This window comes from Rana temporaria, chromosome 1 (assembly GCF_905171775.1).
Source record: "Rana temporaria chromosome 1, aRanTem1.1, whole genome shotgun sequence".
NCBI lineage: Eukaryota > Metazoa > Chordata > Amphibia > Anura > Ranidae > Rana > Rana temporaria.
In genome coordinates, this window is record NC_053489.1 from 234,879,921 (window position 1) to 234,998,561 (window position 118,641).

At 43.3% G+C, this 118,641-nt stretch overlaps 2 protein-coding genes across 3 annotated transcripts; one reads left to right on the forward strand and one right to left on the reverse strand.

Annotated features, from left to right (window-relative positions):
• Window positions 1-10,741: 10,741 nt before the first annotated feature.
• FANCG (FA complementation group G) lies at window positions 10,742-52,376 on the reverse strand. 2 transcript variants are annotated; one of them, XM_040351877.1, is made up of 15 exons: window positions 52,271-52,376; window positions 43,621-43,766; window positions 43,323-43,413; window positions 36,888-37,019; window positions 34,528-34,718; window positions 31,687-31,834; window positions 28,314-28,444; window positions 24,538-24,684; window positions 22,600-22,760; window positions 20,249-20,315; window positions 18,634-18,935; window positions 17,213-17,253; window positions 15,526-15,678; window positions 12,936-13,074; window positions 10,742-11,007 (listed from the first exon to the last, which is right to left on the reverse strand). In XM_040351877.1, exons 2-15 carry the CDS (start codon window positions 43,711-43,713, stop codon window positions 10,887-10,889), a joined length of 1,917 nt encoding a protein of 638 aa, XP_040207811.1. In that variant the 5' UTR covers window positions 43,714-43,766; window positions 52,271-52,376; the 3' UTR covers window positions 10,742-10,886. The 2 variants fall into 2 exon arrangements, with proteins under 2 accessions (XP_040207811.1, XP_040207812.1); XM_040351878.1 differs by having other exon boundaries at window positions 52,290-52,375.
• Window positions 52,377-65,161: 12,785 nt separating this feature from the next.
• Window positions 65,162-79,332, forward strand: LOC120938281 (stress response protein NST1-like). The gene is made up of 8 exons (XM_040351879.1): window positions 65,162-65,338; window positions 67,137-67,287; window positions 67,757-68,022; window positions 68,123-68,200; window positions 70,036-70,189; window positions 73,469-73,734; window positions 78,446-78,549; window positions 79,013-79,332. The coding sequence occupies exons 1-7, from the start codon at window positions 65,181-65,183 to the stop codon at window positions 78,519-78,521; spliced, it is 1,149 nt and encodes a 382-aa protein (XP_040207813.1). The 5' UTR covers window positions 65,162-65,180; the 3' UTR covers window positions 78,522-78,549; window positions 79,013-79,332.
• The last annotated feature ends 39,309 nt before the right edge of the window (window positions 79,333-118,641 follow it).

Below are 118,641 nucleotides of genomic sequence, written 5' to 3' on the forward strand. Positions count from 1 at the left end.
TCCAGTAGTTCTTCCAGTGTCTGCTTGGAATCCGGATGTAAAGGGGAATAGAAGGGAAAATCCCACCGCTGCCAACCAATTGTGACGGTATCGGTATGATATCCCCGTCAAACAGTCCCTTCTTCCCATAACAGAACATCACAGAATCATCCACACATGGGACAAGCTTACTGCTGGAACCAGACAGACTTTTAATGGTATAACACAGAGCTTATATGTGGTTACAACTGTTACAATGACAAATCTCCGCCCCCCCTCACACAGTGGGGGGTCTTCAATACAGATCCTTTGAAATAAGGATATTTCTTTGAACTAATCAGTATCTGGCCGGTTCGGCTCCGCTATGTTTAACCTGATCAGACACATTTCTTTAGACAATGAGATCAGTGACGCTAATTACTAGTTGTACTGAATACATTAACTAGACAGCTCGACCCCGCATATAGAGAGATAATTACCACAATGAAGCAATCAGCATAATTAACATGAGCCACTTATCTAATCACAGTAACCCGTAAACACAGGGCTTTTCCACACAACACACTAGAGCAATTAACATTTGAAACAGGACTGGCTGCAGAAGGGTAAATACCATTAACAGCCTTAAACAAGCAGGGAGGATTAACCTGAAGCATATAGGTAAAAAGTCCTTCACAGCAGTTACGCCTGAATTTGGCCAAGATACGAACAACGTAAGTCTCTTACGCCGTCGTATCTTGGGTGCATATTTACGCTGGCCGCAAGGGGCGCTTCCGTAGACTTACGCGTTGAATATGCAAATGACCTAGATGACGCCGATTCACGAACGTACTTGCGCCCGTCGGATTTAGCTACGCCGTTTACGTAAGGCTTATGTCAGGCGTAAGTTTACCCCTCATAAAGCAGGGGTAAGTCATGTTAAGGTATGGGCGCGGGAACAGCGTCGTATTTTACATCGTTTTTGTAAGTCGTACGTGAATGGGGCTGGGCGTAGGTTACGTTCACGTCTAAAGCATTGAGCCGACGTATCTTAGGGAGTATTTGCGACGTGATTCTGAGCATGCGCACGCATGCGCAGTTCGATCGGCCATGCATTCATTAAGATACAACATGCCCACTGCCTTGCTACTTTGAATTACGCAGGCTTACGCCGGCCCATTTACGTTACCCCGGCGTACATATAGGAGCAAGTGCTTTGTGAATACAGTACTTGCCTCTCTGTTACGTCGGCGTAGCGCATATGAGATGCGCTACGCCCGCTCAAAGATACGCCAATGTATGTGACCCGGCCCTAGTGTGCAGTCTGCAGAACAGGTGCCAAGGCTCAGTGTGTGTTCCTTGTTACAAAAATGTATTGGCTACATATGAGCATTAAAAGGCAAATGGCTAATGAGTTTCGGAGCGAGCCTTAGTCATAGCAACTTTACAATGAAATAATAAAAACATTTATAGAGAAACAGATACAAAACACCACCCTCTTCTGAGGCACAAACAGGGCTCATTATTACCTCAATTTCTTTCAGGAGTTTACCCTATGTATGAGTGTGATCTCAGGAGGGAGGGGAGAAGAGAAAGCACTGGGTCCTAAAGGAATAGTGTAAATTGATAGTACAATCAGCATGGTGCTTCTTCTAAGGCACAGAGGGTTAATTACCTCATTATCTCTCAGGAGTGTACCCTATGTAAGAGAGTAGTCCTTGGAGGGTAGGGAGAAGGGAAAGCACTGGGCCCTAAAGGAGTAATGTTAATAGATAGTGCAATCAGCATGATTTTTTTGAGGAAAAGGTCTATATCCCACCTTAAGTTAAGGCCTGCTGAAATCCTAGTCCCCAAGGAAAAAATCCACCTCACTTCATGTTCCAGTAACTTATGGTGCAAATCCCCACCATGTATGGATTGTTTTTCTCTCCGGATTGCACAGACAGAAAAATAATTCACATTTCCACTATGTGTCATTTTAAAATGTTTAGATACATTGGACAAATTATTTACATTAGTATGTGCTGCCCCATTGTAAAGCTCACTAATTCTAGTACGTAGAGGTCTAGTAGTGCAGCCCACATATTGTAACTTACAGATGCTACACTCAACCACATTCATGGTACTGCAATGAATGCAATCTTTAATGGGACATTTTTTACCGTTATCATAAGAGGTAACAAATTTGTGTTCTTTATTATGTTTGTTGCAGTAAGCGGCATGTGCTAAGCCCACAGGCATAGAGGAGGCAGAAGTGCTGAGCCAGGTGCCTGTTCTAGTTGGTACAAGCTAGGAGATAAATAGTTGCCCAGGGTTCTAACCTGTATGCTCGAAAACCTGCATCCATTAGCAAATACCAAATTCAAGTCCTTGTCACCATGTAAGGGGTGTAAGTGTAGCGCTAAGTCTGATACCAGAGGTATCAGAAAACCATAATGTGTGTAATATTACAATTAAATAACACTACATCAAATATAAAACAGGTGTGTTGATGAAAGAACAAATATTAGTGCACAGAATATATAAACACGAGGAAAGCAAAAAGTCCAATAAACTCAATTTTAGGATGATTGAGTATCCATAACAAAGTCAATTGTCATCCGCACATCCTCCACTCATGTGAAACAATGAACCACCACTGTGTCATCCGTACATCCTTCACTGAGGCAAAAAAAATAAATGAATGTGACTTCAATAACGTGATAGTCCCACCACCGGTGACAGTGCAGGCTTACCGGAACTAGTTGATCACTAGTGGCATATGCCAAGAGAGATCAATCTGAGCTTTTAAGAAGTTGGTATTTCAATGACAATCCTGGACAGGAAGCGTGGCACCAAATGATGCAGAGATCCAAACACACTTGGGACTGTATAGTTGTTAATGTCTTGAGACAAGTTGGCTCCAGCAATCAGCAGCTGCAGGCCATATCCTTTTCTTGTCACCATGTAAAACAGGAAGATACTTCTTAAAGTGATTGTAAACCTAGGCAGGAAAAAAATAAACAACAAAGACCTGCAAGACACAGGCACAATGAGCTAGTATGCATAGCATACTAGCTTATTATGCAATACTCACCTGGGATCGAAGCCCATGCTGCGGTGCCCATACACAGCACCGGCCAGCAACATCGCTCACGGAGTTACTTCCAGGTATTGCCGCTCCAGTGCTGTGGCGTCACTCCCGCACATGTGCGACGGACCTGCCGGTAACAGCACACTCACTGAAGCAATGGCATGTATGTGCCGTTGCTCAGTGGGCATGTGCCGATGACGTCGGCACATGCAGATACAGGGGATATCTCCTAAACTGTGCAGGTTTAAGAGATTTCCTGGGTAGCTACAGGTAAGACTTATTATAGGATTACCTGTAGCAAAAAGTGGATTGTAAAAGTTTACAACCACTTTAAAGCGGTTGTAAACCCGCATCAAATTTATTTATTTTTTTCTCCTGCAAGGCAAAAGTCATAATGAGCTAATATGCACCGCATATTAGCTCATTATGAAATACTTACCTCGGAACGAGGTGTGTAAAACTTACCTGGTTCACGCCGAGCGAGAAATCATCTTGCTCCGGCGTGTCTTCCGGGTATCGCCGCTCCAGCGCTGTGATTGGCTGGCGTGCGCGCGGGAGATTTAAATTCGGCAAGGTCCTTTAGCCGAGGATCCCCCCTGCGCATGTGCCGCTGCAGTCAGCGGCGCATTGCGAGGGGAATATCTCCTAAACCGTGCAGGTTTAGGATATATTCTTTATACCTACAGGTAAGCCTTATTATAGGCTTACCTGTAGGTAAAAGTAAAAAAAGTGGGTTTACAACCACTTTAATGATGTTTCTAATCTTGTTGTGTTCCTTAGAAAACGCTGTGACAAAGGTGACTGGATATTGACTATTATTCCGATTTAGTGGTATCTGTTTTTTTCTGTTGCAGGAGAGTATTCCTTGTTCTTACTGATTTGTTGTATTCATAGGTGAACTCCAAGTTATGCTTGTTACTATTATAAGGTAAGAAGCAAAAAAAAAAAAGCCAAGGTGGAGTCAGACCTATCCCATATGAAGATCAGGTCATCTATATATCACTTGTATATGTTATTTTGAGAAAAGAGAGTGTCTGTTCCTCCCACCAGCCCATATAAAAATTGGCTAGTGAGGGAAAAAACTTAGCCCCCATAGACGCACAACAGCATCATAGATAAAAGTTCTGATCAAAAACTAAATAATTGTGTTCAAGCAGAAAGGTCACTGCAAGAACAATTAACTCCTTTTGTGTGTTATCATAAAGACTATACTTTAATAGATAGAGTGTAATAGTTTCTACACCTAATGCCGCGTACAGACGGTAGTTTTTTGTGATGAAATAAAACAACGTTTTTGAAACATCATTTTCAAAGACAAAGTTGCCTACACACCATCGTTTTTTCACAATGCTCTAGCAAAGCGAGGTTACGTTCACCACTTTTTTCCATTGAAGCTCGCTTCATAACTAGCTTCTGGGCATGCGCGGGTGTAAAAACGTCGTTTTTTGCTACACACGGTCAATTTCTGTGAAGTAAAAAACGACGTTTTGAAAAACGACACATAAAATTGAAGCATGCTTTAATTTTTTTTGGTCGTTTTTCAGAAGACATAAAACAATGTTTTCTCCCACACGCGGTCAATTAAATTGGCGTTTTTAAAAACGTTGTTTTTTTACATCGCATAAAACGACCGTCTGTACGCGGCATCAGGAATGAGGGATGCATGAATACAGCAATTTGATCGTGACCCACAAAAAGGAGTCTTGCCATCTAATGTCCTTGGTGTGTCTTAGGATGGAAGCTGTAGCCTTAACATTTTGTATTGATAGTTATGCGCTGCCACCTAGTGGTGTATATATATATATATTAGGGCTGTTACTGATCAAATTTTTTCTGTTCGATTAATCGTTCTTTTTTTTAATCGACTAATTTTGATTAATTATAAAGCACATACAGATCCAACTACTTTTAGCTGATCTCCTTGCAGGCTGATTCCCAGTGCGGCTACCAACCACTGGAAAATGGATAGCAGGATACAAAAAACACACAAAGGCAGCGTTCGATGGGAATAGCATTAAAACTTTTATAGTCTTCAAGTAGGTAACCAAATAAATATTGCACTGGAGATAAAATCGATGTAGCTACATAAACTGTAAAAATGGTGCGAGTAATGCCAAACGGTACCAAAAGCAGTCATAAAAACATGTAGCTAAGTATGATACTGGTATAAAAATGTGTACAACGATACCACTGCTGAATCCAGATGAGGAGAGGTTAACATCAGTCCGTCGGCATGTAGATGTCCCGTGAAGGGAACTATCACAACTCCCAGTGGATGGTTGTAGAATCCCAGGTTGATAGAGGGACGTGTAACAGCCCTTGCGTGTGGCAGATAGTAAGGTCCCGCCAGCATGCAGATATGAAGGCACAGCAAATGAGCCCTTCAGATGGACACGGAAAGCCCCGCCGGTGTCCGTGACATTACTGGATCTCCGACGGAACTCCCTGAAGGCCCAGAAGCCAGCGGAGAGACGAGTACCAATCAAAAGAATTTTAGTCGATCAAAAAGATTTTGATCGATCGAAAAAATTAAAGATTAATCGATTAATTAAAAGTTAATTTGCACAGCCCTAATATATATAAACACAATGGGTGAAGTAGAATTAATAAACTGCTTGCCATCACCTGAAAGTATTCACAAACTGCAATAAGTATAATATATAGAGTGTGATAGCGCTGCTATAAACTGAGTAATACATGATATATACCTACGATAGACAGTGTCAATATATCATCAATAATAAAGGTCCAAATGCAATACAATGCGATACGTAGAACATGTGATGAAATAAGTTAATATGATATATATTGAAAATTCTTATGAGAAAAGTGCAATGCAAGCTTCACTGTGTAGAAATGTGTTTCATGAATCAAAAAGACACTCCGTGATAAGTGCTCCCTTCACCAGGTGCAATGGATACTCTCCTCCTTTTTAGACGCTAATAGGGTCAAACATGCTCAAAGTAATTCACCTCAACCGATGGCTCCACATTGATCTCCAATGGCTCCTATAAAGACCCTTCAGGAGTCAAACACACTCTGCACTCTGTGTACTTCTCCTTTAAAAATGCATCCGTGCAGTTCCCCAGCAACTCCACACCAACATGAAAATATAAAGTGCTTCCAATATTGCGGTACCAAATGTTAAGTGAAAAAAACATTGCCACCCCAGCTTCAAACATTAAACTCACATATATTAAGGTATAAAAACAGCATATAAAATTCCAACAAGTCTCACGTATATCACCGCTAGGCTCTACCTGTATCTTTAACATATCCTGGCACCAGGGGCTATAGAAATTGCTCTACCCATTCTCCCAATCTTTCCAGTAATGAACCTATACCTGCCACAATTGGATGGCCCTTAACAGGAATGTCAGCTTTGTGGACCATAGGCAGGTGATGAAAGACTGGGGCAAACATAAAATCCACTAGCTTATTATTTAGCACACCCATTTCTAATCCCACCATTGGGTTATAGCCTCTTAAAAAGTTGTACACTCTTGCTCACGGAAAGTGCTGTCTTCAGAGGAAGTTGTCTGAGTGTCCCACAATTTGGATGCAAAGACAAAGCACTAGGACAGACTAAACTCTGAGAAGTATTAGTTGCCAGGGGCAGGGCTTTTTTTCAGGGGGAACTCAGTTCCACCACCTCTGGTTCAGACCCTTTGGTGCCTGCTCACCATAATCACTTGTAAACACAGAAGTCTGGTTTCTGTGTTTACAAGTGACAGCTCTGCACTCTGTGTGTAACCCCCTGAACTCTGTATGTAATGCAATCCTGGTATTTAATGCACCTTTAAGACCCTTCTACTGTTTGTGAAATCTGAACGGGGTCGTGGTTGAGTTCCTGCACCTATTTTCTGAGAAAAAAAGCTCTGGCCAGGGGTAACACTGAGCATTTAGAAACCTGTTAGGGTGGAGTACAGCCAAGGTTGGCCCAGTAGACTGGGCACATGAAGGATCTCTCTCTAGAAAAGTACAGGACTGTCACTGAGGGGTACTAGGTACCACTGATGACCTTACATGCCACAGAGGAAGATTGTGATGCCCTGTATTGTTGGACACAGAGGTTAAAATGACAAAATAATTAGTTAGAGCCTCTAGGTTGGAGACCCCAGGGACAGGGGAGAAGGGGGCGAGTAGCTGAAGAGCATGCCAGAAGCAAGTGATTAGCATAATAGTCTGAAAGTGTGTCCTCTACACCAGAATGCCCAGAGGGCAAACTTTCCAAGGACCCTCAAACATTAATAACCATCATCCCACTTAGAAAAGTTCTGTGGGTTGCCTAAGAATCAGGCTTAATGGGTATTGATTTGTTTACTTTACTCTAGAAGTTGATAGGTGGACAGGTCTCTGCTGACCTATCCTTGGACTTGTTACACTGAGGTACATGTATGTCTTGGCCTCCTGTGAGGTCTTCCTGCAAGAGCAGGTATACCTGATGTTTTGGAGACCTACTTTTCAATTGTAAAAGTTTGCTAGATGCATCAAAATGTGTCTTGTATGGTTCCATTGTCTATACAGATGTGCAGAGCACTCTGTTTAAGGTGCTGGGAGATGAATTCTATATCTAAGGAGCACCTCACTCATTTGGTCTTTGATGGACACAATAGTTTTGGACTGTCCCTTGGCAACTATATAGGTATAGACCTGGGTAAGATCCTTCCCCAGGGGCAGACATGGGAGCGGGCTAATGCAGGTGACAAAACAAAATCAAACTCAGTAAACCAAGGCTTATTCAATCCTGCTGAAAGGAAAGGGGAGGCAAAAGAATATATATGTGTATAAAATGTCCTCCAAGCACACAAATGCAGTTCACTCACTGGGTCCAAGTAAAGGCAATATGCCAATTCCATTCCAATATGGTGCCTCTCGTGTTATTGTCTCTAGTTTTATTTCCATCTGCTGATCCTGCCAGAAAGTTTGTTATTTTTTTTACCTCAAAAGGTAGAGACAAAAATACTGACTGGGGTGCATACAATGGTTAGCTTTTATTCATTTATCCCAAGAAGAAAAAAAATATGTTGCTGTAACGGCTTATAGGTACAAGTTGGAGTTTGGCTTTAATTTGTTAAGTCCATCTACATTGCTTCTGCATCAACAATGCTGCTGTCCAAGGGTGGCTCCTCCATACAGGAAATGTGTTACTGCCCATATCGCCAGGTGAAAATAAAGGGTAAAAAAATAAAAAAAATTACCCAGCCACCCCATATAAAGATTTGTGAACGGCAATAAATCTGTTTTTTGGGTTTAGATACACTTTAACTTAAACTACAAAGAGCTTATTTAAATTGGGACCCTAGGACGGATGGATCAATTGATGATTAAAGTATACTTTATGTCATGTCCCAAAGACACAGCAGGAAGTGAGACAAAATCTCTTCAAAGTGAGGGGGAAATTCAGTTGTCACCAGGATATGTGGCTTTGCTGGAAGAATTCACCTTTGTTCTTGTCCTGGGGAAAACTCCAAACATTTGTTATACCCATTACTTTCTGTCCTGATGACAAACTGAAATGGTGCTAGGGGTTCCAAAAAAGAAAATGTTTTGGCTGGAGATACACTCCAAATACATCAAGGCTATCCTTAAAGGAGAAGTACAGCCCAAGCTATTTTGAGAGCGGTACTATTGAGAGTACCGCTTGCTAAATTAACAAAGAATAATTCTGAAGCACAGCATAGTGACCACTCTGAAGATGCAGAAGAACCATGTCCCACAGGGTTTGATTTCAGCCTTGTTGAACCATTTGTGGCAGCTGGTAAAGAGGTGATTCAGTGGGAAGTCTCCACTGAAACAATGCAGATACTTTCCTCATTTAAAGAAGTCCAGCAGCTTCTTCCCTTTCAAAATAAAATCCTCTCAAAGAGAATGAGACCACTGAATGGAATAGATTGGCCCATCGTGTTACCCTCCCAATGGTGGGTGCAGGGTTTTTCAAGGACCCAGACCTGGCATCAGGAAGAGCATATCATTTAACGCTTGCCTTAACTAGAGTTATTATATCAGGGCTCAAAATTTCAAGTCCCGAGCCACTAGCCAGGCCTTAAGAGTTAGTTGCCACCAGTTGCCCCACCCAACACCTTCCCTGCCCTACCCCTAAGTCCGCCCCTAAACACGACCATGTAAATTATCTCATGAAATTACACTGTTAAATATTTTAAGCAGAATATTAACAACAGTAACATAAAGCATATCAGTACCCATCTGTGCCCGTGAACGCAGCCTCCCTGTGCCCCATCAATGCAGCCTCCCTGTGCCCCATCAATGCAGCCTTACTGTGCCCCCCTCAGTGCAGCATTACTGTGCCCCCATCAGTGCAGCATTACTGTGCCCCCATCACTTGCAGCCTTACTGTGCCCCCATCACTTGCAGCATTACTGTGCCCCCATCACTTGCAGCATTACTGTGCCCCATCACAGTGCCCCCATCAGTGCAGCATTACATTACAGGCTGCAGACATGACACAGGAAAGGGACAGAGGCTGCGGACATGACACATGAGGGGGACAGAGGCTGCGGACATGACACATGAGGGGGACAGAGGCTGTGGACACGACACAGGAGAGGGACAGAGGCTGCGGACATGACACAGGAGGGGGACAGAGGCTGCGGACATGACACTAGAGTTGGACAGAGGCTGCTGACATGACACTGGGGGGGGGGGGGGCAGAGACTGTGGACATGACACGGGGGATGACAGAGGCTGCGGATATGACACAGGGGAGGGGGGGAACAGAGGCTGTGGACATGACACAGGAGAGGGACAGAGGCTGCCACTGTTTAGAACCAGCCCTGCCACTCGCTGTGTGATCGCTTCAGCCAGGAAACTGTCAGCCTGGTTCACCCCCTGCTCTTCACTCGCCCTGGACTAAATTCCACTAGCATTTTGCGAGCAAAGAGTGGAATTTTTGAGAGCTGTATTATATCATGGACCAGCAACATTGAGACAGCCCTAAGAGCAATCATGGACAGAGACTGCCTTTCAGGAACTAAGGTAAATGGAAAATGTAGCGCTAAAAAATTGAAGGTAGGTCACAAAGTGTGATAACATATATAAATTTAACTCATATATGAACGATTATGGGAAATGTCCAAATGAATGAACCAATCCATGTAGTGAACACATAAAGTCCAGTATAAAATAGTTGTTGCTCAGAAGTGAAGCACGGTGATATAGTGAACAGGTGGAAACACTGAGGTGTTGCTTCTTCAATCAAAATAATGGGGTATGTACTCTTACCAGTGATGGTGGACTCGAATGTCGATGACAACGAGTCAATCGAGCCGAGAGAGCCAAGATGGGCAGTCTTCCACAACGATCATGGGAACCCAGGCGTTTCCAGGAGCAGCTTCCAGGGGTCTTGTAGGTGACCGTAAGGTTGAAAAACCAAGTTGAAACAGCCAGATGGAAGGGTCAAAAAAACTCATCAAGGAAGATGTAAAGAGAAAAAAGAAGGGCTCCACATGGTAAAGATCAAAAAGTACGAACACACTTAGACCGAATTTTAATGGTTCAAAGAATGTCAGGCAAAATAGTCGGCCCTCGAGCATGTTCACTTCATCAAATCTGGCCCTCATTGAAAAAAGTTTGGACACCCCTGTCTTAGAGCAACCAAACTAAGAATGAATCTCCAAGTAAACCACTAAATTTGTGGATAAATATATGTATATTTGTACTGTTTTACATATCAGCAGTCACTACCTTAGATATGTTAAACCAACTTTTCTTTACTCAGAACATTAGATGTGTATACAAAAAAATATTATTTTAATTTAAACTCTGGTACAAAATAATTTAAAAGCGGAAGAGTGTACAGTAAACCCAACACAGTTACTAAACATTTTGTCAAGATTTAAGAGTTAGTGATGGTTTCTTTTTCTTCATTTTGCAAATAATCCTCCAATTCTTGAACAAGCGATTTTTCCAGCAAGAAGTTTTTTTGGATGCAAACAGCCAGGTGCAGTGGCAACTCCCTTAGAAAAATGGTAAAAAAGAAAGTCAGACTGAAAGAAAAAAAAAAATCTTCAGAGTGTCCAAATATATTCTTAAAGCGGAGTTCCGGACACAATTTCACTTTTTAAATATAAATACCCCTGTAATACACAAGCTTAATGTATTCTAGTAAAGTTAGTCTGTAAACTAAAGTCCGTTTTGTTAGGTTGTTACAGCATTTAGACACTTTATAAAATAGAAATTGACTGGGGCCATCTTAAGTGTGGGCATCATGAAGCCAGACTGTATGACTTCCTGGATTTCAGCCTTGCAGATCTCGCACATGCTCAGTGCTGCATAAGCAATGTAATAGTTTTCAGATCAGGTTTCAGCACCTGTGCTGTCCAAGTCACATGATTCTTCGAGACTGGGGAGTGCACAGACTCCTGGAAAGTTACACCCACTACATTCCCAGGAGTCTGTGCGGTGAAGCTTAAGCACCTAGGTGCAGGAAGAGGGAAGATGAACTATTCTGCCTAGCAACAACACTTTGAAGGCATCTAAAAAAAAATGTTTTTTTCTTAAAGGACTAATGACATTTTTTTAAAACTACTGATGTAATGTTATATTTATGGGTGGAACTCCACTTTAAAATAGTCTACAGTAAATAATAGAGCTATACAAGGAATTTTGTTTCTGCAGTAACATTAGCAACCATTTATATAAACTTCTTAGGCCGCGTACACACGGTCGATCCAAACCGATGAGAATGGTCCGACGGACCATTTTCATCGGTTCACCGCTAAAGTGGTCTGATGTGCGTACACACCATCAGTTCAAAAAACGATCGGGTCAGAACGCGGTGACGTAAAACACACGACGTGCTGAAAAAAACGAAGTTCAATGCTTCCAAGCATGCATCGACTTGATTTTGAGCATGCTTGGGTTTTGAACCGATGCTTTTGTGTACTAAGCATCGGTTTGGACCTATCGGGCAGCCGTCCATCGGTTTGATTTTAAAGCAAGTTCTAAAATTTTTGACCGAAGGACAACAGACCGATGGGCCATACACACGGTCGGTTTGGACCGATGAAACTGGACTTCAGGCCGTTTTCTTCGGTTCGGTGCAACCGTGTGTACGCGGCCTTAGTGCAATCACTTAATACTGACAGTTTTTGTTAATCACACATCTCTGGTCTTTGCCACCTGTGTGTTTCACCCTCCCTTGAGAGGGCTCACATGTAATTCCACATGTAGGTGTAAAAACAATTTATAGCGAAAGTTGGTGTTTTATGTGTATGTTTGTATCCTAGGAGACACAATAGAAAGTGTGAGAAAACAGCTCCAAATTAAGGGGATTGCCCAAGTTTTGTCAAGTCAACAGAACATTTGTCCCCAAAGACAAAGGCATAATGAGCTAGTATGCATTGCATACCAGCTCATTATGAAATACTTAGCTTAGATTGAAGCAGCCACAGCGGTCCCGACATGTCTCTTGGAGTTATTTCCAGGTATCGCAGGCTCCGGCGCTGTACTTGGCTGTAGCCGTGATGACGTCACTTCTGCGCATGCACGCTGGAGCAGCCGGTAACTGTACAGCAGCTGAAGAGATGGCACGAGCGATGATGTCGGCACATGCAGATACAGTGAATATCTCCTAAACGGTGCCATTTGCTATACTGCTGACATTAATTACACATTGCTTCCGTGTTGTGGCATAGATCACATGGTGTATGAAGATACCAAAGATCTTGGGTAAGTGCTATCAACAAGCTCTGCCTAGTGAGCGGTTGACTGAACACGTCTGCCTCAAAGCAAATGACCAGTACCTTGGCACTTATCATTTGATTAGGCAAAGATAAATGTTGTCTTAACCTAATTTGAGATCCTTCTATTACTTTTCGTGAAAAAATCCTAAAAGATTATGTATTAATGTAATGTTTTAGTCTACTTTCAGGAATACACTTACATCTTCATTTCCTCATATTGATCAAGTAGGCATGCCATTTTGCCCTGGTATCTCCATCTCCTAAATTCAAGAGCTACTATTTTCTTATGCTCAGTCTTCCACAACATTCCAATAAGGCAGAAGAGTGCACCAGGAAAGCCTGTGAAGATAGTATTTCTATTGCATGAATACAGGCAAGAAAATATTTTTAAAACATCTCAATTTGTGTTGATATAAATTATGCAAAGATAATGCCTCTATGCAAAAAAACAGCGCTTGCTAGTGGAAATGCAAAGTGACATACATAACTGTGTGTCAAACAAATTAAACAGCGATATCATTGATCAACATCCAATAAACCACAAACAATGCAATTGCTAAAGTGATGATTAAAGTGCAAAAAAGTCACAAACAGTCCTCAGTGACATCCAATATGAAGGATTCATCCTTACTCCTCGCAAATAACTTCAATAGTGGACCCCAAAAGAGTGAACACCATGCAAGTCCAGTAGAGTACAGATTCGCACTTACCGGACGTTATTGACCCCCCAATTGCTTTCACTGCACTGTGTGGTTGTTCGCACAGGAGGGAAATTGCCAGGAAATTAAATTGAATCAGTGTGACGTGATCACAGGAGGCTGGACATTGTTATTGGGGCTGGGAAATTTAAATCCAGCTCCATGACACAGCGGGAGATCGCCGCTCTGATCCGGGCACTGGTAGGCTTCATCTGACAGGCATTGGCAAGGCTGCATTTGATGGGCACTGATCTGGTGAGGTTGCATTTGGAGACTGTCATTGCCATGTTTGTGGATGGTTTAAACAATAAATGAGGATTTGGCTTTCCTCTTTGCTTCTAGTCAGTGACCATGGACGGCTCATCTTGCCTCTGGAACATGGTTTGGGGGGTGACAGCAAAGAAGAGCTGTTTGGAGCAGAGTCCGTTCTGTTTAATGTTATCCAAGTGTTCTAATAGTGTCAGAAAAACAAAAAAAAGTCCAAAAAGCTACAAAACGAGGCCTGTAGAAGGAGCTGAAGCTACGAGGGCATAGCCTGCCTGTCTGATCAGTACAGCTCTTCCAGATGCCTCCCGTGACATCACTTACTTGTTTGAAGTTTAGGGAGGGAGACAGGAATTCAGAATCAGTCAGGTCATACTGCTACCTACAAGAGTTTGGGACACTAGCAAATGGAAAAGTTGTAAGCCAGCCCCTTTATAACCAAAGCGAACAAGGTGCTAAGGAGGCTGTATGGACATAAATCACATTTATTTTTTTCCTCTCTGCACAAAATATAAATGTTTAATTCCTTTATGATTTTCTGTCATTATCATTAATCCAAAATTGTGTGTGTGATTACAGTAATCCCTCTGCCTACCATGGCCCACAGAAACATGGAAGAGTGACAGAAAAAATACCTTTTGGTCCACAGAGTGTGCACCTTTTTGTGCCTCTTTCTGTCCAAGTATAAATCTGTTTGTCCCAAGAAAGCATTGCATAACTGCATACAAAAATGTTCACCTGCAAATAATATTGGCAAAGGCGCTCACATGACTATGGCTCATATTTGTCTATGAAATATTTTCCTGAATCAGATGCACATGAACTTCACTACGTTTTCAAATTTAAGTTTGCACTTTTGTTTTAGGAATCAGCCTGATTCTATTTTTTACACCACCAGACCTTCATTTTATTTTTTAAATGAAAGTGAACAGGAAGTAACCTCAGGCACCCAGGAGCACTTACCACCTACATTGGCCTCCTTCAGTGATGACAGGTCCAAGCTCTCCCTCATCATGCACATCTTCAGGGATTCTTCTCTCAGCATCATTTCTTTGCATTACTGATGATGCAATTTCACCTTGTGCACACTGGATATTATCCTGGAACCCAGTTCTATTCTTAATATCTTACAGAAAGTACAAAACTGCTAGGAAAAAGTACCTTTTTGCCAGAAGTGACAAAAAAGTCTCTTATATCAAAAAAACTCTAATGTAATGGCTATTATTACAGTGGGAAAAATGGCTATACACTTACAATGCTACTGTTTACTAGTGTGGGGGCAATGTTGGACTGGAACAGTGATGGTGATGGGGGACAATGGTGGACATTACAGTGACTAGTGGGGGGCAAACTTATGTTTGTCTTTTTTTTTTTTTACTGATCCGAAAATGATCCGATCCGTGACTTTTAACACCAGGTTAGGCAACTGGAGCTTCCCCTTCCATGCTCCTTTTAAAAAAATATTTAATATAAAAAAATTTTTTTTTTTGGATCTGTCTTTAGTCCTTTTAAAGAACATCCCAATGTTCTTTTTTCCTCTTCCTGTAGCAGCAGTGGATGGCCCTCAATGATGCAGAAAACAATGTCAATAGTGGTGTGGGTGGTGTTCCCTGTATCAGATTCCCTTAAGCCCCTGAAGGGGCATGTCCTTGATGCCCTGGGCTCACAGGATGAGGAGTTGGGGACAGGACAAATGACAAAAAGAACAGCGGTGCAGAGAGTTTGGGTTTTGTTTTGTAGCTTAGCTCAGCATATACGCACTAAAATTATATATAAACGGTTATAAAAATAGATGTTAATATTCCATATTCAAACAGAAACATCTCACCTTGCATGGCCTGAAGGGCAAGTCTCATGTTCATTAGGGAAATCTTTTCATCCCCCATCTGCAAAAACTGGTGACTTCTGCCCAGAAAGGCTGATGCTTTCAGAACTGTAAATATGTGATGCTCTTTAATGTGATCACAAGCCTTGAAAGATCCTGCAATATGTGAAAAAGAGCATGAGCCCTACATGTGTGATAAAAACTGACGTTAAGTCTCAACAAAAGGATGTTTAGTTTAGAATACCCTATAGTCAACTAGGGAACTTTGGTTTTCTAATAGGGTTCATTTGTTTTCTAATAGACGGTGCAGCCCTGGTAAGGGGGACTGTCATTGCCATGTTTGTGGATGGTTTAACCACTTCAGCCCCGGAAGAATTTACCCCCTTCCTGACAGACCACTTTTTGCGATTCGGCACTGCGTCGCTTTAACTGACAACTGCGCGGTCGTGCAACGTTGCACCCAAAAAAAATTCCTTTTTTCCCCCCACAAATAGAGCTTTCGTTTGGTGGCATTTGATCACCTCTGCACTTTTAATTTTTTGCGATATAAACAAAAGAGCAACAATTTTGAAAAAAAAAAAAACACACAATATTTTTTTACTTATTGATTTAATAAATATCACAATTTAAAAAAAAAATTGTATTTATTTATTAATTTTTTTACCAGTAATGGCGGCGATCTGCGATTTCTATTGTGGCCGTGACATTGCGACGGACATATCAGATACTTTTTTGGGACCATTCACATTTATACAGTGACTAGTGCTATAAAACCGCACTGATTACTGTGTATATGTGACTGGCAGGGAAGGGGTTAACACTAGGGGCGCTGAAGGGGGTTAAATATGTTCCCTAGGGAGTGATTCTAACTGTAGGGGGAGGGGACTCACAAGAGGAGGAGACTGATCTGTGTTCCTCTGTACTGGGAACACACATCGGTCTCCCCACCTCTGATAGGACCTGGATCTGTGTGTTTACACACACAAATCCACGGTCCTGCCATGATCGCGGGCAATCGCGGGTGCCTGGCGGAGATCGCGGCCAGGAAGCCTAGGACGTCATATGATATCCACCCAGGATGGGAGATCCTATCTGTGGACGTCATATGATTATGGGCGGTTAGGGAAGTGGTTAAACAATAAATGAGGATTTAGCTTTCCTCTTTGTTTCAAGTCAGTGACAATGAATTGCTCATCTTGCCTCTGGAACATAGGGTTTGGGGGTGACAGCAAATAAGAGCTGCTTGGAGAGTTCTTTCTGTTTAATGTTATCCAAGTGTTCTAATCGTGTCAGAAAAACTACAGTTAGCTACAAAAAAAGTCCAAAAAGCTACAAAACGAAGCCTGTAGAAGGAGCTGAAGCTCCGAGCACGTAGCCTGCCTGTCTGATCAGTACAGCTCTCCCGGATGCCTCTATGCCTCCCGTGACATCGCTTCCCTGCATTCCACGCTGGTTATGGCTGACTTCATGGTGGCTACAGGACATGCAGCTGACCCTCTGTCATTCCAGCAACACATGGGTGCCATTGTTGGACGCTAGGAAAGACCTGGATGACACCATCTACCGATGAGCCTGTTTTTTTATCTCTATCCTGTGAGTGTTATCGTGTATCTGGTCATTAAACCGTGTTGTAAATACTACACACAGTTGATGCTTCCTGTGTTTTCCCTTTCTCAGCTACAAAACTCACCAGAGTCCGTAAATTGAACTTTCGTCATTATGTTTATACACCTAAAAAAAACAAAAGTATTATAAACATTATCTAGAGCAAGTTATGGCATAACAGAAGCCCATGTAGTTACCATAGGGCCTGGGACGAAAAAACGGCCCCATAAGGGAAGCAGCCGTCAAAGCACATTACAAATGTTGAAGTTGACCTCTGACACACAGGAGTAATCCAGATTGCTAGCCACAGATCCCCATCACCTCTGTGAAGTTTTTTTACTGCCTACTAGACCAGTGGTTCTCAACCTCAGTCCTCAAGTATCACCAACGAGCCATGTTTTGGGAACTTCTTCGATAAAATAGATCTGATCAATACCATGTCCTTGATATTGATTTAAAGCAGCTGTGCAAAGTGAGGCTCCATGCACACTGGCGTAAAAAACATTGCTTCTACAATAGTTTTGTGTTCTGCCTGTAGAAGCAACTCAATGTTATCCTGTGTCCATGCACATTATGACAATTAGAGGCATATTTTAAGATCAACGTTTAGAAACAGATCTCAGTCTCTGATTGGAGCTTACCGGCAGAAAAAACATAAAACTCTCCTAAACTTCGTACAAAAATGTTTTCTATATGAGAATATTTTACTCCAAAGAGAACAGATTTTTTTTGAGCCCAGTGTGCATGAAGGCTGAAGTAAACCTGAAAACATAGCCGTTGGGGGTACTTGAGGAATGAGGCTGAGAAACACTGCACCACCTCTTTCAGCACTTGGGTAAAAAAAAACAAAGCTCTCCTATGTTCAAAATGACCAGGGAGCTACCAACAACAGAGTAGTGAAAAGGAAATTAGGTCTAAAGTGATTTTCTTGTACGCTGCCCCACTGTTTCCTTACAAATTATATCCACATCACTGTGCACTGACTATGTTGACAGCTCTCTTGCTACCTGCAAATGACATAGTCATACTCTATATTAAGATCAGTGAGAGTGTCATCACCTACATTCTAGAGTTTTCATTAAGATGTGATGGGAATGGACAAATGTTCTGATGACAACTGTCTTAATTGAAAGAATTACCATCACTTAGGGGAAATATCTTCTCATGTCCAGAACAGGAAGTGAATAGAAGTCTCCCCAGCAGGACACAGACAGTAAAAAAATTAACTTGACGGGTTTTAATTATTTTTCTATTCAAAACTAAAAAGAAAGATATCTATGGCTTCATAAGGATATATATGGCTACACTTCAAATACACTTCCATGCAAAGGTGACAGACTAGATGGACTTACTAAGGCATATCTATTCTTGTATTACATCCCAGGAAACAATGTTGACAAGAAAATAATAAATCCCCTTACTGTCCAGACAACATAGACCTACACCCAAACTTACTGTGCACTCAAACATCTAATTATGAGATCTTTTTGCAGACATTAAGCGTACCTGGTGTATGCAGTAACTGATTCTTTATGATTTCCCAGCTTCCCATTAGCTTCTCCTTGAAGAAAGTGAGCTGTGGAGGCCCATAAGACACAGTTCACCCATTCAATGTGAGATTTAGTCTCCTGACTGGTCTCTGCTTCCACCATGCTTGTAAGGCCAGCTGTGATGGGACTGAGATTTTCCAACACTTCTTCACTTACTGTGATAGCATCCTGAAACTTCTCAGTTTCTAACAGAGCTGTGGTAGCTTCCAGGTAAATTAATGGAATTCTGGGTAGGGGAGCTGGGCTGGGATATATACTCTGAGAAAAAAAGAAAAGAAAACAATGGTTAGACATTTTCCCAAATTGCAGAATGTATATGTATTACATCAACTCCCATTTGGGGGGAATAAACAGCGTTGTCCAAATACAGGCTTGCACTAAATTAAAAACATGGAGCATTTTAGATGCTGGCCCTAACAAAAGTCGAGCAAGTGGTCTGTTCTCTGTTTTGTAGCTGTGAGAGGCACAGCACAGGGGGCAGAGAATGGAGAGGAGATAAAATACCCTTTTTTTCCAGGAGGATACAGCAAAGCTATTCTAAATATTTAAAGCGTTCGTTAACCCCACCCCACCCCCCCAAAAAAATGGATCCTACTCCTTTAAAGCATGTTATATGACACAGTGGGGGTTATTTACGAAAGGCAAATCCACTTCGCACTACAACTGCAAACTACAAGTGCAAAGTGCACTTGAAATTGCACTGAACGTGCACTTGGAAGTGCAGTCGCTGTAAATCTGATGGGTAGATCTGAAATGAGGGGAAGCTCTGCTGATTTTATTATCCAATCATGTGAACGCTAAAATTATGTTTTTTATTTTCCTTTTATGTCTCCCTCGGATCTACAGCGACTGCACTTCCAAGTGCATTCTCAGTGCAATTTGTACTTGTAGTGCAAAGTGGATTTTCCTTTTCGTAAATAACCCCCAGTGTTTGTCCTGTGTCATTTGACTCCCTGTAACACCTGAAAAAAACTGTCTGATCCTGCCAGTTTCTCCCCACCCCTCTGTAAACTGACCACGGTGTATCATGGCTGCTGAGACCAGACACCGTGGTCAGTTTATGTGCCTCCATCATCAGCAGCCTGCCATCTGCTCTCCTCTCTACTCCCGTGTCCTCCTCCACCCTCCCCTCTCTGTCTGTGTGAGCCGCCCCTCCTGCTGCTCTCATAACACTAACCTGTATACACCATCAGCACTTCCTCCTATTGCAGTGCCCCCTCTGTGAATGATTTATAAATATTATAAATATAAATGCTGTAAACACCTAATTTAAGAGCAGAGATTGCGATCACATGAACAGCCAGCTCTCTCCTCCCCTCCAGAGAAATCTCCCCTGCCCATTGAATCTTTTAGAGGAGGAAAGGAGAAAGCTGGCCTGTCATGTGATCACAATCTCAGGTATTTGCAGCATTTATTTTTAGAAAATCACACACAGAGGGGGATACTACAATAGGAGGCAGTGCTGATGGTGTATACAGGTTAGAGTGGTTTAACAACAACTTTAATATTTTTTAATAGAGAGTACAGTGGGCCATTGCCAAAGAGCTCAGTAGCCTTTCTCCACTACTTACATCTGGCTGAGATCCCTGAAGTAATGCAGTCATCAGATCCATGTAATGTTCTGCTGCTTGTTCAGCGCTGCAAGGAGACAGATACGATTAGATATTTTTACAATGGACATTTATTATCCATCAGCCAAGTGAAAACATTGCAAATTTTCAGTTATGAAAAAGCAGTTGGGTAAAACAAACAAACAAACAAAAAAACAAACATACAAACATAGATGTGCATGTTTGGGGTACCCATGTATGAAATCGTAGATTGAGCTACACATGTCAGGTAACTCCACATGCGGGAGTGAAATCATCTATTTTATGGCTATTATTTACAGTTAAACCTAAACTAATTACCTGTAAGGTCTTTAAGAGCATCACCTATGGAAAATTTTGTTTACCGAAAAATACCAAACCACTATTTTGTGAAAGTGAAATTGCAGAAGAGAAAGTTTGGGTCTCTTTTCCCTCCCAAGCAGGGCTGTGTAAATCTCTAGTCTGAATGCCCAGAAGTACAAATCATTTGGCAGATAAGACAGCTCACATTTGTATTTAATCGATTTGCTTGGTGTTTTCATTTATTTTTTATTACGTCAATCAATGTGCAAAGTGCAGAAATCAGTAACGAGCTTGGCCCACTAATCAAAGCTGGAACTTGATAGATCGCTACTGACCTATTACCCTTTGCTTTGTTTATCACATCAACAGTGGAGTACTTTCTGTTGCTTTATGTGTGCAACTGCTGTGTATGAAAAGTGAAGGATTCTTGTTATCTATAAAGTGCATACATAATTAATATCCAATTTCATAAATAAATAAAAATGTAAAAACACATATACAAAAAAAATCAATCATAAATTGATAAATGTAAATAAGTAAATAGTTCCAAGAATTCATAAAGTTAATAGAAGTGAAAAATCAGTCCCATAGAAGTGCTGGGAAATAAAGTGCTTTGCGTGTGCATCAGAGAGAATCATGCAGATATTCTTGTGCTCCAGTGATTAACAAACTGTGCTCCACCAAGAGAGATATCGAAAGCCTCTTACTGGATTCTAAGACCTAAGGGAAATTCTAAGGGAAGCGTCAGAAATGTATTCACATGCAAGAAGGTTGTATGCAAGGGTCTTTGGTAATATGGCAGCCAGATCTGCTGGTGAGAAGTGGCAGCGCCCTCTAGTGCTTTAGCATAGTAAGCCTATATATAGTCTGGTCTGCACAACATCACTGCTACCTCCGTTGCCCCAGCGATGACTTCCATTTGGACAAAACATGAAGGTGGAGTCCACAGCCGTGACTTCATCACGCCCGCAGGGGCGCTTAATGCTGTATATGCAATATGCTATTGTTACTTCTCTGTGATGCAAATAAATACCTTTTCTTTTAATAAATTGGTTTTAATACTGCAAAATGAGCGATTCCCTTCCTCCTTGCATGTGAATATTTGGATTAATTTCTGTTGCAAGTGTACCACTTACCTTTTGGTGTTTGATGACGGCTTGAGAGGTACACAGTGGAGAGGTATAGCTGCTAGGTGCGCTGGCTGGCTCTAGACCAGAATGGAGCTTGTCCCATTCATCCAACCAAGGAATTTCTCCATTAAGAGCAGTTAGACCTCGTTAAAGGTCTTAAAATCTGGTAAGAGGCTTTCGATATCCGTGGAGCACAGTATGTTACACTGGAGCACAAGAATATCAGGATGATACTGAACTTTATGAATTCTTGGGAGTATTTACTTATTTACTCACTTGGGCTTCACACTGGGGCGCAGGTGGCGGCAAAGCCAAAAAAGGGTTAAAACCATTTTTTTTCAGGAGGATACAGCAAAGCTATTCTAAATATTTATTTGTTATTTGTTTGTTATGTGTTTGTTAGCACCCCCCCCCCCCAAAAAAACAAAAATGGATCCTACTCCTTTAAAGCACCGCTTTGCCGGTGGTTCTGCCGCACTGCCCATTCATTTCAATGGGCAGGAGAGGTGTATACACTGCTCCAAAGATGCTGCTTGAAGGAGTTTTTTTAACGTCCTGCCAGCGCATCGCCTCACACTGAGACTGCAGGGGAGCTGTTTTTCAGGCACTTTACAGGTGCTATTTTTAGCCTGAAAAACACCCCAGTGTGAAAGGGGTCTTACTTATCAATTTATGGGCTGATTTTTTTGTATATATGTTTATGAAATCTTACTTATTTGTGGGTTTATGAAATTGGATACAAATTATTTATGCACTTTACAGATAGCGCAACACAATTTTTGATGGTTATGTGAGATACAGTGAGTGCTGCTGTCTTCTATTAAAATTTGTGTTTTTTGTTTATTTTAAGTTTTGCACACTTGGCACAAGATTACCTTTATATTTACATTTATACGTTACCTATTTCTTTTGAGGTAGCGATTTGCTATAAGATACTTCACCTCGTAGGCATTTGGTACATGGACATAGTGGCTCAAAATAGAGGTGTTCAGTAAAAGTTCAGTTCTGAACAGAAAAAAGGCGTCTACTGAGCTGGGGTCAACGCAATAATTTTCTAATTCCTGAAATACAAATAAATTGTCATAGTGGAGTGATACAAAAATTTTTTTTTTTAAAAAACAAGACAAATTATAACATAGGAAAATGTTAAACAGCTCAAGCATCTTGACTATTTTTTTGGTTTATTTCTGAAGGTCTAGGGGGGGGGGGGTGAAACTCAGTGTCCGTTGGGGTCGGGTGCTTGGGTGGTCAGTAGATGTGGTGGCAGGGGACAGCAGATGGACAACAAGGTGTGAGTGAAGGATGAGATGCACTGTATTTGGGAAATAGTAAGGAAGATGTGGGAATATGGAAAAATCACTTGAAGGACAGGTTCACATTTAGTAAATATTAGCCTTCTTTCCTTAGTCCTCTAACCTAGGAAACTCCCACCCAGCTGCTCACTTACATAAGCATGACAGTTGTGGCTCCTTCTGCCGTTTACCTCTGGGCCAAAATCTTCTTTAGCGCTTCCTCAGCCGTACGCTAAGATTAAAGATGCTTCTATTCAAGTCTGTAGGGGCTCAATGCACAGGTGCTGGAGGAGAGAAGCAACAGAGGAGGTTGCAAATGTCATGCTGAAGTAAGACATAACCTGGGAGGAGGAGTTTCTAGATCAGGTGGCTTATTTTACTAAAAGTGAAGGAGTCCTTTAATCTGTTTACGCCAAGACAGATATGTGCTTTCTTCCGAGTCACCACACACATGCACTTGGCATCTGTGCTGATAGCATGCTCCACAGTGCACTGCAAGCAAACTAATCAGGAACTGAGAGGACTAAACGACTCCTGTGTAATTATTTTTTCTCAGAATGCAGAAAAAGATAAATTGTATATTTATCTCCAACTTAAAGGGCAACAGTGTAAAAAAAAAAAAAAGTGGGGGCAAAAAAAAAAAAAACAAGACAAAATGGCTAGATTAGGACTGATCTAGGTCAAAGGGTCATTTTTTTTTTTTTTAAGGTATGAATAAAGTCAAACTCTAACTTTGCAACTAAATGAGCCCAAAGAAACAATTTCTTTCACTGAGAAATGGGTAGTCCCAGTACTGCTACCAGAACACAGCTGATGCTCCATACAAATTATACAGCGCTGATGGTAACCACATTTCTTAGTAAAGGAAATAGTTCATTTGGGCCTACAGTTTTACTAATACAGTTGCAAATCTAGGTTCAAGAGTTGAGATTTGTTTTACCGTTAGGCACGAAGAAGTTAAAGTGACCCTGTCACTATAGGGTCTAAATGACGCTAAAACCACTCCATAAAAGGAGTTGTCTTAGTGGTTCGTGTCTTAAAAATCTGCCAGGTAGCAGTTTCCAGATCTAACACTTCCAACACCACATGTACGGTGGTTCTTCTGGCAGGTTCCTATGTCCCTACAGTACCATACGCATAAGGCAAGTATACAGCATCTCTATTTAGGGTGGGTATAATTTAATCTGGAATGTTACATCTATGACCAGCAGTAGTAAAAGGTAATATAATTGGATGGATTAATAAATATGAGTATGGAAATAAAGACTTCTAATACAGTAAAAAGCAGACAAAACTAAAGCAATGTTTTTTAAACTGAACAAATGGATAAAAAGTAAATACATTCACTACAGACAAACAATATATATTTTGCCGACTATTAATAAAAAGGATCCCAGGTGTCATTACATATATATAAAAATATATATTTATGGTGACTATTTAATAAAAGGCTCCCATGTGCCATTCTGTACAGAGATAAAGAATTATGAAAGTCCTTGCTATCCACACAAGCCCATGTTTCATTATGTGTTTTCTGCATATTTACCGTATGAAGTAGAGTAAGAGCCTCCAGTTCAGATTCCAATTTATTCATGTCACTGTACAGGCAGGATGTGTGGTACAGGGCTGAGAGACAGTGAAAATTCACACTCAGAGCCTGCTTCCAGAACTGCAGGGCTGTCTGTGGCTTTGCCTAGAGTAAACAAATGACCTCCTATGACTGCCAAGCCTTTTCACATCATTAATCTTAAATTGGAACTTCACTCTCTCAATCAACATTGACTATTTCTAATTCTTATGCTGCTAGCGTTAGTAAATAGATAGGAATTCGTATCATATTTTTTGTAATATTATTTTTTTTTTACATTTCTTCAGTTACTTTCTGGTTTCTATGCCTAGACAAATAATCTAATATATCCCAGGAGTCTTGAGGAGGGAAGTGAGGGCTTTCTCAGCTAAGCACACCTATCTGCCTGTGCTCCGTCACATATGGCGACCCGTCAGAATTTGTAATGGAAGTGATGTTCCGTTGCCGCCATCTTGCTACACCCCGCACTCCTCCATAGTAATGATACACCGAGAAGGGGGTAAGCAGACATCTTGTTACACCCACCAGAGTTTTGCATTTCACAGTTATTTTTAACAGGAAACTAAGCATATAAAGGTGACATACAGGATTTGGAAATCCATCAGACTGTTTACATATTGAATTATAAAAGCAGCGCTGTTCTGTCATATTAGCAAACCTGTGAAATCAGCAGGTTTGACGCTGCTTTTAAAATTCAACATCTAAACAGTCCATCCCATTTCTAAATACTGTATTTCACCTTATAAGCTCAGTTTTCTGTTAAAAATAACTGTGAAATGCAAAACTCCGGTGGGTGTAACAAGGTGTCTGCTTGCCCCCTCTCTGTGTATCATTACTATGGAGGAGTGCGGGGTGTAGATGGCGGCGACGCAACGTCACTTCCGTTACCAATTCTGACGGGTCGCTATATCTGACAGAACATCTGCACGCATGAGAAGGACAGATAGATTTCAGGAAGTAAATGTTACATGAATCATCTAACCTTACTCAAGATGGCCATGGCAAGAAATGCTAAGCAACATAAAGCAAGGAGATGTGGGTGGATGGGGAATTTAGCTTTGAATACCAAAAATCTAAGCACTTGGGGCCAGATTCACATAGAACTGCGGCGGCGTAACGTATCGTAGATACGTTACACCGCCGCAATTTTTCATCGCAAGTGCCTGATTCACCAAGCACTTGCGATGAAAACTACGCCGGCGGCCTCCGGCGCAAGGCGGGCCAATTCAAATGGGCGTGTGCCATTTAAATTAGGCGCGCTTCCGCGCCGGACCTACCGCGCATGCTTCATTTCTGAACTCCCGCCGTGCTTTGCGCGAAGTGACGTCATTTTTTCGAACGGCGACGCGTGTAGCGTAATTCCGTATTCCCGGACAGCTTACGCAAACGACGTTATTTTTAAAATTTTGACGCGGGAACGACGGCCATACTTTATACAGCAATACGATTGCTGTGTAAAGTTAAGGCACCAAAAAAAAACTTCGCGACGGGAAACTAGACTAGCGGCGACGTAGCGAACGCGAAAAACCGTTGTGGATCGCCGTAACTCCTAATTTGCATACCAGACGCTGGTTTACGACGCGAACTCCCCCCAGCGGCGGCCGCGGTATTGCATCTTAAGATCCGACAGTGTAAAACAATTACACCTGTCGGATCTTATGGCTATCTATGCGTAACTGATTCTATGAATCAGTCGCATAGATAGAACAACAGATACGACGGCGTATCAGGAGATACGCCGTCGTATCTGCTTTGTGAATCTGGCCCTTGGTTTGTAGTGCTTAGATGCAGTATAGTTCCTCTTTATGTGTAAAGTGCAATAACTCCAGGCAAATAAACAGATTCCACTTTACTAAAACCCGACTAGTATCATACGAATCCTCATTTGTTGCTACCATTTGCTCCTTGCAATATTCTACGGAATAAGCCCAATTTTGTTAAAAACAATTAGAATGAGAGTCAACAATGAACTATTATAAAGCCATGTTCACACCTCCATCAATGACACTGTCCAGACCCATGGCAATTTTATTTTTTTAACACTTTTTATTAACGAATGTGCATTACTTCCATGTCAATTTTATAACTTTCCAAACACCCAAAACTTCATTCAAGCTTGTCAAATTACAGCCCACCAGCTGTTTAAAGATGCTGGAAATAGCAGTTGCTGCCATAGGTGGAGATATATGATTTAATCTGACCATTGGAAAGGAAGAGAAATACCCAGTACTTTTGGGTATGGGAAAATTTGACTTATTTTCCCTTCTACATTGCAGCCCTATTTGCTTGCCAAATAGAGGCACCAGCTTAACAACATGGGGGTGGAGAGACCTCAGCCTTGTATGAGCTGAAATTAGAATCAAATTGGAGCTTACACAGTGCTTCTTCTCAGTGCTCAACCTGGTGAATGGAAGTTGCTCAGAGCAAGCTTTAAAAATGTAACCTGTTTCTGTTGCTCTGCATGCTTTCTTCAGGCCTACATGACCAGGCTTAGTCTTTCTAATAATAAAGTGGTTCTAAAGGCAAAACCTTTTACATGCAGCCCCCCCCAAATACTCTTGATCCAGTGCTGCCCTCGCTCTTTCTCCTGGACTCCTGCTGTAGTCAATCAAACCAGTGACAAAGGAGCAGGCCAAGCTGCACTCTGTGTGTCAATAGATGCAGACAATGCGGCTCAAGATCGAGCGGTTTGCTATGGGGACACTCGGAAGGCAGTAGTAGCCAGAAGCGCTGGAGGGGGACACCAGAAGAGGGGAATCAAGGATGCTCTGTGCAAAAGCATTTCATAGGGAAGGTAAGTATAACATGTAAAACAAAAAACTTTGCAATCACTTTACTATATTTCAAAATAAATATTAGGGTTTGATGTATTTTAAATGGATTGGAATGTTGGACTGAGCTCTCAGCTCATTAACTTTCCAAAGAGAGTCAGGACTGTGTGAACTCCAAATCAAAAACTCTGAAATCAGCTTTGTTCAGGTGGTTTCTTTGTAAAAGTTCTGTCAGATATAAGCTGGCCATAGAGGGTTCATTCAGCCTGCCTATACATGGTTCAAATTTTGTCCTGTTCCTGCTGAACCAGCCGAGATTTGAACCATGTATAGGCAGGCTGAATGTACCCAAGTTGATTGATCGCTCAACTTGGGTACAACCAGTCTGTTAGATTTTACATGCGATTATTGCTAGGAACCATCATAGCCACCAGGAATAATCACTGTGTTTTCCCGCGGGGACGGCTTCCCCCGCTCATCCCGCTGGGAGAACACAATGGCACTGCGATAGGGATTCCCCCATAAACACCGACTGTGGTTGCGGGAAAGAAAATCACTCCGTCTATGGCCGGCCTTAGTTCTCAAAATATTATTGACAGTAGTTACCCTAACAAGCAATTCAAGTCAGTACAGCCAATGTTAGAACTAGGTCCTGACTAGGCTAGTAGCCCTGCACCCTTTAATGAAATTTACAACTAAATTAGCACCCATTTGTTAGCTGAAACTGTTAGCTTTATTTTTCAAAGCAGCTTGCATGCGCTGAACATGAAAACATGTTTTTGATGCTTGGTGAATACTACAACTAGAAATCCACAGCCGTTAAATATGTTTGGAGTTATATATGCCTTTCCTGAAAATTTGACAAAAGCATACTTGTGCCATTATAAAACTAAATGTTGGCTTGATACAGTGAAAGACGAATTTAAAAAAAAAAAATGATTGTCAAATTTCGCTACGTTATACCATCTTGTAGAAGGACCATCCAAGACAGGTGTAGATTTGAGACAATATTTTGCTAGTACACAAGCTGCTGGCAGCTTCTTGTAAGAGGTCCACTGCCTGAGGGAAGTCCTTAGCATCCATTGAAGCCAAACCTAGCAGAGAATAAAGTTTAGACCACACTTCGAAAGAAAACTGCATAAAAAAACTAAATCAGCACTCCATATTTAGCTCAGCAATAATATTGGATCCACAACTAAAGTAAAACTACTCTTAACTACTTGAGCCCCGGCATATAGTCAAATGACGGCGGCAAGGTGGCTCTATAAATCCCAGCCGCCGTCTTTTGGTCCTCCGGCCACAGGGGGGCAGGCGCGCACTCGGCGCGTCCCCGAGATGCCGATGCGCGTGCCTGGCGGCCGCGATGTCCGCCAGGTACCTGCGATCGGCAATGACAGAGCAGGGACGTGGAGCTCTGTGTGTAAACACAGAGCTCCACGTCCTGTCAGGGAGAGAGAAGACCGATCTGTGTCCCTTGTACATAGGGACACAGCATCGGTCACCTCCCCCAGTCAGTCCCCCTCCACACACAGTTAGAACACACCCAGGATACACATTTAACCCCTTCCTCGCCCCCTAGTGTTAACCCCTTCCCTGCCAGTCACATTTATTCAGTAATCAGTGCGTTTTTTTATAGTGCTGTTCACTGTATTAATGTGAATGGTCCCAAAAATGTGTCAAAAGAGTCCGATGTGTCCGCCGAAATATCGCAGTCCTGACAAAATTCGTAGATCGCCGTATTACTAGTAAAAAAAAAAAAAAAAAAAAAACAGAATTCTATCCCCTATTTTGTAGCCACTATAACTTTTGCGCAAACCAATCACTATACGCTTATAGTTTTTTTTTTTAAAAATGGGATATTTATTATAGCAAAAAGTAAAAAATTGTGTTTTTTTTTCAAAATTGACGCTCTTTTTTTGTTTATAGCGCAAAAAATAAAAACCGCAGAGGTGATCAAATACCACCAAAAGAAAGCTCTATTTCTGGAAAAAAAAAGGGCGTCAATTTTGTTTGGGAGGCACGTCGCACGACCGCGCAATTTTAATTTAAAGGGACGCAGTGCTGAAAGCTGAAATTTCACCTGGGCAGGAAGGGGGTATATGTGCCCAGTAAGCAAGTGGTTAAATAGCTGGTCAATCCAAAATAAATAAATCCGCTATAGGAGGAATCTGATGGGCTTAATAATCAATCCCCTAGCTTCTTTTTCAACTTGCATACTTCAAAAACAACATTTCCTGACACCTTTATATTTTTCAACTCCTCCTGCTGCATTCTTCATAAAAAAGGATAAAATTAAATATCCAAAAGTGAGAGTTATGCTGCGTACACACGATAGGTTAGTCCGATGAAAACGGTCTGATGGACCGTTTTCACCAGACCAAACCGATCGTGTGTGGGCCCCATCGGTTATTTATCCATAGGTTAAAAAAAATAGGAACTTGTTTTAAAATTATCTGATGGATAAAAAACCTATAGAAAAAAACTATCGTCTGTGGGTACGTCCTTCGGTTAAAAATCCACGCATGCTCAGAATCAAGTCGACGCATGCTTGGAAGCATTGAACTTCATTTTTTTCAGCACGTCGTTGTGTTTTACGTCACCGCGTTCTGACACGATCGGTTTTTTAACTGATGGTGTGTAGGCACGACTGATCATCAGTCAGCTTCATCGGATAACTGATGGAAAAATCCATCAGACCGTTTTCATCAGACTAACCTATCGTGTGTACAGGGCATTAGACTTCCTGATAATGGCCACAACAGATGTTCAGACCTAAGAACCTAAAGAGTAACTCCACTTTTGTTAAAAAATAAATAAAAAACACTCCCCTCTTGGTGATCTATGCACACTGCAAGGATTTAAACAAACTTTGTTGCAGATTTCTAACTTTTGTTGTTCTGAAGAAATCCCTGTTTGTCTGTGTCCATGTGGAAAGTGAATCTAATGGGAGTGGTTTCATAATCATCATTCAGCTGCTGCACCTTCAGGGCTCAATTTAGGAAAATTGCAGGGCCTGCATCCCTTTAAACGTGATTTCCTATTGGAAGCATCTGACAAAAAATGACATTGTTGTTGCAAGGGATGCCTGAAATCTGACTTGTATTCTTGCAGATTTCTGGGAAAATCAGTGCGCCAATCACACCAGTAGGAAAATATGTTTCTGGTAATGTTCTGTACACAATCTGTGTACAGAACACCTCCAGGTAGCCATATTGCATTTTACAGAAAATCAGAGCTTCAGATTGAAAAAGGAAGGCAATTTTTAATAACATTCAATTACAATGTGACCTGCGTCACAACTGTATATGCTATTTTTATTTGCCATATTTTTCCCACAAAAAAATTCCCTTTAAAGCGCAGAAGCCTCACCAACATACTCCCTGAGGGACATAACAAAATATTCGTTTAATTCTCTTAAATGAACCAGAATATAAAAATACAAGTTTTAGGAGAATTAACACAGTTTCTGTATATGCTCCTTAATACTTTTGCAATTAGTATGAGTTTTATCAAAGTCATTTGTGGGGGTATGACAATCATGCAGATGGAGGTAGAAATTGGAGTTCACCAGCACTTTAGTTCTGTCAAAAAATCTGCCCCCCCCCCCCCTGAAGAAAAGGCAGAATAGGACCCATATCACCCCTGTTTAAAGGCTAACAAGTGCAGTAATCAGCACTCTTGTAGTCCCCATTGACACCTTCAGCTCTTTAACTGAAAGCCTGTACACAGGTACAGGCAGGGAGCTGGAGGAAGAGTTTGCAGGATCCCAAAACTGCATCTGCAATCCACTGATTGCAACTGCAAAACTGTGCAGATTCCTGTAAAAAAAATGAATGTACATTTTTCCCTGCCAACATATGTGCAATTATTATGTCTTTCTTAAAAGAGAACTAGGCCTTTAAAGTATTACTTTTACATTTTTAAAAACTGGTTGCACAACTCTGACTCATGGCCTACTCTACAAAGTTATAAGGCCATAATTGAATTTGTAATTTACACCAGAAGAAACATAAATGAAAAACAGTTTCCTGTGCATCAATGCATTTTTACTCATGTGTAGACTAAAATATTCCAGCACTTTCAGGTAATGCAATTTTCTACGTTTGTCATTGTGGTCCTTTAAAGTTTTTTTTAATAACAAGATTGGAAGATCTAAGAGCACATGCACACGTCTCATTTAACAGTATCACACTGCATGGTTTCTATTCAGTATTATAACAAAGACCAAAAGTCAAGTATTGATATTACAAAACATTTAAAGACAGTAAATGCATGTTTGAATATTGTCCGTCATAACACCACTATAGATATTGCTCAACAGAATGAGTTACCGTACCTTGCAGAAAAGCAGCTGAGGTATAGAGAATATCTTTTAAATGGCAGGCACTTTGCAGAGTGTGAATTTCCTCCTCTGCCTGATCGGGAACTTTCCATGCTTTGATCAAGTCTAGCAATGTGTATTTTCTACAAGAAAAAGTAGGAGCCTGTGGGAAAAAACACGTCCATCACCTTTTACCATTGCTATTGTCGCCATTCAAATGAGATGCTTTTTATCAACAGTTGAGCCGCTTGCATTAAATCCTAACCAAGTTTTTATTCAACATCTGGATGTTGATTTAACTTTTTCTTGCACGTACTGTAGGTGTCTTATTGACATTAGCATTATTTTCATGAATTTGTCAGGAGTATGATGTCACTGAGCTAAAGCAAGGTCTACCTTGCTTTATATATGTTGTATAAATGTGTTAGGAGTCATTACGTCACCCTGAGGAAAAGGTCCTGCGAAGCCCTGAAACATTGGCACATTGAATCTATGTTTTTTTTTTTTACAAAAGGCAAATCCACTTTGCACTACAACTGCAAAGTGCACTTGAAAGTGCACTAAAAGTGCAGTCGCTGTAGATCCGAGGGGGACATGGAAGGAAAATAAAAAACAGCATTTTAGCTTGCACATGATTGGATGATAAAATCAGCAGAGCTTCCCCTCATTTCAGATCTACCCCTCAGATTGACAGCAACTGCACTTCCAAGTGCTCTTTCAGTGCAATTTCAAGTGCACTTTGCACTGGTAGTGCAAAGTGGATCTGCCTTTTGTAAATAGCCCCCTATGTGTCATGTGTCTACAATCAATCTTTAAGAATGCATCACTGAAGTACTGGTGACTTCTTAAATTTTACTATTGGACTTTTGTGACAACATCTGTTGCAGTCAATACACACAACCACTTGAATTATACCTGGTCTTTGAACTGTGCAGCTCTACAATAGCCATGATTCGCAGAGGTGAACCTACCCAGAGCAGTAACTTGCTTTTACATCATGTAGCAGACAAAGAGGAGTATAGACTTTTCAGAATTCACTCGCTGCATATTCAATGCAGGTCAGTGACTCAATAGGTAGCCCATATTTCTATTCTCATAGGTCCGGTTTAAACATATTAGTTATTTCAACAAACACTGTATGGATGATTCACATAGCAGGTAATGCACTTATAAACAGGCATGGAGAATATAGGAGGGGATAACCCCAAGTAAATAGAAAACACACATGCTGTGTTTTAAGACAAAAATACAATTTAAATTTGAAGTCAGGCAAACAGCTAAATACAAAAAAGAAATCCATACAGTGCCTTGAGAAAGTATTCACTGCAGCTTTTTGCCATATGATGCACACAATATGCTTATGACTTTGAAGATAACTTTTTTTTTTTGTGACACAAACAATAAATAAGAGAAAAAAAGTATGCAAAGGTATTCACCCCACTTTGCTATGAAACCCCTAAGTAAGATGTGGTCTTTTCAAGTCTCATTGATAAATAGTTACCATAAGGTCCACCAGTATGCAGTGTCGTGTGATCTGACATATGTCAATATAAATACAATTCACCTGTTCTGAAAGACCCCCTGAGTGCACCGCTAAGCAAGCAACACGAAAACAAAGAAAAAATAAGAATACACATATAGAGTTCATCAAGCAGCACGTAGCAGACTCTCCAAACACACACTAGTAGGTTCTCTGGTCAGATGACACTAAAATGTTACTTTTTGGCCAACATGGGAAATACTTTGTGTGACACGAACTCAACACTTTTTATCACCCTGAGAACACCAACCCCACAATGAAGCATGGTGGTGGCAGCATCATGTTGGAGATTGTATTCATCAGCTGGGACTGGAAAACTGGTCAGGATGGCACTAAATACACAGTAGTATTTGAAGAAAATCTGTTTCAGTCTGTCAGGGATTTGAGACTGGGACAAAGGTTAATCTTTGAGCAGGACAATGGTCCTAAACATACTGCTAAAGCTACTATGGTTTAAAGAGTCAAAGTCCAGACCTAAATGTTACTGAGAATCTGTTGACTTGAAGACTGCTATACACCCACACAAACCATTTAACTTGAAGGAGCTGGAGTACTTTTGCCCTGAAGAATGGGCAACAATCTCAGTGGCTAGGTGGGCTAAGATAACAGAGACATAACCCATTTGCATGTGGCATGCCTGATTGGCTCCCAGTCCTGCCCTTCATATGCTGCTGTACAGAGGATTGCAATAAGCTAACGCCAAGCCAAATTTTGGTACTTATACTAGTTGAAGTTCAATAAAAATGATTTCTTCTTCTGGACTACACAAGTAATGGTGATCTATAGCCCACGAGGGAAAACTAGGCAAGGCTAAAAGCGCAGGTTGGGATCTTTGTGCAGCAGAGGCAATGGGGGTTATTTACAAAAGACAAATCCACTTTGTACCACAAGTGCAAACTACAAGTGAAAAGTGCACATGGAAGTGTAGTTGCTGTAGATCCGAGGGAGACATGTAAGGAAAATAAAAAAACAGCATTTTAGCTTGCACATGATTGGATGATAAAATCAGCAGAGCTTCCCCTCAAATTTACAGCGACTGCACTTTTAAGTGCACTTTGCACATGTAGTGCAAAGTGAATTTGCCTTTCGTAAATAACCACCAATATGTTGTCATCTAAAACAAGATGATAGGAGCTCACTGCATTTATTCCAGAATCAATAGGTAAATGGGGGGGGGGTGAATGTTTTGCAGAAATGTTCTGAATATGTTTTCCTTTTTCCCCAAACACACTTTAAGTCACTAGAGCACCCTGAAACAATGGTGCAATACAATATAGCGTATAACTGAGACATTCTCTGACATGATAGAAACATACCTGGTTAAAAAGGTGAAATAAGTTAATGATAGGCTCCAGTTGATTTTCTGCCAGCCACAAGGCACCTTGCAATCCAGCTAATCTGTTAAGAGCGGAGTATGTTTCCTGAGGATGCACTGCAGTGAGGACCTTCTTCCATAGCTCTGTGATGGTTGTGTCCCTCACATCACCCTGGCTTCTAGGCAAAAGAACTGTCAGAAAAATGAATTATAGTTATGCAGCAGGATTTAGAGTCAGATGCTGACAATTATAAAACAGTTAATAGAGGCGAGTCATTTATTTGGGTTACATGGGGCTTTTGTATTTCTGCTGTGACAAACATAAGCTACAGATAGTTAAATGTCACAGCACTGTGTCAACCTGAATTTAACTCAATCTCCTAAATCAGAAAACACTAAAGGCACAAATAACAACATTGCTCCATTTAACCAATACAGTGTATAAAAAAATGGAAGCAACCTGTGGCTCCTTTCTTTGAGTCTGAAGACAAAACCAGGGTGTTTGCCATTTGAGGTGCGACTTGCAAAGACATCTATGCATGAAGTCCCACATATGTCAGCCAAGTCTCAGCTGAAGTTGCACTGATCTGCAGCTTTGAAATAAAATTAAATAAGTAAATCCTATGCATACAGAGAATTAGAGCAGATTCCCTCAACAGAAATAAAAACACTCCTCTTGTTTTGGCACTGTAAGAGAGTCATAAGATACATCATATATGGCACTCTTGGAGTGTATGGCTCCATGGCCACTAACAGCAAGTCTGTGGGGTCTATTAACAGACCACACAATCCCCACTGGCTTTGCTTCCTTTCCTCAGGGGCCAACATCATTTTCTCGTAATCCTGTCTTTTATCTTTTGATGTAAGTTCAGTGTTTTTCTTACATTTCCTATTAAAAGTGACCTTTTTATTTATTGTGCTTTAGCAAAGACATGTTAGATGACATATTTCTCACGTGACAGGTTTCCTTTTACCTTACGCCGACACATAACCCTTAACCTCACAGTGAAAACTAACCATTCAAATATTTAATATTTAAAACATAACCTAACATTTATTTAGAATTTTAAACCCAACCCCTAAATCCCTAATGTTATGTTACCCCTACAATCCATATGTACCTTGTCATGGTCAAAATTATCGGGCTATCCTGCTCTCAGTCCCTGTGCTAAAAATGACTTAGGTCAAAACGGCAGGACCAGAAGTCTATTTGTTTTTTCTCAAATGTATCTTAGGATAACATACTGCCAGGAAAAGAAAGCAATGGTAATCAATGCTCTAAATGAATATAACTACTGTAATATACAACAGATAAGGCACAGAAATAGTAGATTACTGAGTATTTACATTAAAGTGACAACATACAAAGTTGGTTCTATAAGTGAAAAGCTACACATGTGTGAGTGTTAGATATTAAAATAAGGCTTTTAAGTAAATGGAATGTGCATATGTATTGTGGGCCAGATTCAGATACAATTACGTTGCTCCACGGCAGCGTAACGTATCTGATTTACGTTACACCGCCGCAGGTTTACATCGTAAGTGCCTGATTCACAAAGCACTTACCTGTAAACTTGCGGCGGTGTAACGTAAATGTGCTCGGCACAAGCCCGCCCAATTCAAATGGGGCGGGCACCATTTAAATTAGGCGCGTTCCCGCGCCGAACGGTCTGCGCATGCTCCGTTAGGAAATTTCACGACGTGCACTGCGCGAAATTACGGCGCCCCGAGCGTTACGGCGTTTCGTATTCCCGGACGTCTTCCGCAAAAAAAAAAAATTCGAAATTCGACACGGGAACGACGGCCATACTTTAACATGGCTGATCTAAAGATAAGCCATGTTAAAGCAGGTGTAACTTTGCGACGGGTAAAAACAACTAGCAACGACGTACGGGATTGCGACGAACGCGCGGATTGCCGTAACTAGTCGTTTGCATATTCTACGCCGACCGCAATGGCCTCGCCACCTAGCGGCCGGCCTAGAATTGCATCCTTAAGATCCGACAGTGTAATTCAATTACACCTGTCGGATCTTTTGGCTATCTATGCGTAACTGATTCTATGAATCAGTCGCATAGTTAGGACGGCCGGAACACAGAGATACGACGGCGTATCAGGAGATACGCCGTCGTATCTCTTCTGTGAATCTGGCCCTGTATGTTTAAGATAGAACAGAAACAACTGAAAAGTTAAATGGTCGGAAAACAAATGTAGCTACGCAAGATACATTTTTTGGAGGCGTTTAAGAAATATAGAACCATATCTAAAAAAGTTATTTTAGGCAAAAATGCTGTATTCAAAACTACACATTTCTTATGACCAACTGTCACCTACTATCTACAGGCAGTTATGGTTCCTAACCTCTGTACAGGGCATTCTTGATTCGCTCTTGATGTTCACACAGAAATCCACCAGTTATATTAATGTGAATTAACAAAGTGTTGTACACAACTGTCAGTTCCAAGGGAAGGCTGTTGGCAGTGGATGGTAAACCTGCAATCATAGCATAAATAATATAAATACATTTTAAAGAGAAGATTGTGAATTAAAAAAAAACAAAAAAAAAACAAACAAACATACTCACCAGGGTAAAACCATTTACAATGGGGATCGAAAGTTTGGGCACCCCAGGTAAAAAATTATATTAATGTGCATAACGAAGCCAAGGAAAGATGGAAAAATCTCCAAAAGGCATCAATTTACAGATTAGACATTCTTATAATATGTCAAAAAAAGTTAGATTTTATTTCCATCATTTACACTTTCAAAATTACAGAAAACTAAAAAATGGCGTCTGCAAAAGTTTGGGCACCCTGCAGAGTTAATATCTTGTACTGCCCCCTTTGGCAAGTATCACAGCTTGTAAACGCTTTTTGTAGCCAGCCAAGAGTCTTTCAATTCTTGTTAGAGGTATCTTTGCCCATTCTTCCTTACAAAAGTCTTCCAGTTCTTTGAGATTTCTGGGCTGTCTGTCACGCACTGCTCTTTTAAGGTCTATCCATAGATTTTCAATTATGTTGAGGTCAGGAGATTGTGAAGGCCATGGCAAGACCTTCAGTTTACGCCTCTTGATGTAATCCCCGTGGATTTTGAGGTGTGTTTAGAATCATTATCCATTTGTAGAAGCCACCCTCTCTTTAAAGCGGTGGTTCACCCACACTAACAACATTTTAGCATTAAATTAGGCATAGTAGCGCGAGCTACAGTATGCCTGTATTGATTTTTTTAGCCCGGTACTCCCTGTGCAATCCTATATAGAAGATTCCGACTCCCCGCGGGGAATGGGCATTCCTATCAAGAGGGAGGATGATTGACGGCCGGCTATGGCACGTCACGCTCCCCGAAAATAGCCGGAACAGGTGAAGCGCCAAGTTCTATTTCGGCTATTTCCGGAGAAGCGTGACGTGCCATAGCCGGCCTTCAATCATCCTCCCTCTTGATAGGAATGCCCATTCCCCGCGGGGAGTCGGAATCTTCTATATAGGATTGCACAGTGAGTACGGGGCTAAAAAAATCAATACAGGCATACTGCAGCTCGCCTAATTTAATGCTATTAAAAAAAAAATGTTTTATTAGGGTGAACCACCGCTTTAACTTCAGCTTTTTCACAGATGGCATCAAGTTACCATCCAAAATTTGCTCAAATTTTATTGAATACATTTTTTCCTTCTACTTGTGAAATGTTCCGTGCCACTGGCTGCAATACAACCCCAAAGCATGATTGATCCACCCCCATGCTTAACAGTTGGACAGAGGTTCTTTTCATTAAATTCTGTGCCCATTCTTCTCCAAACGTACCTTTGCTCATTCCGGCCAAAAAGTTATATTTTAACCTCATCGGTCCACAGAACTGGTTTCCAAAATGCATCAGGCTTGTCTATATGTTGTCTATATGTTCATTTGCAAAGTTCAAACGCTGTTCAAATTTTTGTGGTGAGGACGTAGAAGAAGTTTTCTTCTGATGACACTTCCATGAAGACCATATTTGTACAAGTATCTCTTTATAGTAGAGTAGTGTACCACAACTCCAGTGTCTGCCAGATCTTTCTGGAGGGATCGTGCAGTCAAACGTGGGTTTTGAATTGTTTTTCTCACAATCCTGCGAGCTGTTCTGTCTGATATTTTTCTTGGTCTTCCAGATCTTGCTTTAACTTCCACTGTTCCTGATGACTGCCATTCCGAACAGAGGATATTGACATCTGAAAACGCTTTGCTATCTTCTTATAGCCTTCTCCAGCTTTGTGAGCGTCAACTATTTTCAGTTTCAGTTTTCTAGGCAACTGCTTAGAAGAACCCATGGTGCTGATTGTTGGGGCAAGGTCAGATGAGTCTGGGCATTTAAAACCTTTGAGATTGACATCACCTGGTCTTCCCAGACGATGATTGAGAACAATCCATGACACTGGCAGGTCTCAGCTTTGCAAAGGGGACGGTGCATGCTATAAATTCTGCAGGGTGCCCAAACTTTTGCAGACGCCATCTTTTTGTTATCTGTCATTTTGAAAGTGTAAATGATGGAAATAAAATCTAACTTTTTTTGACATATTATAAGAATGTCTAATCTGTAATTTGATGCCTTTTGGAGATTGTTCCATCTTTCCTTGGCTTCGTTATGCACATTAATACAAATTTTTACCTGGGGTGCCCAAACTTTCGATCCCCACTGTAAGTATTTTCACATTCTTTACAAACAGCTTCAAAACAAGCTCTTACCTCTGAAGTTGCAGTCACAGTGGAGCTATTAATCCTCAGAGTTCATAGCACGGAAATTGTTCTCTCTGCAGATCAGCTTCCCCCCACCCAGCAGTGATGCCACATTCTTACCTTTATTGTAAGCAAACAGCAAGTGGCCTGGCAAAGAGATGAGCTGTTTTTGCTGTGAACTTTGAAGATAAATAGCTGAGCTTGCAGCCAGAAAGGTCAGTGAGAACTTTTCAAAGCTCATTTGCTGCTTGTTAAGAATTTGTAAATATTCAATGTCCATAGCCTTGAGCCCAGGTTCACATTGAGGGCAGGTTTGAAATCGTTCAGCTGAACTTGCATGATTTCAAACTGGCAATGCAGTCCGACTTTGGGAGCGATTTGACAGATATCTGTGCGGCTTCCTGCACAGATGTCTATGCAAATCGCCCCAGAAGTCACCAAAAGTAGTACAGGAACTACCTTTGGGGATCGGTGCAGCGTCACACAGATTCGGACGGTGTTATTACTGGCAATAGCCGCCAAATCGGCCCAATGTGAACATGGGCTGAAACGGTTTCACTTTAAAGTTCAATTCACCTTTTGGAGCATGTTACACCCATATTTGGGGTGTAACATGCTCTTGCACATCCCCCTGCACTCCCATCCCTTCCTGAGAGCAGACGGGGTTCCTCGGCCCTGCAGCCACTCTCACATTTCAAAATCAGCACTTATGTGCAGGGCTCCACCCACAGAGCCATGTCATTCACTTACAGCAATCTGTGAATTAATAAACTACAAGTCCTGTCTGTGACCACAGGAGACAGCTTGTAGTTCTCACTAAACTGCAAGGGCAATGATAAAACATTACCAAAGTTCCTCTTTAAATAAGTGACTAAGCTAACAATAGTGCTTATGTAATCTCTTCGTCTAGTTAGGCTACATTTTTTATTTATTTTTTACTTCACTGCAGTCAGTGGACCAGTGATCTGTTGTTTTGGTCTGGGGAGAATTTCCAAGGCTGGGTGATTGATTTCCCTTGCCTGTTTCTGAAAGAAGCTTCCAGAAGATAGAGCAGGAGGGTTTGTCATCAAGTTATTAATTCTTCATCATGAGTTGAGGGCCACAAGAAGACTCCCAGAGGAATATTAGTTGGAGGGCATCATCCTGGAGTCCTGGTCTAGAGAAGGACCTTTTGTCTCCCTCACTGAGGAACTACCTGTGGATGCTGGGTGGCTGACACCTCCTGGGAAATTGTGGGTAAAGACTAGGGTTGTCCCGATACCGATACTAGTATCGGTATCGGGACCGATTCCGAGTTTTTTCGGCGGTACTCAGACGCCGATACCCTGCCCCGATACACAAATAGAATACTTAACCCCCCCGCCGCCGCGATCCGCCGCCGTTACGCCGCATCCCCGCTACCGCCGACTGTGTAATATGGGCGGGAACATTACAGCTTTGAATAGCTGTAATGATTGGCGCCGTGCATAGACACTCCCCCTTGCTCGGGTGAACTGTCCAATCCCGAGCGAGGGGGAGTGTCTATACACGCAGCGCGGCTCCAATCATTAAAGCTATTCAAAGCTGTAATGTTCCTGGCCGTAGTACTGTACACAGTCGGCGGTAGCAGGTAAGCGGGCCATGGCTGCATATGGGGGAAAAACATGGCTGGATGGGGGGGAGACACAAGGCTGGATGGGGGGGAGACACATGGGGGGGAGACACATGGCTGGATGGGGGGGAGACAGATGGCTGGATGGGGGGGGAGACAGATGGCTGGATGGGGGGGAGACAGATGGCTGGATGGGGGGGAGACACATGGCTGGATGGGGGGGGAGACACATGGCTGGATGGGGGGGGAGACACGTGGCTGGATGGGGGGGAGACACGTGGCTGGATGGGGGGGGGAGACACATGGCTGGATGGGGGGGGGAGACACATGGCTGGATGGAGGGGGAGACACATGGCTGGATGGGGGGGGAGACACAAGGCTGGATGGGGGGGGAGACAGATGGCTGGATGGGGGGGAGACAGATGGCTGGATGGGGGGGGAGACAGATGGCTGGATGGGGGGGAGACACAAGGCTGGATGGGGGGGAGACACATGGCTGGATGGGGGGAGACAGATGGCTGGATGGGGGGGAGACACAAGGCTGGATGGGGGGGGAGACACAAGGCTGGATGGGGGGGAGACACATGGCTGGATGGGGGGAGACACATGGCTGGATGGGGGGGGGGAGACAGATGGCTGGATGGGGGGGAGACAGATGGCTGGATGGGGGGGAGACAGATGGCTGGATGGGGGGGGGAGACAGATGGCTGGATAATGGGGGGACATGGCTGCATATGGGGGGGACATGGCTGCATATGGGGGGGGACATGGCTGCATATATGGGGGGGACATGGCTGGATATGGGGGGGACATGGCTGCATTTGTGGGGAGACATGGCTGCATTTGGGGACACATTAAAAAAAAGTATCGGTATTCGGTATCGGCGACTACTTGAAAAAAAGTATCGGTACTTGTACTCAGTCCTAAAAAAGTGGTATCGGGACAACCCTAGTAAAGACCTTGTGGACTTTTGTTCGCTGGAAGAGAACTAAGTGCCAGAGGATGCTATGTGGACTGAATGAATGAATGAATGAATGAATGAATGAAAACTTATATAGCGCAACACATGCGAACTTAATCGCCTCTGGGCGCTTGTTGTTCCTGTCTCCTTTGGTATCAAAAGAGATGAGTCTTGATCTTTCTCCTGAACGTCAAGTGGTTCTCCTGGGACTGCTCTTATAGTCCTAGATATACTAGCTATTCCCTTTTACCTCCAGGAAAGGCTGCTCAGAGAGGATTAGCGAGAAACTATTGTCCAGTTATTTTTTCTCTTGTTTGGAGTATCCCAATTCATGAACCCCTCTCCGGTTTCATGTTATTCAGCAATAATTCCTAAAAAGATATCCATAGACTGAGAGTGAATTGTAGGTATGCATGGAACTGTGTCTGCAACAGACAGCCTCTGTACTAGCAATAGAGACCTGGGTATATTCTCAGAGGCTCCTCTGGGGGTGAGCGCTACACTTTCTTGCAAGTGAATCTATGGGGATCATTTACTAAAGGCAAATCCACTTTGCACCAAGTGCACTTGGAAGTGCAGTCGCTGTAGATCCAAGGGGGACATGCAAGGAAAATAAAAAACAGCATTTTATCTTGCACACGATTGGATGATAAAATCAGCAGAGCTTCCCCTCATTTCAGATCTACCCCTCGGATTTACAGCGACTGCACTTCCAAGTGTACTTTCAGTGCAATTTTGACTTGTAGTGCAAAGTGGATTTGCATTTTGTAAATAGCCCCCTATGTGTCTGGAAATTCCTTTACCTGGGCACACATGGTACACCAGACCTCCCTTCATGTCAGTGCTGACCCTATTTAATCTTAGCCTCAACCCTATCATTCAATAGCTCAATACCATGGCCCCTACTGGCCTTTGAGGATCTGAAACTAGACTGTTCAATAGACATGTCTTAGCTCTAGGAATAGATAGCCTTTGCTGAAATTCATTTTTTCGATTAACACAGGTTCTTGTAGATAACACAAAGGTGCCTAGGGCTAAGCAGTTTTGTTGATTTAGACACTCCTTAGGTTGGCCATACATGGAGCAAAATTCAGCCGATTCAGCAAGGACCAGCCACATTTTGATCCATGTATGGGCAAGGTGGTTGTAAAGAAGTCAATCTACTGATCAACTTCTGTGCAACCCTCTGTCAGATTTTTGCTGCTCGTTCAGCGTTTCCGGCTATAAGCAGCGGTGCTGATCAGTGTATTCTGGTGGCAGGAAGTCTCCACCCTGTCAGATTTTTGCCCCTCGATCACCACTGACAGCTTTTGCCGGCAGCACTTATCAGTGTATTCTGGTGGCGGAAACGGTTTTCCCTGCTGTCTGAAAACAAATGCTCAGCTGGGAGGATTCCCCCATACACACCGAGTGTGTGGTTTGGGCAATCAAGTCTTTTTTTTTTTTTTCTTTTCTTCAGCATGCTGCCTGAACACAAAAAAAGGACTCATGTATGTACTGCCTTATTGACTACATAAGTTCACCTTAAAGAAATCAGCACCTTGTATTTTCTGAAGCAATTGCGAAAGCTCTGAATGCCACTCCAGTAATTTCTGTTTCAATGTTTGGACATATCGGGTTGTTTTGAAATCCTGAAAGCAAAATACAAATGACATTCATCAAAACCTAAACAGTACAAAGTCTATATAGTATTAACTTGGACAGTTACCACATGGGACAAAAATCAAAACAAGAGTAATCAGACATTCATAAAATCAGCTACAATTCTTTAGGTGTAAAAATGATTGGTATTTTTCCATCAATAACCAAGTAAAGTAAACAAAACAAAGAATATTTACTTTCCATCTCTTAACAACTGCATTATTCTCTTGAATCCAAAGTAGAACAAGGCTTTCATCCTCAGGGATTTCTGTTTCGCACTCAATTTCCATCTTTCATCCTGGAGTCAGGTGATAATCAAGAATTTATCTGGGCCAATCTGCACCTGTAAAGTCAATTGAGAAAATAGATTTTTGCTTTATACTAATTAATTCTTAAAGGATAAGTTCACCTTCTGTAACATGCACCGAAGCATATTCACCGAAACCTGTTGCACCCCCCCCCGATCCCCTGTTTTGGTAGCTTCTCTCCCCGCTAGCTGTCACAATCTGAAAGAAAACAAGGCTGTGCGGGGCTCCGCCCGTCTCGCCGCATCATCAGTGAATGTGAAAACTACAAGGTCCGATGGCCTTTGCGGCAGTCGGCTTGTAGTTCTCAATGAACTACCACAGCACTGTTGAGCACTCTGGTAGGTCACTGTCTCTTCCTGTCAGTGTGTATCTGTCTGCTCGTATCGGGGGTATGGGAAAACAGATACACAGACAGGCTGCAGGACTGTGGCATTACACCTACGATCTGCTTCGCAATCCTTTACAGGTCCCTAACAAAAAAATAAATGGATATTTTTTTTACCTGCAAAAAAATGTGCATTTATTATTTATTTTGTAAAGGTGAACTTATCCTTTAAGACTACTTGTTACAATGTTCTTAATAATACAATACTGACCTTTAGATCATCCGCCCATCCTCCATCCATAGAAGCAGAAAGAGGAAAGGTCTGGTGTCCCCAGTAACACACTTCCATCCCTATAACATATAGTCAAACAAAGGATTCCCCCCGGGACTTTAAATGAAGTGGGTACCGTTACCGCCAGTAACAATAACAATAGTTATTACAGTATATCATTTATTCAAGTAAAATTCTTTACATGCATAGATAACACCAACAGTTGCCAATAAAAAGATACATAAACAAAAAATATTGGTACATAAATGTAGTATCGGTCAACACGGGCATCAAACTACCCGACTAGTTTTGCAAGATCCAGCTCGCTCTTCAGGGGTGTGTAACACTGTACCACTGAGCTTGACCATGGCTACAGGTGTGAGGCCCCAAGACAACGGCAGCAGGTGCCTCACCCGGGAGCTGAGGGGGCGGAGTCAGAAAGGGACCCCACCAGGGGCAGCTGTGGAGATTGCCTGCTGTGTCTCATTACTTTTATACTTGGGATATTCACCATACTCAGCCTATACTTTTTATTGACTAACGAGGTCTCTATGGATACATCACTACACCTATGCCAGGCCTGCTCTCCGTTTGGCCCCTGGTGGGGTCCCTTTCTGACTCCGCCCCCTCAGCTCCCGGGTGAGGCACCTGCTGCCGCGGTCTTGGGGCCGCACACCTGTAGCCATGGTCAAGCTCAGTGGTACAGTGTTACACACCCATGAAGAGCGAGCTGGATCTTGCGAAACTAGTCGGGTAGTTTGATGCCCGTGTACTCTGACCGATACTACATTTATGTACCAATATTTTTTGTTTATGTATCTTTTTATTGGCAACTGTTGGTGTTATCTATGCATGTAAAGAATTTTACTTGAATAAATTATATACTGTAATAACTATTGTTATTCTTACTGGCAGTAACGGTACCCACTTCATTTAAAGTCCCGGGGCGAATCCTTTGTTTGTCCATCCATAGAAGCTGTAGTATGGCTTCTTTGAATAGCAGAGCTGGGTAGAAAAGGGGTGCCCTAGCTGGGCACTTGATGAAAGCCTGTGACAGCCCATATTACTATTAACCCTTGATACACTGGAAGATTACAGCAGCGGGGACAGGGAGCATGGACTAAGGAGGAATTTCCTTGTACTAATTTTTGTTTTTTATTTTGGCTGCACTTAGGAGTTTAAATATCCTTTAACTACTTGCTTACTGGGCACATAAACCCCCTTCGTGCCCAGGCGAAATTTCAGCTTCCAGCACTGCGTCGCTTTAACTGACATTTGCGCGGTCGTGCGACGTGGCTCCCAAACAAAATTGAAGTCCTTTTTTCCCCACAAATAGAGCTTTCTTTTGGTGGCATTTGATCAGCTCTGCTGTTTTTATTTTTTGCGCTATAAACAAAAAAAGAGCGACAATTTAAAAAAAATATATATATTTTACTTGTTGCTATAATAAATATCCCAATTTTTTTTTAAAAAAAACTATTTTTTCTTCTCAGTTAAGGCCGATACCTATTTTGGTAAAAAAAAAACGCAATAAGCGACTGGTTTGCGCAAAAGTTATAGCGCCTACAAAATGGGGAACAGAATTATGATTTTTTTTTTTTACTAGTAATGGCAACAATCTGCGATTTTTATTGGGACTGCGATATTGCAGCGGACGTATCAGACACTTTTGACACAAATTTGGGACCATTCACATTTATACAGCGAGAAGTGCTATAAAAATGCACTAATTACTGTATAAATGTGACTGGCAGGGAAGGGGTTAACACTAGGGGGTGAGGAAGGGGTTAAATGTGTATCCTGGGTGTGTTCTAACTGTGTGGGGGGAGGGGGGGGACTGGGGGAGGTGACCAATGCTGTGTCCCTATGTACAAGAGACACAGATCGGTCTCCTCTCCTCTGACACACAGAGCTCCACGTCCCTGCTGTGTTACCGACGATCACGTGTACCCGGCGAACATCGCGGCCGCCAGGTACACGCATCGGCTCTTCAGCGATGCGCCGGGACAGTGTTTACCCGCTGCGCGCCCCCCAGAGCCGCGCGTGGGTAATGCACTTTAGAAGACGTCCACTTGGCACTTGAGAGCCGCGCTGTTGACGTCTTTTGTCAATAGCGCGGGTCTCAAGTGGTTAAAGATTGCATATAAAATATATGCATAAGCCCATGCTAGACTCTTTTTAAAGCTATAGTTTGGATAAAAAATTCCGCTCACTCTCTTGCCTTCCTTATTTAAGCAAGAATTATCAATTCATGATATGAATAGTTATCAAATGCCCCAGGGGTCCAAATGCATAAAGGCCTCCAGCATCAGCTGCAATCTTATCTCTATCCCCCTGCCCCCAAAAACCACCCTCGCCTTCTCATGTGCCCTCTCTGTGCTCTGTCTGCAATAAGCTCACTTCTGTCCATGACCTTTTTTTGCCTCCCACTCCTTTAACCTTCTTGCAATCATGAAAACATGGCTTCAAGAGTCAGATTCTGCCTTGCATGCATGCAGCCCTCGGCCATGGAGGCCTCCACTGGACTCACTCACCCAGACCCAGTGGACTGGGTGGACAAGTACTGTCTAACCCTCCTTCTCTATTTTTCTCTTCTTTTGAGACACATTGTATTCGTCTGTTTTCTCCCATTTCTCTATGGATTGCAATGACCCATCGGCCCCCTTGACCAGTATCACGCTTCCTTGATGGACTTCTATAACTGGCTACCCTACTTTCTCTCCTCTGCAATACCCACTATTATCCTTGGTGATTTCAACATCCCTGCCAATGTTAACAGCCCAACTACATCCCAACTTTTCAACTTAACCTCATCCTTTGACATTACACAATGGACACAGTCCCCCACTCACTCTCATGGTAATACCCTCAACCTTGTTTCCTCCCATCTTTGCACCCCTACAACCTCACCAACGCCCCCTTTTCTCTCTCTGAAAACAACCTTATCACTTTTAAAATGTGTTTGTCTCCAACCACCTGTCCCACCAAGCAAAAAACAATTACCCGCAGAAACCTACGCCACTTTATTCCTTTTCTGCAACTGACCACCTCATGATAAAATCTCACCCCTGTCTTGCCCCGACCACCTCTACCTACAACAGTTCACTTTCATCCTCACTGGACTCTCTTGCTCCTCTCACTACACAAAATGTCAGGCCCCGACTATTACAACTTTGGCAGACCGACAACCCCAGAAACCTTGAGAGACATAGCCGAGCACTGGAGCGAGTGTGGCGTAAAACCAACTCCCAGCATGCATTCGCCCAATATAAATCTGCCTTCTTAAAATATAAATCCTCCCTCCATGCTGCCAAACAAACCCACTTTGTCACCCTTATTAATACTCTGTCCTCCAGTCCTCATCGTCTCTTCTCTACTTTCTCCACCAGCATCTCTACCCATTAACTCGCTCACTGCTCACGAGATTGCCAATCACTTAAAAAAAAAGATTGATGCAATTCGTGGGGACATCTCCACTGCACAGATATCTAACCAACTTAACATACCCTGTATACAAATCCACTCTCAACACTCTCCTCTTTTGACCTTGCTACTACTGAGAGGATTACTAAAGTTTTCTCAGAAGCCTGCCTTACCACCTATCCCCTGGATCCTGTTCCCTCACATCTACTATGGCAGGGTTTGACAAATTGGCATGGAATCTAGGAGCCAGCTAAAAAAGTTAGGAGACAAAAAACGCACCCCGTCCCGCCAAGCTCGCGCGCAGAAGCGGACACATACGTGAGTAGCGCCCGCATATGTAAACTGTATTCAAACCACACAAGTGAGGTATCGCCGCGATTGGTAGAGCGAGAGCAATAATTCTAGCCCTAGACCTCCTCTGTAACTCAAAACATGCAACCTGTAGAATTTTTTAAACGTCGCCTATGGAGATTTTAAAGGGTAAAAGTTTGTTGCCATTCCACGAGCGGATGCAATTTTGAAGCGTGACATGTTGGGTATCAATTTACTCGGCGTAACATTATCTTTCACAATATAAAAAAAAATTGGGCTAACTTTACTGTTGTCTTATTTTTTAAATAAAAAAAGTGTATTTTTTCCCCAAAAAAGTGCATTTGTAAGACCGCTGCGCAAATACGGTGTGACAGAAAGTATTGCAACTATCGCCATTTTATTCTCTAGGGTGTTAAAATAAAAAAATATATATAATGTTTGGGGGTTCTAATTAGAGGGAAGGCGATGGCAGTGAAAACAGTGAAAAACACATTAGAACTGCTGTTTTGCTACTTGTAATGCCAACAACCACCACAAGATGGCGCCAGATCACAGAAGGAAGCTTAGGCCTGCAGAAGGCTGCAAAGCCGTGGCCTCAATTACCGGCGGGCGCAGGCCCGCCGCGATCGCGCCGGCCGGTAATTGAGGCCGGGGCTTTGCGGCCTTCTGCAGGCCTAAGCTTCCCTGGGCGCCAGATCACAATTTCTTGTCGCAATTATGACCGGGCACCCGGATTTTGTCGAGCCCTGTACGATGGTCACCCTCTTCTTCTCCCTTACATCTTCAATCTCTCATTCTCTACTGCATGGGTGCTCAACCTGTGGCACTCCAGCTGTTGTGGAACTACAAGTGCCATGAGGCATTGCAAGGCTGAAAGTTACAAGCATGACTCCCCAAAGGCCGAGGCATGATGGGACTTGTAGTTCAGTGACAGCTGGAAGGCCACAGGTTGAGTACCCACGCACTACTGGCACCTTCCCCATCCCTCTAAAACATGCATCTATCACCCCCACACTTAAAAAGCCCTCACTGGATCCCGCCAGCCTGAACAACTTAAGACCCATCTCCTTGCTCCCGTTTGCGTCAAAACTTTTAGAACGCTTAGTCTACAACCGTCTTAACTCGTGCCTCATTGACAACAACCTTCTTGACCCCTTACAGTCTGGCTTTCGCTTGCTACACTCCACTGAAACTGCCCTACTGAAACTGACTAATGACCTACGAACTGCTAAAACTAATGATTCAAATGAATGTGTTTTTTGATGCTTTTTGCATTTTACAGAAATGCATTTAATTTTTTTTTTTTAACATGGGATCCTATGGAACAGGTTTAAATCAATGCATTTTTGTGCCTCTGCGTTTTTGGAAGGGTTCGGCGACTTTTTTTCCTGCAAAATGCAGCATTTTGCATGTAGTAGACTTCAATGGACCCGCATCCAAAACGCAAGTACTGCGTTTTAACCGCAATTTTCATTTTCTTTACATTTACTGTATATAGCTGGTTAATAAGGAGCGGGCCGGAAAGTCGCCCGCAGCGTCCTTAACAACCTTCGGTCTAGTATGGTGTTGGGGGATGCCCCCATGCAAAAATGTAACAAAACAAATTGTGTGGGGTCCCCCTAAATCCATACCAGACCCTTATCCAAACATGCAGCCCAGCAGGTCCTGAACCATACCAGACCACATGCCCTCAACATGGGGATGTGGGTGTTTTGGGGCAGGGGGGCTCTGTGCCCCCCACCCCAAAGCACCTTGCCCCCATATTAATGGGGATAAGGGCCTCTTCCCAACAACCCTGGCCGTTGGTTGTTGGCGCCTGCAGGCTTATTAGAATCAGATCCCCCCCTATGTGAATAGGTATCAGGTACATCGCACCCCAAAAAGCAGTGAGGTGTGAAAAAAAAAAAAATGTTTTTTTGACAAGCCCTTTATTTAAAAATATAGCTCTGAACTTTCTTCTCCCCGAGCCGTCTACTCCCGCCGGTTACCCGCTAAAAAAACAAAACAAACAGTTTTTGTCCAGAGGCTGTCTTCCTTCGTTGTGATGTGCCCCGCTGTCTGACAACTCTTATATAGCCATGGGGCCTGGCCAATCCGATGACATCACACAGAGAGCTTGCCCCCTGTCTGACAACTCTTATATAGCCATGGGGCCTAGCCAATTCGATGACATCACACGGAGAGCTTGCCCCTTATATAGCCACACCCCATGGCTATATAAGAGATGTCAGACAGCAGGGGCACATCACAACGAAGGAAGACAGCCTCCGGACAAGAAAGGCTTTTTTTGTTTTTAGCGGGTAGTCGGCGGCGAGCAAGAAAACAGCTTGGGGAGAAGACAGCTCAAGGCTATTTTATACCCATTTACATAGGGAGGGGGCCGGAAGCGCAGATTCCCCCCCCCCCCCCCTCACGTTGAGGGCATGTGGTCTGGTATGGTTTGGGAGGGCTTACTCATGCCCTTCCTTTCCTAGGCTGCATGCTCGCATAAGGGTCTGGTATGGATTTGGAGGGGGCCCCCCCCCCATGCCATTTTTTTTTTATTTTGTCGTGAGGGTGTCCCCTCCAAATCCATACCAGAACAAAGAGTCTGGTATGGTCTTGGGGGGGGGGGGGATTTCTTAAAGGGTCACTAAAGGAAAACATTTTTTTAGCTAAATAGCTTCCTTTACCTTACTGCAGTCCTGGTTTCATGTCCTCATTGTTCGTTTTTGCTTTGAAGTAGCTGTAATTCTGCTGTGATCTCCACACTTCCTGGTTGTCTGTTTGCTTATAACCATCGTACTGGGAGCTTTCTCACGGTGGTCTAAGCTGTCATTACTGTGTGTCTAAAACTCCTCAGAACCAATCAGATTCATTTTAAAAGCAAAACACTGCCCTGGATTTGTTTGTTTTTGTTCTGTGAGTCTTCCCGACTCACCTCTCACTCGGAACTTCATGTATGTACCTTTAAAACCGAAATTGAAACTAGAGGCACATTATATGATAGATTAAATTCAATTTTTAATCATTTTTAAAAGGAATCAGTTAACTTTTATGTCTCTATACCCAATAAACAGTAATTTCAGCAAAAAAAAAAAAAATCCTTTAGTGACCCTTTAAGCAGTTAATTTTTTTTAACATTTAGCTGTCAGAGGGGAAGCCCGCTGACAGCTCATCGGTTGCTAAGGACACGGCGATCAGCTTCCCGACCCGCTACTTGGCAACCAGCGATACACAGTGAATGTATTAAAAACAAAAATAAAATAAAAATCGCAGTAGGCACAGCAAAAATCACTGCAGAGAAGCTCAAAAGCAACATGCATAGATGTGAAATGGACCACCCATTGATCTCTATGGAGTGGCAGATGTCGGCGGACACCGGTTGGCATACGATCTGATAAGAACAGACGGATGGGGATCTGTTCCCCATGTGTCCGGCGGATCAGATGAAAACTGACAGGCAGTCCGTTTCCATCAGCAGACTGTCATCTGTCTATTCAGCAGAGAGATCCCCCGCTGAGCAGGCGGATCCGACGGATAAAGTCCTCCCTGTCTGAAAGGGGCCTCCAGCTCACCACACACGTTGCAATCTGATCTTACAATCAACTTAACATTTACCAAAACAATGTATTAGAAGGACCTATGTAAAGTATCCAATCAAGCAGGACCATGCATTACATGACAGATCTAAAGAGGATTGCACAATCAGACTGTAACGTGCATGGTGAGCCTTTCACAAAGCCATTCCATTCAGATCTGCCTGTCAGTTTCTCAAGACTTCACTGTGCAATCTACTTTAGCTCTACCATCACTTGTGTAGCGTATAGGCCTGCCAAATTGGATAGATTAGGCGAGTTCTATTGTATATTTTTGGTAACTCTAAAGGGGATTGTATAGTGTATGGTTACCGTAACTCTACCAAATGATGTCGGCCCCAGAACTATGCAGACACTCACATGAGAGATCAGTCTACCACTGTCCAGGGAACGCCTAACATTCTCTGGGGGAACCCTGGATGAGAATGGCTACTCCATAGGGGCGAATAGTGAGGCATATACACTTCACTACATACATGACTTATCGGCTATAACGACATACAAAATGCAATTTATTATGGATAGCTTATATTGAAGAGGCAACGTGTCCTATATACAAATAACAAAAGGCGCCTGCACACAATTCCAGTGCTGTGACAGACGTGCCCTTTTCTCACTCCAGCCACATACCATCCGACTCTACACGTACTTCCAGCCTCTAGTATCCAGCCACCACACCGCGCTTCCCGCCTGCTTCCTCTCCACACACGCCCCTTCCTGCCCATTGGCCGAGCAGCTTCACAAGTTGCTCATGGGAAATGTAGTTGAAGGTGATGTTACGAGCAAGGGTAGCGCTAGCGCCCCAGGCGGCCTGCGAACTACAACTCCCAACTCTGCCATCCTTATCGTGGAATAGAAGGAATTACTACCCTTCAGTAGTAATCTTTTATTTTTTTATGATTTTTCTCTGTATATTTTTTTCTGGCGTATATAAATGTAATGTTATGTCTGGTTGTTTTCAAACCTGGCTTTAACCCGTTCATTGCCACTGGTCTTTTTTTTATCATTGCACACATTTGTTAAAAGATCCAATCTGGGCTTGAACAATTCCAAAATCCCAGACCTGCACCATTTTTTAACATTGCTCCCTCCTCCCTATAACAAAATTGTAAAAAAAAAAAAGTATATATATATATATATATATATATATATATATATATATATATATATATATATATATATATATATATATATATATATATATATATATATATATATATATATATATATATATCATATTTTTTTTTTATTTTTTTCTAAAGTTGAGGTCACCCAACCAAAAATGACATACCGGGCCTTGCGCATTCGCAGAAACACTGTTGGTCACTCTGGGTGCCAACTCCTTTTTTATTTTATTTATTAATTCAACCCAGAAACGCTGTGGGATGTGCCAGGTCCCTGGCAAAGAGATTATATCATGATAACTAAAGGGGACCCGTCATGGCTCTATACATGTATAAAGGAGTATAAAGAGGACCTGTCATTGCTCTATACATGTATAGGAGTATAAAGAGGACCTGTCATGGCTCTATACATGTATATAGAGGACCTGTCATTACTCTTTACATATAAAGGACTATAAAGAGTACTTGACATGGCTCTATACATGTATAACGAGGGCCTGTCATGGCTCTATAGATGTATAAAGAGAACATGTCATGGCTCTATACATGTATAAAGAAGTATAAAGAGGACCTGTCATGGCTCTATACATGTATATAGAGGACCTGTCATTACTCTTTACATATAAAGGACTATAAAGAGTACTTGACATGGCTCTATACATGTATAACGAGGGCCTGTCATGGCTCTATAGATGTATAAAGAGAACATGTCATGGCTCTATACATGTATAAAGAAGTATAAAGAGGACCTGTCATGGCTCTATACATGTATATAGAGGACCTGTCGAGACTCTTTACATGTAAAGGAATATAAAGAGGACCTGCCATGGCTCTATACATGTATAAAGGAGTATAACGAGGGCCTGTCATGGCTCTATACATGTATAAAGGAGTATAATGAGGGCCTGTCATGGCTCTATACATGTATAAAGGAGTATAACGAGGGCCTGTCATGGCTCTATACATGTATAAAGGAGTATAACGAGGGCCTGTCATGACTCTATAAATGTATAGGAGTATAAAGAGGACCTGTCATGGCTCTATACATGTATAAAGGAGTATAACGAGGGCCTGTCATGGCTCTATACATGTATAAAGGAGTATAACGAGGGCCTGTCATGACTCTATAAATGTATATAGGAGTATAAAGAGGACCTGTCATGGCTCTATACATGTATAAAGGAGTATAACGAGGGCCTGTCATGGCTCTATAGATGTATAAAGAGAACATGTCATGGCTCTATAAATGTATAAAGAAGTATAAAGAGGACCTGTCATGGCTCTATACATGTATATAGAGGACCTGTCGAGACTCTTTACATGTAAAGGAATATAAAGAGGACCTGCCATGGCTCTATACATGTATAAAGGAGTATAACGAGGGCCTGTCATGGCTCTATACATGTATAAAGAAGTATAAAGAGGACCTGTCATGGCTCTATACATGTATATAGAGGACCTGTCGAGACTCTTTACATGTAAAGGAATATAAAGAGGACCTGCCATGGCTCTATACATGTATAAAGGGGTATAACGAGGGCCTGTCATGGCTCTATACATGTATAAAGGAGTATAACGAGGGCCTGTCATGGCTCTATACATGTATAAAGGAGTATAACGAGGGCCTGTCATGGCTCTATAAATGTATATAGGAGTATAAAGAGGGCCTGTCATGGCTCTATACATGTATAAAGGAGTATAACGAGGGCCTGTCATGGCTCTATAGATGTATAAAGAGGACCTGTCATGGCTCTATACATGCATATAGGCGTATAAAAGGACCTGCCATGGCTCTATACATGTATCCAGGAGTATAAAGGGACCTGTGAATTGCCGGCGGCCACAATGTCTTTTGCGCAAACTAATCAATGTACGCTAATTGTGTTTTTTGTTTTTTTTTGGTACCAAAAATATGTAGAAGAATACATATTGGTCTAAACTGAAGAAAATTGTTTATTTTTCTAAATTTTGGGGATATTAATTATAGCAAAAAGTTAAAAAATATATATATTTATTAGCACAAAAAATAAAAACCGCAGAGGTGTGATCAAATATCACCAAAATAAATCTCTATTTGTGGGGAAAAAAAGGACATCAATTTTATTTGGGTGGCTGAACGGGCTGGCGGGCATCAGTATACTGCCCCCCTAAAAGTACCACCCGGTCCCATCATAGGACCGGCCCTGAGCTTACCTGTAAAATCCATTTCTTGGAGTACATCACAGGACACAGAGGTCCGGCCCCTCTTATTGGGATATATAAGGATTTTACAGGTATGCTGTTTAACCACTTCCATACCGGGGGGGCCACTTACGCACCTTCCTGCCCAAGCCAATTTTCAGCTTTTAGCACTGTCGCACTTTGAATGACAATTGCGCGGTCATGCTACACTGTACCCAAACAAATTTTTTATCATTTTGTTCCCACAAATATAGCTTTCTTTTGGTGGTATTTGATCACCTCTGCGATTTTTATTTTTTGCACAACTAAAAAAGACCGAAATTTTTGAAAAAAATTAAGTTTTTATTTTTTTCTGTTAATTTTTTTTGTAAATAAGTACATTTTCTTCTTCAATTATGGGCACCGATGAGGTGGCACTGATGGGCATCGATAGGCGGCACTGATAGGCGGCGCTGGTATGCCACAACGATGGGCATTCATAGGCGGCACCGATGGGCACTCATAGGCGGCACTGATGGGCACTCATAGGCGGCACTGATGGGCACTCATAGGCGGCACTGATGGGCACTCATAGGCGGCACTGATGGGCACTCATGGGTACTTATGGGTGGCACAGATGGGCACTGATAGGTGGGCACTGGGCATAGATGGGCACTAAGAGTTGGCACTGATGGACACTAAGGGGTGGCACTTATGGCATTGCTGGGCATCATTTCAGTCAGTGCCCATGTTGCCAGTCAGTGCCCATTTAAAAAAAAATGTATTGTTTTTTTTTGTTGTGCCTATTTTTGCTCTATTGAGCACCGGGGGGCACTCCCTGGTGGTCCAGTGTTGGCATTCGAGGGGGGGCTGCGCTGATAAACAATCAGCGCAAACCCCCCTTGTAAGGAGAGCCGCCGATCGGTTCTCCTCTACTCGCGTCTGTCAGACGCGAGTGAGGAAGAGCCGATCAACGGCTCTTACTGTTTACATCGTGATCAGCCGTGGTTGGACACGGCTGATCCCGTGGTAAAGAGCCTCCGCCGGAGGCTCTTTACTGAGATCGGAGATGCAGGGTGTCAGACTGACACCCCGCATCACCGATCGCCGCGCGCCCCCACCGATCGCCGCGCGCCTGGCATGTAATCCTGCAGGACGTCAATAAACGTCCAGTCAGGATTTCACAACCACTTCCCGGACGTCAATTGACTATTGACCAGGCGGGAAGTGGTTAAAAAATCCTATTATTAAAGAGACAGAAAATATCAGACCGGAGTTCTCTGCATTCAGCGCCGTCATCTACAGAATGACCACTAGGCGGCAGTGTCTGCCCTGCATTTAGCAGTGTGCTTTGCTAACACAATACATTAAGGTTGATTTACTAAAAACCGGAGAGTGCAAAATCTGGTGCAGCCGTGCACGGTAGCCAATCAGCTTCTAACTTCAAATTGTCCAATTAAGCTTTGACAACAAAAAAAACTAAAAACTGGAAGCTGATTGGTTTCTAGGCAGAGCTGCACCAGAGTTTGCACTCTCCAGTTTTCGTAAATTAACCTCAATGTCTTTACAGGGAAGGGTCAGTACAGATCTGCAGTTGTGTTCCGTGATAGGGGGGGGGGAGGGGGAATATATAACCCCCATGGGCATGGCTGTCCCATGGAAGAGGAATTCTTGTAATATATACAGAAATGCAATAAGTGTCTTCAATGGGGGACATGCCCTGACCAGGGAGGTTCTGGGCTCCTGCCCCGGGGGGGGGGGGGGGGGCACCCATCAAATGCCTCTTTTATCCCCCCCCCCCAGTCGCTGTGCAGAGGTGGGAGAACATAAAAGGACCATCTGCAATGCAAACGCCTCATTTATCAAAGAGTCCTGATGGAAAATAACGCCACTGTCCATCCGCTCTGACTGGGGCCAGGACAGTCTTTAATATGGTTTGGGCCCTGGGCAAAAACATTTTTTGGGCCCCCATCCAGCTTATTTTGGGCCTGGCTGGTTCACATGTATGTGTTTTGGCGGCCCTCATTTGTGCAGGTACAGCAGCCCATTGATTTGAATAGGCCGCCATGCCTTCGTTTCCTGCAGAAAAAAGGTGCATTCAGCATTTTAAAAATACAGTTGCCTTGAAATCCATTCTGCTTTTGCACCATGCTACTTACCTGCAGTTCTTGCACCATGCTACTTACCTGCAGTTCTTGCACACACAAACGCACTGTGTTTTTAAAAGCGTGACCTAAACGTCTAAAAATGCAGCAAGTTTGACAGTGCGGGAACTGCAGATAAGTCACAGCAGACAGCAGAATGGACAGACAGTGCTGTATTTCAGTGCTTGATGGGCATAGGCGTGCCGTGTGCGCAGCCTATTACATGTAGCATGCGCTTTTCTTTGCAGGAAACGCAAAAAACACATACATGTGAACCAGCCAGGCCCAAAATAAGCCCATCAAGCAGTTAAATACAGACAGTAATGCCATGTTCTCTGAGGCCTTACTCAGCCTGGACTGCAGGTCTGGTCTGTGATTTAAAGAGTTCCTCTATTTTACACATGGCATGGCATGGGGTCCCATGGTGCTAAAGCAGAATGGACAGACGGTGCTGTGACCCCCATGCCATGCCATGTGCAAAATAGAGGAACTTTTTAAAACACTGACCAGACCTGCAGTGAATCTAGAAATATTATAAAGACTTTGGGCACACTCTACAGAAAACTTCTATTTACAATATAGATTAGCAAACAGTGACATACCTTGAGGAGCAGGACATGAAGAAGTCAGCCTCGGGAAGAGTAAGCTGGGGATGTTCTAAAATCACATTCTAATTCACTTTTATATACAAGCAGCACCCAGTGGCAGGAAGGGAGAAGTGCACGTCTAAAGGGAAGCCAGGGGTGCTGTACATTTTAAAACACTGGGAAGGGAAGCGGTACTGTCACTGGCTGCGTGCCGCTGATGATTTTCAGCCTGATTTGTGGGCAGCACAGGGGCTTAACGGACGGCAGGAATATAGATATATATATATATATATATATATATATATATATATATATATATATATATATATATATATATAATAAAATAAATATTTTTATAAAAAAAAAGGGGGTTGTCATCCGGAGCCCTGTGGAGCTACGGGGCCCTGGGGACCCCCAAACCTCAAAAAAAAAAATTGGCCCTTTAATAAAAAATACAAATATATTAAAAAAAATATTTGTTTTTATTTAAAATAAATAAAAAAAAGGGGGGGGGTTTACCATCTGGGGCCCTGGGGGCCTCTAAAAAAAAAAAAAATATATAAACAAAAATAAAAAAATAAACATTTATAAAAAAAAATAAAAAAGGGTGTTTGCCACATGGGGCCCTGGGGACCTCTGAGCCCTTTAATAATATATATATATATATATATATATATATATATATATATATATAAAAGAAATAAAAAGAAATAAAATAATATAAAAAAAAAATGTTTTTATAAAAAAAAGGGGGGTTGCCATCCGGGGCCCTGGGGACCTCTGGGTCCTTTATTATTAATAATAATAATAATAATAATAATAATAACAACATTTATATTATATAATTTATATATATATATATATATATATATATAATAAAAGAAATATATAAAAAAAGATTTTTTTTTATAAAAAAAAGGGGGGTTGTCATCTGGGGCCCTGTGGAACTACGAGCCCCTGGGGACCCCCAGACCTCTAAAAAAAAAAATTGTCCCTTTAATAAAAAATAAAATAAAAATATATTAAAAAAATATATTTTTTATTTAAAAATAAATAAAAAAAGGGGGGTTGCCATCTGGGGCCCTGGGGGCCTTCGGGCCCCTGGTGACCCCTAAAAAAAATTGTCCCTTTAATAAAAAATAAAAATATATTAAAAAAAAATATTTTTATTTAATTATAAATAAAAAAAGGGGGGTTGCCACCTGGGGCCCTGGGGACCTCCGGACCCCTAAAAAAAAAAGGGGGGTTGCTTTGGGCCCCCAACAGTGACAGGGCCCTGGGCAGTTGCCCCGTTTGCCCTGTGGTAAAGACGGCCCTGCTTATATAGCGCTCACATATACCATGGTGCTGTACAGAGCCAGTCACATCAGTCTGTGCTGCAGAAGAGCTTACGCTATAATTTCACCACCACAGTCACACACTATTATTGTTGATATTATTATACACTTATATAGCGCTAACATATACCATGGTTCTGTACAGGGAACACTGAGCCAGAGACATCAGTCTCTGCAGCAGAAGAGCTTACACTCTAATGCCCCCCCCCCCAGTCACACACTATTATTATTATACATTTATATATCAGACATGATAGAATAGATCAAATGGGGGGCTGGGTACAGGGATCTCACCTATACGGTCCCAGAGAGTTGGAAGAGGCTGGTGGTGTGACCCCTCCACACCCACCTACAATTACAGTATCAGATCTGGGGGGGCGCCTTAATTTTTAGTGACGGGGTCAGAAATCTGTCCAAATCATAAGATGTCATTGCTGGTCCATGTTGTTCAGTATTTGTCTGATGACCCCCCATTGGCATTAGTTGTAGTTTTGCCCACTGACTTTGTGTGATATTGTATAAGAAGCCTTGGTAACCATGGCAACAAAAGCCCAGCAACGGACGTTTCTATGTCCTAATATTAATGTGAATGTATTTTCACTGAGATTTTTTTTTTTTTTGCAATTCATAAACCGCTGTCCAAATCTATAGTTACATAGTTACCGTAGTCAGGGTGAAAAAAGACACTAGTCCATTAAAAAAATATCAGGACTGGCGCCATTTCATTCTCCACTTTCAGAAAATATATCATGTGTGGGCGGGGTTATGTCATTTTCAGGCGCTAAATGGTGTTTGAAAACATAAAAAAAAATAAAAATAGCAAAAATTCCTCTGGCAGTGAAAGGGTTAAAGATTTCAAATCTCCCTGACTCCTCCCACTCAATATCACAAGCTTGTTTACTAGCAGGCAGAGCAAATCTCCCTGACTCCTCCCACTTATGACATCACAATAGCAGGCAGAGAAAATCTCCTTGACTCCTCCCACTTGTGACATCACAGTAGTAAGCCTTAAATAGCAGGCGGATCGGACTAGCTGCTCAGTTGTGACTTGAGCTTCAGGTAAGTAGGATGTGTTTTCTTTCTCTCCTAAAATTCCTTCTTTTCTCCTAATAATCTGATCTGATGACGATCAATCTTCACCCCGATCGTCTATAAGTCCTTATTAATGTTATTGGAGTTCATTGATCCCAAATATTTCTGATTTATATATATATATATTTAACTATAATTGATTTATAGAGGAATGTAACAGCTGGACTGACACTGATTGCAGGGACATTCCATCACCGTGGCAACGCTTCTTTTAGATTCCAACTGACATTTCAGTTCAAATCCTCCAATCACAATGCGGGGGAATTACAGGAAATGTCTGTACAGATGAAATATCAGATCTGGGGGGAGGGGCAACTTCATTTTTAGTGACGGGTTCATAAATCTGTCCAAATAATAAGATGTCATTGCTGGTCCATGTTGTTCAGTATTTGTCTAATGACTGCCTATTGGCATTAGGAGCTTACACTCTAATGTCCCCACCACAGCCCCACACCGGGATTATTATTATTATTATTATTATTATATAGCTCTCACATATATATAATAATTATTACAATAATAATATTAATAATAATAATAATTATTATTATTATTATTATTATTATTATTATTATTATTATTATTATTAAATACTTATATAGCTCTCACATATATTATTATTCTTAAATACTTATACAGCTCTCATATACAGTATATAGCCCTCACATATATAATAATAATAATTATTATTATTATTATTAAATACTTATCTAGCTCTTACATATATAATAATAATAATGATGAAAACTGTATACAGCTCTCCCATATACAGTATATAGCTCTCACACACATTATATATATATATATATATAATATATATATATATATAAAACATATAGCGCTCACGTATATAATAATAATAATAATAATTATTATTATTATTAAATACTTATTTAACTCTCACACATATAATAATAATAATTATTATTGAAAACTTATATAGCTCTCACATATATAATAATAATAATAATTATTATGAAATACTTATATAACTGAAGCATAGTAAACCGTGTTTACTATGCTTCCATTTGTGAATGAACAGGAAGCCTCTCAGCACAGAGCACTTCCCATTCATTCACTGTCCACTGCAGCTGCAGAGGAAGGCGTGTGTGTTTGAGCTTTGGGGTGCACACCAATGGCGGCTGGTGTTTTTTTGGGGGGGGGACAATCAACCACCCCCCTTGCTGTCGGTCAGGTCACCCGCATCCCCCCACCCCCTAGGGGTCTCACGGTCGGTCTGTCATCCAGCCCCGCACTTACCCCATCTAGCTTGCAGGCGGGCAGCGCTCCTGGGTGAGGCGGCTTCCTTTCTTTCTCCCTGCATCACGGTGGCTTCTGCTGTGCGTCTCCTCCCTCCTCCTCCTCCTAGTCGTCCAATAGGATCACCTTTCTTTTCAGCCAATCGGGTGAGGGGGTTTTAGGAACCGCTACCTGATTGGCCGGGAAGAGGATCAGTGTGACAATAGCGAATATTCATTCGCTTTTGTCACACAACTGGGTGGGCTCGGAGCGCACTACTCTGCGCCTGAGCCCACCCATTTTTGAAGCCTATTAGAGCCTCCGGCTCTAATCACGTGCTTCCAAAAAAAAAAACTCCATTGGAATCCATGCGTCCGGTGCCCCGCAGGTAGATTAGGGAGCCGGATGCATGTATAGGGGGGATGTCGGCCAATGCGCCCCCCTAATGGACCGGCCGCCCCTGGTGCACACCCTAATGCACACCTATGCATCTGTCCAAGATGAGAGTTCCCCTCACTTTGGGGAGATTTGCTCTCATTTCCTGTAGCATCACCAAGATGGGAAGTAATAGGAAACCTTCCTAATAGTATGCAGATGGAAAAAAATAACTTAATCGTGGGATCTAACCCTTACCTACTCAAAGCAAAGAAAAGTTTTGGTTAGACATGCGCTTATGGAGGGGAAGGTAGAAGGAAACATGAGGGAGATTGGAACTAACGGACGTCGTTTTAGTAAAATATAAAGCTTGTATATTCTGTGTTTTATTTCACTTTATTTCCAAAATTTTAGCAGAACAAAATGTATTAATTTAAACTTTTTCTTACAGGATTTCTTACAGAGCATTTGAACTGAAAGAGAAGAGAGAAGAGACAATCACAAGCTTTTATAAAGCATTAAAACTGAAAGAGAAGAGAGAAGAGACAATCACAAGCTTTTCTAAAGCATTTGAGCGTAGCGAAACTACAAAGGTAAGTATCCTCTCACGGGAAGCTGACATTAGATCCTCTGCCAAGTTTTTATTGCAGTCGGTGTCCCCGCTGGGGAGATTCCCCCCTTTTATTTGTTCTGGTGACAACCCTAAACTTTTAGAGTTGTCATGAGAACAAGAGTTGAAGGTGGATCATCCAATGTTCTGGGCCCTACAGCCTAAGACGGGAATTGAATTCCCCTCACTTTAAGGAGATTTCTTCTCACTTCCTGTTGCATCTCCACTTCAGGAAGTAAAGAGAAATCTTCCTCGCCTAGCAGGAGATAGACTGGGGGAAAAAAAACTTGATGGCGGGGGGGTTTTCGGCCTCCCTATCCAAAACTAAGAAACCCTGTATGGGGTTTTGACCAGGAGAGCCATGGTGGGCAGGCGGATCTTACTGTAAAGGAAAAGCCATACCCGTACAGGGTTTTGCCTAGGAGAGCCATGGCGGGTGGGCAGGCGTGAGCACACCCTCTTAAAGGAAATGCCGTACAGGGTCTTGCCCAGGAGAAGCCATTGTAGGGGGGCGCGCGCGTGCGCCCTCTGGCGGCTCTTAAAGGAAAAGCTGTACCTATACAAGCTTTCGCCCAGGAAAGCCATTGTAGGGGGGGGGGCTCTTAAAGGAAAAGTCGTACCCGTACGGGTATTTCGCCGAGGAGAGCCATGGCGGGCGGGCAGGTGCGCACACCCTCTGGCAGCTCTTAAAGGAAAAGCCGTAACTGTGCGGGGTTAAGCCCAGGAGAGCCACGGCGGGTGGACGCGTGCACGCCCTCTGGTGGCTCTTAAAGGAAAAGCCATACCTGTACGGGGGTTTCTCCAAGGAGAGTCATTTTGCAGCAGTATATCTACGTGAGTCGGTCAGGAACCGGATGAAATATTTACATCAACTTAACCTATTTTTTATTTATTTTTTCTGTTATAGATTTCAACGATGAACACATACGAGGAAAAGGCAATGTGTAGGGTAAAACCTTCCATAGTAAAGAAGGCACTGGAGGGAGGAAGACAGGAGAAAAAGGAGGAAGAGAAGCAGAAAAATGAGGAAAAGGAGCAGATAACGATGAACACATACGAGGAAAAGGCAATGTGTAGGCTAAAAGCTTTCATAGTAAAGAAGGCACTAAAGGGAGGAAGACAGGGGAAAAAGGAGGAAGAGAAGCAAAAAAAGGAGGAAAGGGAGCAGATAAAGGAGGAAGAGAAGCAGGAAAAGGAGCAGATAACGATGAACACATACGAGGAAAAGGCAATGTGTAGGCTAAAAGCTTTCATAGTAAAGAAGGCACTAAAGGGAGGAAGACAGGGGAAAAAGGAGGAAGAGAAGCAAAAAAAGGAGGAAAGGGAGCAGATAACAGAGGAACAGAAGCAGGAAAAGGAGCAGATAACGATGAACACATACGAGGAAAAGGCAATGTGTAGGCTAAAAGCTTTCATAGTAAAGAAGGCACTAAAGGGAGGAAGACAGGGGAAAAAGGAGGAAGAGAAGCAAAAAAAGGAGGAAAGGGAGCAGATAACGGAGGAAGAGAAGCAGGAAAAGGAGCAGATAACGATGAACACATACGAGGAAAAGGCAATGTGTAGGCTAAAAGCTTTCATAGTAAAGAAGGCACTAAAGGGAGGAAGACAGGGGAAAAAGGAGGAAGAGAAGCAAAAAAAGGAGGAAAGGGAGCAGATAACGGAGGAAGAGAAGCAGGAAAAGGAGCAGATAACGATGAACACATACGAGGAAAAGGCAATGTGTAGGCTAAAAGCTTTAATAGTAAAGAAGGCACTAAAGGGAGGAAGACAGGGGAAAAAGGAGGAAGAGAAGCAAAAAAAGGAGGAAAGGGAGCAGATAACGGAGGAAGAGAAGCAGGAAAAGGAGCAGATAACGATGAACACATACGAGGAAAAGGCAATGTGTGGGCTAAAAGCTTTCATAGTAAAGAAGGCACTAAAGGGAGGAAGACAGGAGAAAAAGGAGGAAGGGGAGCAAAAAAAGGAGGAAAGGGAGCAGATAACGGAGGAAGAGAAGCAGGAAAAGGAGCAGATAACGATGAACACATACGAGGAAAAGGCAATGTGTGGGCTAAAAGCTTTCATAGTAAAGAAGGCACTGAAGGGAGGAAGACAGGAGAAAAAGGAGGAAGGGGAGCAGATAACGGAGGAAGAGAAGTGGGAAAAAGAGCAAGCAGCACTACATCTGAAAGCTCAAAGGACGGAAATTATGCTGACGTTGATTAATACCAAAAAGACATCCAAGAGGAGGTAAGTTCACGTTTTTCTATATAAATATATTTTAAGAACATATAGGGGAAATTAGTGCAGCTGTGCATGGTAGCCAATCAGCTTCCAACTTCAGCTTGCTCACTCAAGCTTGGACAATAAAACCTCAAAGTTGATTGGTTCCTATTCAGACCTGTACCAGGTTTCGCACCATGCAGTTTTAGTGAATAGAATGTCAATGACAATAAAAGCCGTCACATCACCTTTCTGGAGGATTACACTTTAGTAAAATATGTAACTCGTTCATCTACATCAGAGGTTCTCAACCTCAGCCCCCAAGTTACCCCCAACAGGCCATGTTTGCAGGTTTTCCTTTATCTTGCACAGGTGCTTTTAAATCAGAGTCCATGGCGTTTTCTTATTTTGGGACAGCTACTTTAGCTAAGAGAAATTCCCAAAACATGGCCTGATGGGGGTAACTGAGGACCACTGGTCTACATGACCCCTAGGTATAGAGACCATAAATCAGTGGGGGGGGATGGGATTTTCATGTCCCTCAGACTTTCATATTCCTCCAACTAGAGAATTGGAATTATGGAGATCCATAGGACTGATCAGTAAGCAGAGTCCTCTCCAATATCCAGATTTATAGAACGTGTTTTACAAGTTCCTCTACTAAGTGAAAATGTTTGGAAGCCGTTATATTTATTCTTATATATGTGTAGAACCGATATCTCATATACCTCTTTCTTTCTTTATCATCAGGACAATAATGCACAAGGTGTCCGCCCACAGACTCATCAACAAAGTTCCTTCAACATGTCCTGAGGAAATGCGCAACAGGTAAGTAAAGAGTTCACTTAGTAGTCTTCTTAATAATGTAATTGTTTGGGAGAGATTTAAAATGCAGAGATATTGCAGCTTAAAAAAAATAAAGATATCTAGAGCCCAGCAATGTGCTTTATAAATGTGCGTTGCGCTCCGCCAGCTTCAGGAGTCTGAGAGTTGGTGGAGAACAATATGAATAAATGGAGATTCTGGGAGAAAAGAGAAAGCTGGGAGGAGATCCCAGTATGGAGATCTGGCAAAGTCAGGAGACCGGTGATCTGCCGAGCTGGTTCCGGCTATCGTGGAAGTTCCTGCGCAGGCGCAATCTGATCTGCCGAGATGGTATCGGGAAAGTTCCTTCAAGGACTGCGCAGGAGCAAACTTGCTGACGGAAATTTACGAACCTCGGCCGGCATCCAGGGCGACGTGGATTTCGAGGAAAGTGGCCAGTAGGCCTCACGTCCTTGCTTCGCTCGGACGGCCTCCTGGCTCTTTTTTTAACATCCTCCAATCCACGGTGATGTTAAAGAATGAGCCTGGATGCCGGACGAGGTTCGGAGATTTCCGTCGGCAAGTTTGCGCCTGCACAGTCCTTGAAGGAACTTCCCCGTTAGGGGAACCTTAAGGACAAGTCACCGGCTCTCCTCCGATAAACATTCATTAAACAAATGTAGCGGAACAAAATAATAATAAATAATAATAATAAAGTTTTTTATTATTATTAATTTGTTACGTTACATTCATTTAGTCACGGCAATTCGTAATTTCCGAAATAATTGGAAACTTTAGATGAATTCGTGTTCGTTACGTTCACTAACAGTCAATTTTGAAAAGAATATGCGATACCTATAATTTAGTAGTTAGTAATAGTTTAGTTATTATTAGTTAGTTACTACTTCAGATTTTGGAATTTTCGGGCTTTTGAATATCCGGATTTTCGTTCTTATTTTTGGATTTCCGAATCTCAGAATTCTCGCATCTTTGAGTTTTCAAAATTTAGTTTTCGAATTTCCAAAATTTTGAATTTCTGAATTTTCAAATATCACAATTAACTAAATTTAGGGTTTCCGAATTAGCGAATTTGTCTAGATTTGTTAAAAAAACTGATTTGGAACTAAATGAATTGCACATGTCTACAAAGAACAGACTAGGCTAGACATGCATTTAAAGCGGAGTTCCGCCAAATTTTTTTTTAATTAAAATTCAGCAGCTACAAATACTGCAGCTGCTGAATTTTAATATGTGGACATTGGACACTTACCTGTCCTGGGCGCCCGCGATGTCGGCACCCAAAGCCAATCTGTCCCTCGGCTCTCGAGTGCTGCCACTGCCATCTTCGGTATGGCAATCAGGAAGTGAAGCCTTGCGGCTTCACTTCCTGGTTCCCTACTGTGCATGCGCGACTTATGCTGCGCAATCCCACTGGTCCCTGCTGTCTTCTGGGACTTGTGTGTCTCCCAGAAGACAGCAGGGGGGCGGGGTAGGCGCCGAAGGTGACGTAGGTCACCGCGGTGATCTATACCCGGAAGTGGGAACAAATACCTGTATTACACAGGTATCTGCTCCCTCCTTCCCTCTGAAAGGTGCCAAATGTGACACCGGAGGGGAGGAGGAATCCTAAAAGTGGAAGTTCAATTTTTGGGTGGAACTCCGCTTTAAGGAGGGGGAGGTTTAAGGAAATAAGAGGAAGGTTTCAACTAATGGGCATCACTTTAGTAAAATATTAAGTTTATACATTCTCTGTTTCAGTTCATTTTAATCCGATTTTTTTTTTAGCAAAACAAAATATTTCACTTTAAAATTTCTCTTACAGGATTCCTGCCAGAGCAATGGAGGAGAAGGAGGAAGAAGGAGTCCAAATGCAGCATTGTGAGAAGAAAGTAGTCAAGAAAAAAAGCCTATTCAGAAGCTTTCTAAAATTATTCCGTCGGGACAAAACATCTGAGAGCAGCGAGACCACAAAAGTAAGTATCCTCCAACAGGAAGGTAAAATTTGATCCTCTGCCAAGTTTTTATTGCAGTCTGTGTCCCCCCTGGAGAGATTCCCCCTTTATTTGTTCTTGTGACAATCCTAAACTTTAGCGTTGTCATGAAAGCAAGAGTTGAAGGTGATGTTCAGGGAACTCACTAAGATGGGAATTCCCCTCACTTCTGGGAGATTTCCCCTTACTTCCTGTTGCAGCTCCAAATCAGGAAGTAACGGGAAATCTCCCTAACAGGAAATGGACTACAAAAAAATATTGATGGGGTTTCAGCCTTCCCTACTCTATCCAAAACTAATAATTCACGCAGTTTCAGTTGTCCATTGGGTTCCTATTTGGAGTTTCGGTAACCCTTCCATACCTGATAGGAAACCCAACGGCCAACCGAGAGACAAAGTTTAGTTCCACTTTAAAATCTGTACATCAAGCTAACTTTTTTTTTCCTTTATAGATGATCACCCCGGAACCAAAGGAAGTAGCCCAGCAGAAAAAGACAGAGGAAAAGGAAATGGAAGAGAAGAAGCTGGAGATGGAGGAGGAAAAGAAAGTGGAGAAGGAGAAGACAAACACCTTCACTGAAGAGGAGAAAAGGAAAGTGGAGGAAGAAGTGGAGGGAAAGAAAAAGAATGAACGGAAGGTTAAAGCAATGAGGGATAGAATACAGAGGGTGAAACTGTATACAAAGATGACAGACACCGAGGACCCAGAGGAGAAGAGGTAAGTACACATTTGTCTTTGTAAATATATTTTAAGACCACCAGATCTATATTTCTGTGTAGAACCGATATCTCATCTACCTTTCTTTCTTTATCATCAGGAAACTAATGCAGCAAGTGATCGCCCACAGGATGATCAACAAAATTGGCGTCCCCTGCGCTGGACAAAGACGCAATTCGTAAGTAGAAAATTCCTTTAGTAGTTTTATTTATAGTGGAATTCTTTGGGGGGGATTTAAAAAGCAGAGATATTGCTGCTTTTAAAAAAAAACAAAGCAACAGAGCCCAGTGATGTGCTTTATAAATGTGCGTTGCGCTCCGCCGGCTTCGGGAGTCTGAGAGTTGGTGGAGAACAATAAGAATAAATGGAGTTTGTGAGAGAAAAGAGAAAGCTGGGAGGAGATCCCGGTATGGAGATCTGTCAAAGTCAGGTGACCGGCTCTCCTCCAATCATAGATCTCTCTCTCTGCTGAGACAAGCGGAGGGAATACCATGAACCAGTGCAGGATACACAGGGTGGCCCACATTTTATAAATGAGCTGTAAAATGCGGGTTGCGGTATGTGTAGCTCTACATAGTATAACGGAGAGCGCATAGCATTGTCCGCTCTGTTATAATGAACTCCTTAGGCCCCGTACACACGACCAAACATGTCTGCTGAAACTGGTCCGCGGACCAGTTTCAGCAGACATGTTCGGTCGTGTGTAGGCCCGAGCGGACAGGATTCCAGCAAACATTTGCCCGCCGGGCCTTTTCCCAGCGGGCAAATATTTCCGGACTTGTTTTAAAACAGCCCGCTGGAATCCTGTCCCCTCGGACATGTTCGGTCGTCTGTACAGACCTACCGTACATGTCCGAGCGCCCGCCATCCCTCGCATGCGTCGAATGACTTTGACGCATGCGTGGAAGCATTGAACTGGCAGGGCCGCCCACGTTGCCGCGTCATCGTCGCGGCGACAGCGCGGACACGCCCTGCGTATTGTTTACGCGCGGATTTCTGTACAATGGTTAGTACAGCCATCGTACAGAAATCCCCGGGCAGACATGTACGGTGAAAACGGTCCGGCGTACCGGTTTCATCGTACATGTTTGCCCGTGTGTAAGCGGCCTTAGTGTTAGGAATTTTTGGATGGGCAAAACAAATTTTTAGTTGGGAGAGAGTAAGAAAGTGTTGGACCCGCTGCCAAGTATTTATATCTGCCTGTGTCCCCGCTGGGGTAATTTGTCCCACTACACGTCCTGGTGACCATTGTCACTGAGACACAAAGTAAGGGGGGAATCCTAAATTTTGGAGTTGTCATGTCAGTAAGAGGTGAGGGAAAATCTTCCAATGGGCACAATGTGGTGACATCTGTCCAAGATGAGAGTTCTCCTCACTTTGGGGAGATTTGTCCTCATTTCCTGTAGGATCACCAAGATGGGAAGTAAAAGGAAATCTCCCAACTAGCACACACACATAGCAAAAAAACAAAAAAATAACTGAATAGGGGATCTAACCCTTACCTACTCTATTCAAGGCAAAGTAAAGTTTTGGCTAGACATGCACTTAAAGCGGAGTTCCACCCAAATGTGGAACTTTCGCTCATTGTACTCCTTGCCCCCTGCGCCTTCATCGCAGATATTTGCCTCCTTTCCTGGCTGCCGAGCCAGTAGGAGAGAGGAGCGGAGTCTCGCGCATGAGCAGTAGTGTTCCCAGCGTGAAGCCGTAAGGATACACTGCCGGGTTCCCTTACCCGCAATGGAGGCAGCATGCACCCAACAGCTGAAGGTAACATCAGCTGCGATTAAGACATCGCTGTACTCCAGGACAGGTAAGTGTCTGATTATTAAAAGTCAACAGCTGAAGTTTGTGTAACTGCTGGCTTTTAATTTTTGCACCGGTGGGCGGACCTCCGCTTTAAGGACGGGGAAGGTTTAAGGAAATAAGAAGATTTTAGCTAATGGGCATCATTTTAGTAAAATAATAAAGTTTATATATTCTCTGTTTTCTTTCACATTACAATTTCTCTTACAGGATTCCTGCCAGAACAAGTGAGCTGGAGGAGAAAGACATCCAGCATTTCAACAATATTTCTCACTGGAGCAACAGCTTCACTGAAGAGGAGAAAGAAGTCCAGAATGAAAACCTGATCAGGGACAAGACATCCAAGAGAAAGAAGATCACAATAGTAAGTATTCTCTAACAGGAAGCTGAAATTAGACCCTCTGCCAAGATTTTTTTTGCAGTCTGTGTCCCCGCTGGAGAGATTCCCCCTTTATTTATTCTGGTGACAACCCTAAATTGTAGATTTGTCATGAGAACAAGAGTTGAAGGTGGATCATCCAATGTTCTGGGAACTGCAGTCTAAGATGGGAATTCCCTTAATGTAGGGAGATTTCTTCTCACTTCCTGTTGAATCTTCAATTCAGGAAGTAAAGAGAAATCTCTTTAGCAGGGACGAGACTGCAAAAAAAAACAAAAAAACTTAATAGGGGGTTTAAGCTTTCCCCACTCTATCCACAATTATTAAAACATACTGCTTCAGGTTGGGTTCACGCTATTGTGAATTGGATGGGGGTTTCTCCGCTTGCAATCTGCAATAGCAGGAGATTGTGACCGGCTCTCTATGGAGCTGTCCACACATCTCCGGTGCGAATTGCATAAGAGTCCGGTGCGTCTTTTGGTCCATTTCAGGTCCAAATTCAGCCAAATATTCAGGATGAAATCGGACCTGAAACATTGAATGGAGACGTTCCGGACTCCTGCTGGGAGCCGCTGTGTTCTCCAGTGTAAACCCAGCCTCAGTTGTCCGTTCCTATTAAGAGTTTGCCGGCCTCCTGCACACCTGATAGGAAACCCAACGGCCAACCGAGAAACAACCCTTTGAATTTAGTTCCACTTTAAAATCTGTACATCAAGCTAACTATTTGTTTTCCCTTTATAGATGATCACCCTGGAACTGAAGGAAGTAGCCCAGCAGAAAAAGACAGAGGAAAAGGAAATGGAAGAGAAGAAGCTGGAGATGGAGGAGGAAAAGAACATGGAGAAGGAGACGACAAACACCTTCACTGAAGAGGAGAAAAGGAAAGTGGAGGAAGAAGTGGAGGGAAAGAAAAAGAATGAACGGAAGGTTAAAGCGATGAGGGATAGAATACAGAGGGTGAAACTGTATACAAAGATGACAGACAACGAGGACCCAGAGGAGAAGAGGTAAGTACACATTTGTCTTTGTAAATATATTTTAAGACCATATAGAAAACATAAGCAGAGAAATTGTCGCTTTACAAAAAAAAAAGCATTAATAGAGCCCAGCGATGTGCTTTATAAATGTGCGTTGCGCTCCGCCGGCTTCGGGAGTCTGAGAGTTGGTGGAGAACAATAAGAATAAATGGAGTTTGTGAGAGAAAAGAGAAAGCTGGGAGGAGATCTCGGTATGGAGATCTGTCAAAGTCATTTGACCGGCTCTCCTCCAATCATAGATCTCTCTCTCTGCTGAGACAAGCGGAGGGAATACCATGAACCAGTGCAGGATACACAGGGTGGCCCACATTTTATAAATGAGCTGTAAAATGCGGGTTGCGGTATGTGTAGCCCTACATAGTATAACGGAGAGCGTATAGCATTGTCCGCTCTGTTATAATGAACTCCTTAGTGTTAGGAATTTTTGGATGGGCAAAACAAATTTTTAGTTGGGAGAGAGTGAGAAAGTGTTGGACCCGCTGCCAAGTATTTATATCTGCCTGTGTCCCCGCTGGGGTAATTTGTCCCACTACACGTCCTGGTGTCCATTGTCACTGAGACACAAAGTAAGGGGGGAATCCTAAATTTTGGAGTTGTCATGTCAGTAAGAGGGGAGGGAAAATCTTACAATGGGGACAATGTGGTGATATCTGTCCAAGATGAGAGTTCTCCTCACTTTGGGGAGATTTGTCCTCATTTCCTGTAGGATCACCAAGATGGAAAGTAAAAGGAAATCTCCCAACTAGCACACACACATAGCAAAAAAGCAAAAAAATAACTGAATAGAAGATCTAACCCTTACCTATTCTATTCAAGGCAAAGTAAAGTTTTGGCTAGACATGCACTTAAAGCGGAGTTCCACCCAAAAGTGGAACTTTCGCTCATTGTACTCCTTCCCTCCTGCACCTTCATCGCAGATATTTGCCTCCTCCTTCCCCGGCTGCCGGGCCAGTAGGAGAGAGGAGCGGAGCCTCGCGCATGCGCAGTAGTGTTCCCAGCGTGAAGCCGTAAGGATACACTGCCGGGTTCCCTTACCCGCAATGGAGGCAGCATGCACCCAACAGCTGAAGGTAACATCAGCTGCGGTTAAGACATCGCTGCAGTCCAGGACAGGTAAGTGTCTGATTATTAAAAGTCAACAGCTGAAGTTTGTGTAACTGCTGGCTTTTAATTTTTGCACCGGTGGGCGGACCTCCGCTTTAAGGACGGGGAAGGTTTAAGGAAATAAGAAGATATTAGCTAACGGGCATCATTTTAGTAAAATAATAAAGTTTATATATTCTCTGTTTTCTTTCACATTACAATTTCTCTTACAGGATTCCTGCCAGAACAAGTGAGCTGGAGGAGAAAGACATCCAGCATTTCAACAATATTTCTCACTGGAGCAACAGCTTCACTGAAGAGGAGAAAGAAGTCCAGAATGAAAACCTGATCAGGGACAAGGCATCCAAGAGAAAGAAGATCACAATAGTAAGTATTCTCTAACAGGAAACTGAAATTAGACCCTCTGCCAAGATTTTTTTTGCAGTCTGTGTCCCCGCTGGAGAGATTCCCCCTTTATTTATTCTGGTGACAACCCTAAATTTTAGAGTTGTCATGAGAAAAAGAGTTGAAGGTGGATCAGCCAATGTTCTGGGATCTGCAGTCTAAGATGGGAATTCCCTTAATGTAGGGAGATTTCTTCTCACTTCCTGTTGAATCTTCAATTCAGGAAGTAAAGAGAAATCTCTTTAGCAGGGACGAGACTGCAAAAAAAAACAAAAAAACTTAATAGGGGGTTTAAGCTTTCCCCACTCTATCCACAATTATTAAAACATACTGCTTCAGGTTGGGTTCACGCTATTGTGAATTGGATGGGGGTTTCTCCGCTTCCAATCTGCAATAGCAGGAGATTGTGACCGGCTCTCTATGGAGCGGTCCACACATCTCCGGTGCGAATTGCATAAGAGTCCTGTGCATCTTTTGGTCCATTTCAGGTCCAAATTCAGCCCAATATTCAGGATGAAATCGGACCTGAAAACATTGAATGGAGACGTTCCGGACTCCTGCTGGGAGCCGCTGTGTTCTCCAGTGTGAACCCAGCCTCAGTTGTCCGTTCCTATTAAGAGTTTGCCGGCCTCCTGCACACCTGATAGGAAACCCAACGGCCAACCGAGAAACAACGCTTTGAATTTAGTTCCACTTTAAAATCTGTACATCAAGCTAACTATTTGTTTTCCCTTTATAGATTATCACCCTGGAACCGAAGGAAGTAGCCCAGCAGAAAAAGACAGAGGAAAAGGAAATGGAGGAGAAGAAGCTGGAGATGGAGGAGGAAAAGAAAATGGAGAAGGAGAAGACAAACACCTTCACTGAAGAGGAGACAAGGAAAGTGGAGGAAGAAGTGGAGGGAAAGAAAAAGAATGAACGGAAGGTTAAAGCGATGAGGGATAGTAAACAGAGGGTGAAACTGTATAAAAAGATGACAGACAACGAGGACCCAGAGGAGAAGAGGTAAGTACACATTTGTCTTTGTAAATATATTTTAAGACCATATAGAAAACATAAGCAGAGAAATTGCCGCTTTACAAAAAAAAAAGCATTAATAGAGCCCAGCGATGTGCTTTATAAATGTGCGTTGCGCTCCGCCGGCTTCGGGAGTCTGAGAGTTGGGGGAGAACAATAAGAATAAATGGAGTTTGTGGGAGTAAAGAGAAAGCTGGGAGGAGATCCCGGTATGGAGATCTGTCAAAGTCAGGTGACCGGCTCTCCTCCAATCATAGATCTCTCTCTGCTGTGCGGTGATCTAGCGCGGGATACACAGGGTGGCCCACATTTTATAAATGAGCTTTAAAATGCGGGTTGCGGTATGTGTAGCCCTACATAGTATAACGGAGAGCGCATAGCATTGTCCGCTCTGTTATAATGAACTTCTTATGCCGCGTACAGACGGTCGTTTTTTGTGATGAAAAAAAAACGACGTTATAAATCATGAAATAAAACGACGTTTTTGAAACATCATTTTCAAAAACGACGTTGCCTACACACCATCGTTTTTTCACAATGCTCTAGCAAAGCGAGGTTACGTTTCACCACTTTTTTCCATTGAAACTAGCTTCTGGGCATGCGCGGGTTTAAAAACGTCGTTTTAAACGTCGTTTTTTGGTACACACGGTCAATTTCTGTGAAACAAAAAACGACGTTTTGAAAAACGACACAAAAAATTCGAGCATGTTCGAATTTTTTTTTGTCGTTTTTCAGAAGACATAAAACGACGTTTTCTCCCACACACGATCATTTTAAATGACGTTTTCAAAAACGTCGTTTTTTTTCATCACAAAAAACGACCGTCTGTACGCGGCATTAGAGTTGAGATTTTTTCTTTCGGATGATGATGCTCCAGAGGCCCCGTCACTAGACATAACCTTCTATTTAAAAGCATATATAAAGGAAAAACTATTTTTTTTAAGTTTAAGATAGCGTGGCAAAGTGTTAGACTCTCTGCCGAGTATTTATAGCTGCCTGTGTCCCTGCTGGGGAGATTCTTCCCTCCGTATGTCCTGGTGACTGTAACGGCTACCCGGGCTAGTGAGAGGGTATCAGCCGTTGGAGACGTCCTTTTCCCTGGCAAAGTACGATATGCAAGTAAAACCGGTATCATTCCATCCCCAAGATCCAGAGAGAGAGAGGGTCCCCCATCAAGAACGAGACGAGGCTGCGTGTTGAAGGGTCAAACAAGACTGTTTTAATGGGACATTTCCCTTAGCTTATATGTGCTTACAACTGTGACAGGAACAATGACAATCTCCGCCCCCCCTTTACACAGATACTTTGAAATAATGACATCTCCTTGAATCAATCAGTCTCTAGACGTTCCGGCACCGCGATCCACTTAACATGACCTGGCCGGGCACATTCCTTTCTCAATAGAATTCAATTAACCTTTAGAACAATACACACTCACAGATCATCACGTTAGCATACACCTGGCAGGAGGCTGTTAACTGGTAATACACAACAGAGCGTCAATTAGAATTTAGCAGTGAAAAAGTCACTCTACAATTAACCCTTTGAGCTCAGTAACAAGTCATGCAGTCCTCTGTAGGCAGAATAGTTCATAGGTCCGTTACACTACTCCCCTTTTGTGGAACACTCCGGCAGACCCGGATTGATCCTTTTCGGGTCAACTTGGGGATGTCCGGTCTGCTGTTAAGGTAAAAGTTCAGTTTGCCTGGACAGTCCGTCGGCCTTCCCATTGGCTTACCAGGTCAGTAGCTGATGGTGAAGGTGAATAATGGAATTCAATTCTGGAACAGTCACTTGCTTTGCTCTCTCAATGGCTCCCAAAACCTGTTGCTGATGCTCTTGGGACAGATACGGCACCACCTGGATGCAAATCCCATTTAATCTTTTGACAATTTCCGCCTGTTTGTGCATTTCAATGTTCAAGCCACGGGACATCTCATAATACATGACATAGTGTCGTTGCATCTCTGATTTCTCACTGGCCAACTTGTCACATTCCCATTTTAGACTGTGATATTGTGCCGGATCTACAGTACATGTCGGGGAAGGTAGTCTTACCCGGGTCTCAGCAGCAAGCGAGTTGATTCCAGCAACGCGGGTGGTCACGGGACCTCGCAGCAGCAGGTGTAGGTAAATAAGCCGAAGTCAGAGGGCCAATGTCGTTGCCCAGCACCACCTCGGCAGGTAGGTTGTCCATGATACCAACTGTGGTCTTTCCTGACCCGGCTCCCCAGTCTAAGTGCACCCAGGCGGTGGGTACGCGAAATACAGCACCCCCTGCGACCCGGACGGCAACTGTGCGAGTGGACACGTTCTCTGGCTTTACCAGATGTTTTTGAATCAGAGTGATAGTAGTCCCGGAATCTACTAGGCCTTGTGCTACTTGTCCATTCACCCGTACCTCCTGACGGTGATGCTGACGGTTATCCGGAGAGGCAGCTTGTATTGGGTCTGCCTCATACCAAATTCCCAGACATTCCTCAGGGCCCCCCTCGGTCTCCAGGCAGTGGGCCGCAGAGGGACGTGATGGAGTGACCTCTGTGTTGGGTGTTGTGCGTCTCCAGTTGTTATCTGTAGCTCTCAAAGGGCAATAACGAGCAATATGTCCCGTGTCGCTGCAGCGATGGCACGTCACCCTAGGCGAATCCCGGCGGTAGTTGCTAGGCCCCTGAGGACGTGGTGGGACTGGAGCCCGAAACTCTGGGCGTGGGGTGACGGTTGGAGTACGCGGTTCTACCTTCTGAGCCAGCCGCGTAGTACCCTGGCTTACTTTCCTTGTCTCCGCGTACTCATCTGCTAGCCGAGCCGCCTCGTTTAAGTTAGCGGGACGGCGATCTCGTACCCAGTCTTGTATGTCTGCGGCCAGGTCTTGGAAGAAATGTTCCATTAGGAACAGCTGCAATACTTCCTCCCCGGTGTTGGCCTTGCACCCTTGGACCCAAAGGGATGCCACCCTTTGTAACTGGTTGGCCCATTCCATGTAGGAGCCCACAGCCTTCTTCTTGGACTCCCGGAAGCGCCGGCGGTAGGCTTCTGGCGTTACGGCATATCGGGTTAGCAGCGCCTTTTTAACTTGCTGATATTGTAAAATATCCTCTGGAGCGAGAGCCCGAAAGGCTTCATTGGCTTTGCCCGACAATTTCCCCGACAAAATAGTGACCCATTGGTCTGGTGGTACCTGGTGTAGTGAGCACTGCCTCTCAAAATCCGCCAAATATCTATCGATTTCCTCCTCACTTTCTACAAAAGCTTTAAATGCAGTGAACAGTATTTTCTTTCCTGTAGCCGCGGGTGGGGGGATAGGAACTGCATGTGTAATGGGCTGTCTCGCTCTTACCAGTTCCAGTTCTTGTCCCCTCTTAGTTTGTATCTCTTCCCTTCCTTCCCGGAACAGCTGGTTGATTAGTTCCACGGACGTTTCTGGATACAAGGATAATCTCCGCTGTACAATCCCAGTAATTACATCTTCTTCGCTGACCGGTACAAGGGGCTCAGTTCCTTCCATGGATCCATCCATTTCGTCCAGCTCCAGCAGGTCAGCTATCCGCTCCCTCCGTGGTCTGTTGCTGGCGCTCCTACCACGACTCTCTAATAAATCTTTTAGTGTGGATCTTTTCAGCCTGGCGTACTGCGACTCCATTCAGCACTTGCTCTTTGGATAAAAGGACCATCCCACCGCTGCCAACCAATGTAACGGCTACCCGGGCTAGTGAGAAGGTATCAGCCGTTGGAGACGTCCTTTTCCCTGGCAAAGTGCGATATGCAAGTAAAACCGGTATCATTCCATCCCCAAGATCCAGAGAGAGAGAGGGTCCCCCATCAAGAACGAGACGAGGCTGCGTGTTGAAGGGTCAAACAAGACTGTTTTAATGGGACATTTCCCTTAGCTTATATGTGCTTACAACTGTGACAGGAACAATGACAATCTCCGCCCCCCCCCTTCACACAGATACTTTGAAATAATGACATCTCCTTGAATCAATCAGTCTCTAGACGTTCCGGCACCGAGATCCACTTAACATGACCTGGCCGGGCACATTCCTTTCTCAATAGAATTCAATTAACCTTTAGAACAATACACACTCACAGATCATCACGTTAGCATACACCTGGCAGGAGGCTGTTAACTGGTAATACACAACAGAGCGTCAATTAGCATTTAGCAGTGAAAAGGTCACTCTACAATTAACCCTTTGAGCTCAGTAACAAGTCATGCAGTCCTCTGTAGGCAGAATAGTTCATAGGTCCGTTACAGTGACCATTGTCACTGAGACACAAAGAAAGGGGGGATCCTAAATTTTAGAGTTCTCATGACAGTAAGAGGTGAGGGAAAATCTTCCAATGGGGACAATGTGGTGACATCTGCCCAAGACGAGGATTCTCCTCACTTTGGGGAGATTTTCTCTCATTTCCTGTAGAATCAAAAAGTCGGGAAGTAAAAGGAAAACAGCCTAATAGGACACAGAGAGCAAATAAATAACCACATTGGGGATCTAACCCTTACCTACTCTGTTGAAAACAAAAGAATTGTTCTAGACATGCACCTAAGGAGGGGAAGGTATAAAGAAACACGAGGAAGATATTAACTAATGGACATCATTTTAGTAAAATATAAAACTCATATATTCTCTGTTTTAGTTTAATTTCATCCCAAAATTTTTAGCAAAAAGCATATTTTAAATGACACTTTCTCTTACAGGATTCTTTGCACAGAAGTGGTGCGGGAAGAGAAGAATAAAGTCCAGATAACAATCGAGAGAGAAACCCAAGTCTGAACAAGCTGGGATCAGCAAGACCACAACAGTAAGTATCCTCCAACAGGAAGGTCAAATTAGATCCCCTGACAAGTTTTTATTGCAGTCTGTGTCCCCGCTGGAGAGATTCCCCCCTTTATTTATTCTGGTGACAACCCTAAATTTTAGAGTTGTCATGAGAACAAGAGTTGAAGGTGGATCAACCAATGTTCTGGGAACTTACTAAGATGAGAATTCCCCTCCATGTAGGGAGATTTCTTCTCACTTCCTGTTGAATCTCCAATTCAGGAAGTAAAGGGAATCTCCTAAGCAGGGACGAGACTTAATAAGGGGTTTAAGCCTTCCCCGTTCTATCCAAAATAATGCCGCTTCATTTGTCCATTGGCTTCCTATTAGAAGATGCTCTGCTCCCTCCACACCTGATAGGATACCAACAGAGCAACAAAGTTTTGAATTTAATTCCACTTTAAAATCTGTACATCAAACTAACTTCATTTTTTTCTACTTTATAGATTCCGTCACGGATGTAAATAAAAGCAGAAGGAGCCAGAGGACGTGAAGGAGAAAAAGGAGACGCTGCTGCAAGATACTACTGTATATGTAGCGAAACATATAGGGCGGAGTCTCAACTTGTGACGTAAATTTGTTGAAAAAAATGTAAAAAAAACAGCACAAATAGCATCTTTTGGGGGAAAGATTCTATGTGTAGCAAAACACGTGTGCTGTCTTTACTACTTTTTTAACTGTTATTAAAAACATAGACTCCACCCTATGCTTTTCGCTACAAATAGCATCTTCGGGGGGAATAGGGTGGAGTATAAATTTGTGACGTCAGTTAAAAAAGCTGTAAAAACCACACATAAGTGAATCACGGGCGGTCCCAGTAGAGGGGCAGGCTACTTCAAGGTTTACAAAGCATGATGATGTCGGCCCTATGCATTTTGCCTCAAATTGCATCTTTGGGGGAAGATGCTTCATGCAGCAAAATGCGTAGGGAAGAGTATGAATTTGTGATGCCATCACGCTCTGTGAACCCTGGAAGCGTCCCTCCCCTCTACTGGGACCGCCCGCGATTCACCTATGTGCTGTTTTTATAGCTTTTTAAACTGACGTCGCAAATTTATACTCCACCCTTTATGTTTCTTGCCCCCCCTGAAGATGCTATTCAAGGTAGACAAAGCATAATGATGTCATGAACTTAGACTCCGCCGTACGCTTCTCCCTACAAATAGCATCTTCAGAGGACAAGATGCTATATGAAGTAAAACACGTAGAGAGAATACGTTTGTGACGTCATCACGCTCTGTGAACCTTTTGTATATTAGTTGTTGTGACCAATTTATATCTGTTGGTGTGCTTGCTGCTATTATTTTGTTAGGTTTTCACTTTTAGCACAGCTGCAAGGTTTTCTCTAAATGTACATAATATAACTGGGTACTGACATTGATAGGTATACTTGATCCAGGGAAAATCCGATTGCCTCTCGAGGGATCAGGAAGGAATTTTTGCCCCCTGATGTAGCAAATTGGAGAATGCTTTGCTGGGGTTTTTCGCCTTCCTCTGGATCAACTGTGGGTATAGAATTGTGTATATGGGATTGTATTATTGTTTTTTTTATTGTTTGAACTAGACTTTTTCAACCTGACTAACTGTGTAACTATGAAAAAGTTCAGAAGTTCAGACCAAACACTTGCTGTAAGGCAGGGACAAGGGGTGGGCAGGAGGGACGGGTGGCAGAGATTCCTTTAGCCACATTAATCAATGTGATTGGAGAAATCTGTGTGTACGAGAAATCTGCCCATCTGCCTGTGGGCTGAACAATAAAAAAAGAACATTACATGTATGCCAAACATTAGAAGAGTGGGTGGATGTGTGGTGGAAGATTCTAATGGTGGGCATACTATACACTTTTTCGGGCAGAGGTTTTTTTCATCTGTGTGTTATTTTTAACTGTTACTTTGCAGAATGTCAAAGAGCTGCTGCACTGATCTGTGTATTATGACAGCAGCAGGATGCTGCTCTTAGAATACATACGTCAGTGCCTGCAGCGCTATATTTCTCCAATCACAGGTAAAAAAAGCATTAGGAGCGTGGGGTGGTCAGTGGGCGCTAGCTCCTATGCTTTTTTTACTTTTTTTTGGCAGATATTTCTTCATCCACATTGATTGATGTGAATGGAAGAATCTGGCTTAACTAAAAAAAAAAGCACTTTTCGTGTATGCTTAACATTAGGTGTGCAGCAGAAACTCAGGTTGTGTAACCATAAAATGTCCATCCAAAAATGAAAGCCTCCCCAAGGGGATTAAAAGCAAAATCCATCAGGAGCTCCAGAGTATAAAAGAGAAGAGAGGCGCGCCTCTAAGTGTAGCAATATGGTTACATTTAATGAAGGTACAACATTTAGAAACTCGCATCTAAATATGCAGGCAACCGGGGTAAAGCTGTCCACATACACTGTCCTCTGCAATGCCGGCTCTCACCGCTGTCAATCTGCAATGGTGACCGGGAAGACTACCCTGCAGTAGAGCGATCTGAAAGCGAGGCTTGAAGAGCTCATGGAAGGGATGACGTCGATGGCGGTGTGGAGGACGGTCTATGTGGACAGATTTATGCCTGCAAATAGATGTGAGTTGCTAAATGTTGTACCTTCATTAAATGTAACCATATTGCTACACTTAGAAGCGCCTCTCTTCTCTTTTATACTCAGTTGTGACATGGTGCTACTTGTATATCAAGACATCGCTTGTATATCAAGTCAAAATGTATTTCAAAATTTAGCTTGTCTTGCAAAATGCTTTCAAACCAAGGTTTTACTCAATATATAAATATATATATGGGCTGAACAATAAAAAAAAAACATTACATGTATGCCCAACATTAGAGTGGGTGGATGTGTGGTTGAAGATTCTAATGGTGGGCATACTATACACTTTTTCAGGCAGTGTTTTTTTCATCTGTGTGTTATTTTTAACTGTTACTTTGCAGAATGCCAAAAAGCTGCAGCACTGATTTGTGTGTTATGACAGCAGCAGGATGCTGCTCTTAGAATAAATACGTCAGTGCCTGCAGCGCTATATTTCTCCAATCACAGGTAAAAAAAAGCATTAGGAGCGTGGTGTGGTCAGTGGGCGGTAGCTCCTATGCTTTTTTTACTTTTTTCTGGTAGATATTTCTTCATCCACATTGATTGATGTGAATGGAAGAATCTGGCTTAACTAAAAAAAAAAAAGCACTTTCCGTGTATGCTTAACATTAGGTGTGCAGCAGAAACTCAGGTTGTGTAATCATAAAATGTCCATCCACAAATGGAAGCCTCCCCAAGGGGATTAAAAGCAAAATCCATCAGGAGCTCCAGAGTATAAAAGAGAAGAGAGGCGCGCCTCTAAGTGTAGCAATATGGTTACATTTAATGAAGGTACAACATTTAGAAACTCGCATCTAAATATGCAGGCAACCGGGGTAAAGCTGTCCACATACACTGTCCTCTGCAATGCCGGCTCTCACCGCTGTCAATCTGCAATGGTGACCGGGAAGACTACCCTGCAGTAGAGCGATCTGAAAGCGAGGCTTGAAGAGCTCATGGAAGGGATGACGTCGATGGCGGTGTGGAGGACGGTCTATGTGGACAGATTTATGCCTGCAAATAGATGTGAGTTGCTAAATGTTGTACCTTCATTAAATGTAACCATATTGCTACACTTAGAGACGCCTCTCTTCTCTTTTATACTCAGTTGTGACATGGCGCTACTTGTATATCAAGACATCGCTTGTATATCAAGTCAAAATGTATTTCAAAATTTAGCTTGTCTTGCAAAATGCTTTCAAACCAAGGTTTTACTCTATATATAAATATATATATGGGCTGAACAATAAAAAAAAAACATTACATGTATGCCCAACATTAGAAGAGTGGGTGGATGTGTGGTGGAAGATTCTAATGGTGGGCATACTATACACTTTTTCTGGCAGTGTTTTTTTCATCTGTGTGTTATTTTTAACTGTTACTTTGCAGAATGCCAAAAAGCAGCAGCACTGATCTGTGTGTTATGACAGCAGCAGGATGCTGCTCTTAGAATACATACGTCAGTGCCTGCAGCGCTATATTTCTCCAATCACAGGTAAAAAAAAGCATTAGGAGCGTGGGGTGGTCAGTGGGCGGTAGCTCCTATGCTTTTTTTTACTTTTTTCTGGTAGATATTTCTTCATCCACATTGATTGATGTGAATGGAAGAATCTGGCTTAACTAAAAAAAAAAAAAGCACTTTCCGTGTATGCTTAACATTAGGTGTGCAGCAGAAACTCAGGTTGTGTAACCATAAAATGTCCATGCAAAAATGGAAGCCTCCCCAAGGGGATTAAAAGCAAAATCCAGCAGGAGCTCCAGAGTATAAAAGAGAAGAGAGGCGCGCCTCTAAGTGTAGCAATATGGTTACATTTAATGAAGGTACAACATTTAGAAACTCGCATCTAAGTATGCAGGCAACCGGGGTAAAGCTGTCCACATACACTGTCCTCTGCAATGCCGGCTCTCACCGGTGTCAATCTGCAATGGTGACCGGGAAGACTACCCTGCAGTAGAGCGATCTGAAAGTGAGGCTTGAAGAGCTCATGGAAGGGATGACGTCGATGGCGGTGTGGAGGATGGTCTATGTGGACAGATTTATGCCTGCAAATAGATGTGAGTTGCTAAATGTTGTACCTTAATTAAATGTAACCATATTGCTACACTTAGAGGCGCCTCTCTTCTCTTTTATAGTCAGTTGTGACATGGCGCTACATGTATATCAAGACATCGCTTGTATATCAAGTCAAAATGAATTTCAAAATTTAGCTTGTCTTGCAAAATGCTTTCAAACCAAGGTTTTACTCTATATATAAATATATATATGGGCTGCACAATAAAAAAAGAACATTACATGTATGCCCAACATTAGAAGAGTGGGTGGATGTGTGGTGGAAGATTCTAATGGTGGGCATACTATACACTTTTTCTGGCAGAGGTTTTTTTCATCTGTGTGTTATTTTTAACTGTTACTTTGCAGAATGTCAAAGAGCTGCTGCACTGATCTGTGTATTATGACAGCAGCAGGATGCTGCTCTTAGAATAAATACGTCAGTGCCTGCAGCGCTATATTTCTCCAATCACAGGTAAAAAAAGCATTAGGAACGTGGTGTGGTCAGTGGGCGCTAGCTCCTATGCTTTTTTTTGGCAGATATTTCTTCATCCAAATTGATTGATGTGAATGGAAGAATCTGGCTTAACTAAAAAAAAAGCACTTTCTGTGTTTGCTTAACATTAGGTGTGCAGCAGAAACTCAGGGGCGATCAGGTTGTGTAACCATAAAATGTCCATCCGCAAATGGAAGCCTCCCCAAGGGGATTAGAAGCAAAATCCAGCAGGAGCTCCAGAGTAAAAAAGAGAAGAGAGGTGCGCCACTAAGTGTAGCAATATGGTTACATTTAATGAAGGTACAACATTTAGAAACTCGCATCTAAGTATGCAGGCAACCGGGGTAAAGCTGTCCACATACACTGTCCTCTGCAATGCCGGCTCTCACCGCTGTTAATCTGCAATGGTGACCGGGAAGACTACCCTGCAGTAGAGTGATCTGAAAGCGAGGCTTGAAGAGCTCATGGAAGGGATAACGTCGATGGCGATGTGGAGGGCGGTTGTGGGCAGATTTATGCCTGCAAATAGATGCGAGTTGCTAAATGTTGTACCTTCATTAAATGTAACTATATTGCTACACTTAGAGGCGCCTCTCTTCTCTTTTATACTCAGTTGTGACATGGCGCTACATGTATATCAAGGCAACATTTATTTAAAAACTTTGCTTGCCTTGAAAAATGCTCTCAAACCAAGGTTTTACTATATATATAAAAGATTATAAGCCCTTCTGAGCAGGGCCCTCTTAATCCTCTTGTATTTTATTGTATTATAACTGTATTGTCTCCCTTTTATATTGTAAAGCATTGCGTAAACTGATGGCGTTATATATATATAAATCCTGTATAATAATATCAAATACACTGCCACTGACTGAATAACCTGCCTGCTTAATCCAACTCAAGCTATCTCTCTGTCCGCGCCAACAACACTACACACGGTCGCTCTGTAAGCAGCCTTATATAGTGTGGGGGTCGTGGACTTAGTCCCTCCCTGAGCCATGATTGGCCGAAAGGCACCCTGCCGGGAGGACCGAGATTTTTTGACAGAAGGCAAGAAGAACTTCCGATGGGTTTGGCTAGGTGCAAAAACAGGACTAACATTTATTTACTGACACACACACTGGACAACATACACTGACCGACACTAACAGAGGACGTCCAGATGTATATAAACTGACCGCTCCATGCTTTAGATAGATGCACACAGATGGACAACCAAATTAGGAGAGAGTAGATCGCACACACAGATTATAGGAGGAGGCCGTACTACAAACATACACCCAACATTAGAAAAAGGATGACTAGCATCCAGTAGGGTAGCTTAGTGTAGGTCCTGCCCTAGAAGAGTCTACCTTGCCGTGGTGGGCAGGCTTGGAATCTCTTGGTCTCTTGGAATCTCTTGTCATTGAATGGGCGCGAGGATCATTAGATCTTCACTTCTGGCCAATTGATTTTACTAAAGGACTCTTGGTTTAATCAGAGTATATAAATATATAGTTGAAAAAGGAAAAAATGTGTATAGGTTTATAATTCTACTTTCATAAACACACAATAAAAATGTGGTATATTTACATTTGAATTGTTTCCTCTTTTATTTAATCCTTTCATGACCGGGGGGGGGGGGGGGGGGCATTACCACTTGGAGGCACACAGGCCACAATTGCAAGGCTGGAAGGGGCTCTATGGCTACGTCTTCCACTTCTGGTGTGTGTAGGGATGTGTAATAGATGTTTATGTATTAACCACTTGCCGACCAGCGCTCGCACTTATACGTCGCAGAATGGCACGGCTGCGCAAAGCAACATATGTAAACGTCACTTTAAATATGCCGCAAGCTCTGCGACTGTGCCCACGGGACCTGCGGACTCGATGTCCGCCGGTGTCCCGTGATCATGTCACGGAGCTGCAGAATGGGTGGGGGATGCCTGTGTAAACCTCCCTGATCTGCCTAGTGACAGGACACTGATCGTCTGCTCCCTGTCATCGGGAACAGTGATCATTATCGTGTCACTGGTAGCCCAGCCCCCACACAGTTAGAATCACTCCTTAGTACAAACTTAACCCCTTCCCCGCCCCCCTACTGGTTAACCCCTTCACTGCCAGTGTCATTTACACAGTAATCAGTGCATTTTTATAGCACCGATCGCTGTATAAATGACAATGGTTGCAAAATAGAGCCAAAAGTGTCCGATGTGTCCGCCATGATGTCGCAGTCATGATAAAAATCGCTGATTGCCGCCATTACTAGTAAAAACAAAAAAATCTTATTAAAAATGCCATAGAACTATCCCCTTTTTTGTAGACACTATGGCCCAGATTCACAAAGCACTTACGCCGACGTATAACAAGTTATGCCGATGTAAGTGCAAATGTGCGCCGTCGTATCTGTGCGCCAGACCCACAAACTAATATGCGCCTAAAAACAGGCTACACCCCGCCGACGTATCTTGCTTACGCCGGCGTAGGGTGGGCGCACATTTAGGCTGGGAGCATGGTGCTGCTCCCATTGATTAGGCATTCAAACATGCAAATGAGGGAAATACGGCGATTCACGAACGTGCGTGTGCCCGGCACATGCTACGCGAGATAGTTATTCCCCATAAAGGAGGTGCAACCCAGCAACAGACATGCTCAGGTCTGCACCAGGCAACACAAGCCGGCGTATTTTGCGTTGGACGCGTGTCTGGCTGGGCGTACGTTATGTTCACGGTGTACACAGTGATCCGGCGTAGCTTAGGCAGTTTTGCCGGCGTGGTTGTGAGTAGGCGCATAGGTGTGCGTCCAAGTCACGGCACATGCCCAGTTTGTAATACGTACCTGTCTGGCGCTCGGCCCATCATTTGCATGGGCTCACGGCCCATCAATTGCATGGGCTCACGCCCACTTCCACCTACGCCGGCGTACGCCTTCAAAATCCACGCCACGCTGGCGCAGCATTGGGAGCACTGGCTTGCTGAATGCAATGCTAGCCTCTCTGCGTTGCGTTGGCGTAGTGTTTACTCTACGGCGGCGTAATGTGCGCCTTGCTTTCTGTGAATCTGGGCCTATAACTTTTGCGCAAACCGTTTAATAAATGCTTATTGTGATTTTTTTTTTACCAAAAATATGTAGAAGAATACGTATCGGCCTAACCCGAGGAAAAAAATTTGTTGCTGCACATTGTTGCTAATCAGCTAAATCGCATGACTGCGGAAACGCACAGTGCAGAGGATAACTGCCTCTTTACCAGTCCACAGGTTGCATAAGATACATAAGTATGAAATGTACAAAATGCATATGGGGTAAAAACATGTTTATGATTAATCACATAAAGATACAAGTTTTTTGTTTGTATGGATATACATGGTTTTTACATAGTCGCATGAGAATGCTTGGTCACATTTAAGTGCTTAGTCACATAAAGGTGCTTGACCGCATAAACATGCTTGGTCGCACAAGAGTCCTTGATCACTCAAGAATACTTGATCATACAGAGAGGCGTGTTTTCACAGAAATGCCTAAAATCGCATACAAAAAGCTTGATTGCATAAAGATGCTGGATCGCACAAGGGTGCCTGATCATACCACAGTCCTTGGTCACACAAGGGTACTGGTTCGCACAGTGGTGCTTAAAATGCATAAAATGCTTGATCGCATAATAATAATAAAAAAAAATGCTGAATCACATAAGGATGCATGACCGCCTAAAGTTGCATGATCGCCTAGTTTTGCGTGATTGCATAATGAGGCATGATATTATAGGTTTCCTTAACCACTTAAGCCCCAGACCAATTGTGCAGGTAAAGGACCAGGCTTCTTTTTGTGATTCAGCACTGCGTCGCTTTAACTGACAATTGCGCTGTCGCGCGATGTGGCTCCCAAACAAAATTGACGTCCTTTTTTTCCCCACAAATAGAGCTTTCTTTTGGTGGTATTTGATCGCCTCTGCGGTTTTTATTTTTTTGCGCTATAAACAAAAATAGAGCGCCAATTTTGAAAAAAATTCAATATTTTTTACTTTTTGCTATAATAAATATCCCCCAAAAATATATAAAAAAAAAAAAATTTTCCCCTCAGTTTGGGCCGATACGTATTCTACATATTTTTGGTAAAAAAAATCGCAATAAGCGTTTATCGATTGGTTTGCGCTAAAGTTATAGCGTTTACAAAATAGGGGATAGTTTTATGGCATTTTTCTTAATATTTATTTTTTTACTACTAATGGCGGCGATCAGCGATTTTTATCGTGACTGCGACATTATGGAGAACACATCGGACATTTTTGACACTATTTTGGGGCCATTGTCATTTTTACAGCGAAAAGTGCTATAAAAATGTACTGATTACTGTGAAAATTTCACTGGCAGTGAAGGGGTTAACCTGTAGGGGGCGCTGAAGGGGTTAAGTGTTTCCTAGGGAATGTTTACTACTGTGTGGAGGCGTGGCTTTGCGTGTGACATCACTGATCGTCTGTTCCCTATGATAGGGAACAGACGATCAGCGGCAGTCACACTAGGAGGAACGGGGAAAGGTTTGTGTACACTTACCTCTCCCTGTTCTTCAGCTCTGTGACCCGATCGCGGCACATCGGCGGCGATCGGGTCCCGCGGTCATGGAGCACAGGACCAGGTCGCGAGCACGCCACCGGTGGCACGCTCGCGACCCACGGCTGGGCTCTTAAAGGCGACGTACAGGTACGTGCTTGTGCCCAGCCGTGCCCTTCTGCCGACGTATATTGGCGTGAAGGGGTCCTTAAGAGGTTAAATATACAGGATTCCTTACGTTCGCATAGGAATACGTGTCTGCAATACGTTTATAAACGCATGCTTGCCTGCAAAGATGCCCGTTCCATAGCACACGTGCTACATCAATGCTTGTATACAACGCACACTTTTTATGTTTTTCCTAAAGCATATTTGTATGAATTTATACTTCCATGTACGCCCGCTTCCATAGGGGGCATAAGGCTTTAACATAACAGGCCACATAGACATATGGGGAGCTATTTGCATATGTATTTATTTGCATGGCATTACAGAGGTTGTCTGCGTTTCACAGGGGATCAGCACCTCTTCCAGTTGGTGGTCTTGCCCTCTGGGTAGCCACCGTGCCCCGGGGTTTACAATGTGCTAGGACCCGCCTCTAGCAGGACTAAAAGGCCCAGGGTATAGCAGTAATGGCATACTGAGGCAATCTGCTACTGATAGATCATTTTTTTAAACAGCTTACCCAGTGCCGGTGCATTGCCATGAAATGAGATTTGCCATGGAATGAGATGGTCCGCCTCCATCTCATCCTATTGGCTCACTCATGTCACGTGACATATGTAAACGTCAAGTATTGACGCAAACATCAGTCACAGCTAGGCTACCATAGGGAGAGGATCTCCTCTCCCTGTGATAGCCCGATAGCGCTGTCAGTAGCGTGCCTCCCGCCAGCGCTAAGTACACCCCGTGCCCGCAACTGTACTCCCCGATTAAGTACACCCCGCGCCCGCGCCGCAACTGTACTCCCCGATTAAGTACACCCCGCGCCGCAACTGTACTCCCCGATTAAGTACACCCCGCGACTCGCCCCGTTCCCTGAGCCTTAACGGGGGATGGGGAGTAGAGCTGCGGGCGCGGGGGACTGGGAGTAGAGCTGCGGGCGCGGGGTGTACTTAATCGGGGAGTACAGTTGCGGGCGCGGGGTGTACTTAGCGCTGGCGGGAGGCACGCTGCTGACAGCGCTATCGGGCTATCACAGGGAGAGGATATCCTCTCCCTATGATAGCCTAGCTGTGACTGATGTTTGCGTCAATACTTGACGTTTACATATGTCACATGACATGAGTGAGCCAATAGGATGAGATGGAGGCGGACCATCTCATTCCATGGCAAATCTCATTTCATGGCAATGCACCGGCCCAAGACATTGTGCTGCCTGGGACCAAGAATGAATTATATCATGATAACTAAAGGGGACCCGTCATGGCTCTATACATGTATAAAGGAGTATAAAGAGGACCTGTCATTGCTCTATACATGTATAGGAGTATAAAGAGGACCTGTCATGGCTCTATACATGTATAAAGGAGTATAAAGAGGACCTGTCATTGCTCTATACATGTATAGGAGTATAAAGAGGACCTGTCATGGCTCTATACATGTATAAAGGAGTATAAAGAGGACCTGTCATTGCTCTATACATGTATAGGAGTATAAAGAGGACCTGTCATGGCTCTATACATGTATAAAGGAGTATAAAGAGGACCTGTCATTGCTCTATACATGTATAGGAGTATAAAGAGGACCTGTCATGGCTCTATACATGTATAAAGGAGTATAAAGAGGACCTGTCATTGCTCTATACATGTATAAAGGAGTATAAAGAGGACCTGTCATGGCTCTATACATGTATAAAGGAGTATAAAGAGGACCTGTCATTGCTCTATACATGTATAGGAGTATAAAGAGGACCTGTCATGGCTCTATACATGTATAAAGGAGTATAAAGAGGACCTGTCATTGCTCTATACATGTATAGGAGTATAAAGAGGACCTGTCATGGCTCTATACATGTATAAAGGAGTATAAAGAGGACCTGTCATGGCTCTATACATGTATAAAGGAGTATAAAGAGGACCTGTCATGGCTCTATACATGTATATAGAGGACCTGTCATTACTCTTTACATGTAAAGGAATATAAAGAGGACCTGTCATGGCTCTATAAATGTATATAGGACTATAAAGAGTACTTGACATGGCTCTATACATGTATAAAGGAGTATAACGAGGGCCTGTCATGGCTCTATAGATGTATAAAGAGAACCTGTCATGGCTCTATACATGTATAAAGAGGACCTGTCATGGCTCTATACATGTATATAGAGGACCTGTCGAGACTCTTTACATGTAAAGGAATATAAAGAGGACCTGCCATGGCTCTATAAATGTATATAGGAGTATAAAGAGGACCTGTCATGGCTCTATACATGTATAAAGGAGTATAACGAGGGTCTGTCATGGCTCTATAGATGTATAAAGAGGGCCTGTCATGGCTCTATACATGTATAAAGGAGTATAACGAGGGTCTGTCATGGCTCTATAGATGTATAAAGAGGGCCTGTCATGGCTCTATACATGCATATAGGCGTATAAAAGGACCTGCCATGGCTCTATACATGTATCCAGGAGTATAAAGGGACCCGTGAATTGCCGGCGGCCACAATGTCTTTTGCGCAAACTAATCAATGTACGCTAATTGTGTTTTTTTGTTTTATTGTGGTACCAAAAATATGTAGAAGAATACATATTGGCCTAAACTGAAGAAAATAGTTTATTTTTCTAAATTTTGGGGATATTTATTATAGCAAAAAATTAAAAAATATACATATTTATAGCACAAAAAATAAAAACCGCAGAGGTGTGATCAAATATCACCAAAATAAATCTCTATTTGTGGGGAAAAAAAGGACACCAATTTTATTTGGGTGAAAAAAACGTGCGCTAGCTTAAATACAAAGGGAAGCTGCTAGCACAATATGTGGATAAGACAAATAATAAATGTATTCAAAGGTGCAGCGCTGTGAGAATTAATAATGAATTAATAATGAATAATAACTAAAATAATGTCCAAATGAGCATATGCAATCTTCAAAGTATTCAAAAGTGTTAAAAATGAAGAACCTCCACGAGAATTCAGTGTGCAGATAAGGAAACACACCACGCCCTGTGCAGTCAAACTGCTTATCAGATCAACATCATTATGGGCATGTAGAGTTAAATAATGCAGGGATCGATGGCAGACGCACTTCCACTCGAAGAGTAAAAATCCACAAACCCATCAAGGGTAAAAGGCCATCCACAACTCAAAAGGATCCAAAGTAATATATTGCGTTCATCAGCAAGATAAGGAAAACCAAAAAAAATGCAGAGAGGAAACACAATAGTGAAGCCCGTATGTGAAAGTAACACGCAATTTATTGTAATGTACTTACAAACATGATTGGAAAACAGGCATCAAAAACGTAAAAAGTTCCATGGAGAATAGCGTACATGTGTCAGGTCAGCCTTACATGTTTCATCCAACAGGATATCTTCAGAGGCATGACCCATGACCCATGCACGCACATTAAATAAAGACACAATTAATCAATGAAGGACCATGATAGGCTAGCACTGCTGCATAGGCACCAGAGATGATAATTAGTCCCTAATCCCGTCACTTCGCCAGCCGCGCATGCCCAGCGCGACTGCGAGATCAGAGAGTCAGAAATGCAAATATAAAAAACGGCCGTGCATCAGCACAGCGAGTCCGCACTCACCTGCGGGTAGAGGAAGGCATCAATCCCGCTTCCGGGGTGATCCACGGCGGACGCGCTCGCGCATGCGCACTACGGCAATAGTGGAGAGAGGAACTGATGCGCGCCAGACATGTTCCCGGGGGACGGAACAATGGCACACACCAAGGTTGCTATGGACACAAGGGATGTTGATCTGGTAAGCAGTTTGACTGCACAGGGTGTGGTGTGTTTCCTTATCTGCACACTGAATTCTCGGTGGAGGTTCTTCATTTTTAACACTTTTGAATACTTTGAAGATTGCATATGCTCATTTGGACATTATTTTAGTTATTATTCATTATTTATTCTCACAGCGCTGCACCTTTGAATACAATTTTATTTGGGTGGCGGAATGGGCTGGCGGGCATCAGTATGCTGCCCCCATAAAAGTGCTGCCTGGTACCCATGGTACCACCCGGTCCCATCATAGGGCCGGCCCTGCTTAAAGCAGAGTTCCACCCAAAAATGGAACTTCCGCTTTTCGGAACCCTCCCCCCCTCCGGTGTCACATTTGACACCTTTCATTGCAGATACCTGTCTAAGACAGGTATTTGCATCCACTTCCGGGCATAGACTCCTGTGGGAGTCACTCCACTTCCTGTCCCTCCCCACTCACACATTGTTCCCAGGAGAGAGTGGGGACCAGCGAGAACGGGCCGTGCCGCTCGCGCATGCGCAGTAGGGAACGGGCAGTGAAGCTACAACGCTTCACTTCCTAATTCCCTCACCGAGGATGGCGGCGGGGGCAGCCGAGAGACGAGCGATTGCTCGGCCTCGGCTGCCGACATCGCAGGCGCGCTGGACAGGTAAGTGTCCATTTTTTAAAAGTCAGCAGCTGCAGTAAAACATTTTTTTCGGGTGGACTTCCGCTTTAAAGCGGACTTCCACCCTGAAATGGAACTTCTGCTTTTCGGAATCCTCCCGCCCTCCAGTGTCACATTTGGCACCTTTCGGGGGGGGGGGGGGTATACATGTCTAATGCAGCTATTTGCTCCCACTTCTGGGCATAGATAGCCACAGTATCTGCGGATATCTATGCCATATCCGACACACAGGTCCCAGAAGACAGCAGGGACCATTCAGATCACGCAGCGCGACTCGCACATGCACAGTAGGGAACCAGGAAGTGAAGCCGCAAGGCTTCACTTTCTGATTCCCTTACCGAAGATGGCGGTGGCAGCACCCGAGAGCCAAGGGACAGATCGGCTTTGGGTGCTGACATTGCTGACGCCCAGGACAGGTAAGTGTCCTAAAATTAAAAGTCAACAGCTGTAGTATTTGTAGCTGCTGACTTTAACAAAAAAATTGTCTGAACTCTGCTTTAAGGACCGGAAGATTTTCCCCACTTAAAGACCAGGCCATTTTTTGTGATACGGCACTCCGTCACTTTAACTGACAATTGCAGTGTTGCAATGCTGTAACCAACCAATCGATGTCCTTTTTTTCCCCACAAATAGAGCTTTCTTTTGGTGGTATTTGATCACCTCTGCGGTTTTTATTTTTTTGCACTATAAACAAAAAAATTTAACATAGCACCGGTACTGGAAAGTAACCAGGCGCTACATAGATATCATTCTTCTTCTATGTAGTGCATAAGGTTGATGGTAAAGCTGTATTACCTTAATTACAGGAATTCCCAATAAGGTGAATTTTAAATTGTTTTGTTCTATGTCAGTTTGAATTTTTATATTAAAGCGGGGGTTCACCCTTAGAGGGCACTTTTTCCCCTTAGATTCCTGCTCGTTTTCTCTAGGGGAATCGGCTATTTGTTTTAAAATATGTGCAGTACTTACCCGTTTACGAGATGCATCCTCTCCGTCGCTTCCGGGTATGGGCTGCGGGAATGGGCGTTCCTTCTTGATTGACAGTCTTCCCGAGAGGCTTCCGACGGTCGCATCCATCGCGTCACGATTTTCCGAAAGAAGCCGAACGTCGGTGCGCAGGCGCAGTATAGAGCCGCACCGACGTTCGGCTTCTTTCGGCTACGAGTGACGCGATGGATGCGACCGTCGGAAGCCTCTCGGAAGACTGTCAATCAAGAAGGAACGCCCGCTCCCGAAGACCCATACCCGGAAGCGACGGAAGAAGATGCAGCTCGAAAACGGGTAAGTACTGCTCATATTTTAATACAAATAGCCGATTCCCCTAGACCGAACGAGCAGGAATCTAAGGGGAGAATTTTTTTTTTTTATAAATGGGTGAACTCCCGCTTTAAAGATATTATATTTTTCTAAATGTGTGTACTGTAGTGCCTACAAAGTCCAATTGTTCTCTAGTCTAGCCTCCTCATCAGTGCCACCTATTAGTGCCCATCAGTACCACCTCATCAGTGCCGCATGTTACTCATCACTGACTCCTTATAAATCTTGCCTCATGAGTGCAGCCTATAAGTGCACATCAGTGAAGGAGAAGAATTACTTTTTTTCAAAATTTTATAACAAAAACGGAAATAAAAATTATTTTTTCAAAATTTTCTGTCTTTTTTTATTCGTTAACAAAACATATTAAACCCAGTGGTGATTAAATAAAACAATAAAAAATGTCACATGGGTGTTGTCATTCAAAGTGCGACAGTGCTGAAAGTTTAAAATTGGACTGGTCAGGAAGGGGGTGAAAGTGCCCAGTAGGCAAGTGGTTAAGAAAGAAGAGAACATGTAATATAAAAACACGGCAGGTTCACATTATTATTTTTTTTTTTTATCAGTGAAACAGTTGCAAATTTTTATGCTGTATGATATTTGTGCAACTGTTTTTTAAAACTATTTATTTTCAGGGAAAAAAAAAACACTGAGGACTTGTTGACATCAGAATGCAATACAAAACACACAGATGAAGCCATCACATTCACACGCATTTGTATGCATTCTTGTATATATTGCAACACATTTTGTTCATGCTTTTTTTTTATGTTTTATGAAAGATAAACTTTAGGGCTTATTCAAACTTGTGGTACCCTCTGAGAATCGATCTGGATTTGACAGGTGACTGCTGAGGTGTTATAATAACTCCTCAGTCTGATTCAACCCTATAATGACACACTTCTGCGTCACAAACGCATGCATTTACTACATACCAATTGATTCTTCAAAAAGGCACTCAACTCGAGGGCCAACTATCTCCTTTAAGTACACCTTTGAGAATATGTTACATTTTCTATCCATTTCTTGGGTGATTGATTGATTGATTGATTGATTTAATGGATTTGAAATGCGCCAAATACTGACCCGTCAGGGAAGCGTCTAAGCGCAGAAGACATACCTGTAAATAGATAAATCAAGTCAGGGAAAGAAAATAGAAGGAAAAGAAAAAAAAGGAGAGCACAAAAAAGCAAACTACCAAGGAACAACAGGGAAAACTAACATGACCCAGCCTGCTTTTCCCTCAAAAAAACAAGTTTTTATCCTTTTACGAAAGGCCATAATGGAGGGGAGAGACCGGATAGAAACAGGGAGACTATTCCATAGGGCCGTTGCTCTCACAGAAAAACATCTACCCCCGAAGGTAAGCAGGCGAGCAGATGGACAAGTGACGAGACCAGCTGTAAGTGATCTAAGTCCTCGTGCAGGGGTGTATCGCGTTATCAAGGAATTCAGGTATTGTGGGCCCGTCCCATGATAAGCGCGATAGGCGAGACAGAGAGCCTTAAACTCAATGCGATCTCCCACAGTGAGCCAGTGCAGTGATCGCAGGGTAGGGGTAATATGCTCCCGCCTATTTAAGCCGGAGATTAGTCTAGCGGCCTGGTTCTGGACGAGCTGGATTTTCCTCAGCCACTTTAGAGGCATACCCAAATACACAATATTGTTGAAGTCAATCCGGGAGTTGACGAGAGATTGAACCAAGACTTTCCGGTGGTACTGAGAAAACAAATTTTTGACCTTTCTCAAACACCTGATGTAATACAGTGCATTGCGGATACATTGATTGACTTGGGGTATCCAATTCAGATTACAGTCAAAAATTGTCCCCAGGACGCGGACTTGATTCACTGGAACCAGACACGGCCCAAGGCTCGTGGGCCATTTTCCCAAAAAGACAGCTGGATCAATACGTCCAGAGATGAGAATTTCTGTCTTTTTAGCATTTAGACTAAGGGAATTGCGATCCATACATTGTTTGATGTCTAATAGACAGGAAGCAAGCTGCAGGCCAGGAGCAGGGTTGGATAGGCTGTCGACGACCAACTGGACATCGTCTGCGTACAACCGATTAAACACTGCATGGGTGTCCAGCAAACTCGCAAGCGGCCGAAGATACACATTAAACAGCCATGGTGACAGGGCAGAGCCCTGAGGCACCCCACAACTCAGGGTGCTGATGGCAGATAGGAAAGGACCGGTTTTAACCTGAAAGGTCCTGTGGGTGAGAAAGTCTGAAAGCCAATGTGAAACGGAGCCGGTAATGTGAAACTCGTCCCGAAGCCTGGCAATCAACATAGCGTGGTCCACGGTGTCAAAGGCCGCGGAGAGGTCAAGGAGCACCAAGGCAGCCGCTCCCCCCGCGTCCCTGACTCCGAGCAGCTTCTCTCTGGTGGAAAGAATCGTGAGCTCAATCCCACGGCCCGGGCGGAAACCGCTCTGCGAGTCGTGGAACAGACCTGTTGTCTCCGAGTACGATTGAAGTTGGAGAAAAATTTCGTATTCCACCAGTTTAGCCAGGAAACCTATAGCAGAAATTGGTCTGTAATTAGAAAGACAGCCAGGGTCCAAGTTGTTTTTTTTTTAAATTGGTGTGATAATGGCATGTTTCCAGCGAGCCGGAAACACGCCATGGGTTACAGAAAGATTGACAAGTATCAGGAGGTCGTTCACAACCAGCTCTGCATTCTTCTTCAAGAGCCAGGCTGGACAAATGTCACCATAGAAGTAGGAGGCCTTAATTTTTGCCATAGATTTTAGAAGATGTTCCCGGCTGACCTTACTAAAGGACAACAGGGAATTAGGCACTGAGGAATTTGGTTTGGGGGGGCAAGTGATTGGTTTCTGTAAGTCAGTCCCTAAAAGTGACAGGGGGTCGGATGAGGATTGGGGATATTCCAAGGGAGTTAGTTGTCCTATGCCTAAGCGTATGTCGGCTACTTTAGTAACAAAAGTATTAAGTAGATTGTCGCACAGAGCCTGCGAATGGGGTATATTCACCTGGCTCTGCGTAGGGGAGAATAAGGTTTTAACTATTTTAAAAAGTGCCGAAGCACTGTTATCGGCGTTATCAATAAGATTACCATAATGGGACCTTTTTTGCCGTTTTAAGGCCTGTGCATAAGCTCGGCATTGAATTCTATACTGCCTCTTGTCAATCAAGTTTTTGGTCTTATACCAATGGCGTTCTAGTGCCCGACATTTCCTTTTAATGGTAGACAAGGAGGGGCTGTACCAGGGTTGGTTTTTGCCAGCCCTGTGGCGATTTTTAGACATTGTTAAAGGAGCAACAATGTCCAAAATTGTATTTAATTTAAGTTCCCACACGTCTAGTTTGGCTTCGAGGGCAGAAAGACTCTTTTCAAAGGAGCCCAGATCTACATCCTCGGGATCGATATTTACACATGAATGAAAAGCTTCTGTAAATGCCGGGGTTTTGATGTCATGTAACTTCCTATAAGGTTCAGTTACTGCCATTGGTGGGCCAGGGGGATTACCTTTTGGTATTTCATAGTTAAGATTGGCTGACAAGAAAAAGTGGTCGGACCAAATCACCTGTTTTGAAAGAGTATTACATATCAGATTCTTAGAACAAAATATGGCATCCAACTGATGGCCCTTATCATGAGTTGGCCCAGAAACGGTTTGCAAAAGACCCAGGGATTCCATGTCCGCCAATACTTCTTGTCCCAATTTATCATGTTCTACATTTAACCAAATATTAAAATCCCCCATTAAAATAAAAAAGTCACATAAAGTTAGGCAATGTAGAGCAAAAGCTGAGAGCTCATTCGCAAAGGACCTATCATAGCCGGGTGGACGGTAGACCACTGCAAGCAAGAAGGAGAGGTTATTGTCTAGACTACATCGGGTGAGGAGGTGCTCAAATGACTTAAAAGGTGCTGAAGAAACTTCTATACATGTTAAGTCCTCATTATAAATTACACCCACCCCCCCCCCTTTCTTGACAGGTCTACATTTAGCTAAAATCTTGTAATTCTCGGGCATGAGCTCATCCAAGTGAACCAGCCCTCCTGAGGAGAACCAGGTTTCGGTCAGGGCCATCAGGTGAAGGTCATTTTCAGTAATTAACTCATGGATCTGTGATGCATTCTTGTATGCTGATCGAGCATTGATCAGTCCCACCCGTGGAAGGTCGACCAAAGAATGTTTTTTTTGGCAGGGTGTCTGAAAATCCTGTTAGACAGGCAAACATTCTTAACCTTTTTTGAAATAGTATAGTCCACATGATCTAGTTGAGTCAATTGCATCTTACTGTAAAGACGGCGAGGTGCCGTCAACTCACAAGATGGTGTCCTTAGGGTGTGGGCCATGTGGGGCTGCATTAGGCCAGCATGGCGTGCCGGGACCGATCGGACCCAGACGGGCCCGGACGGGCTTGCCTCTGGCGTGCCTCCGGCGCGCCGCCGGCACCCAGCAGGGTGCCGCCGCCATGTAAGTACTTCCTGGATGGTCAGGTGATCGCTGGCTCCTCCCCCGCTCGTCGCACTCTCACAGCGTCAGGCGGAGATAATCAGCAGGTGCCACAGATGGAAGGCGATCAAATAAGCAGTCCACAAAAGGCAGGTCAGCAGACAGGTGAATAGAGGCACAGATTTTAAAAGCACAATGAAGGTAAATGTCTTATCTGGCTCAGCAGGGTGCCGCCGCCATGTAAGTACTTCCTGGATGGTCAGGTGACATGTAACATGTTCCTGCAGCTCCCCCTTGACCCCCTACCCTCACCCTTTGACAGCAGCCAGGGATCTTCTCTCTGTACCAGCTGTAACAATTTTAAAAGAACCCAGCTGTGCCGGCTCCACCCACAGAAATCTGTGAATGAATAGACTACAAGTACCTACATTCTTTGCGGCTGACAGCTTGTAGTTCTCAATAAGCGAAGCATACTAGCACATTACGGCTTTACCATGCAGGTACAAAAAAAACAGTTGTCAAGTGGTTTACAACCACTTTAAGAACAGGATTGGGTAGAGCAAGAAATATACCTAAAGAGCTTATTTAATGAAAAAAAAAGGGAAAAAAAAGTATACTACATTACAAGACTTGTATCTTATTGGGGATAGTTAGAATTGGCATTTATTGACCATAGGTAAGGGCTTAAAGGATCGTGGGTGCAATGTCAGGCTCTTGCAGACAGTAAAGCCTGGTACCCAGGCAGGAGCAGGAACATGTTACATCCAAAAATGGATAGAATATCTAACATGACCACGCAATGAAGGTCAACTTATCCTTTAAAGGAGATAGTTGGCCCTTGAGTTGAGTGCCCTTTTGAAGGATCAATTGGTATGTAGTAAATGTATTCCACAAATAAAAGAAACATGGTTAAAATAAAAAAGAGGCATGTATAGATGAGGTAATTGCACCATTTGCCATTTAAAAAAAGTAAAAAGTACATTTTTTACAATAATAATAGTACATGTAGGTCAAACGTAAATTTTAAAAAGGAAGAGACAGCTAAAAGTGAGGTTATTTGAACATTAAAGGGTTATTAGGAAGAGAGAATCTTCAAACCCAATTGCAGAACATGAAAGTCGGTGAAGGGGTTGAGATTAGATACAGTATGTAAGTAACGAAGCAGAAGATCAGATTGGGTTGCCTGGTCGAGGCCACTTAAAATCTTTTTTGAGAAAGCATTTGCTTTTATTGACCATTAATCAGAATTTAAAGGGGAGGGTTGGCCCTTGCCCTTTCATGATCACAGAGCCATAGCAGATGGGGCAGTGTTGTGGATATGGTTGGCCAAAAGGGGATGTTATTAAGAGTGGGTGGATATTGTCACAGAGCCACAGAGCCATGGAAGTGGGGTGGTGTGGAAAGTAAAGATGTTGACACTTTCTAAATGATGCAGGACTATCCTTAAATATGCCTCCCTCCACACTACTGATCCATTCATATTCAAAGAGGATCTAAGCACTTTTGGAGGCTCCACAAAAAAAAAAATGATTTTTTTTTTAACAATTCCACCTGGACTTTAAATCAATTCAAGTCTCTAGGTCAGCACACTGGTGTTGGCAGCATCACGTTGTGGGGATGCTTTTTTCCGCAGGGACAGAGAAACTGGTCAGAGTGGATGGGAAGATGGATGGAGCCAAATACAGGGAAATCTTAGAAGAAAACCTGTTGGAGTTTGCAAAAGACTTGAGGACAATGAATCTAAACATACAGCCAGAGCTACAATGATCAGGGGTGTCAAACTCAATTTCATAGTGGGCCGCATCAGCATTATGATTGCCCTCAAAAGGGCTGGTTGTATCTGTAAGATTAGATGTCCAACGCATCCCCTTCCCTTACATTAGATTTCCAGAGCCACCCCACCATCAGAAGTTGAGTCCCCTACTCTCCCTTACATCACAGTGCACCCCCCTTTCCTTACACTGCTGTTGGGAAGAAGAAGGATGCATTGCTTGAAAGCAGAAAATAGGGGTCTGGAGGAGGACCAGAGGAGGGCTGGAGCTCTCCTGCAGCTGCAGGGGAGGTGCGAGGGCCACATGAAATTCGGCCGGCAGGCCTTGTGTTTGACACCTGTGGTTTAGATCAAAGAATATTCATGTGTTAAGCCCCATACACACTATCAGTTTTCCTGCAGGTTTTTCTCTTCAGGTTTACCAAAACCATGTAGTGCAAGGGCCTGCCTGATTGCATACAAATTGAAACTCTTAAAGGGGTTTCCACCCATTTTTTAAGTTTATTAAAAGTCAGCAGCTACAAAAAGTGTAGCTGCTGGCTTTTAATAAACTGACACTTACATGCTCCTGCGTTCCAGCGACGCGCCGGCCGGGGGTCCGCTCCTCTCCCCCCCTCCACGGCCGGCGTCTTCATTGTCACTGTGGGCACCCGGCCGAGACAGCTTTCGGGTTCACGGCCGGGCACCCACTGCGCATGCGCGAGCGGCACTGCGCATGCGCGCGCGGCCCTGCGCTGCGCTGCTTGATTGGACAGGCGATCGCCTGGGACCTGTCACGTGTCCCAGGCGATCGCCTACAGGGAGGGGCTGCCAAAAGGCGATATGACGTATCGCCTTTGCAGCCCCTCGGCGGAAGGAGGAAGTGGGACAGGAAGTCCCCTTCTCCTGAAGCCCCCACTCCCCCCCCAAAAAAAATGACATGCCAAATGTGGCATGTAAGGGGGAGAGGAGTGGGTTAAGAGGAAGTTCGATTTTTGGGTGGAACTCCTCTTTAAGGTTTGACCTCATATTAGATGGTTTTGGTAAACCCGAAGAGAAAAACCTGCAGGAAAACTGATAGTGTGTATGGGGCTTTAGAATTGCCCAGTCAAAGTCCGGACCCAAATTCAATAGAGAATCTGTAGCAAAACTTGAAAATTGCTGTTCACAGACGTTCTCCATCCAATCTAACAGAGTTTGAGTTATTTTACAAGGAAGATTGGGCAAAAATGTCACTCTCTAGATGTGCAAAGCGGGTAGAGACATATCCAAAAATACTTGCAGCTGAAAATATGTCAATGTACAGTATAGTATGCACTTAATGCTTGGTCGGGGCTCTTTTTGCATGAATTACTACATCAATGAGGTGTGGCAAGGAGGCGATCAGCCTGTGGCACTGCTGAGGTGTTATGGAAGACCAGGTTGCTTTGATAGCGCTCTTCAGCTCGTCTGCATTGTTGGGTCTGGTGTCTCTTATCTTCCTCATGACCAGGGCGGATCCAGGGGAGGGCTGAGAGAGAGAGACTCTGTAATTGTCATAACGCCGCGGCTGCGCTGGACCAGAAAGGAGGAGGTGGGTGAAGCCACGCCGCTGGCTCGACCTATAGTTTTCCCTGCACTCAGTCTGGTTGCTAACGCCTGGGCCACCTGGTGTCTAGTAACCAGTGACGTCAGTCACATCGGAGCAGCTGAGGAGGAGGAGAGCCCCCAGCTTTCAAAGCGCAGGCTTCTTCCTTCTCCGTTCCTGAGCTCAGTGTTGGCTCCACCCACCTCCTCCCTCCATCTTCTCCACACTGCAGGTTGCAGGCAGTGCGGCGTGTACACAGGAGGAAGAAGCAGTGAACATTTACTGACATCTGATGCTGCCCTGCCTGCAAACAGTGCAATAATCGGGACACTGCTCATCTCCCATGGTCGTCCTGCATGGGAGCCCCTCACCACCAGAGCACCAAACTATTTTATTAAAAGTGAGTAAAAAAAATAATGTGTAAAAAATACATGTGTGCCATTATTTATGAGAAAAAAAAAGTGCTGCAGCTGCCCATTTAGTCTTGTTCAGTGTTAACTCATTCAGCTCCGGAAAGTTTTACCCCTCACATGTTCATGACCAAGCCATTTTTTGCGATACTGCGCTGCGTTACTTTAACTGTCTGACAATTGCGCGGTCGTGCGGCGTTGTAAAATTGATGTTCTTTTTTTCCCACAAATAGAGCTTTCTTTTGGTGGTATTTAATTACCTCTGCGGTTTTTATTTATATAAACAAAACAATACGTACATTTTGAAAAAAAAAGCAATATTTTTTTCTTTTTGCTATTACAAAAATTCTTCATTAATTTAGGCCAATATGTATTCTGCTACATATTTTCGGTAAAAAAAACAAAAAAAACAATAAGCGTATATTGATTGGTTTGCACAAAAGTTATAGCGCCTACAAAATAGGGGATATAGTTACAGCATTTTTATTTATTTTTTACTAGTAATGGCGGCGATCAGTGATTTTTAACGGGACTGAAAGATTGCGGTGGACAAATCGGGCACCTAACTGACACTTTTGACACTTTTTTGGGGACCAGTGACACTAATACAGTGATAAGTGCTAAAAATATGCACTGTCACTGTACTAATATCACTGTCTGGGAAGGGGTTAACATCAGGGGCGATTAAAGAGTTAACTGTATCCCTAGGGGGTGCTTTCTAACTGTGTGGGGGATGGATTCTCTAGATGAGAAGAGTGATCCGTGTTCCTGGTTAGCAGAAACAGAAGATCACTCTGTTCATCTCTGACAGAGCAGCGGTCTGCATTTTTTACATCGGCAGAACGCTGTTCTATCTCTGTGGGGAGCGATCGCCTTATTTTTTGGCAGTGCCCCTCCCGAGACTAGAATCTGGATCCGCCACTGCCTCATGACAATACTCCACAAATTCTCTATGGGGTTTAGGTCAGGTGAGTTTGCTGGCCAATCAAGCACAGTGATACTGTCATTGACATGCAATAATGTCTGGCAGCTTACCTTCTCCATGTGGCCATTAGAGGCCTGATTCTCTCTCTGGCTGCCTTTTATCACCTCTCCTTCCTGTATGGCGCCACCCCAGGCCATTCCAGGAAGTCTATATTAACTGTTGCACTGCAGGTCTGCTTTGCTGTTCAACTTTGTTGTTAGCTTGAGTTCATGTCTGCAGTGTGCTACGTTTACCTTTCTGTGTACTGATTTTGGCTCGTCTCTGACTTCTCCTGTTTGCCTGTGACCCTGACCATTTGGCCTGTTCCTTTGTTACCCTTGTCTACCTGTTGCCCCGACCTCGGCTTACCCATCACCATCCCTTGTGTCTTCAGTGACTGCTTCCCCTCTCTCCCTACAGAGTGTGACCTGGGGGACCCTAGGGGCCGTGACCTGTGTTCAGTTGCAGCGGAAGCTATCCTCACCACTAGAGGCTCTGGTGAACACCTGCTGGACCTTAGACTCTGCGCCCTGGGGAATCTTGGGTTCACGTTCCCTGTCCATCGGGGTGCATTTGTCACCTGGCCACAGGTGACCTGACAGTTTGAACAGCCATGAACCCGGCCGACGTGCCGCTCCCCGCAGTCGATCCATTTCAGGGCATAGTTCACAGACTCGAGACGCAAGAAGCTAATCAGACTCAGGTGATGCCATTCCTACAGGATCTGGCTTCCCGCTTTGAGCAGCTCCAGACCTCTTTGGGAACCCCGAATCAGCAACCTCTAGTACAACCAGCAGAGTTGCATTCATTGCAACTGCCAGCTCCGTTCCGTTTTTCTGGAGACTCCAAGGCCTGCAGGGGGTTTCTTAGCCAGTGCACCATCTATTTTGAGCTTCAGCCTCAAAACTTCCTGTCTGATGGGGCAAAGGTAGCCTATATTATTTCCCTCCTTTCCGGTGAAGCTCTAGCCTGGGCTATCCCCCTGTGGGAGAAGAATGATCCGGTAGTTTCCAGCCTGTCCAACTTCATGAAGCTCTTTCGTAACATCTTCCAGGAGCCGGCTCGGGTTTCTTCAGCGGCTAGTGCTCTTTTATGTCTCCTTCAAGAATCCCGTTCAGTGGGACAATATGCTCTCCAGTTCCGTATCCTCTCAGCTGAATTGAGCTGGAACAATGAGGCCCTGGTAGCTACCTTTTTACATGGCCTCTCTGACCGTGTGAAAGACGAATTAGCAGGAAGAACCATCCCTGTCGGTCTGGACGATGTCATCTCCATATGCAACCAGATTGATATTCATTTTCAGGAGAGGTCCATGGAAAAAAGACGGCAGCACTCCCTGGGCCCTAGCTAGTCTGAGCTCCCCTCACTTCGTCCCTTGGAGCATCCTCTGCCTGCTGAGGAACCCATGCAGCTGGACCGGACCGGATTAATCCCCGAAGAACGTGCTAGGCGCAGAACTCTGGGCTTGTGCCTCTATTGTGGAGGCAAGGGCCAATTTCGTGACTCCTGTTTGCTTCACCGGGGAAAACGCTTGGGTATAATACATTTAGAAGGTGGAGTATTGGACCCAGAAACATCACCTTCCCGGCTTCTTCTTCTGGTGTCCCTTCATGTAAGCACTTCTCCCCAATCGACCCTTGCATATCTGGATTTCGGGGCTTCCGGCAACTTTATGGACGGGAGAACTGCTTCTTCTATGAAGCTCACCCTTTCACCCCTTACTACGCCGTTGGTAGTCTGGGAAATTGATGGCACTGTTCTCCCAGGGGGCCCTATTCGCTTCCAGACACTACCTATTAGGATGTCGGTAGGGTCTCCTTAACAGCAGTGGGACACAGTCTTATTCTGCCCATTTCCAGTGAGCCATGCCCTCCTGCCGGTCTCTTCCAGCCCACCATAGCCCATCCAGCTTCATAATGCAGACTGGGCTCACAGTGCTCCAGGAAAGAGTGGTGCTCACACATTACTCAAGCATGGCTCAGCCATGGGTGAAAGCCTATCCCAAGATAAGGTAATGTCATCAGACCAGAAGACAATAAATAAAATATTGGGGGTGAGGGAAACTCTGGGGGTGGGAATTCAAGAGTTCTGCATTACGATTCCTTTACAGCTTGTTGGCCTTTCCTGCAGACAGAAACATTACCTCTGTAACTATATCCGTATAGACCTGTGGTCTCCAGACTGTGGCCCGGGAGCCGTATGCGGCCCTTTGCTTGCCTTTATCTGTCCCTCCTACTGATATGAGACGCTATTCTGCCACCTGACACCAACACAATGGGGTACCATTCCTTCCAATGATATAAACTATGGGGCACTATTACTCCCTCTAATACCAAATGTAGTGATTTATGTAGTGATGTAGTGATTTATATTCCCACTGATGCCAGGAAAATTTCCAATCCCACCGGCCGCAGTTCGGCCCCCCTAAAGTCTGAAGGATAATAAATTTCAGTTTAGAAAGTTTGGAGACCCCTGGTGTAGACCCTGAGTAGTGCAGCTTCCCTGATTGGCTGTATTGAGGGTGGTGTGGCTTTTGACCATAATGTTATCTGAGACCTTTTTTGAAGTCCCAACTTCAGCCAAAGATTACAGTGTCACTAAACCCAGGAGCCTACATTCACTATATCTGATCTCCCACAGTACACAGAACACGGAAATGCAATTATTTTAGTAAATATAAACTGCTAAACACCTTTTTCTCATCAGCCGTATATAGCAGTCTTGTGACTTCTATCAGTGCCTGGTCAAAGCTTGTAGGAGGAGTTTTTATTCTCCTCTGACTGTCCTATGAGTCTGCAGGACCCCTGACCCTCTGTCTGGACAGTGCTGATCACATGCACCCTTCCAAGAATACACACCAAACTGAACATGTGCAGAGTGCTCCCAAGTCTCTGTACTGTCAGGAGATAGATTGGGGAAAGTGGACAGCCTATTTGTTTTCTTTTTACACAATGCAGAAGGTTAACCCCTTAAGTTCTACTGTGAATATAACAAGCATGATTTACTGCATATGCAGACTGATTTCACTGTTGTGGGTTTAGTAACACTTTATAACAACTAGTTTTTGGATATAATTGGGTAGAATAAATTGCTGTGACTGCATTGGGGATATTTTACCTTTCTTCCTGTCCTTCTGACTGTAAGACAAGATATAGGGTGAGTGGGTGTCACTGGGACATGATGCTGACAAGCAAAAGCAACATTCAAAAATTGGAGCGAAGGGGGGGGTGGATCATTTTGGTGCAGTAGGTGTTTGTTTCTTATTAACCCCTTCCTGCCTGCCACGGTGTCCCCTTAAAAGGTTCTGAATGCCCGGGGGGTGGGATGGATCAGAAATCATGTGACCACTGCGATTGGCTGTCAGTGGTCACATGATCAGGAGCTGGTACTGCCAGATATCTATCGTTAGTGGGGATCAGGAGCTCTCTTAGCTCAGTCCTTGTTCTGTGTGAGCGAATGCTTAGTGCAGAAACATCAGCTGCCCGGTGACACATATGTGCAGCTTGTGGGCTTTAACCCTTCCACTGCTAAGTCTGTACGACGTATGGACCTGACAGTGGGCGGGGGCTGCAGCCATCAGGATTGTAAGTAAACCTGACAAGCAGACTCCTTCCTGACAGGCGGAAGCATTCAGGCAGCTGCGTTGGTGCCTGATTGCTTCCATGCGCCACCCCCCCCCCCCTTCCCCTGTGACCCCCACAGTTTCTCCTGGGCTATGCTTTCCCATCTGTAGGCCCGGGTGCTAGCGGGTGCTGCCAGGTAGAGGGGAAGGAGCACAGCGGAGACACATCCGCTCTCCTTCCCTCCTTGTTGCTGACCCATAAAATGACGTTTGACGTCACTTCCAGTTATGTCTGTCAGTGTCCCCGGCTAGCAATGTAATTGGAGGCGCCGACGCATGAAAACGCCAATTGCGATGTTACATATTGCCATGCACTCCGGAGTGAGAGCAATGTTTTTAGCACCAGACTTCCTTTGTAACGCTAAACTAATGGCTTATAGGGGGATTTTAGACCTATGGAAAATATAGGGTACTAAAGTTTGTCATTTTACAGGCACACACAAGTTTAAGGTTTGACATGTTGGGTATCCATTTACAACCTCATCTTTCATATTTTATCAACAAATTAAGTAATTTATTGTGTTTCGGTGCCCTAAAAATAACTTTAGTGTATTTTGGAAAGCAATGATCATTTATTACACATGTCCATATGATCGCTCATCATTTAGAGGCCCATTACTAGTAGGACACCTGTGTTCATTGAGGGGGGGGGGGGCACATAGAGTCATACTGGATCATGAGATTGTTTTATACCATCACCTTTATGATTTTAATTATTTATTAGGTTTATTAAGTCATTTTTTGATTGTCAGTGTTATTTATTATGAGTTTTTAAAGAGTATGTACTCATCTGATTTTATGGACATAACCCACTTATTTATGTATCACTTTTTTGGTCAATACTTATTATTGTGGTTTGTTAGTAATTTTTTGAACTATAATGTGCACCTTGTGACTATTTAAAGGGATAGACTCCTATTTTTAGCTTTTTTGGTTATATATGTTGTATTCAGATGTTTCCGTTTTAGAAATTTTACACCATGCACAAGGTTCTTTCTTTCATTTTTTATAAATAATGTTTGGTTATAAGCTAGAGGTACAATAAATATCTATAGCTTATTACCTACATTTTTCACTCACTTCATCTCGGGGAGAGTGTTCACCAGGACAAATTGAGGGGTAACTCTCTCCAGTGAGGACAAAGACAGCAATATAAAACTGGACAAAGGGTTTAACCTTTCCCTGCTCTATCTGAAACAAAAACAAAAAAAATTGCCTTTATGTACATTTTAAATTATCAGCTTCTTCAGGGTAGGACCTGAGTGAATCTACATAAAGCAGAGGTCTTCAAACCTTCTAAACAAAGGGTCAGTTTACTGTCCTTCAGACTTTGAGGGGGCTGGACTGTGGCCAGTGTGAGTAGACAATGTCCTGACGTTGATGGAAGGAATGGTGCCCCATCATTGGTGTCAGTGGGAGGAATGGTGCCCTATCGTTGCCTTGGGGTCAGTGGGATGAGCAGGGCCCCAAGGGCCAGATAAAGGCAAGCAAAGGGCCAGAGTTTGGAGACCACTGCTGTAAAGCTTTACCATAAGAGATACGTTGCATTCCCTGACCCTGCAATGTATTTTTTATTTATTTTTTTCATTTCAGGTTTGAACATCTGGAGTCGAGAGATTCTATTAATGATGATGAAGCAGGAGGAGATGATGATGAAGGTCTTACGTGCAAAGGGGATTCAAGTGGGGAGAAAAGATGATTCAACCAGTAAATCCACAAATTCTGAAAAGGACAAATCTGAGAAGAAAAAACTAGGACTGCTGCCAAAGAGGCAACGACCACACGAGGGAAAAACAAAGACAAATGAGCGGTCATGGAAGGCCTGGCCTGTGGCCAGTAACCAAACTCCTATAGTGCCTTATTGCACTGACCTCATCCAGCAGAGTGTATGGTTACATCTGGACGGGCATGTCCTGGTTGTGTTTTCTGAAGTTTACAGATTCAGTTCGCCCTGTCCTGATCTGCCTGTCCTATGTATGCAAAAATAAAATACCCGGGCAGTGACCTCTTGCAGCATGGTACCCTCAGTATGGGAGCAATACCATGTATAGATGAGTAGGAAGGAAGCTGGAGGCACAACATTGGCTTTGAACAACACATCATGTAAATGACTGCTTTTGTTTTAGGTGTTCTAAAAATATATTTTTGTCTTCCTCTGGCAGCTGTTACGATGGATTCCACATTGGGGCTTCTAGGTCAAATCGAGATTCCTCATCTTCTGAACCCCAAGAGAAAATCTGGTGACCTTTTTCTCTTGCCGCTAAGGGATCATCACCAGAAATAGGATGTGTTACTGGCTGATTAGTTGGTTTTGTGGGTTCTCTAGTAATAGTGACAATTTCTTTTAGTTTGTAGATTTATTGGGACAGAGTTTGAGGCCGGGTTCACACTGGTACGACAAACGCTCAGACATTGGGAGCTCATGTCGCATGACGTGTAAAAAAGAAATGTTTCCCTATGAGAGCCGTCTTAATTGGTCCTACACATGTCGGTCCGACTTTGAAAATGCCCCCTGTACTACTTTGGTCCGACTTTGATCCTACTTCAGCCCATTGAATATCATTGAAGTCGGACCAAAGTAGGATCCTTGTGCTTACCATCCGACATGGTGATTACAGCAGCAGTAAAAGGAATTTATCTCACTCTGGGATTGTTTTGATTGGTCAAAGGACAAATCAGACTATCACAAAGTTGGATCAAAGTAGTATCTTGTTCATGAAAGTCTGATGGATGTCAGACCAATGTAGGATTGATGTCGCAGAGCAAAATAGGATGAAAGTTGTATGACTGTCATGTCCTACCAGTGTGTACCCAGCCTGAAAGTCTGAGCAGAAGGACGAAGGCTTTGAAATATATGTGCATTTGAGAAATCCTATTGAAAACTGAAATCTGCGCTAAACATATGGGTTTGATTTACTAAGACTGGAGAGTGCAAAATCGGGAGCAGCTGTGCATGGTAGACAATCGGCTTCAAATGTCAACTTGTTCAATAAAGCTTTGACAAAAAAAAAAAAACCTGGAAGGTGATTGGTTTCTATACAGAGCTGCTCTAGTATTTGCACTCTCCAGTTTCAGGAAATCACCCCAAATTGTCTAAATTCTCGATGTGTATGCCTTTTTTAAATTTAGCTGTTAACTTTTTGTAAAGTAGTAATTATTATTGGGCTTTTAATTGATTGTACAGAGTGTAGAGCCTGGGGTCCCCCCACTACAGGCTGTCTGCAGAAAGCTGCAAGAGGGGGCGGAGTCAAGACCAGTCACCCTGCATAGCAGCAGTGACCAGTCTTTATTCCAGGAAATTATTCCACAGAGACAAAGTGCAGAAGTTGTTTCATAATGGGATACTGCACAAGTCTGGAAGGAATACACAAAAGGAAATCAAGACTCAAGTAAGAAAACACATATCCCTTTATTTAGACAATATTTGTTAGACCTAGAGTACAGCTTTAAAAGGGGAAATCGGAAAAAGAACACGCCCTTGAAATACTTATATCATTGCTGTTTTGTCTGCCGAAGGATTTATTAATTAGTTCATCAAGCCTTGTGATCCAAAGCCTGCCACACTGCACAGCCAAGAAAAACACTTTTCTAATTAATTAAATTGGATTAGGCCCCCACTGTTTGGACATTGGTGTTAATTGAGGCTTTATAGAGATGCCAATTTCATTTTCAGGGGGACTTGGCACATGCCCACACTGCCAAAAGTACCAATACCTGGTTTAGTGATCATGACATCACTGTGCTTGATTGGCCAGCAAACTTGCCTGACCTAAATCCATAGAGAATCGTGGGGTATTGTCAAGAGGAAGATGAGAGACACCAGACCCAACAATACAAGACAAGCTGAAGGCCACTATCAAAGCAATCCAGGCTTCCATAACACCTCAGCAGTGCCACAGGCTGATCACATCCATGCCACGCTGCATTGATGCAGTAAATAATGCAAAAGGAGCCCCAAACAAGAATTGAGTGCATACTATACTGTAAATCAGGGGTGCCCAACCTTTTGAAGAGCAAGGGCCACTTAAGTGACTTTGAAACCGGTCGCGGGCCACAATGAGTGGAGCGGGTGGATGGCAGCCCACTCTACTCTTTTTTTTCCCCCAGATTGGATTGGTGGTAGGCGTTTGTAAACGAACACAAGTCCATTTACATCTGCCACTCTTTAGAGGCGAATGGAGGGTCCGATTGGGTCAGACTGACCGTGTGAAAGGGGCCAAAGGCTGCTTTCATACTGATGCACTGTTTACCTTCACTGCGGGTGCAGCACAGTTCACCTATGGCTTTCCTGCAGGTTAGCTGCACTATGCCATAGAGTTCTATTATATCCTGTAGGTGTTGTGCAGTTTCAGAAAGCGCACCAACCTTACAGGTAATAGAAGTCTATGGCTCAGTACAGGTAACCAGCAGGTGCACTGCCCTGCACCTGCGGATCAGTTTGAAACCAGGCCAGTAACCACTGCAGAACAGATATGCCCATAAATAAAATGTGATTTTAGTAATAAAAACTTACCTAACAATATTCTATTCAATCCCAGAGCAGGAGGTTGCGGGCCACATCAGTGGGCAACGCAGGCCACTGGTTGGGCACCCCTGCTGTAAACGGACATACTTTTCAGTAAGCCAACATTTCTGTATTAAAAATTATTTTTTATTGGTCCTATGTATTATTCAAATTTTCTGAAATATAGAATTTGGGGTTTTAACTAGCTGTAAGCCATAATCATCAATATTAAAAGAAAGAAATGCAGTGACCCTTAACCTTGAAAGTGTGTGTGTGTGTGTATTGTATTCAACAAGTACAACAGCCTGGAGATCATGGCGATTGGTTGTATGGATGTGATGCATGAGCGCTTATGATTTAGTGCAGTGTTTCTCAACTCCCATCCTCAAGGCGTCCCAACAGGTCATGTTTTCAGGATTTCCCTCAGATGAAACAGCTGTGGTAATTACCAAGGCAGTGAAACGGATCAAATCACCTGTGCAAATTAATGTAAAGCCTGAAAACATGACCTGTTGGGGCACCTTGAGGACTGGAGTTGAGAAACACTGATCTAGTGGTCAGCATCTGGTGGTAAAAGGCTGTGTACTTGTTGAAGGTGAATGAAGCTTTTTTTTACATTACTCCATGACCTATTAACCACTTAACCACCTTGCCGCCGTCTACAAACGGCGGCAAGGTGGTTGCTTAACTGGGGGTCGCCGTTCTGAAACGGCGCCCACCAGAAGCAGTAATGCGCGCCGCCTCGGGCGCGCACACAGAAAATTCTGTGCGCGCCGGGTCTATGAGACCCGGCGCTACACAGATCTCGGTAACTGACCGGCAACGGCGGTCTTTTACCATGTGATCGCGCCGTCCAATGACGGCGCGATCACAGGTAAACAAACCGGCGTCATTTGATGACGCCGGTTCCTCCCTCCTCTCGCTGTACCGATCGGTACAGTGTGAGAGGAGAGCGCGGATGGCAGCAGCAGTGTGGGATGGATCTGTGACTATTGCAGTCACAGATCCATCCATCCCTGCTCAGCCATCCCTGCATTAACCCCCTGCAATACTCTGCCTTCCCTGCGCAATACTCTGCAATGCTCTGCCTTCCCTGTGCAATACTCTGCATTAACCCCCTGCAATACTCTTCCTTCCCTTTGCAATACTCTGCATTAACCCCCTGAGATACTCTTCCTTCCCTGTGCAATACTCTGCATTAACCCCCTGCAATACTCTTCCTTCCCTGTGCAATACTCTGCATTAACCCCTGCAATACTCTGCCTTCCCTGCGCAATACTCTGCAATGCTCTGCCTTCCCTGCGCAATACTCTGCAATACCCCCGCGCAATACTCTGCAAAACACCCGCGCAATACTCTGCAAAACACCCGCGCAATACTCTGCAAAACACCCGCGCAATACTCTGCAAAACACCCGCGCAATACTCTGCAAAACACCCGCGCAATACTCTGCAAAACACCCGCGCAATACTCTGCAAAACACCCGCGCAATACTCTGCAATACCCCCGCGCAATACTCTGCAATACCCCCGCGCAATACTCTGCAATACCCCCGCGCAATACTCTGCAATACCCCCGCTCAATACACTGCAATACCCCCGCACCAATACTCTGCAATACCCCCGCGCAATACTCTGCAGTACCCCTTGCGCAATACTCTGCAGTACCCCCGCGCAATACTCTGCAATACCCCCGCGCAATACTCTGCAATACCCCCGCGCAATACTCTGCAATACCCCCGCGCAATACTCTGCAATACCCCCGCGCAATACTCTGCAATACCTCCGCGCAATACTCTGCAATACCCCCGCGCAATACTCTGCAGTACCCCCTGCCAGTACTCTGCAGTACCCCTTGCGCAATACTCTGCAGTACCCCCGCGCAATACTCTGCAGTACCCCCGCGCAATACTCTGCAGTACCCCCGCGCAATACTCTGCAGTACCCCCGCGCAATACTCTGCAGTACCCCCGCGCAATACTCTGCAGTACCCCCCGCGCAATACTCTGCAGTACCCCCCGCGCAATACTCTGCAGTACCCCCCGCACAATACTCTGCAATACCCCACGCACAATACTCTGCATTACCCCACGCACAATACTCTGCAATACCCCACACACAATACTCTGCAATACCCCACACACAATACTCTGCAATACCCCACACACAATACTCTGCAATACCCCCGCACCAATACTCTGCAATACCCCCGCACCATACTCTGCAATACCCTGCAATACCCCCACACCAATACTCTGCAATACCCCCACACCAATACTCTGCAATACCCCCGCACCAATACTCTGCAATACCCCACGCACCAATACTCTGCAATACCCCACGCACAATACTCTGCAATACCCCCCGCACAATACTCTGCAATACCCCCCGCACAATACTCTGCAATACCCCACACACAATACTCTGCAATACCCCCGCACCAATACTCTGCAATACCCCCGCACCAATACTCTGCAATACCCCCGCACCAATACTCTGCAATACCCCCGCACCATACTCTGCAATACCCCCACACCAATACTCTGCAATACCCCCACACCAATACTCTGCAATACCCCCACACCAATACTCTGCAATACCCCCGCACCAATACTCTGCAATACCCCCCACACAATACTCTGCAATACCCCCGCACCAATACTCTGCAATACCCCCGCACCAATACTCTGCAATACCCCCCGCACCAATACTCTGCAATACCCCCACACCAATACTTTGCAATACCCAGAAAATACTCTGGGGAAAAAAATGCGTTTTAACCACTTCCCGCCCACGTCATATGACGTCCTTGACTTTGTGCAGGGATATCTAAATGATGCCTGCAGCTACAGGCATCATTCAGATATCATTTTTTTCAGCCGGCGATTCTCTACACCATAAGAACGATCATGGCGGCTGTTCCGCCTCTTGATCGTTCTTACGGGAGGCAAAAAGGGACGTCCCCACTCCCTTCGCCCTCTGGTGCTTCTTCTGACTCACCGCTGCGATCGAAGCCAGGATCGTTTTTTTTCTTGTTTTTTTTCAGGCTTCCCAGCCTAGAGGTGAGATGTGGGGTCTTATTGACCCCATATCTCACTGTAAAGAGGACCTGTCATGCTATATTCCTATTATAAGGGATGTTTCCATTCCTTGTAATTGGAATAAAAGTGATCAAAACATTTATTTTTGGGGAAAAACGTGTCAAACTAAAATAAATTAAGTAAAATGAACAATAAAAATAAAAAAAAAATATTTAAAGCGCCCCTGTTCCCGCGTGCTCGTATACAGAAGCGAATGTGTACGTAAGTCCCGCCCACATATGAAAACGGTGTTCAAACCACACATGTGGGGTATCTCTGCGAACGTTAGAGCGAGAGCAATCATTTTGGCCCCAGACCTCCTCTGTAACTAAAAACATGTAACCAGTAAAAACATTTAAAACGTCACCTATGGAGATTTTTAAGTAGCGAAGTTTGGCGCCATTCCACAAGCGTGTGCAATATTGAAGGGTGACATGTTGGGTATCTATTTACTCGGCGTAACTTCGTCTTTCATATTATGCAAAAACATTGGGCTAACTTTAATGTTTTTTTTTTTAAAAAGCACAAAACTGTTTTATTTCCCAAAAAAATGCGTTCGAAAAATTGCTGTGCAAATACCATGCGCGATAAAAAGTTGCAACGACCGCCATTGTATTCTCTAGGGTCTTTGCTAAAAAAGCATATATAATGTTTTGGGGTTCTATGTAATTTTCTAGCAAATAAATTATGATTTTTCCATGTAGGAGAGGAATGTCAGAATTGGTCTGGGTGTTCCAGAACGCCTGATGGTGCTCCCTGCATGTCGGGCCTCTGTATGTGGCCACGCTGTGTAAAAGTCTCACACATGTGGTATCGCCATACTCGGGAGGAATAGCAGAATGTGTTTTGGGGTGTAATTTGTGGTATGCATATGCTGTGTGTGAGAAATAACCTGCTAATATGAAACTTTTGTGGAAAAAAAAACCCAAAAAAAAAAAAAACCTTGATTTTGCAAAGAATTGTGGGAAAAAATGACAACTTCAAAAAACTCACCATGCCTCTTTCTAAATACCTTGGAATGTCTTCTTTCCAAAAAGGGGTCATTTAGGGGGTATTTGTACTTTTCTGGCATGTTAGGGTCTCAAGAAATGAGAGAGGCTGTCAGTACATCAGATGTGATCAAATTGATCAATTTTCAGTAATTGGTACCATAGCTTGTAGACCCTATAACTTTCACCCAGACTAAATAATATCCAATTTTTTTTTTTTTTTTTTTACCAAAGATATGTAGCAGTATACATTTTAGGCCAAATTTATGAAGAAAAATTAATTTTTTGCAAAATCTTATAATAGAAATGAAGAAAAATTCATTTTTTTACAAAATTTTCGTTCTTTTTTCATTTATAGCGAAAAAAATAAAAACCGCAAAGGTGATCAAATACCACCAAAAGAAAGCTCTATTTGTGGGAAAAAAAGGACAAAAATTTCATTTGGTTACAGTGTTGTATGACTGAGTTATTTTCATTCAAAATGTGAGAGCACCGAAAGCTGAAAATTGGTCTGGTTATTAAGTGGGTTTAAGTGCCCAGTTGTCAAGTGGTTAAGCACACTTCAGGTGGTTTCATCTATGTATTTTTGGAAACTTCCTATGGACTTTTTGGAGAACTTTTTTTTTTATGTATATTTGTCTATGCAATTTTTTTGATTGAGAGCATTGCACCTCTTTTATATAAAGGAGGAGACCAGTCATGCAGCTGGATGAGGTGACAGATCTCCTTATCAGTGAGTATACGATGTCAACAAAGCGCATAGAAAAATGCAGCTTAATGGGCATGTAGTAAACAAGCACTTTCACAGGGAGGAGCAAAGAGAAGGGGAGGCACATCCGGAGATAAAAGCAATAATGTTTATTTATAATCCATAAAATAGGAAAAAACATGATAAACAAACAATCCAAGGTGCTCAGTAGAAGTGTTTCACACAAACGTGCTTATTAATTACTAATTAAAGAGGAAGTAAACCCTGATGGGTTTTACTTCCTCTTTGTTTCCCTGCAAAGGTAAAGCATAATGGGCTACTATGCATCGCATAGTAGCCCATTATGTGTCACTTACCTGGAACCGAAATGAATAAAATGGGATTCTGCGCAACATCTCACACAGACATGGTAAGTGAAAAATATGTGAATAAAAATGAGAAAATAAAACAAGAGAGCTACCAAGCTCAATAATAATACTGAGTGAATGGAATAATAAATGAACAAATAAATAAATAGGAGAGCTCACAAGCTCAATATGTGGATGAATAAAATAAAGGTACAATAAAGTCCCAAAAATTTGAATATATATGTGATAATATCACAAAGGCAATAGGAATAAAAGAGTGATATGTGGCAAATAGTCCTAAAAATAAAAATAAAAAGGCTGCCCAAATGGAACTGCTGGTGTTGTGAGTTTCCACTTAATCAGATTGTGGTTGTTGACCGATGTATACACACATCCCTCCCTGGGCTCACTGGACTCTTACCTCCAGGTCAGTAGTCAGGGGCATCCAGTATAAGCCTCAGTGGCAGTCCTCTATGGGTGATCTCAGCCAGTCCTCCTAAACAGCAGATACACGTTCCTCAGCTAATCCAGGCAATACTCGGACCAAGTTGGAAAAAGAGGGAACAAAAGGAGGCTCCAATCGTGAAATACTGTAAAGCTCAGGGGTATTTATTGCTGAAAAAACCTGTGCTTGGGCCCCAGATGAAGACACGTGATCCCGTGTCGTAACGCGTAGGGATTGGACGAACAGACGTACACCTGGAGTGACGTAAGCTGGCGCTGTGGACGCCGCTCGTTTTAAATTTGCTGCACGATCTTTTGTTTTTTTGATGCAAGCACAGTTTTTTTCAGCAATAAATACCCCTGAGCTTTACAGTATTTCACGATTGGAGCCTCCTTTTGTTCCCTCTTTTTCCAACTTGGTCCGAGTATTGCCTGGATTAGCTGAGGAACGTGTATCTGCTGATTAGGAGGACTGGCTGAGATCACCCATAGAGGACTGCCACTGAGGCTTATACTGGATGCTCCTGACTACTGACCTGGAGGTAAGAGTCCAGTGAGCCCAGGGAGGGATGTGTGTATACATCGGTCAACAACCACAATCTGATTAAGTGGAAACTCACAACACCAGCAGTTCCATTTGGGCAGCCTTTTTATTTTTACTTTTAGGACTATTTGCCACATATCACTCTTTTATTCCTATTGCCTTTGTGATATTATCACATATATATTCACATTTTTGGGACTTCATTGTACCTTTATTTTATTCATCCACATATTGAGCTTTTGAGCTCTCCTATTTATTTGTTCATTTATTATTCCATTCACTCAGTATTATTATTGAGCTTGGTAGTTCTCTTGTTTTATTTTCTCATTTTTATTCACATATTTTTCACTTACCATGTCTGTGTGAGATGTTGTGCAGAATCCCATTTTAGTATTTGTGTACTGTAAACACTTTTAGGTTTTGCTGCACTGTATATTTTGTTTAGGATTATTACTCATTAAGGGTCCTTATTAGAGCAAAAGCACTTGTCACTTTACCTGGAACCGAAGCCTGCGATGTCCACGATTAACTCACCGGCTTGAAGTGTCCATCTTCCTTCCGGGGTCACGGACTCCGGCTCTGTGACTGGCAAAGGCCAGTCACGGCATGACCTTTAATCGGAACGCATGATTATGAATACGTCGGCACATGCGCAGAAGAAATCCTTGTACAGGGAATTGTAATTAACTCCTAAACCGTGGAGGTTTAGGAGATAATTACAGCACCTACAAGTAAGCCTTAATGTAGGCTTACCTGTAGGTGAAAGTGTGTTGTAAGGGTTTACAACCACTTTAATGAGCAAGCACATTTATGTGAAACGCGCCAACTGAGCACCTTGGATCGTTTGTTCTTATTTTATGGATCTTCAATAAACATTATTGCTTTTATCTTCGGATGTGCCGTCACTTCTCTTTGCTCTTCATGGACTTCTTGGTTGCGGACCTAGGCAGGCACCTGGACTCACACAGCAGTATCTGAGATGCTGCAGATAGCTTGGGAGCGGTGTGTACCCACCCAGCTTTCTCTTTAAAAGCTCTGTCACAGTGCCCGAGTTATTTTGATGAAGAATAGATGAAACCTGCAAGGCAATGTCATAATGTGCTAGTATGCATCATATACGGGTATGCCGTTCCTTCAAAGAGCATGCGCCGTTGATGCCACTGGCTG

Excerpts from the sequence above, each read along its gene's own strand:
- FANCG (XM_040351877.1), bottom strand. The coding sequence starts at position 43,713 with ATGGAAATTGAGTGCGAAACAGAAATCCCTGAGGATGAAAGCCTTGTT. Across the intron at positions 43,414-43,620 it reads CAGTTGTTAAGAGATGGAAA|GATTTCAAAACAACCCGATA; the intron begins GTAAATATTCTT and ends TTTTGCTTTCAG. Across the intron at positions 11,008-12,935 it reads CAATATGAGGAAATGAAGAT|GGAGTTGCCACTGCACCTGG; the intron begins GTAAGTGTATTC and ends CATTTTTCTAAG.
- LOC120938281 (XM_040351879.1), top strand. The coding sequence starts at position 65,181 with ATGTTTGGAAGCCGTTATATTTATTCTTATATATGTGTAGAACCGATA. Across the intron at positions 67,288-67,756 it reads AGAGCAGCGAGACCACAAAA|ATGATCACCCCGGAACCAAA; the intron begins GTAAGTATCCTC and ends TTTCCTTTATAG. Across the intron at positions 68,201-70,035 it reads GCTGGACAAAGACGCAATTC|GATTCCTGCCAGAACAAGTG; the intron begins GTAAGTAGAAAA and ends TTTCTCTTACAG.